The following is a 141,420-nucleotide window of genomic DNA, read 5'->3' as shown; positions in this document are numbered from 1 at the left end:
CGGTGCCAGCTTTGTTCTTTCTCGCAAATTACCCCACGGGTCTTTCCTGCCTTGAGGAGGAAAAAGGAAATCTGGCCACCAGCTCCTTAAGTTCTGGCCCTTAAGAGGGGATGGGGTCCAGGACCTCACCCGACTTCACCGGATGCGTCTCGGAGGAGCCCAAGCAGAGTTTAGTCGTCGCCCTCCCCGGAGGTCCCCGGCGCGGAGCTGACACCGTGATCGGAGGCTGGAGACAGAAGGGGGCTGGCCCAGCCTTCCATCTCTCCCTCCAGGCTAACTGCAGGCGGGGCTGCCCGCGCCTCCAGCTGTGGCCCCTTTCCAGCTGCCTCGGTGGGCGCGGCTGGGGAGGTCCTGATGAAAATCTCCTTAATGCCTTGCTCTGCGGCTCTCGCTCCCTCCCAGCCCCTCGGGCGCCGGCGGCAGGCCCAGCCAGAGGCAGCCCACCCGCTCCAAGGTGCAGCTAGTGGCAGGGAGGTGTCGCTAGGGCTGCTGCTGAGTGCTGCGGTCGGGCTCGGCGGGGTTCTGCCCGGATCCAGGGCGGCCTCTGTGGGCCGCCCCCCCAAGCCCAGCGAGGCTCGGTCTCCCCCTCCTGCCGGAGCAGAGCTGCGGCGCTGAGAAACCGACAGCTGGAGACGCCATTTCGGTTCCCACCCAGTCTCCGCTGAGGAAGAGCCAATCACCATCCTTGCGCGCAGCTCTTCCAGCCGCAGGTAGAAACTGCCTGGGGTGGGAGAGCCCATCTGCAGAGCGAAGCCATTTTCTGCCATCATTTCTGCTCACGGTATAATCACCGTGGTGGAGACTTTTAGCCATGCCCTCCCCGCCCAGCCCCCTTATCCCGGGGTCTTTCCTGGATGTTCCACGGAGAACTGACAGGCGCAATATGGCCTGGTGCAAAAATTGCACCTCGGGAACCAGCTGGCGAGGGGGCTAGTCTTGGCCTTGAACTGAGCCTGCCCTGTGACTGTGAGAAAGTGGTACCGCCCCAGGCCTCTGTCTTGTCATTTATAAAAATGCAGGGAAGTCAGACCCTGTCAAGGATTGGTGAGATTGTGTGGCAATGGATTCTGTTTGTCCTTATCTAGTAAAATTGAAAATATTCATACCCTGCACCCTGACAATCCTCTTTCTTGGTTTCTGTCCTGGAGAAGTACTGGCACATGCATTCAAGAAGACCGTCCATCGCAGGGCTGTATCTACTAACACCGTTGAAAACAGCTCAGTGGCCATCAATAGGGAAAGTATAAATGAAATAGGGCCTGAATTCAAAATGAGTCATGATATTGCAGTTAGAAGGAATAAATTAGATTTATATATGCAGAGACAGGGATAGAATTCAAAATCTATTAAGTAAAAACAGAAGTTGTAAAATAATGCATAATACAAGGTAAAACAATGTTTGCAACATATAAAACAGAGCTGTGGATTTACTATATCTTCAAAGATATGTGGGAGTTCCGTCGTGGCTCAGCGGAAACGAATCTGACTAGTGTCCATGAGGCAGGTTCGATCCCTGGCCTCGCTCAGTGGGTTATGGATCTGGCGTTGCTATGAGCTGTGGTATAGGTCACAAACGTGGCTTGGATCCCTGGTGGCTGTGGCATAGGCCAGCAGCTACAGCTCCAATTGGATGCCTAGCCTGGGAAACTTCACATGCTGTGGGTGCAGCCCTAAAAAGACAAAAACAAAAAATGTAAAATAATTTTTTCAAAAAAAATAAAAGGACTGGAGTTTCCTAGTGGCCTAGCAATTAAGGACTTGGTGTTGTCATTGCTGTGGTTCCAGTTGCTGCTGTGGCTGAGGTTTGATCCCTGGCCCGGGGTCCTATGCATGCTGCTGGGCATGGCCAAAGAAAATGAAAGGACTGAAAAAAAGCATAACTTTTTTTTTTTTTTCCTGGCCACAATGAAGCATAGGATCAAACCCACACCACAGCAGTGACAACACCAGATCCTTAACTCACTGAACCACTGGGGAACTCCAACACTCTTAACACTTTTTTTTTTTTTTTTTTTAAATGGCCTCAGCCACGGCATGTGGAAGTTCCTGGGCCAGGGATTCAGTCTGAGCCATAGCTGCAACCTATGCAGCAGCTGTGCCAGGCTGGGGATCGAACCCAGGGTGACCTGAGCCACAGAAGTCAAATTCTTAACTCACTGTGCCACAGCAGGAACTCCACTCATAACTTTTTTTTTTTTTTTTTTTTTTGTCTCTTTAGGGCCATACCTGTGGCACATGGAAGTTCCCAGGCTAGGGGTCAAATTGGAGCTTCAGCTGCTGGCCTACAGCACAGCCACAGCAATGCCAGATCCGAGCTGTGTCTGTGAACTGCACTACAGCTCACGGAAATGCTGGATCCTTAACCCACTGAGAGAGGCCAGGGATTGAACCCTCATCCTCACAGATACTAGTAGGTTCATTACCACTGAGCCACAGCAGGTGTTCCGCATTCATAACTCTTAAGAGTGGCTTTCTCTGCAAAGAGGGCTGGTGATCGGTGTAGTGAGTAGAGGTGAATAGGAATTTCAGCTTTCTTTGTAAATTCTAATTTTTTCTTTAAAAGAAATGACAATGCATTCCTATATTAAGGAAATTTAAACTGCATATTAATAAAGAAAACACTGGAAACAAAGGTCAAATGTAAACAATGGTTAATTCCAGGTGATTGGAAATATGAATAATTGTTAATTTTTTCTTTGTACTTTTTGGAGTTGGCTTTAGTTTTGTTTTTTGGGTTTTTTTTGTGTCTTTTTGCTATTTCTTGGGCCGCTCTCCCGGCATATGGAGGTTCCCAGGCTAGGGGTCCAATCGGAGCTGTAGCTGCCAGCCTACGCCAGAGCCACAGCAACGCGGGATCTGAGCCACGTCTGCAACCTACACCACAGCTCACGGCAACGCCGGATCGTTAACCCACTGAGCAAGGGCAGGGACCGAACCCGAAACCTCATGGTTCCTAGTCGGATTCGTTAACCACTGCGCCATGATGAGAACTCCGGCTTTAGTTTTTTTAAATGCAGGGGTATTTGTACACTGGTGTTCATAGCATCATTATTCACAATAGCCAAAAGGTGGAAGCAACCCAAATGTCCACTGATGGGTGAATGGATAAATAAAATGTAGGGGACTATTATTCAGCCTTAAAAAGGAAGGAAATCCTGGGAGTTCCCTGTGGTGCAGATTAAGGATCTGGCATTGTCACTACAGTGGCTCAGGTGGCTGCTGTGGCATGGGTTTGATCTCTGGCCTGGGAACTTCTACATGCCTTAGGCTTGGCCAAAAAAAAAAAAAAAAAGGGAAAGGAAGGAAATCCTGTCACGTGGTACAACATGGATGGACCTTAAGGACATTATGTGGAATGAATCATTCAATTACAAAAAGACAAATATATATGATTTCGCTTATTTGAAATGTTGAGTAGTCAAAATCATAGAAACTGAAAGTAGAATGGTGGTTGCCAGGGATTGAGGGAGAGGGGTGGGGGAATTATTGTTTAATAGGCACCTTTTTCAGGTTTACAAAAATTTGGGGAATGGATGGTGGTGATGGCTACACAATAGTGTGCATGTATTTAATACTGCTGAACCATACACTTAAAAGTGGTTAAGACTGGAGTTCCCATCGTGGCGCAGTGGTTAACGAATCCGACTGGGAACCATGAGGTTGCGGGTTCGATCCTTGGCCTTGCTCAGCGGATTAAGGATCCGGTGTTGCCGTGAGCTGTGGTGTAAGTTGCAGACGCGGCTCAGATCCTGTGTTGCTGTGGCTCTGGTGTAGACTGGTGGCTACAGCTCTGATTAGACCCCTAGCCTGGGAACTCCATATGCTGCGGGAGCGGGCCTAGAAAAAGGTAAAAAGACAAAAAAAAAAAAGTGGTTAAAATGGTCAATTTTGTTTTGTGTGTGTCTTTGTTTTTGTTTTGTTTTGTTTTTTGTCTTTTCAGGGCTGCACCCACAACACATGGAGGTTCCTAGGCTAGGGGTCTAATTGGAGCTGTTGCCACCGGCCTATGCCAGAGCCACAGCAACGCCAGATCCAAGCCACATCTGCGACCGACCTACACCATAGTTCGTGGCAACACCAGATCCTTAACCCACTGAGTGAGGCCAGGGATGGAACCCACAACTTCATGGTTCCTAGTTGGATTCATTTCCACTGCACCATGAAGGGAACTCCAACAGTCCTTTGTTTTTGAGCAAATTATGATTGCAAACCATCTTAGACAAAGAGTGACTTGTCTACCTAAAAAAAAAGTCAGAGAAGGAGTTCAAGAGTGACTCCAGGACCCATCAAATCCCTCAGCTCAAGAGCCTGTGATCGTGTGATTCCAGGTCATCATCTTTAAAGTCCTAAGGGCTTTCAGGGGCCTTGGTGCTCCAGCCCCAGCCCTCTCCCCATTCTTGAGCCCAGTCTCACCAGTTGAAGCCTGAGGGCTCCAGACAGGGCAGGCCACTTGGAGCTCACAACTGAGCTAGGCTCACTCTCTCTTCTGGGCACTTAATTATGCCATTTCCTCTTCTTTGGCACCCCCTTCCCTTCCTCTCAGCCTGCAGACTCCCTTCAGGTCTCACTAGCTCAGCTGCCCCTTCCCCTGGGAGCCCTTCCCCTGGGAGCCCTTCCCCGTTGTCTCTCCCTTGCCTCAGTTAGCCAGGCTCCCTGTGCCCCCTCGGTACTCTGCGCTGATTGTCCATTTACTGTGAGCTCTCAGGGCCAGGGACTTGCCTTCCTCATTCCTGTGTTTCCAGGACCTAGCACAGGGCTGCCACCTCAGAGGTTCTCAGTGACTATCTGTTAAATGAATGGAAAATCAGGTTCAAATGCAGCAGATTCTCTGGGCTGCTTCCTGGTGTACATTCTTGAAACTCTGGGCGTTCCATTTGCACAAGGTAAGAGGTAGAATCAGGATTTGAACTCAGAGATCTGGCTCCAGAGCCCACACTCTTAACCATTGTGCTCTGAGCCCCTAATGCATTCAATTTTTTCAAGAACAAAGTATGTACTGAGAGCCTACTCTTTGTCAGGCAGTGTTCTATAGTAATGAAGAAAATGGACACGGCCCCCATTCTCACAAATCTTACATTCAATTTGGTGTATGTGTGGGGGAGTGAGAGACAGAAAATACATAAGTATATCATTTGCCGACTTGTAATAAGAGGGATGGAGTACATAGGACACTGGGAGGAACAGGTTGAGGGGAGGGGAGATCAGGAGTTCAGTTCTGGACACATTTAGTTTGAAATAACTAGAAGACAACAAAGAGAAGATGCAGAGCAGGCGCTGGATAAAAGTCTAGAGCCCAGAGTATAAGCCTCGGCTAGATAATGCAAATTCAGAAGTCAGCAGCATGCATGGTATTTAAAACCACAGGACTGGCTGAGATTGCTAGGGGTGTGATTGGGTAAAGAGAAGAGGTCCAAGTACTGAGTCCTGCCGTACTTAGAGGCCAAGGAAATGATGAGAACTAGCAAAGGGGACTAACCAGGAACAGCCAGCGAGGTAGGAGGAAAACCAAAAGAGACTGGTACCCTGTGAGCCAGGCAGTAAAGTGATTCAAGGCCAACCGTGGCAGGGATGATGAGAACGTGGAGTTGGCCGTTGGGCCTGGTAACATAGACGTCATCCCTGATCTCCAGTGTCTGTAGACAAGGTGGAACATGAGTCTGCATGGGAAGGGTTTAAAGACAGAAGGCAGAGAGGAGTTGGAGTCAGCCCTTTAGGAGAGTGTTGTTATAATGGAGGGCAGAGAAATGGGAGTCTCTGGAAGGAGTCATCAGAGGGTTTAAGGTGGAATGAATTGCAGCCTCTAAACATGCTGATGCAAGGAAGACTGCAGGAGACGGGTTCGGGTCCCAGGCCCTCCTCCTCCAGCTTGGTTTCCTTGAGTTTTCTCCTGATTTCTTCTCCCTGTCCTACCCTCTCTTGTAACGAGCCACCACAGTCAACCTTATCTCTGTGAGCACCCAGCACAGCAGTTCACTCTTCGTGAAAGGATTTGCCAGCTTATCCTGACCTTTCTTTCAAAAGCAGTGCTCTGTCAGACCACTAAAACGGGATATTTTCTGTCCCGGGTGGGGCTACGGAACCACCGTAGACCCCAATAGCCTCTACCTCTGCCTGTTGTCATATACCGCCAGTATGGTTTGTCTTTTCTTTGGTGTTTATCTTGGGAACCCAACTGGATTGTGAGGGCCTTAAGGACAGAGGCTCCATGTGATGCTTCTTTGGGTCCTTCATGATACCTAGTTGGGTGCAGTGCAAAGAGTATTCATTTAATCAACACTGAGTACCTACTGTGTGCTGGGATCTGTGCCAGGTGTTCCAGATCAACGGTCCTACCCTTGAAGAGCTCAAGGTCCAGACGGGAGGCAGACGTGTAATCAAATAAGAGCAAATAAAATGTTGAGTGCTGGGCTAGAGAAATGCGGGGTGCCATGGAGGCTTAGAGAAGGGAGAGGTTAACTCTGTAGGGGAGGAGACAGGGAAGATTTCACAGAGGGGTTTGTGATGAGCGAGCCCTTGAAAGATGGACTGGAGGAGAGAGGGCATCAGGCAGAGCAAAAATGCAGTCATAGAGTTGCAAAAGGACACTCTGGGACAGTGGTGGGACAGGGGATGGGGGCACGATAGGAACAGTGGTGGGAGAGGATCTTGAAGAGACGGGAAAGAGTTGGATTGTGGAGGGCCTCGTGAGCCAGGCTAAGGAGCTTGGCCTTTAACCCCATAGACCTGGGGTAAAGTGCAGGGATGAGATGTCAGCCTTTTAGGGAGAACTTTGTGACAGTGGAGCAAAGTTGGACTTGCTTTTGGCAGTCATGACATTAGAAACAGTTTCCTTATATTTAATTCAATGCTGATATTGAAAAATCAGGAGATTTCACACAAAATCCTAAATTCCAGCCTTTCTAGGCAACACATTGTTCTAGGATAGCCATCAGCCAAAGCTAGGTGGGAGCCACCTGTTATGGATTGAATTATGTCCCCCAAATAGATGTTGAAGTCCTAACACTCTGTATCCTTGAACATGACCTTATTTGTAAGTTGGGTCTGTGCGGATGATCAAGATGAGGTCATCAGGATACACCTTAATCCAGTATGACTGGTGTCCTTATATGAAGGGGAAATTTGGACACAGCGACAGATACTCACGGAAGGCAAGACATGGGGACGCGGGGAGAATGCCATTCACAAGCCAAGGAACAGGTGAGGCTACCAGAAGCTGGAAGGGAGTGTGGCAGGTTCTCCCTTACAGCCCTCTGAAAGAATCTGCTTTCGCCTTGAGTTTGGACTTCTGGCCCCCAGAACTGTGAGATAATAAATCTCTGCTGTTTAAGCCACCCAGTTTGTGGAGTTCCCATCGTGGCTCAGTGGTTAGGGAACCTGACTAGCATCCATGAGGACATGGGTTTGATCCCTGGCCTTTCTCAGTGGGTTAAGGATCCAGCGTTGCTGTGAGCTGTGCTGTAGGTCACAGACGAGGTTCGGATCCCGTGTTGCTATGGCTCTGGCTGGCAGCTACAGCTCTAAATGGACCCTTAGCCTGGGAACCTCCATGTGCTGCGGGTGTGGCCCTAAAAAGGCAAAAAGACACCCCCCCCCCGCCAAAATAAGCCACCCAGTTTGTAGCACTTTGTTAAGGCAGCCCCAGGAAAGTAGTACACCGCACTCCTCTGGCTTGGATGGGGCCCCACACGCTCCAGTGACTTGGGTTGGCAAGTGCCCTTGTTGGGAATGGAGGTCGGAGGCTGACGGAAGGCCTTTTAGGAAGTGGTTCATGATGATCCAGTAAAGTGGCCGGGCATGGGGTGGGGGTGTCTGTGAGAGCCCCACAGTGCCGACGGTGACATATTGACATCTGGGTTTAGCAGTAAGCCCAGAAGGTCTGCAAATCAGCTCTGAGTTCCAGAGACACATCTGCTTTTCTTCCCTTTGTGTATTTTCTCTTACACAACATTCTGCCCTTCACCTGACACCCCAGCCGCCCCCACCTTCTGGGCTTGAATTTGACTCGGTGTATGCTTTCACCCTGCCTCAGAATGGGTGTGATTTCAGCCGCCTCGGCTTCAACTTCCTGTGACAGCTGTAACCTCTGTTCTCACTGAATTGCTAAGATTGCTGATAGATGCCAACTGCCTGGAAGTTTTGTAAGTAACCGGGACTGTGTTTTGTGACAGGCCATGGGAAAATGGGCTATGCAATGGCCCAGAAATGTAATGAGTTAAAGTATCGAGTAACCCCCTGCTGTTTTTAGGCCCACACATGCCCATTTAAGGAAAGACTAGATCAAAGACGAAAATCATCCTCCCAGCCCCACGTGTCCATTTCCCTGTTCGAAGCCCCAGCAGCCCCGCAGAGGGTGAGTGCTGCCACCTCACCATCCCCATCCCACTGCCATCTTTCTGGCTTTTTGATTATTTGGAAAAGGTCAATTGGAAGAAACAAGAGAAAGCAATCACCGCCCTCAACCGCCAGCCTCCGGACAAAAAGAAATGTCACTGGCTAAGGAGACATGATGCTACATGTGAGGCAGTGTCCTGAAGAGGATCCTGGAACATAGAAAGGACCCCAGTGGAAACATGAGGGATCCAGTTAAAGTCCCCATTTAGTTAGCAGTGATGTCCCAGTGTCAATGGTTTAGTTTGGATAAATGTACCAGGATGATGTGACATGTTAACGCTACGGGGAGCTAGCTGCAGGATCTATGGGAACGCTGTGCATTACCTTTGCAACTTTCTGGACCTCTAAAATGATTTCAAAATTAAGAGTCTAAAAACAAGTTTTTAATATATATATTTAAATGTCTCTGGGATAGTACCAGACTCCAGAATGTACCCTCCGTGATGCTGTCTGACCCTCAGCCCTAAATGCTGTTTAATGGCCAAAAAGACATCAGCCAATCTATTTTACATTTGCCCAGTGAGTCTTCATGGCACTGTAGAGCTACTAAGACAAAGACATACAGATTTCTGCCCTCAAGAAGCTTACTCACTTCGAAGGGGACAACCATGTATGGATAGCTACAGTACCAGGAGAGTGTGTGGAGACCACAGAGATTAATCAAGGCCCTGAAGGTGGAGAGAATTTCAGTAGAGGCGAAAACCAAGAACCAAAGGCTGAGGGTTAGTGTAACTTTTTAGGGAGGTGGGAATAGTCCAATGAAGCTGAAACTTGGAGGCGTGGAGGGAAGTGGGGACGGAGGTCTTGAAGTTGTAGGAGGACCTAAGATCAGTGAGGAGGACAAAACTCTTTTTTTATTTTAAAAATATAATAGTTTTATCATTAATAAAAGGAATATATATTCACTTCAAGAATGTTGGAGGAGTTCCTGTTGTGGCTCAGTGCTTAACGAATCTGACTAGGAACCATGAGGTTGTGGGTTCAATCCCTGACCTCGCCCAGTGGGTTAAGGATCTGGCGTTGCCATGAGCTGTGGCATAGGTCGCAGACGCGGCTCAGATCCCGAGTTGCTGTGGCTCTGGCGTAGGCCGGTGACTACAGCTCTGATTAGACCCCTAGCCTGGGAACCTCCATATGCCATGGGTGCGGCCCTAGAAGAAAAAAGAAAAAAAAAGAATGTTGGAAAACTGGAGTTGCTGTCATGGCTCAGTGGAAACAAATCTGACTAGTATCCATGAGGACAAAGGTTTCATCCCTGGCCTTGCTCAGTGGGTTAAGGATCCGATATTGCTGTGATCTGTGGTATGGGTTGTAGACGTGGCTTGGATCTGGTATTGTTGTGGCTCTGGTGTAGGCCAGTGGCTACAGCTCCAATTTGACCCCTAACCTGGGAACCTCCATATGCCACTGGTGTGGCCCTAAAAAGACAAAAAATAATAATAATAATAAATAAAAATAATTACTTAAAAAATTTTTAAAAAAGAATGTTGCAAAATCCAGACTAATACAAAGAAAACTAAACTCAACCGTTTTGCCCTCCATGACAAATATTTTGGCGCATTTTCTTCATTATATTTTGCTCCTTGTAGTTGAGCTTATAATGTATACACAGTTGGGTAACCTTTGTTTCATTTAGCTTAATACCATGAGCCTTTCCCCATTTCATTAAGAAAGAATCCTAGGAGTTCCTGCTGTGGTGCAATGGGATCAGTGGCATCTCTGCAGAGCTAGGACACAGGTTTTGTCCTTGACCTAGCATAGTGGGTTAAAGGATCTGGCACTGCCACAGCTGAGTTGGTGGAGATCGAAACTGCAGTTCAGATCTGATCTCACATGCTGTGGGCTGAAGGCATGAAGAGAGGTCATTTAGTACACGTTCCCCCCCCCCCCTTTTATTTGTCTTTTTTGTCCTTTTTAGGGCTGCACCCACAGCATATGGAGGTTCCAAGGCCAGGGGTCCAGTCAGAGCTGTTGCTGCCGGCCTACGCCACAGCCACAGCAACACAGGATCTGAGCCGCATCTGCAACTTACACCACAGCTCACAGCAACGCCGGATCCTTAACCCACTAAGCAAGGCCAGGGATGGAACCCGCAACCTCATGGTTCCTAGTAGGATTCATTTCCGCTGTGCCATGATGGGAACGCCAAGCACACCTTCCTCTTAATGCAAGAATCTTTCTTCGACATTCTCAGTAGCTGACCGGCAAATCTCCTATCTAGAATCTCACTAAGAGGTCCATTCTATTGTTAGCTAAGTCTAGTGACCACAGAGTTCTCTCATGCATCTTAACTGTGCTGCCCTATAATGATCCCTTTTTGAGATGACAGATCTTCAAATACATCAAGAATGAAAGAAGGAGTTCCCATTGCGGTGAAATGGAAACAAATCCAACTAGGAACCATGAGGTTGCGGGTTTCATCCCTGCCCTCACTCAGTGGGTTAAGGATCTGGCATTGCCGTGAGCTGTGGTGTTCGTCGCAGACATGGCTCAGATCCCAAGTTGCTGTGGCTGTGGCGTAGGTTGGCAGCTACAGCTCTGATTCAGCTCCTAGCCTGGGAACCTCCAGATGTCACGAGTGCGGCCCTAAAAAGCAAAAAATAAAAATAAAAAAGAATCAAATAATCTCAAAGTTTCACTGATCTTAGAGTAGATTTCAGTTACCTCCTGGAGGGTCCCAAATGCTGTCCAGAGTCCCTTGGACAAGGGAGTTATCGATTTTTTTTTCTTTTTTTAGCTTTCGGTAGTTTTATTTGTCTCATATGATGTGCCTCTAAGTTAAATTCATCAAATGTTTTCAAGCAGAAAAGTGATGTGATTAGAGCCGTGCTTGATGATTAATGCCATAGCTGTCACTTACTGAAGGTTTATTGGGCATCAGACACAACGCTAGGTACTTCACATACATTATTTCATTTATTCCTGACAACGGCCCTATGAAATAGGGGCTTTCTCCTCATTTCACAGATGATGAAATACCAGCCCCAAAAGAGGAAGTCACATGCCCAGATTCACATCAGCAGTAACTGAAGAGTACCTGTAGCATGATTTGAAGCACAGATTCAGGGAGTTCCTAAAACGAATCCAATTAGTATCCATGAGGATGTGAGTTTGATCCCTGGCCTCGCTTAGTAAGTTAAGGATCGGCGTTGCCGTGAGCTGTGGTATAGGTTGCAGACATAGTTGGGATCCTGCATTGTTGTGGCTGCGGTGTAGGCTGGCAGTTATAGCTCCCATTCAACCCCTAGCCTGGGAACTTCCATATGCCTCCGGTACAGCCCTAAAAAAAAGCCCCCAAAAAAGCAGATTCAATTTCCTGCTGTGATGTGCATTAGCTGCGTTACCTTGGACAAACGTCTAAAATTCTCCAGGTTTCTCCCCGCCCCCATGTGTAAACTAATAGAGTTAGGCTGATAAAACAGTTTAGAGTGATAGCTAAAGCATAGACTTGGAACCAGACTGCAAAACTTTCTTCGCCTAGTTGGTCAAGTGACTTAGCTCTTTGCAGGCCTGATGCTAACACTTGCCACACCCAAGGCAGGAGTGCAAAAGGGAAGCCCACTTACCTTATGTCTAACAATTTAAGAGTTATAAATCAAGCTAACAAACTATTTTTTAAAAATATATGTTTGGAGTTCCCATCATGGCTCAGTGGCTAATAAACCCGACTAGTATCCATGAGGATGCGGATTTGATCCCCGGCCCCTCTCAGTGGGTTAAGGATCCAGTGTTGCTGTGGCTGTGGTGTAGGCTGGCAGCTACAGCTCCGATTCGACCCCTAGCCTGGGAACCTCCATATGCCGCGGGAGCGGCCCAAGAAATGGCAAAAAGACAAAAAAAAAAAAAAAAAAAAAATATATATATATATATATATATATATGTTTTACCCTTGTACCTTGACAAATATACTTTCGTAATAACCTAGGAAACCAGATTTTGAGAATTCTTGGATTCCTTGGAGTTCCGGGTTAGAATGTGGCTGAGCTGGATCCCTCCTCTTCCTATTTCTGGCTCCTGTGTGTACACCCTAGCCCACTTGTCCAGGCTGTATCCACCCCTTACGAGCAGCCAGTCCTGGGTATAGGGGTGTATTCATTCACAGGGAAATTTGCCCTTGGAAGCATAGACCCAGGGAAGGGTTTGGTGCAGCTGCTGAAAGAGGACTCTGGGCATTTGGACAGGGAATTCTGGAGTCCTGGCTTCCAGAGTGTGGTCTAGAAGGGTGCCCAGGCTCAGGGTGGGCACAGCTCCTTGGCCCCAAGGGACTCCTTGCCTATGCAAAGGAGCATAGCTGGAGAAGGCTCAGAGTGAAGCCCTTTAAAGTACAGGACCTAAGACAAGGACCCTGCTGACAGGTCTAGGGAAGATTCTGTCTCTTTGTGCCTCAGTTTCGTTTAATTAAGGTAACCAACTTATCTGGGTTTGCCTGGGACCCTATGGTTGCAGCACTGAAGCCCTGCATTCTTGAAAAACCCCTCAGTCCTGGGTAAACGGGACAGTTGCTTACCCTCATTTCCTCATCTTCATAATTATTAATAAATCTCAGAAGATTGTTCTAGGGATTAACATGAGTTAACTAATATACATGGAGTGTTTAGACTAGTGCCTGCCATGTGGTACCCATGCCAAAGCAGTGACCTGAGCCACACAGTGACAACGCTGGATCCTTAAAATAGCCACCAAGGGGCTCCAGAATTTTCTTCTTTTCAAAGGCTGAATAATATTCCATTGTGTATATACCTCACATTTTCTTTTGCTATTCATCCATCAATGGATATTTGAGTTGCTTCCACATTTTTGTTATGGTGAATATTGCTGCTATGAACGTAGATGTACAAATATCTCTTTAGGATGCTGCTTTCAATTATTTGGAGTGTATATCCAGAAGTGTACTTGCTGGGTCATATGGTATTCTATTTTTCATTTTCTGATGAACCTCCATACTATTTTCCAAGTGGCTATAACATCTTACATTCTCACCAACAAGGCACAAGTGTTTCAATTTCTCCACATCTTCATCAACACTTTTTTGATAGTAGCCACACTAATGGGTATGAGGTGGTATCTCATTGTGGTTTTGATTTATATTTACCTAATGATTAGTGATGTTGAGCATCTTTTTATGTGTTATTTGCCATTTGTATATCTTTTTTGGAGGAATGCCTATTCAAATACTTTGCTCATTTTCTTTTAATTTTTTTTTAAACTGTGTATTAAAAACAAACAAAACTCAGTTCCAGTCATGGCACAGCAGAAACAGATCTGACTAGGAACCATGAAGTTGCAGGTTTGAATCCTGGCCTCGCTCAGTGGGTTAAGGATCCAGTGTTGTTGTGAGCTGTGGTGTAGGTTGCAGATGTGGCTTGGATCTGGTGTTGCTGTGGCTGTGGTGTAGGCCAGCAGCTGTAGCTCTGATTTCACCCCTAGCCTAGGAACCTCCATATGCCGTGGGTGCAGCCCTAAAAAGACAAAAAACAAAAAACAAAACCCCCCCAAAACCCCTTTGTATTGAGGTATGATTGACATATAACATTACATTAGTTTCAGGTATATAACATAATGGTTTGATATTTGCATAGAGCAAAATGAATACCATAGTATCATCTAATTAACATCTGTCACTATACATAGTTACAAAAATTGAGGACTTTTTAAGGTCTATTTTCTTAGCAACTTTCAGATATGCAATGCAGTATTATTAACTGCATGCCCCATCCTGTACATCACATTCCCATGACTAATTTTATAACTATAAGTTTGTACCTTTTGACTTCCTTCACCCATTTCACTTACCCTTCCCTTCCAACCCCCACCTCTAGCAACCACCAATCTTTTCTCTGTATCTGTGAACTTGGTTTTTTGTTATGTTTTAGATTCTACATATAAGTGAGACCATAGAGAATTTGTCTTTCTTGGTCTGAGACATTTTTTTCACTTAGCATAATGCCCTCAAGGTCCATACCTCTTGGCCCATTTCAAATCAGGTTGTTCATTTCATGATTGATTTTTAAGATATCAATCCCTTATCAGATGTGTAATTTGCAAATACTTTCTCCTATTCTGTGGGTTGCCTTTTTACTCTGTTGATATTATCTTTTGATGCACAAAATTGGCAATTTTCAAGAAGTCTAGATTGTCTATTTTTTTTCTTTTGTTATCTGGTGTCACATTTAAGAAACCACTGCCAAGTCCAATACCATGATGCTTCTGCTCTATGTTTTCTTGTACGAGTTTTATGGTTTTAGGTCTTATACTTAGCTCAACTCAACTCAAATGGTCTGAGCTCATACTTAAGCTCACTTAACTCAAATGGTCTGATCCATTTTGAGTTAATTTTTGTATATGATGTGAGGTAAGAGTCCAACTTCATTTCTTTGTATGTGGCCATCCAGTTTTCCCAGCACTGTCTGTTAAAAAGACTCTCCTTTCCCCCATTGAATGGGTTTTTGCACCTTTGCCAAAAATCATTTGACAGTATATGGAAGGGTTTATTCCTGGTCTCTCTGTTCTATTCCATTGGTCTATATGTCTATCTTTATACAAGTACCATATTGTTTTCAATCCTGTAAGTTTGTAGCAAGTTTTAAAATCAGGAAATCCTTCAGCTTTGTTCTTCTTGTAGCTAATATCGTTTTAAAGCTTCCATTCTACTAGAAAATGCTGTTTCTATAAGTGGAAGCTTGGGTGAAAAAGAGGGAAGAGTTGAATCTGTTTGAAGTTTTAGACCTGGAAGGCCTAACAAAGCCTCTAGTAGAAATGGGGAAGCCAGATGTGGTTGGTGAGAAGATGTTAGTTTCAATATAGATCACTCAGAATTTGAGCGCCTTGTGGGGCGTTCATGAGGAGATGTCCTTAAGGCAATAGGAAAGGTTGTTTTAGAGTTCAGGAGAGAGATGGGAGCTCAAGAGGCAAATAGGGAGCCATCCCCAAGAAAGGAATCATTGGAGGAAGGCATGGACTTAGATAAGAAGGATGAAAGTTAGGACACAGAGTTAGAAGACGGCAGGGGCAGTGACATTGCGGCCCCATTCCACTTATTTATTTATTTATTTATTTTTGTCTTTTTGCCTTTTCTAGGTCCGCTCCCGCGGCATATGGAGGTTCCCAGGCTAGGGGTTGAATGGGAGCTACAGCTACCGGCCTACGCCAGAGCCACCGTAACGTGGGATCCGGGCCGCGTCTGCAACCTATACCACAGCTCACAGCAACGCCAGATCCTTAACCCACTGAGCAAGGCCAGGGACCAAACCCGCAACCTCATGGTTCCTAGTTGGATTCGTTAACCACTATGCCATGATGGGAACTCCAAATGCCATTGATTTTTAAGATATCATTATTTTATGTGCCACAAAGAACATTTTTGGTCAGCAATTATGACATGGCATTTACGAGCACTCTGAATTCAAAGATGGACAAATGGGGGAAAACATGTCTTAGAATCAATTTAATAAGATATATGCCAGCCACTGTGTCAGGCATCATGGGGAGGGTAGTGGGGTACAGCTATGAAAAAAGACCTGCCTGCAAAAAGCTTCCAATCTCAGAGTTCCCTGGTGGCTCAGTGGATTAGGATCTGGTGTTGTCACTGCTGTGGCTCTGGTTCCTGCTGTGGCACAGCTTCAATCCCTGGCCTGGGAACATCTGCATGTTGCAGGCACAGCCAAAAAATTACAAACAAATAAACAAAAAACTTCCAATCTCATGGCAACCACCTGCAGATACCTCTACCACACAACTGATTGAAACACTGATACGTGCCGGCACCAGAGCTGTTCTGAGATCAGCTGCTCCTTGTCAGGTATTTATAGACGTTATTAATATAGACAGAACTGACAGCTATGTCTTCCTTGGGATTTCTAGTCCTCCCCCTCCTTTTCCCTGATGCCTAAAATTTCTAGGGACAAAGCCTTTCAACCACTTTTGAATGAATTGAGATAATGAATTAAAACATCACATGGTAAGGGTTGAACTGGTACAACTCCTATGAAATGCAATTTGTCACTATCCAAATTACAAATGTGTTTGCCCTTTGACCTGCAATACCACTCTAGGAATCTATCTTGCAGATATACTTACCCATTTGGAAAAAGCCATATATACAAGCTTATTCATTCATTACAATATTGTTTGAAATAGCAAAAAACTGGGACTAACCTAAGGCCACGGATAGGGCACTGGTTAATTATGGAACGTTCATACATTGGATCCCAGATCCAGGAAATGCTTGATGTATGAAAAGATCCTTCATACTCATTGCTAAGCGAAAAAATGCTAAGTGCAGAACAGTTACCGTAGACTGCTATTGCATTATGAAGCGGTTAATAAGAATACATATCCACAGGAGTTCCCGCTGTGGCATGAGATTGGCAACATCTCTGCAGTGCTGGAATGCAGGTTCCATCTCTGTTCCAGCACAGCGAGTTAAGGCCTTTCCCCAGCTGCGGTGTAGATCACAATTGTGGCTTGGATCTGATCCCTGGCCCGGGAACTCCATATGCCTCGGGGGCAGCCAAAAAAGAGGGAAAAAAAAAGGAATGCATATCTACAAATTTGCTTATGTATGCATGGAGGAACTCTAGGATACGCAGGAAACTGATAATAATGGTTATGAGGGGGGAAGGGTAAGCTGAGAATTTGGCAGATGGGGATAGAGAATGGAGGAGGACTTTTTATGCTTTATTCCTAAACTATGTAAAGGTATTGATCTATTCAAAATGTTAAGGTAACTGAATTTCAAAAACACCCCATGGGAAAAGTTAACCCAGTGACGATGATTCCCACCAAAAAGGAGAAAGCCTACTAGTCATTCATTTATTTGGTAATCTATAGTAATCAAGAACTTCTCTAGCAATACCATTAATATGCCTCAGCACACATATGTACCAGGCATCACGCTAAGCACTTTCATATACATTATCTCGTTTAATCCTCACCGCCTCTATATGGCGCAGGTGTCTAGCATTACAGGAGAGGAAGCTGAGGATAAGAGAGGTGGTTCTTAGAGTTGCCATTGTGGCTCAGCAGTACCCAACCTGACTAATTACCATGAGGACTTGGGTTCAATCCCTGGCCTCCCTCAGTGGGTTAAGGATCCCGCATTGCCGTGAGCTGCTAGGTAGGTCGCAGACACGGCTCAGATCCTGAGTCGCTGCAGCTGTGGTGTAGGCTGGCAGCTGCAGCTCCAACTCAACCTCTAGCCTGAGAACCTCCAAATGCCGCAGGTGCGGCCCTAAAATAAATAAATGAGAGAAAAAGATGGTTCTTGTCTAAAGTCAACTGCAGACATCCAGGCCCCATGAACCTGGGCCAGGCCCGGTTCTGGGCCAGCACTGAGACAAAGACACAACCCTTGCCTTTTCCGTCTTAGTTGTCTAGTGAGGGAGATAGTAGATACACAGACAGGTTTCGAAGGGACTGTTAGAGCACAACGCCTAAGGATTAGGGGACAAAGGGAACAGCGAGGCTGAGGACAAGGAGAAAACCTCTCCCATGACACCCTTTTGCCAAGGACAAGCCCTATAAGCAGCAGTGGAACTCAGGGGAGCCTTTGTGGGAGACAACCCTGCAGGCTCAGAACCAACAATGAACAAAGGCTGCCGGTGCTCTGTAAGAACAGAGCAATCTGACAACAGCCTGACTCGTTTGATCAGTGTAGACGTCCCTTCTGGACTTTGAAGCCTGAAATGCTCTCCTTTCGCTGTCTACACAGATCAAATAAACTGGATGACTGCCATATCTTAACTTCACTTTGTGTTAATCTATAGTCACAGCCAGCTCCACAGCAACTCGACCAAACCATCTGAGCAGAGGCAAAAATAATTCTCATGGGCAAAGACAGACAATTCCAAGATGTGAACATTAACTCCTTGTTGCCACTTCAGGAGGGAGTGGATTTGGATGTTAGTCTTAGGAAGCTTCTGAGAAGGGAGCTTCTGCCCCTCTCCAAAGTGAGATGGCAAAGCTCTTTTCTCTCCTTACAGTTGAAAGCCCTTCCTATTCCAAGGCTCCAACATGAACACTTACAAGAGTTGACAATATATAGCTGTGATCTGGTTCTCAGAAAGGCAGCCCCACCCTACAGAATCGAGAATCAGCCCACCGAATCAACACTTTTTTATTCACAGGATCATTCTAGGGGAGACCTTACCCCAGTCCCCTCAGTCCTCAAGCACCAGTGAGGCTCTCAGGAAATCCTTATCACAGAGATTGGTAGGACCAGGCATCTGACAACAAACCCAGAAGCCGAGTGGCATCGTTAAAAAAGATTTTAAAATCCATATGAGTTCTAACATCTTCGGTCCTAGCTGTGGTTTCCATGGAAATAGACATCTGCTCTTGGGAGAAAGAAAAGGTGGGGGGGTGGAAGCAGTGTAAGTGCTTTGAAATAATCCGTGTTTTGAAAGATTTTTTTTTTTCCTGTCACAACATTAATAGTCAGAAACGTGAGATTTTTCTGCATGGCAATTTCTTGTATTTAAAAAAAAAAATGCAGCAAGTGGGTGGGACCTTCCTCTGAAAACCTCCAGATTGAGTACAAAGACTTCAAGATAAAGGCTGGTTCAGGGGATAACAGACCTCTTGGCCGTCGGTTTCTTGCTACTGTGTGTTGCCTGCCAAAATGTCACTTTTCATTGAGGTCTTATCCCCACCCCTCTCCTAGTGTTTTCTGAGATTTTGCTCAGAAAACTGACAGATGGAAACACCTGGCTGTTCGGTGGCTAAGTTTGGTCTGAGAGGGAGAAGCCTCTGGGAGCTTAGAATCTGAATTATTCCTATTCCTGGTTACAGACTAAGGGAAAACCATTTAGATTGGGGGCGGGGGAGAAACCGACCCCACACAAGAGCGATTGTTGGAGAAAATGCCTCAACAAGCATATTTCAGGCAACAGTACATTGCTAATTGTTTGCTTCGTGTGATGTGTCTGCCTCCTGTATGATCCAGTTTTCCTTGTGTCCGGCACCTATGAATTGTGTTTGACTCCAGCATATAACTCCCTAGTGACTAGCTGGACGTGGGGAATCCTTATAGGATTCTTGTTACAGCAAAGTGGGTCGTGTTTGTTTCTTGGCTTGGGGAAGTGGAGCCCACTGATCAATAAAATTAAGGTGTCCTTCTGCCTAGTCAGGATGTCAAAGCAGGTGCTTTGGTGTAATGACCATCACCCAGGACACAGCCTTGGTCCGGGAATGAGAGAAGGGGCTTGGGACCCATCATAATTTTATTTTTTTCCTCTGGTCTTTTTGTGATAATAAGACCAGTCATTCTAAGATAGCCAGGGTCAGACCAAATTCCTTTGTGCTTCTCCTGTGCTTCATCTGTCAGGGAAGGGGGAACCGTGACCTTGTGGCTTCTTTTGTTTTGGTTCTTTAAAAGGGCCCAGCACCGATCCGCGAGCACGTGCTTCAAGAACAAAAGCAACACTTAACTGCAGTCTGTGTAGTCGAGAACTGCTATAGCTCTTCCTTCCCTATCTTCCGGCAAAAGGCATGGCTGAACAGATGGAGTCTTCATTTAAGTCTAGTGACTTTGTTAGACCAAAGGAGATCAAATTCCGTAGCCTTTCACTCTCCCCACCCCGCCCCTTCCCGCAGGTCTCTGGTCACCAACTCAGGGACCCTAACGTGGTAGCTAGAACGCAAACAATGAGTTAAGGGCCACGCCCGTGACCTGTTAGGGCAGAGTGGGCTGATGATGATGTCACAATACAGGTGACAGGCGGATGGCCAGGTAGGGCGCCCGGCGCAGGGGATCTTGCAGGGACGTAGGGTGGCATTGTCCTGTCACAAGGGCTTGGGCGTTTTAGGAGGCTGCACAGGGTAGGGCGCCGGAGGGACAATACGCTGCCGGAGTGCTGCCCTTGGAGCGATGTAGGGCTAGCGGCTCCACAGGGGCGGAGTCCAGGAGGCCACACTCTGAGAGGTAGAGAGGGACCCCGCCCTGCCCTTTTTCTAAGGATGGGAGAACTGGTTCAGACCCAGGCAGTGGTCACTGCATCTCCCTCCTCCACGGCCAAATAACCACTCTGGCCCCCGGCTTTCAGCTGGGGACACCCTAAGTAGCCCTCACCCCTCGCATTGTCCCCCTGCCTAGCCAGCCTGAACTACACTTCCCGAGGTGCTCCGGGGTCTCCAGAGGCGGGGCCCACCAAGGGCTGTGGGGGGAGGGGCCGGCACGTGCTGCCGCTTTCAGCCAATGCTGATCCCTGCGAGGAGGTCACGTGCCGCTGCTTGGCGCTTTTGTGCGCGCCCGGGTCTGTTGGTGCTCAGAGTGTGGCCAGGCGGCTCGGACCGAGCAGGTGGGTGCAGGGCTCTAGCAGGAGGCGGTGGCGGGCTGCGGGCTGCGAGAGGGTGGCGGCCGGCGGGAGGGGCCGGGCCTTGGCAGCGGCCCCCTGCTGGAGGGCGGCGGGCGGGGCCGTGAGCCCCGGAGGGTCTGGCGGGCGGGGGTCGTAGCGCTTTGTGTGTGGCTCGGGCGGAGCCTCGGCTTTGTCCCCGCTCCCTGGGGGCGCGGCTGTCGTGGGGAAGGGGCGCGGCCAGCTGAACGAGCCCCTAGCGTTAGCCCCAGGGTACCATCTAGAAGACAATAGGGGGCGTAGGCTCTCGCCTTGCAGGTGCAGCCCCGCTGGGGTCCCCATTGTCTGAAGGGGGCGGGGCGGCGCCCCCAGGGAGCAGCGGCCTTAGGGCCAGACTCTGGGCGACCAGGGCCGCGCCCTCGCCGACTGACTGTGGGGCTGTTCCAAGAGGGTGACACCCCACGAGAGCTCTCCAGTTCTCGCGGCGGGGGGCGCAGACAGCTTGGGTGGCGGCAGGTTGGTTGGAAGCAAAGGAAAGAGGCGGCGAGCCGACGGCAGGACTACCCCACTGCCTTTTCCCGGGGACTGCTCCACCCGCCGAGCTGCACCCGGGATGGGGGCCACCTCAAGGTGTTTTTGGCGGGAGTAGGGAAGGGGGGCGTCTGCGCAGGGCGAGCCCGGGAAGGGCGGAGTTACCCGGATAGGACCGTTAGCCCCGCCCATCCCTCCCCTTCCCACGCGCGCGGGCTCGGGTGTTGTGAGTTCGGGGAGATTCGAAAAGGCGCGGGGAGGAAGGGGGCGGGGCCAGGGGCTGGTGTGCAGGGCGTGCTTTGATTGGCCGGGGGCGGCTGGCCGCTTTTCCTCTCCTGGACCAGGGCCACGCCCATCCTGGGGTTGATGTTGAGTCTAATGCTCCGCCGGGGTTAGATCGTTTCGCTGCTTCGGATTTTAAATTCCAGCTGCTGAGAACCTGTATTCCTACGTTTTTGGTACTAGCTTGGGGTTTACAAGATTCATGACCTAAAAAAAAATGAAGGGATGTAGAATTTTTCATGAGAAAATTCTACACAAACCATCAAATATTGTAATCTAAAACCTTGAGGTTCATAAAATTAGTGTTACCCGCTGTAGGACGAGGAGCTTAAACCGCAGGAACAATAGGCGTTCGACATTATTGGTTAATATTAGCTTGGGCGTTTTGTTTTACACCATGGCAGACACAGACAAAGCAGGGGTGGGTGTTCCATTTGCACAATGAGTTGTAGGCAGTGTTAAGATGGCTCCGGTCTCACTGTTGAGTTGAATCTGGAATATCTTCTCGCCAGGGAGGAAAGTTTAGAGTTTATTAGGGGAAGAAAAATCTTGTGATTTAAACCTTGTCTAGTTTTAAGAATCGAAGTGTGTTTTGTACAGGCAAGCTCAGTTAACTTGATCTTCTGCAACCAGCATTCTATTCAATTCAGGTTTCCCAGTGTTTGAGTATTTTATAGATAAAATTTTCTGGCTAATGATGTCTTATTTAATTTCACAGTAGTAATTTTTCTGGCCTTAATTTGTATGGATATGATTTGAAGTCCCTTTGAATTCATGACATAGAAATGCAAAAAATTTGATTGCGTGCTTTTGAAAATCATTTTCAGGGTTTTCCTTGCCAGTGGATTGTGTAGAATACACTGCCAGTCTCTTGTCTTCTATTCACCATGGCTTCTTCTGGTAGGTAATCTATTTGAAAAAGCTGAATTTGCCACGGGCTTCTAATTTGAGAATAGGAGATGGCTCAGGTCTTATGCCTTTAATTTGGCACTAGTGTTGTGGTCTTACTAAGAAATCTGTTTTATAAAGAAGAAAAAATTATTGTCACTTGAATGTACTGACAGCTCATAATTAATTGTTTCATTATTAGATGATTTGACTTGGCCTAAAGCATAATGTGGAGTTCTGCACAACTTTTTTTTGTTTGAGAAAATGATTGTCAAATACTGATGTCTCAGAATGGTGTTTATTAGCCCAAAAATGTTGAGCTTTGTTTTTCTGGGAGGTGTTTAGATAATTTCTTCCAATAAACACAGCTGCTTCATCAGCCCTAATTCTGTTCAGTAAATTGATTTGGTTTTTAGAAAATAGAACAGCCTATTAGAACAGGAAAACTATTTTTCTGAGTGTGTTATAAATATGATATAAAAATCATAAAATCCAGATATCCAGGTGAAGGAGCTGGAGAAGCGTGCCTCAGGCCAGGCTTTTGAGCTGATTCTCAGCCCTCGATCAAAAGAATCCGTCCCAGAATTCCCCCTTTCCCCTCCAAAGAAGAAGGATCTTTCCCTGGAGGAAATTCAGAAGAAATTAGAAGCTGCAGAAGAAAGACGCAAGGTAAACATCAGTTCACAGAAAGCAGGGTATTTTTTTAATGTAATGTGGCAAATCTGTTTTATTTCCATAACAAGAGGAAAACAGAATTGTGGCTAGATATGCCAGTGGGAGGAATAAATACCAGTTATCATTTACTGGGCTCCTGTTACACGTACCCTCTCCTGTACTCTCATTGTCCTCCTTTTCTGCAGTGACGCTGGAGAGTAGGTGTGCTCTGAAAGACCAGATTAGAAAATGGTCTTGGGAATGTAAGTCATTTTCCCAAGTCATATAGCTAGTGAGTGTCGGAGCCAGAATTCACACCCAGGTCTGTCTGAAACCAAAGTTCATGCTTCTCATGCTTTCTCTTTGAAAAATAGATTTGTTGGTGGAAGATTCTTTTTTTCTTTTTGTCTCTATGTTTTGGGGTTTTGATATGTTTTTTGGGTTCGTGTGTGTGTGTGGTTTTTTATTTTGTTTTGTCTTTTGAGACCTGGACAATAAAAACATTTTAAATTGCTAGTAATGTGATTGTGTTGCTCAGCTGGCTCACTGATATCGTGACAGCTCTTTTCCTTTTTTTTTTTTTTTTAGGGCCGAACTCGTGGCATATGGAATTTCCCACGCTAGGGGTTGAATTGGAGCTACAGCTGCCAGCCTACGCCACAGCCACAGCAATGTGGGATCTGAGCCGTGTCTGCGACCTATACCACAGCTCACAGCCGGATCCTTAACTCCCTGAGCGAGGCCAGGCATTGAACCCGCATCCTCATGGATGCTAGTCGGGTTCGTTACCCGCTAAGCACAATGGGAACTGCTAGCTCTTCTCTTTTCTAAGCACCTCTGTTATAAAGTAGCCATCTAAACACTGATCGGAAAAGTCAGCAAACGTTAATGTGCTTGTTATAGAAAAATTGAGAACCACAGAAGTTTATAAATAGGAAATTAAAAGTATTCATTATCCTCCTTCACAGAAATAACTGTTGTTAACCTTTTGGTGTATTTCCCTCTATTTAGTGTTATTCTATTCATTAAGAACTTTACATAAATTTTCATTTAGTCCCCCCTTCCAATAACCCTGATTGAAGTAAGTGGTTTAATTTTTAAATTAGTGGGATGAAGGAGTAGTAACCTGCCTGCTACCAACACAGCTAGTGCTTTGAAGTCTGGTACATTTAAACCACACACACACATTTGGGTCCCTTTTTAAGCTGCTGTAGCACGTACTGTGCATCTTTCAGTGCCACATGTTTTATGTATGTGCACTGACCCACTGTCAGCACTGAATTACTTCCCCAGGAAGAGGCTGTTTGGAGTGGTGCTTCATCTCCTACCTGCTCTGCTGTTTAGTGTGAGTTGGTGGAGTTTGATGATGAAATTCACATAGTTTGAGTTCATGGAAGAGATGCAGCCGAAGGCTGGACAGATACTTTTTAAGGAATTAACCCTGACCCTGTAGTCATTAGCCTGTGCTTTACATAGTAACTGGCTAAATATAGTGAAACTCTTATCACGACTGGGGTTTTGCAGAAAAGAATTAACAGAACCAGTGGCAGATGCTCCAAGGTTTTCCGGCAAGTTGATGCATCCAAACACATAGGAATCTGTTTGGTAACAAGCAATTCTGAGTGTTTTGAAGGAGGTGCCGTGGTAACAGAACTCCAGTGGTCTGGAAGTTAACGCAGCTTCCACAGAGAACAGTTAACAAGCTTTTCCTTGAAATAAAACTTCTGGTTTAAATAGTAATCTGGAGGCTTAGTCTGAAATTTCTGTCATTTCCATGTATTTTCTTTTTATTGGTATGGTTATATTTTTTATAATGAACTCATACTCTTTAGGGTAGCCTTTGAAGTTAAAAAACCAGACTTTCTTACAGTAAAATGCCATTCCTAAATGCGTATCACTCTGGTTATCTTGATACCATTACGCAGTAAATCTTTCAAAGATTTCCTTAAGGAGTAATTGGGCAAGACTCTGAAGAAACATGGGCAGCTGGAGTTAAATACAAATACTAGAAAAAGAATGTAATTTTCACAGTATTTTGCTAATTTCTTTTGTGATTGTAACTGATACTAAAGAAGGTTTCAGAGACTCTAGCCTATTAAACTTTTTTCCAGTCCCATGAAGCTGAGGTCTTGAAGCAGCTTGCTGAGAAACGGGAGCACGAGAAGGAGGTGCTTCAGAAAGCAATCGAGGAGAACAACAATTTCAGTAAAATGGCGGAGGAGAAGCTGACCCACAAAATGGAAGCCAACAAAGAGAACCGAGAGGCGCAGATGGCCGCCAAGCTGGAACGTTTGCGGGAGAAGGTTGGTGTCTCTTCGTGGCTTTGAGGGGGTTAAGCGCTTGGAGTTCAATGCACCGCTGAAGTGGCTTGAACTCTTGACCTTGATCACACGCTTGGTGTCTTTGTCATCGATTTGGGGGCCTAACATGTTAAATCAGAGGCATCTTATTTTAAATTAAGGTGGAATATTCGGTAATTTCCAACACAACTGAACATTCTTTGAAAGAACAATAGCAAGCTCAGTCATTAAGTCCCATGAGTGACCCAGGAAGTTCAAAGATGATGTCTTAGAACTCTAATTATGTGATTCCCATGGTGTATAATTATATAATACTAGCATATTATTATGTGTATTGTATAACATATTTACTGATGCCGAGTTGAGCCTGTTGCGGGTGGGACTTGGCAGGCTTTTTTACTTGACTGATGATACATACTGTTTCTTTACAGGACAAGCACATTGAAGAAGTGCGGAAGAACAAAGAATCCAAAGACCCTGCTGATGAGACTGAAGCTGACTAATTTGTTCTGAGAACTGACTTTCTCCCCCTCCCCTTCCTAAATATCCAAAGACTGTACTGGCCAGTGTCATTTTACTTTTGCCCTCCTGACAAATATTCTAGAAGCTGAGTAGGACTGTATAGGTAGATCCAGACTGTATGATGTTGTTTTAGGGGCTAAAGGGGAGAAACTGAAAGTGTTTTACTCTTTTTCTAAAGTGTTGAAGTCTTTCTAATGTAGCTATTTTTCTTGTTGCATCTTTTCTACTTCAGTACACTTGGTGTACTGGGTTAATGGCTAGTACTGTATTGGCTCTGTGAAAACATGTTTGTGAAAAGAGTATGTAGTGGCTTCTTTCAAATTGTTAGATGCTGAATATCTGTTCACTTTTAAATCCCAATTCTGTCCCAATCTTACCAGATGCTACTGTACTTGAATGGTTAATAAAACTGCACAGTGCTGTTGGTGGCAGTGACTTCTTTCTCTCTGAGTAATAACCTGTCAAGTGAAAAAGACCCTCCTAGTTTATATTTATTCCAGATGGGGCCTTTAGGCTGGTGGAAATACCCAGCACACACATCACTGCGAGTTCTCTGCGTTCTCTGCCCTGGAGTTTCTCGCTCCAGAGTTGTTTGCATTGTCTTCTGCCACAATCGTCACTTTGTTGTGATGCCTCGGCCCAGATCAGCTGTTAGGATAGTCTTTGAGATGTTTATTTGCACACAAGCATTTTTTGTTTTAGTGTCCCCATTAAAAAGACAGGCTAAATGTGCAAGTGTTTATAGAGAACAGTTTAGAGAAAACTTAAGATCCTAGTTAGGGATAATTGATGGTTTATTTGCTTCATGTTCCAGCTGGGGGTTGGGGGCATCCTAATTCTTTCTTGCCTTAGGAGCCATGACTTGAGAATCAAAAGATTAATAGAACTTTCTGTGCCACTGTAGCAACTCCTATGAACTGAGAAAGGGAACCTTATGTTCTAGAACAGCAGTGACTTGAGTGGTTAAGTTTGGCTGTTGCTGCTTCTCGTATCCAGAGGCTACAGTAGTCACAGTTGTCACAGGATTGCCTCTCAATTCTGGGAAAGCTCTTGGAGGCTTTCCTAGGCTATTTGGGAAATAGCCTTAATTGCGTATGATTGTTTGCTTCTCAGCTATCTGTGGAAAGATCTTAGAAGCCACACACCTACAGTGAGTTTGCAGGATGACGGCTGACACTGCACTGTTGTCATCTTCAGTGCTGCCATGCTCATGCCGCAGTAGCTCTTGATTTGGGTTTTACAAAAATTATAAGGATAATAATAGCCTATCAACTTCCTCCTATGTTGCTAGGATTAAAGGAATGTGTGTATATATAAAGAGCACACTGGAACTGTCTTTAGTGTATATTTAGCTGTATATGATGTCAGTTATTTTCAACCAGAGGCTAGTGAGTGAGCTAAGTTTATACTCGAGTTGGAAATGACTGCAGCTTCTGTGAGCCTTGAATTGACTTAAAAATTTACAAGGTGATTAGTTAATTGTAGGGGTTCTGAAAAAATGCTGAATTTAAAGAGTTGTGGCCACGCAGGGCAAACAGGAACAAGATCAAGTGTAGTTGAGTGTCATGATGGCAGTATCTAAACAAAGAGGCCAAGGTGAGTCCTGTGTGCAGCTGCTCAGCACTGTTCCCGCTCAGCCCATGGTGTTTAGTAGGTGTCAGAGGTCTATGTGAGTGAGATGCTGCCTATGGGAACCTTTAAAGCCAGGCTATAAAGATGACTGAAGATAGAAATTTGGAGTAATGATACCAGGTGTCTTACAGATGGCAGTGAGTGTGTTCATTTGGGACAAGTAGGGGAGGGAACAGCTCAACAAAAAACAAGAAGAGGGTCAAGATGGGGCTGAGGGATCCCCAGTTACAGCCAACCCCACAGCACCCCTGACTTCATATCAAAAAGTGGTCCCGAGCTCCCACCTCCAGACAGTGACTGTCACAGGGAACTGAAGGGGTTGCATTTTAGCCACAAAGTCAGAAGCCCTGGCTTTTCTATTTCACCTCCGACCTTTGGAGAGGTGCTAGTCCTGGGCCTCAGTTTCCTCCAGTATCAAATGAGAGGGTTGAGCTCAGTGAAGTGATTTCCACTCAAATTCTTTGCCTGTAACTTTGAGGAAAGGAGGGCTGGTGGGTATCCAGGAGCTTCTGGGGAGGTCTGTGTGCTTTCCTGGGCCTGCGTATTCTTATCCCGTCCTCCGTGTGAGCCAGGCTGGCCGTTCCTGACAACACTTCTGTTCCGGGTTAGTCTCGAAAGGCCAGTCATCAGACTGCAGCCTGGGGGCTCTCACCACAGAGCACATGACATTCCCTGGGCTTGAGTGGAAAACGAGGTGGCTTTTGTACTTGCACATAGTGATTGATGGGCCTCGGCGCAAATGTGAGATTTGGGGGATGTGAGAAGGCCCTTAAATCCACATTTAACAAGCAACTAGAATGTGCCCTGCACTGAGCTATGTGCTAGTGATGGGAAGATGAAATGGGGTCCCAGCGCATCCTGTAAGTATGCATGAAGGGGCAGGAGGGTTGTGGACCACTTTGCTGAAAATGCAGGCTGGACCACACGCCAGTACTGGCCAAGTGTGTTTGGTGGTTTGGTGGAGAACATTACTCAGGCTCGGGTGGTCTGGGGAGCCTGACAGAGGAGGGAAGACTTGAGCCCGTCCTTTGAGGAGTCAGATATGGACCCAAGCACGCACTTGATGAGGACATGCCGTGGTTACTGGCTCATGGCAGGCTCTGGTAAAGGTCCCCTCTCCATCTCCTTTGTCCTAAGCAGTGGGGCTTTAGAACACAGGACAAAGGCTTGAGGGAGAGAAAATGGAGGCAGGATGAATTGGAGAGAGAGAAGGTGATGGAGACCACAGTGGAAGGCCACCAGAGCCGTATGGGACAAGGGGGTGAGCATCCGAGCTGGAGGGGGCCACTGGGCTCTGGAGACACTGCGCCAAGGGACTGCGAAACTCACTGCTGACCGTGGGAAATGGGAGGAGAAAGAAACCGCTGCGCAGTGGATGGGAAATGGTGGCTCGGGTCATAAGCTGCTGAGGGTGGAGCAGTAACTTTCAGGCATCGTTATCCCTTCCAGTCCAACCTGTGAGGTAGGTGCGCTGCCGTCACCATGGCACAGAGAAGCAGACGAGTCTCGGAAGGTGAAGTAACTTCCCCAAGCTCCCAAGCTGGTTGGGGTCTAACTTGGGCACTCTGGCTCTAGGCCCTGCACAGGGAGGGCACTCTGGCAGCTCGGCATCCCTCTCTTGTCCTGACCAATCCCCTCTGCCCCAGATTCAGCCAGTGCTGCCACTCTCAAAAAGGCAATTAGTGGAGTTCCCGTCGTGGCACAGTGGTTAATGAATCCGACTAGGAACCGTGGGGTTGCGGGTTCCATCCCCAGCCTTGCTCAGTGAGTTAAGGATCCAGCATTGCCGTGAACTGTGGTGTAGGTTGCAGACGTGGCTCGGATCCCGAGTTGCTGTGGCTCTGGTGTAGACTGGTGGCTACAGCTCCGATTGGACCCCTAGCCTGGGAATTTCCATATGCTGTGAGAGCGGCCCAAAGAAATGGCAAAAAGGAAAAAAAAAAAAAAAAAAAAAGCAATTAGTGACCATCTCCTGGTATTCTGGGGAAGAGAGGTTTCATACCACCCCCCCACCAGCCCTTTATAAAGCTGTTCTGTCCTACTGTGTGTATTGTTCTCCCAGTGGAGAGTTCTGATTTCCAGAGATGCTTTAACACCCTGGGTAACTTTGTCCTCCCAGATAATCACTTGGCTACCTGACTGGTTTCTGAATCACTCTTAAATGTGATTGGTTTGGGAACTGCAAGAAGATAAGGCCAGGTTGCATTGGAGGAGCTTTCCTCTTTGGACGGGAGGCTGCATTAGGTGCCCTGGAGATTCCCTTCCAAGTTCAAGACGGCTGTTGCGGTTAGATTACAGAACCCTGAGAGCAGGGACCATGTCTTGGCCATGGAGGACTCCTTCACTGAGCTGAACTTCAAGGCCCCAGAAATGGTGCTGGCCCTTCAGTCTCTTGCCCTCTGCCTCCTCCACCTTTGACCAGATCAAACAGAAGGTCCACAGAGTCCCCGTGGCTGAGGCCTCTGCCAGTGGAAGCTGGTATTCTGTACTTAAGCAGCACAAGGAAGGTTATCAGACTTACTTTATACAGGTACCCAGATTTGTAAAAGTTGTAGAGTTTGATGAACTATAAAATGCAGCAGCCTCACCAGAGGGGCTCTCCCGGTGCGGTCAAGAGAAGTACCCTCCTGGAGTTCCTGTCATGGCTCAGCAGTTAACATCCATGAGGATGCAGGTTTGATCCCTGGCCTCACTCAGTGGGTTAAGGATCCAGCATTGCTGTGAGCCGTGGTGTAGTGTAGGCAGCAGACTGGGCTCAGATCCCGCATTGCTGTGGGTTTGGCATAGGCCGGCGGCTACAGCTCTGATTCAACCCCTAGCCAGGAAAACCTCCAGATACCATAGATGTGGCCCTAAAAAGACAGAAGCCCCCCCCCCCAAAAAAAGGCAGTACCTTCCCTATCTTTGGGCACCAGATCCTACTAGGGACAAACAAGCAGGATGAGAAATGGATCCAAAGGGAGAAGAAACATAGGCAGGAGACTAGCCAGAGGCCCGTGGCCCTCACTGCAGAATGGTGGGTGCGAGGATGGGCTGAGCCTCTGCGGAGCAGCTGCCCCTGAGCCCAGGCTTCCAACCTGTGGCCTCCCACTCCCCTTTTTGGTGAGAAGCTCCAGTATCACTGGGGTTGGGGAAGGCCTGCGGAGTTCTCTGCTAAGCCTAGGCTCCCTCTTAGGTGTTTTCATAGCTCTCTGTACTTCATGGCAGCAGCTAATAATTATTGTCATGATCTCAGTGGGTCCCCAGAACAGCCCTATGACATGATATCAGGCAAGAAATGAGGTAACTGAGACAGATTAGGTTATTTGCCCAAAGTGATGTAACTGGCCAGAGGTGGAATTAGGAATCAATTCCAAACTTTTAACCTCCTCGCTGTACTGCAGCCCATGTGTCACAAGTGAATTCATTATCAGTTATTCACATATGTCTCCCTAGTTAGAAGGAAGGGTCCCCCAGAGCTGTGCCTGTCACATTCATCACTGGATTTCCAGCACCGAGCCTGGCATATGGTAGGAGGTTAATATGGGTCAAATCAAAGCATTATGGGTGGGTGGTGACTCCTCTGGGCACCTGCTTTGTTCTTGCCCTAGGTGGACCCCATGGAGAGTCAGCCCAGTTTTCTAGCAGCAAAGGCTGGCTCTGTCCTGGCGTTGCAGGCTGGCGTTGGAGGCGCCCAATCCTTAACAGCATACTCCTAGATCCAGAAGCACCAACTAGGGGGCCTGCAACCTGAGTCGCTCTGCAGGCATGCTGTCTTCAGGCCGTGCTCTGCTTTAAATTTTTACATTCGTTGATAATTCCACTGGAAAATATGATTTCAGGCTTATCTTGAAAAACCAGATCTGGCAACCCTGGGTTCAGAGTCCACACCCAGTCATAATCAGCAGACTCTGGGCAGATGCTGCCCCCTTGTGGTGGGATGTGTGCCCTACAGCTCTCCTTCCTCTGGCCCACCCACTTTGGTCCTTAAATACCAGCTTGGAGTTAACAGTCCCTGACAGAAGACCTTCACGTCCCTAGTCAGTCAAATTTTTGTTTAGGTTGAAAGTTCAATAAGTACAAAGGATATAGAAAAGAGACCCTCCCTCCTCCGATGGCCCCCAACTCCCCTCTCTGAGGGTCCCTGTGTCTCCTTCCACAGGCATGCTGCCCTACTATGATCACAGTCCCCAGACACTTGCAGGCATCTCTTGCCGGTGGGACACCAGCTGAGTATCATAGGCACGTGGCACTTTTTCAAAATACAGAGAGTCAGGACCTTTGTCAGACCCTTGAGGTAGAATTTCTAAAATTGGAGTCCAGGTGTCTAGATTTTTCAAAAACCCACAGTGTTTTCTGTTCCTCAGCCAAGCAGAGACCTCTGTACTCAGAGGCAACATCCCAAACACAGGCCCCATTCTCCAGGCCCCCACAGTCTGGGGGAGGTAGGCCTGGAGCCCCAAACATCGAGGCTGCTGCTCAGAGTTGTGCAGCAGCCAGCACCCAGCCCAGGCCTAAAATTTGGCCAGACCCTCAAACCCAGGCCCACCCCACTGCAGAGAAGTAAGCGCCATTTTAAAATTTTCCATGTCAACCATTCAATATGAAGACAAGGAGACCTGTGTTGTGTTAGGGGCACAGATGGGGGCTCATCTGGTCCACTCCAGACCCAAGATGACTTCCTGTAGGAGGTGATGCTTGGGCCAAGTTTAGCACAGGGATTAGAAGCAAAGAAGACACAACTGTACCCTGTACTTCTCTCTCTCAAGTTCACTCCACTCCATCCCCCATCTCACACTCCCTGTGCTTATCAGGGGCCACCAATGGGGACACTTTTTAATTTTTTTATTACTTAATGAATTTTACTACATTTGTAAGGGGGACACTTTTTAATAATGCACAGCAACAAGGCCCTGGGAGACAGACTAGGGTGGAAGGAATGGTCCATGCATAATTCAGATCAGGGTGCCTGGCTTGGGGCTGCTTGGGAGGCATGGGGGCCTCTCCGGAGACCTTCCACAAAGCCAGAGTCCACCTCTCAGCAACCCGAATCAATACCATGAAAGAGCAGTCCTGGGACCACTGCCAGTCCACAAAATGTGACTGGTATGCAATGAGATAAGTCTGGAAATTGAAAGTAAGCATTTAGAAACTTTCGTAACAATCCTACAAGGTCTGTTGAAGACTATTAAAGTTGAGGATAGTTTTCGGCATCTTTTTTTTTTTTCCATTTTATTTCCTAAAAACATCATTATAATATACATAACACAAAATATACCATATTAACCATTTTTAAGTGTACAATTCAGTGGCATTAAGTACATTTACAATGTTGTATAACCATGACCCCTATCTAGTGTACTTAGTTAATTTTACAAAAGTCTAATTCTTAGCAGATTAAAAAACATTGTTTTTAGTCTAAGAAGCAGTGACCTAAATCTTGACCTATAGGCTCCCCAAAGTCTTGATGTTTTGGGGGAAATAGGCACCTGATTACAGGGCTTGATTCATTGTTTAGTTTCATTTCCCGAAACTGTTGAGTAGAAATTTGCCTCAGAGAGCAGGGCTGCTGAGGCCCAGGTTCTCTGGGCTAGAGGTGTGGGGGATGGTAGGGAGGCAGGGGGGCATCGCGCTGCCTTGGGCTGGGGCAGGAGGCGGGGGTCTCTATGGACAGGGCTGCCCTGTGCTCCTGGGGCCAGGAGGCCGGTGGAGAGGCCGCAGGGGTGTCTGGCAGGCTTTCCTCCTGACTCAGCTGGGGGAGGCTCTTGCTCAGAATTCCAGGAATGTCAGCTCCAGTTGGGAGGGTCCTCTGTGACCAGTGTCTTCCATCCTTGTTTAGAGGAAGAGCTTGAGGCCAGAGAGAGGATGGCCCAAGGTTACAGCCACTTAGTGTGGATCCTTTATCCAGGCCTTTCAATTCCCCGGCAGAAGTGGGGCAGAGTGTTTTTGGAGTCCCACAGAATGGGGTTCAAGTTCTAGCACTCTTCGCTCTTCAAGGGGCCTTGGGCATCTGTACCCTCACCTGTGAAATGGGGATAATCCCTCTCAGGCTGGATGAGTATTGAGTCTGTGCTGGGTTTAGTGAAGTGCCTAGCACAGGGCCTGGGCAGGACAATCAGCCCCCTGCCTCTCCCAGCTCTTCCTGCCCAGAGAGCCTCATCTCAGTCTGTTTGCCCTCCCTGTGGCTGAGGGGACAGAGGCGAGCAGACCCTCTCCCTCTGGACTGCAGAGACCAGGAAGCTCAGAATCCACTGGTCATCCCTTCACTCTTCTGCCAACTCTCTGGGCATCTTAGAGACATTTCTATCCTTTCTGGGGCTCATGATGTTTGTAAAATGAGGGAGTTGAACCAGAAGAACTTGAATCGACTTTGGGCAGCATGTGCTAAAGTTCAGATGCTTTACATTTCTGTATCTTCTGTGGGAGCGTCAAACTCCCAGCAGGTCAGACTGGGCTGCCCCTGGGTTACCAGCCACCTGTCTCTGTCAGTCGTTGCCTCTTTGCACTTTCTCCTTCCTTCCTGTCTCTCTTTCCTCCTCCTGTTACGGCTAAGATCTTTTGAGCACTTGCTATTTGTCCCTATACCATATAAGCATTTAACATATTCATTCTTATTGAATCCTTAAAACATTCTTGTAAATTAAGTATTCTTACTCTGTTTCCACTCGAGGAAACAGGTTCCGAGAGGTTACCGGCACCGACCTCATGGCTGCTTAGTGGCTGAGCCAGCAGAGGGCGCTCTCAACATCATTCCCAAGATGGTCAGGTCATTTTCTGGCTCAATATGGTACCTGTCTGAACTCACCTCCTCCCTCCTGTCTCTCCCAAATGGGCTCTCACGACCAGCCAGAGACCCTCCGCTGGCAGGATCACTTGGGGAGTCAGGGAGGAGGGTTTGGATGTTGGTGGAAAGATGATCGCCAGTTGGTTCCAGTTTCTGACTTGTATCTCGAGTATCATGTCCCCTATCTCTAATCTCCTTCCTCTTCTTTATCTTTACATGTCCAAGGGCTGGAAGGACCCCCAAGGGGACACCCAAAACCAGTCCCTTCGTTCATTCATTTATTCACTGAACAAATACTGAATCTTCCTACATACCAGACACAGCGTTAGGCCCTGGGGATATGACTCTGCATGAAGTAGATATGGATGAAAAGCGTTGCCTGCCGTGTCAGTAAACAAAGGATGCTGCAGCCATCACGTCCCTGCAGCTGCCTCCTATGGTGAAGCCTAAGGGAACTCAGGATGGGAAAGAACGGGATACTGGCCCTAGATAGCTAAGGCCTATCAAAGGGATGATTTTCAGACTCTTGCATCTTCCCATACATAAAGAAATTCATTAACCTGAGATACCTAGTGTTGATTAATTAACATTAACCTTTGAGGTTCTGACTACCTGGTTTTTGTTACAAAACTCCTATATATTCTGGCTCCTCCCTCACTCTTGGGAGCTGTCCCTCTGAGCTATTTGAAAGGCTGCCTCCCAGGCTTGAAGTCCTTAGAGACTCTGTCGGATAAAACATAATTCTTGGGAGTTCCAAATCTGACTAGTATCCCTGAGGACGCAGGTTTGATTCCTGGCCTCGCTCAGTGGGTTAAGGATCCAACATGGCTGTGAGCTGTGGTGTAGGTCAGGTGGTGCAGACACGGCTCGGATCTGGTGTTGCTGTGGCTGTGGGGTAGGCCAGCGGCTACAGCTCTGATTTGACCCTAGCCTGGGAACCTCATATGCCATGGGTGTGGTCCTAAAAAGAGAACCAACTCCCCCCCCAAAAAAATCATAACTCTCCACTTTTTGGTTGTGCTTTTTTTTTTTTTTTTTTTCAGTCAATGCAGACAAGGTCTCTACCTTCATGAGCTTACATTCTGGTGGAGAAAGACAGCAGAGACGGTTATGAGGAGCGCGTGGAGAAAATGAAAGGGGTCATGTAATAGGCAGTGACTGTGACAAGGCGTGAGGGGTCTCCGCAGATACGTGAGGTGGGGGGAGGCAGTGCACTCCTGGCAGAGGAAACAGTGCAAAGGCCCAAAGGTAGGACCCAGCAGGTGTGAGGAAAGAGCACACACGGTCCTCGGGGCTGGATGGGTGAGCGGGGGCCTGGTGCGAGCAAGGTGGTCTGGGGTTGAGGGGAGGCCCAGCTGTGCCAGCCTGTGGGCCAGGACGGGGTTGCATTATATTCTGTGTGTGACATGAAGCCTCTAGGGCCTCTAGCGGGGAGTGGTGTGATGGGACTATGTTTGGGCAGGATCCTTCAGCCGCCGTAAGCAGGGATGTAACGGGAGCAGGGATGCAGGAGGGAAAGTTAAGGGTAGTTTGGACCAAGGTGAGGTCAATGGGACCAAGAGATAAGGTCTGATTCAGCATCGATGTCACCATGGAGCTAATAGAATGTTGACAGGCTGGATGTGGGCAGTGGGGTGAGGGATGACCCCCAGGTTTTTCACTTGGGCAGCTGAGTGGAGGCGTCATCTACTCCAGGGAAGAAGTCTGAAGGAGTTCCCATCAGGGCTCAGTGGTAAGAACCCGATGACTATCCATGAAGATGCATTCGATCCCTGGCCTCGCTCAGTGGGTCGGGGATCCTGTGTTGCCCGGAGCTGTAGTGTAGGTTGCAGACACGGCTCAGATCTGGCGTTGCTGTGGCTGTGGTGTAGGCCGGCAGCTGAAGCTCCGACTCAGCCCCTAGCCTGGGAGCGTCCATAGGCTGTGGGTGTGGCCCTAAAAAAAGAAAAGAAAACAAAACAAAACAAAAAAAATGAAAGAAGGGAGGAAGAAGCAATGACTGCATTTTGCTATCATGGCAGACCTTCCCGGCCGCCCTCTCAGTATCCATTCTCTCCTTCCTTGTCACCGAAGCCTGACAGGCTTTGCTTTAAGAATGGATTTTTTGGGAGTTCCCGTCGTGGCGCACTGGTTAACGAATCCAACTAGGAACCATGAGGTTGTGGGTTCGGTCCCTGCCCTTGCTCAGTGGGTTAAGGATCCGGCGTTGCCATGAGCTGTGGTGTAGGTTGCAGACGCAGCTCGGATCCCACGTTGCTGTGGCTCTGGCGTAGGCCGGAGGCTACAGCTCCGATTTGACCCCTAGCCTGGGAACCTCCATATGCGGCGGGAGAGGCCCTAGAAATGGCAAAAAGACAAAAAAAAAAAAAAAAAAAAGAATGGATCTTTTGCCCTTTTCCCATCCTCCTCCTTCCTGCCTGGAATGGAGACACTCTGTGACCACGGGGTCACATGGTCAGATGGTCGAAGCAAGGGAGATTAATGGAGCCTGGGTCCTTGTACACCAATGAGCTGACACACCAGTCTTGGACCCCCTACCCCCAGGGTCTTGTTATGGGAAGAAAATTAATCCTCTTATTTGTTTAAATCACTATTCGTGGCTTTTCATTGTGCGCTGCTGAATATGGTTATAGCTAATGGAGTCATGCTGAGTTTGAGATTTGAGGGAGAAGCAAGAATTCAGTCATTCATTCAAGAAATGTTTACTGGGGAGTTCTCATCGTGGCTCAGTGGTTAATGAATCCAACTAGGAACCATGAGGTTGCGGGTTCGATCCCTGCCCTTGCTCAGTGAGTTAAGGATCTGACGTTGCCGTGAGCTGTGGTGTAGGTCGCAGACACAGCTCGGATCCCACGTTGCTGTGGCTCTGATGTAGGCCGGTGGCTACAGCTCCTATTCGACCCCTAGCCTGGGAACCTCCATATGCTGCAGAAATGGCCCTAGAAATGGCAAAAAAAAAAGAAAGAAAGAAATGTTTGCTGAGGACCTATTATGTGCCAGGCACTATTCCAGGTGCTGAGAATTCAACAGTGAATAAAAGAGGCAAAAATGCCTGCCCTCAAGGAGTTTATACTCTGGCGTAATCTGGAAGCCAGACTTGAGTTCTGGGCTGGGCATTCTCATGTCACCCAAAGGTGGTAAGATTTGAAGGACAGACAGGTGATGGGGCTGGCATGTGGCATTGGTCAATGAATTTCTCTAGTGTTTTCTATGAGCCAAACGCTGCATTCTCTATGAGCCCTCATTTTGCAGGAAGGTTAGGAAATCAGCCCCAGTCACACAGCTAAAAAGTAAGTGGCCGTGTCAGAATTTGAACCCGGGGTCTTCTGACTCCAGAAGCTCCACCGTAGTCACTGTCCCCTTGGGCAAACTCATGGCCTTCTTTCCCACGTCCCTTTCGGTCATTGCTTGACAAATCATTTCCTGATTTCTCCTTTCTTCTTGCTTTAGACAGGGATTGTGTCTCTTGCTCATCTGCCTGTTCTAGGCAACTAAAAAAAGCCCAGCACCCTTCATTCATTTTTCAAAAAAGTTTCTTTGCACTGAGTGCTAGGAAGGCAGGCCAAGTCACAGAACAACACACCCAGCCCAGGAGGGGACACACAAATAATAGTGTGATGGATGTTGGTATCAGAGGAGTCAGCAGAAGCCCAGGAAAGGGCAACCAAGTCAGATTGGAGTTGTGGGACCCGTCAGGGAGGGCTTCCTGGAGGAGTTTCCACTTGAGCTGAGTCCCACAGGAGAAACAGGAGTTGAGCAGGTAAGAGAAGCAGCAGTGGGTGTGGTGCATGGAGGGCTGAGAGAGGCAAGGTGGCCACATGTGGAGAGTGACTGGACTGTGGATAGAGGGGGAGTAGTGAGGCCTGGGGCTGGGAGGACACACAAGGCCTTGTCAGCTGGGACAGGGAGTTTGGACATGAATTGGAAGGTACTGGGGAGTCACTGATGGGGGGTGAGCAGGGTGGGTCCAGGTCAGATTGGTCTGGGCAGCCCTTAAGCCCTGTTGATGGAGCGAACACACGAAAGAAGGAGTGATAATTATGGGGTTCCGTGCAGGGAAGGGGGTGGTTAAATGAGATGACAGTGGAAGGACAGGGCAGGTAGGCAGGCACCCGGATGCTGGACAGCCACTTCTCTCACCAACTCCGCCATGGCTGCCCTGCCTGGCCCAGCACCGTCACGCGAGGGTATAACTCCCCCACGGCTGCCCCACCGCTGGAGTCGGGTTCTCCATCCCAGCGCTCTGCCCAATGTCAGCTGCATCAACATGCAAGAAGCCACTGCTACCTTGGTGCAAGCTCTTCACCCTCGATGGCTGTGGCAGGTGCAAAGCTGGCTTTTGAGGGAATGGATGCCCCCAGTGTCAGGGGGAATGTGGGACAGGACAGATACGTGAGCAATGAACTCAGAGCAAGAGCGACGTCCTGACCCTGAAGGGTGCCCTTGACCCAGGCCGACATGGGGAAGATCTCCCATCATGTCCTGTCTCACGGCCTCAGATGGCCCCAAGGAATACCCCGCTCCCTTCATCAAAGCTCCACCAAACTCTAAGACCAAGAGAGAGGATGACCCAGCCCTGCCCCCCACCAGCATCTGGGCCTGGCCGACTTGAGAGACAGCCTCATAGAGATACTGACAAAAGGAGGTTATAGCTTCACTACCGCAGCTGGGAGGGGGCTGGGGCTTCATATGGGAGGGGGAGGGACACTGTCCTATGTCACCCTGGACCTGGAGCCTGAGATGGCCCTGTGTCTTCCTCCTTCCCAGAGAAGGGCTGATCTTTTGGTGGTCAGGAGGTTGCCCTTGGCAACAAGAGGTCCAGATGCAGGAAACCCTCTGGTCCCATGCCCTTTTCCCCCTGCCATCCTCAACGTGCCAGGCAAGGCAAGAAGCCCTGCTTCATGCTTTTGTACAGCAGTCTTATCCAAGCGGAATATGCTCCAAGACCCCAGTGGATGCCTGAAACTGCAGATAGTGCCAAATCCTATCTCTACACATGATGGGTTTTTTTTTTTTTTATCATAGGTATACATGCATACCTATGACAAATGTTAACTTATAAGTTAGGCACAGTAAGAGATTAATGACAATAATAAAATAGAACAATTACAACAATATACTGTAAAAAATGTTATGTGAATGTGGTCTTTGTCTCTCTGTCTCTCTCAAAATATCTTATTGTAGGGCGTTCCCTGGTGGCTTAGCAGTTTAGGATTCCTCATTGTCACTGCTGTGACTTGGGTTCGATCCCTGGCCCCAGAATTTCCATATGCTGAGGGAGTGAAAAAAAAATCTTACTGTACAAATTCAATGCCTTTTCCATCTTTTTTTAAAATTTGTTTGTGTTCATCAGTTTTCTTTTGTTAGTTTTCTCTCTTTGCAACGAGGTGTTTAAGACAAAATTCATTTTTACAAATATTTAGAGAAATAAATTCTCAAAGAAGATCTAATGAATTGGTCACAATTTAACTTAACTTTGCTAATAAAAGTATCATATGCTATTAAAACCCTAAGAACCAGAGTTCCCATTGTGGCTCAGTGGTTAACAAATCCGATTAGGAACCATGAGGTTGCAGGTTCGATCCCTGCCCTTGCTCAGTGGGTTAACGATCCAGTGTTGCCATGAGCTGTGGTGTAGGTTGCAGATGTGGCTCGGATCCCGTGTTGCTGTGGCTCTGGCGTTAGACCCCTAGCCTGGAAACCTCCATATGCCGAGGGAGTGGCCCTAGAAAAGGCAAAAAGACAAAAACAAACAAAAAAACAAACCCTAAGAACCAACATATCTCTTTTTACTTTGGCTATTAGGAAGCTCAAATCTAAATTTAACACATTCTATCTGACATTTAAAATTTAATTTTACCCTCCACTTTGTTTCTGATCTTCATTTTTTAGTTTACTTATTCTGTGCTAAAGCATCTTTTTAAAATAGGAAGTCATCTCATACTCTTTTTGACTTTCCATCTTAACATGACCCTCATGTTAAGTGTCTCATAAATTTCTCGTAAGTCACTTGTAAATTTTGTAGTCTCAGGTGCGACAGCAAAACTAGCATGAGTGTCTTTAGCTCCTTACAATTTCATGGATAGAGGATTTGATCAACCTCTCTCCTTACTTAGTCCATAACTTTCACCCTTTCATTTAAAGGAAGCCCTTTACGCTTTTCTTTGGCATATCTGAATTGCCAGCATCACTGCTCTCGAGCTTTGGGACCATTATTAAGTAAAATAAGTGTCCCTTGAACTCAAGCACTGTTACTGAGTGAGTAATGGGCAGGATATGCTGGACAAAGGGATGATTCTCGGCCTGAGAAGGACGAAGTGGGATTTCATCACGTGACTCAGAACAGTGCACAGGTGAAACTTGTGAATGGTTTATTTTTGTCAATTTCTGTTTTATATTTTCCAATCACGGTTGTCATGGGTAACTGAAACCCAGGAAAGGGAAACTGCGAATAACGGGGAACTATTGTACTTACTGTTCCCCTGATAATCACTCAAATGTTGCCTTATCCACAGCAAGGCCTTCCCTGGTCACCCTCCCTAAAACAGCCACCTCCCTGCCCCCATGTCACACCCTTTTCCTTACCCTGCCTCATTGTATTCACAGCCTCGATATATATTCTCTTTCTCCCATTAGGAGACCCGTGTCCTAGGTGACTAGGTGACTCAGGTCTGTAGTGTCCTGAGTCTGTCCTGTCCTGGCCCTAACACCTGGAAAAGGGCCCAGCACACACTAAGTGAAGTGCTCCATGAATCCTTGTTGAAGGAAGACAGTTGGACCACTGATGAAGTCTGTGTGGCCCAAAACAGGTGTGTGTCCCTCCACCCCCCTTGCCATGACCTTTATCTGTGTCCAGCTCTGAGGCACCGCATCTCCTACCAGCTGTCAGAGGGAGAGTGGAAATTTCCATTTGAAGCTGGAACGTTAGCCATGTTCCTTTAGCTGGGCTGGAGGGGCTACAAGGAAATTTTCATGAACCGCGTCTGGCAGCCTGATGGAGTGGGTGGGGAGTCCAGGGAAGGCCAGGGGTGTCGTGGACCTTGGCACCTGCCCCTGGCCCAGACCGGAGAGCAGCATCCCTATCTGCAGATCAGGAACCCCACCTGGGCTGCTCTCACATGAGGAGGTCCAGCCTGCCAGGGCCTGGGGGGGTCCTCCAACCCTGGAGCCAGGGTGATCTTTAGCCATCATCAAGTTTAAGACTTTCCTTTCTTTTCTTTTTTTTTAGGGCCACAACTGTGGTGTATGGAAGTTCCCAGGCTAGGGGGCAAATCAGAACTTCAGCTGGAGCCAATGCCAGATCTGAGCCACATCCAAGACTTACACTGCAGCTGGTGGCAGCTCGGGATCCTTAACCCACTGAGCAAGGCCAGGGATTGAACCCGCAACCTCATGGTTCCTAGTCGGATTCATTAACCACTGAGCCATGACGGGAACATGTCAGATTCTTTTTTTTTTTTTTTTTTTTTGTCTTTTTGCCATTTTTTGGGCCGCTCCCGCGGCATATGGAGGTTCCCAGGCTAGGGGTCGAATCGGAGCTGTAGCCACTGGCCTAGGCCAGAGCCACAGCAACGCAGGATCCAAGCCGTGTCTGCAACCTACACCACAGCTCACGGCAATGCCGGATCGTTAACCCACTGAGCAAGACCAGGGATCGAACCCGCAACCTCATGGTTCCTAGTCAAATTCGTTAACCACTGCGCCACAACGGGAACTCCACATGTCAGCTTCTTAACCTGCAGAGCTGCAATGGGAACTCTGGGCCCTTCCTTTTCAAGATGGAGAAACTGAGGCCCAGAGAGGAGAGGCGATTTGTCCCAGGTTGCACAGAAAGTTAGTGATAGACCATGGACTCCAAAGCACTGCACTGCCTGGGTCTTTGCTTCTCTTCTTTTCCATTCCTTCCCTCCCTCCTGCCTTTCCCTCGCACAGTCCCCCAGCTAAGCTTTCCCAAGGGCCACTTTGGGCCAGCCCAGTGCCCCGGGCCCTGAACTCCCTGCCCTGGAACCTCAGGCCTTGAGGCTGTGTCCTTGCCACTTCCTCCTATGAAACTTCCAGAGCTCCCTGCCCCTCTGCCTCATGCCCTGTCCCTGGCACCAACTTTGCTACACATTTGAAAATTCCGATGCCCTGCTTGCTCCCCATATCCTTTAGATCCGAAGGTCTGGGGATGGGGTCCAGGCAGCATTATTTCTTTTAAAGATCTGGGTGATTCCATTCAGTAACTGTTTTGGCCTTGATAAACATTTCTTCCACCTCCTGTCTTTTGGCCCCCAGACTGCAGATTACCTGGCAATTTCTTCTTCTTCTTTTTTTTTTTTTTTCTAGATCTGCTTTGTGGATGCATGGACCTGAGCCTCAGGCAGACCTCAGCTGAGCAAATCCTTCTCCGTCCTGCTTCTTCCCTTTTCCCAGCGGGGCTTCCAGTCTGACAAGACTGCATGGTCTGACCTGCCTCACCACCACCAGGTACTCATTAAATATTTGCTGTTAATGATGGCGGTGACCTCAGTCTAGCCAAAAAGGATCTTTGACCTGGAAGAGAGAAAAGAGCTCTGGTGTCAGGCAAACCTGGAGTCTTATTCTAGGCAGTTCTGTTTGCTGTTTCTGGGTCTTTGTTTACTCAGCTATGAGGCAGGGGTTGAGCAGGGGGTGAAAATATCTATCTGGTAGTTTGCTGTAAAACCCAAAGGTACTACTTATTGTAGGTAAAGGGTCCAGCAGCTCCCCAATCTGTTTCCCTGGGAAGAGGCTGCTCTTGTCCAGATGGTGGGGAATGCTGACTGTTTGCATGGGTGGGAAGTGGAGCCTTAGGAAAGAAGGTGGCTGTGAGCCTTGGGACAAGGACCCTGCCCAGGGGGGCTTCTTCCCAGGGCAAGGCACCTGCAGCAGAGAGGTGCATGGGGGGGCTCAGAAGCGGAGGGGTGGGGGGGTCATACTGGATCAGCTGGAGAGTGCCACCTCCCTGCCTGGGGTGCAGTGTGAAGTGCCCGGTGGGGCTTTCTCTTGGGAACCCACAAAAGCACCCCATGAGGATAGAATCTTCATCTGTGTACCTGCCATGCTTCTAAGCACCAAAGCTCAATTACAACCACACCAGACAAAGACGACTTGTTCTACTTCTATCTCTTCCTCTGAGCTATCAGAGGGGAGAAGCTTTAGACTGAATAGAATATGCCAGTTTTAATGGAAAACAGGACTGGGCTTTTTGAGACCTGGACAATGAGACCCAAGAGGGAAACAGGCCACAGGAGCAGCTCAAGCAGGAGCAAGGTGTTCAGAGAAATTAAGGGGGCCCCTGCAAGAATGAACCAGGGGGCTGCCCTGTGCCAGGCAGAGTCTGGCTCCTTCAGTGACTGGCTCCCCTGATGTTCGTACTCTGAAGCCAGAACGTGCTGGGCATTGATGGAACTGCTGCCAGATTCCTATGCCGCCTTGGCAAGGCCCTTTGTTTCTCTGAGCCTCAGTTCCCCTAGCTGTGAACTGCCTGCTTTTATTTTTTTTATTTTTTTATTTTTTTGTCTTTTTAGGGCCACACCTGCAGCACATAGGGATTCCCAGGCTAGGGGTCAAATCCGAGCTGTAGCCACTGGCCTCCACCACAGCCCAGCAACACCAGATCCAAGCCCTGTCTGCAACCTACACCACAGCTAACAGTAATGTGGATCCTTAACCCACTGAGCAAGACCAGGGATCGAAACTGTCATCATGGATGCTAGTCAGAATCGTTTCTGCTGAGCCATGATGGGAACTCCTGAACTGCCTGTTTTTATTTTATTTTATTTTTGTTTGCCTTTTTCTAGGACTGCACCCATGGCATATGGAGGTTTCCAGGCTAGGGGTCTAATCGGAGCTGTAGCCGCCGGCCTATGCCAGAGCCACAACAACGCAGGATCCGAGCTACGTCTGTGACCTACACTACAGCTCACCACAACGCCAGAATCTTTAACCCACTGAGCAAGGCCAGGGATCGAATCCGCAACCTCGTGGTTCCTAGTCGGATTCATTAACCACTGAGCCACAATGGGAACTCTGTGAACTGCCTCTTTTTAAAGGGCCCTGCCAGATTTTGCCAGACTGTAAAAACATATGAGATCTCTTAGTTGCAAGCAGGAAAATGTGTCCTGAGACCAAAGCCTGAAACAAATTCTGGTGGGCCTCAGCAAGTCAGGTAGCAAGCTGAAAATTGATCTCTGAGAGTGAGGAAATTTAAAAAAAGATCAATGTATTGTTTGGGTTTTAATTGCAATGTTATTTGTAATAATTTTATTGACATAATTTACATCCTCAAAATTTACCCATTAAGAGTATAAGTCAGTGACTTTTAGTGAGTGTACAGAGTTGTACAACCATCACCACAACATAATTTTATTTATTTATTTATTTAGTCTTTTTAGGGCCTGAAGGTTCGCAGGCTAGGGGTCGAATCAGAACTGTAGCCACTGGCCTATGGCACAACCACAGCAACACCAGATCTGACTCGCGTCTGCAACCTACACCACAGCTCATGGCAATGCCGGATCTTTAGCCCACTGAGCAAGGCCAGGGATGGAACCTTCGTCCTCATGGATACTAGTCAGATTCATTTCTGCTGAGTCACGACGGGAACTCCACTTAATTTTAGAACATTCAATCATCCAAAGAGATCATTCATACCTGTTCCTACCCCCAGTCCTGGCACCACTAATCTGCTCTTCTGTCTTATAGATTTCCCTTTTCTGGCAAATCTATTTCATATAAATGGAATTGTGTGGTTTTTGCATCTGGCTTCTTTCACTGAGCGTAATGTTTCTGAGACTCATCCATACGGTAGGATGGATCAGTACTTCAATCTTTTTTATGGCCAAACAACATTCTATTGTATGCATATACTTCATTTCACTTGTTTTTTCATTATCAATAGATGTTTGGGTTGTTTCCACCTTTGGGGCTATTATGAATAATCCTTTGAACATTTGTGTTTAAGTGTTTGTGTGGACATATGTTTTCAATTTGCTCAAGCAGACTCCTGGGAGTGGAATTGCTAGCCCATAGGACAAGTCTATGTTACTTCTTTGAGGAGCTGCCATATTGTTTTCCAAAGTGGCTGTATCATTTTTACAGTCCCATCAACAGTGTATGAGCAGTGTTCCAATATCTTCATTTCCTTGGCACCTGTTATCTCTTTTTAATTATAGCCATTCTAGAGGGTGTGAAGTAGTAACTCACTGTGGTTTGGATTTGCATTCCTGTAATGACTAAAGTTCCTGAGCATCTTCTCATGTGCTTATTGGCCATTCATAAATCCTCTCTGGTGAAATATTCAGATAATTTGCTCATTTAAAAATTAACTTATTGAGGAGTTCCCGACGTGGCGCAGCAGAAACGAATCTGACTAGGAACCATGAGGTTTCAGGCTCAATCCCTGGCCTCACTCAGTGGGTTAAGGATCCAGCATTGCCGTGAGCTGTGGTGTAGGTCGAAGACGCAGCTCGGATCTGGCATTGCTGTGGCTGCGGTGTAGGCCGGCAGCTGTAGCTCCGATTCGACCCCTAGCCTGGGAACCTCCATATGCCACTGATGTGGCCCTAAAAAAAAAAAAAAAAAAAAAAAATTGACTTATTGAGACTTTCTGCTGTGGTGCAGTAGGTTAGGTAAGTTGCTGCTGCTATTGCATAGGTTGCAGATGTGGCTCAGATCTGGTGTTGCCATGGCTGTGGCATAGGCCTCAGCTACAGCTCCAATTTGACCTCCTAGCCCCAGAACTTCCATATGCCACAGTGCAGCAAAAAAAATTATTTTTTAATTGAGTTGTAAGAGTTCTTTATATATTCTAGATACAAGTTCTTTAGCAGATACATGATATTTGGGGATGTTTTTATCCCAGTCTGAGTTGCCTTTTTTAAGGGAATTTATCATAATGTAAGAGTTTATTTTTGGACTCTCAATTCTATTCCATTGATCTATATATCTGTTCTTATGCTAGTACACGTGTTTTGGTTACATGGTTTGGTAGTATATTTTTTTGTTTTTCTTATCTATTTTTTGATAATGCGTGTGTATGTCTTTATATAAATATTATATGTAATATAATATATAATATAATAATTACATATTATGTATATATGTTGTATATATTTTTAAAATTAGGGCTGCATCCATGGCATATGTAAGTTCCCAGGCTAGGGTCAAACTGGAGCTGCAGCTGCTGGCCTCCACCATAGCGACGGCAACACCAAGTCTGAGCTGCATCTGCAACCTACACTGCAGCTTACAGCAATGCCGGATCCCTAACCCACTGAGGGGGGCCAGGGATCCAACTGACACTAGTTGGGTTCGTTATCGCTGAGCTACAACGAGAACTCCTTGATAGTATATTTTGAAACCTATTCTTATGCCAGTATTATAGTGTTTTGGTTATATGGGCTGATAATATGTGTTGAAATAGTGAAGTATAAATCCTCCTCTTTGTTCTTCTTTTTCAGAATTGTTTTGCTTATTTTATGTCCAATGTATTTTTATAATTTAGGGTCAGATTTGGAGGCTGGATCAGGATCAGCTTTCCAATTTCGGCAAAAAAAAAAAAAAATCTGCTGGGGGCTTGATAGGAATTGAACTGAGTATATAAGTCAATTTGGGGGAAACTACTATCTTGACAATATTGAATTTTTCTTTTTTTTTTTTTTTTTTGTCTTTTCTAGGGCTGCTTCCTGTGGCATATGGAGGTTCCCAGGGTAGGGGTTGAATAGGAGCTGTAGCCGCCAGCCTACACCACAACCACAGCAATGCCAGATCCGAGCCGCGTCTTCGACCTACACCACAGCTCACGGCAATGCTGGATCCTTAACCCACTGAGCGAGGCCAGAGATCGAACCTGCAACCTCATGGTTCCTAGTCGGATTCGTGAACCGCTGCACCCCAACGGCAACTCCAATATTGAGTTTTTCAATCCATGACCCTAAACTGTCTCTCCATATATTTATATCTTTTACAATTCCTTTCAGTAATATTTTGTAGATTTCAATACTACAAAATATTTCTCAATACTTCTTTTTTTTTTTCTTTCCTTTTTCAGCCATACCCACAGCATATGGAAGTTTCCCAGCTAGGGGTTGAATTGGAAGCCGCAGCTGAGGCCTATGCTACAGTCTCACCAGATCTGAGCCGCATCTGCAACCTGTGCTGCAGCTTCAGCAACGCCAGATCCTAACCTGAAGTGAGGATGAGGAGGAGTAGAGACACTGCCAATTGACATGTAGAGTGAACAAGAGTACAACCTGATTTAAACTGCCGAGGTGGTGGTGTTGTTACTGTGGCATAACCTAGATCATCCTGACTAGTATATGGATGCATGTCGAAAAAGATGAATGAAACCCAAGAGCAAGATGTTCAATTCTATCTCCTCAAAAACTCTGAAAAATAATGTCTGAAAATGGACTGCAAAAGGAAGGAAGTGAGATTCAAGGCAGCTAGAGTGTTAGAAGCGGGGATTGTGGGCGAATTGTTCCTCTTTTGGCATCCTGGACCCAATTCCAATATCTGTGTGAACTGAGGAGAGGGGACTCCCACACCAGACCAAGCAATCCTCAAACACCAGCAGGGTTTCTGAGAATTCAACAATTCTGACAGCATCAGATTCCACAGGTTAAGGGCTCAGTCCTAGAAAACAACACCTCTTCCCCACTTCAGATGCCAGTCACAAGCCTAGATTATCACCTGTGCTTCTCATCAACCAGCTGTAGATCAGAGGTTCCAGTGACCCGCCTCCTTGGGTTTGATTAATTTGCTAGAGTGGTTCATGGGACTCAGGGAAATACTTATATTTACCAGTTCATTATAAGACATGATAAAGGATATAGAGGAACAACCAGATGAAGAGATACAGAGAGTGAAAACTGAAAACCCCAATCTTCTAATTATGACTTGGTCTTTCTGGTTACAAGTCCCTGCCCAGGAGCCAACCCAGAGTTACTTCAATAGAAAAAATCAGGCTCCTGGTATTCTTATCACTTAGGAATTTATGAAGATTTTAGGGACCCTATATCAGGAATGGGTTCAAAGGCAAATATTAGAACAAGAGATGGGGAGTTCCTGCTATGGCCCAGCAGTAACAAACCTGACTGGTATCCATGAGAATGTGGGTTCAATCCCTGGCCTTGCTCAGTGGAGTAAGGATCTGATGTTGATGTGAGCTGCAGTGTAGGTCGCAGACATGGCTCGGATCCTGCATTGCTATGGCTATGGTGTTGGCTGGGAGCTGTAGCCTGAGAACTTCCATATGCCATGGTTGTGGCCTTAAAAAGAAAAGAAAAAAAAAAAAAAAAGAGTTCAACATCTCTGTGGTAGCCTGCCTCCAGGATGGTACCCAATAACCTTCTGCATGGTTAAATAATAACGTATTCGGGAGTTCCCGTCGTGGCGCAGTGGTTAACGAATCCAACTAGGAACCATGAGGTTGCGGGTTTGGTCCCTGCCCTTGCTCAGTGGGTTAACGATCCGGCGTTGCCGTGAGCTGTGGTGTAGGTTGCAGACGCAGCTCGGATCCCGAGTTGCTGTGGCTCTGGCGTAGGCCAGTAGCTACAGCTCCGATTCGACCCCTAGCCTGGGAACCTCCATATGCCGCGGGAGCAGCCCAAAGAAATAGCAAAAAGACCCAAAAAAAAAAAAAATGATAACGTATTCATGTTCTTTCTGCTCACTAACCCCCAGGTCAGCCAATCTGACCAACACCAGAGCGTGAGGGCTGCTCCTCAGGTGTTAACTGTCTGCATTTCTAGTCTGAACCAAAGCTGGCAGCTGAACTGCAGCCTCCAAGAGAGCCCTGAGGCCAGAAAGTGGAGGCAGGCCTGGCGGGTCTTTGGAGTGGGGCTCAGGTCAGCACATTTGGAACTGTCTTCCACTGCTAGGGCAGAAATCTGAGGTGGTGTGACCTGGGCCACTCACGTGTGCCACACGGAGGTAGCCACCGCGGGGCCTCCCATCTGCTGGTCCCTTGCCTCCCTTGCTGAGAGCAGAGTGTATCCACCAGCCAGTGGCTTACAACGCACCTCCCCGGTCCCAAGACATCCCAGGACACCTCCAACCTCTTTCAGCTGAGGCCTCATGGGCTGGATCTAAGGCTGTCCCTGGCCACCTCTCTCCTGTGGCCCAGTTCTGGTCTGGGGGCAGCACAGACCAGTGGCCGGCTTACCTGCAGGTGCAGTTCCCTCCCACCACTGCCCTCTTCTCTGCTGCTACTAATCTCTTTGGGATTCCTGGGCGAGAGTCAGGTACCAGGCCACGGAGTCCCAGGGGATGCCCACCACCTCTCTGACTGTCTCCCTGAAGCCCCTTCACGAGGCCTGAAGTGAGAGGAAATCCACCCCATCCCACCCCACTCTCTCCAGAGAAAACCCTCTCTCTAATCTCCAACTTCATTCTCTGCACTGTCTTCAGGATAAAGCCCTCTCACTGTGGTGAGGCTCTCTACATTCTAGCCCCTCCCTACCTTTCTAATGTTACCTGCTGCCACCAGGTCCCCTATATTCCAGCTCTAGAACATGACGGCTCGAAATCTTCCCCACCACTCATATACCTCTGCACCTTTGCACATGCTTTTCCTTCTGCCGGTTCTTTCCCCCTCCTCATGGCTTGATGAACTTCTCATCCTGTAAGACTCACTCCAAGTGGAATCTCTGTAGGAAATCAGTCCCTCCTGCATTGCACTCCCAATGTGCCGGGGCAGGGTTGAGATTGTGGTCTTAAATCAGCTTCCCTGGATTTGAATCCTGGCTTTGTTACATGTAGGAGTCAGGAATTGCTTCAATGACGCTGTGTAACAAACCATCTCGAAATTTGGGGGCTCACAGTGAGCCTTTATTTTTCTCATCTATTGGCAAAGCGAAGGAGTAAAGGGTTGAAAGAGAGTGATAGTTGGCATTTATGGAACAGTCACTCTATGCCAGGCAGTGTGAGCAGGTCACATGTTATTATTTCATTTACTCCTCATACCAGTCCTATATAGTGGATATTACTAAAACTATTTTAAAAGAGTGGAGGATGGGAGTTCCTGTCCTGTCTCAGTGGTTAACGAATCTGACTAGGAACCATGAGGTTGCTGGTTCAATCCCTGGTCTCGCTCAGTGGGTTAAGGATCTGGTGTTGCTGTGAACTGTGGTGTAGGTTGCAGATGTGGCTCGGATCCTGCGTTGCTGTGGCTCTGGTGTAGGCCAGTGGCTACAGCTCCGATTCCACCCCTAGCCTGGCAACCTCCATATACTGCGGGAGCAGCCCAAGAAATGGCAAAAATAAATAAATAAATTAAATAAACAAACAAAATAAATAAATAAATAAATAAAATAAAATAAAATAAAAGAGTGGAGGAGATAGAGGTCCAGAGAGGTTATAACTTGCTGGTAAGTGGTAGAGCTAAGATGTGAACCCAGGCAAAATACACTCAAATGCTTCACTGCTTTGCCACCTTCAATGAATGGCTCCACCTGTTTTGTTTAAGAATGTGCTCCAGACAGCTCAGGCTTCCCTATCCATCTTTCTCTTACTCTGAGTCTTCTTAAGTCCTTCCTGATGGTCTCCCACCTCAGACGTTGACTTCTGAGGGCTTTGCCTCCTTAGGTCTGCCCAGAAACCCAGTTTCCCTGGAGACTCTTCCTCCAAGGGCTGTACTTGGCACCTGGGAGGGCAGCTGGATGGTACACAGGTTACTGGGTAGGTTTCCCCTTCCAGGGTTTGGACTCACTAGGCCTCACCTAGGTGCCTGCACTGGGGGAGGGCAGGGAAAGGAGGTGTCCTTGGTTGCCCTGCTGTCACCCTGCCTGGGCTGGGAAAGGACTTGGAGCAGAGCAGGACAGGGAAGGAAGTGTCCCAGCCCCACAGTTTCACTTTTTGATACCAGTACTATGTAGCAGATAAGGGCTGGGCTTGGAGCCAGGCCTGCCACTAGTCAACGGGTTGGCTTTGGGCAAGTAGCATCCTCTTGAGTCTGCTTCCTCATCCACAAACTGAGATAATGACCAAACCCCCACTCATGGGCCTGCAGCGCATCTAACAGGCTTTGCACATGGCACGTGTTCCATAAGTGATTCCTGTTCTTACTTTTATTGTTTTTATTATTCACCTCTCAAATATCCAGGGCGGAGTTTCAACGGTTGTTTTTTTCTCCCCCAAGCACACCTCCAGGTCCATTTCCCAGAGCCTGAATACACTGGGAGCTATGTGACCTGGAATACATCATTTCTCTTCATTAGGCTTCAGTTTTTCCACCTGTAAAATGGGGGTCATCACATGCACCATGCAATAATGCTTGAGGCCAAATGAGATCATATAAGAGACCCATGTCCCCTTTCTGAGCCTCAGTTTGCCAATTTGTGAAATGGGTGAATATAGCTGTCTGGATCAAAGGAGGTAACCATGGCAACCATCTAGTACGTGGCTCTACAGGACAAGAGCTTAATAAGTGCCTTAAAAATACACCTTTAAAAATAAGCCCTGGAGGAGTTCCTGTTGTGGCTCAGTGGTCCATCTCTATAATGTCCTTACTTGTTTTCATTTCCTATACCCTACCTATTCTAAGGGATTGCATTTTCCATGCCATGTTTCCTATCCACATGGATAATAGCGATTTAAGCAATTCTTATATGTTTGCCTGAACCCATTGAAGTAAAGACCTGTTACATCCTATTACATTATAAGTATATATGTTTTGTTATAATAAATGGGAGTTCCCGTTGTGGCACAGTGGTTAACGAATCTAACTTAGGAACCATGAGGTTGCGGGTTCCATCCCTGGCCTTGCTCAGTGGTTAAGGATTCTGGCTTTGCGGTGAGCTATGGTGTAGGTTGCAGATGCGGCTCGGATCCCGCGTTGCTGTGGCTCTGGCCTAGGCCGGCGACTGCAGCTCGGATTAGACCCCTAACCTGGGAACCTCCATATGCTGTGGGAGCCGCCCTAGAAAAGGCAAAAAAACACGCACACACAGAAAAAGAAATGTACGTTCCTCTAGTACAGTGCAGTTGGCAAAGAACCATCATGTCCACTGTTTTATTTAATTCTCCCCTGTTCAGTTGGTATTATTATCTCCATTTTACAGGTAATAAAACTGAGGCTCAGAGAGAACAAAGAAACATGCCTAAGGGGCGGGGGGTGTCCCCGCACTCTGCCTGGTCCAGGTCCTTTGGCACCTGAGGAGCAGACAAGCCCTGCTATTGTTGGCCCAATATTTACTTACGGCCTTCAGCATGTAGGGGCTTTTCAGCCTTCAAGTGCTCCCATTCCTGGGGGAGATGTTACACTAGGGAGTAGACAGCGCGTGTTTTAATAGAAGTCCAGAAAAGGTGCCTTGGGCTGGGCAGATCAGGGGAAGCTGCCCAAGGAAGGGGCTTTAGGTGGGAACTTGAATAAGAAGGGGGTGCAGAGGTGGGGTGGAGCTCCCCAGGCAGAGAGATGAAGATGTGGAAGATCGGGTGCACCTCCACCATAAGTAGCCTAGGGAGGTGGGTGTGTGGGGTTAAGTGGCTTCAGGGCTGGGCTGCGGGTTTTCACTGGGAAACTCGCGTGCTCCTGGCACACCTTGCCCTTCCCTCTCAGGTCAGCCAGTTCCGGACTCCCGAGTTTGTGGTTAAGTCTTCAGGAGGAGAGAACCACCCAGCTGGAGCCCCAGCTGGATAACCACTTCTGCTGTCTAGGCCTCTGAGGCCCCATTAGCCCAAAGACCACAGAACTCCCAAGACTGTCGTCGTCGGTGTGGGTGACCCCCTCCTGCCTCCGCGTGCAACACGTGGACGTGGTGGGGGAGATGCTGCTGGCGCCCGGCCACGGGGGCGCGGTGGGCAGGCGGGATCACCCAGGTCTGGGCCGGCAGCAGCCGGATTCTCAGCACCCAGCCGCGAGCTAGCGCCTCGGCCGCTGCCCGCGGCCGCCCGGCCCTGCCCCGGCTGGGGGCGGAGCCTCCTCCGGCAGTCCCTTTATCTGCCCCCGGCACTCCCGGATGCGAAGGGCCGCGGGGTTGCAGCCGGGCACATCCTCTCGAAGCTCCGTTCGGCCGCAGGTACCCGGCTCGGGGAGAGTGGGAGAGGCGGGCGGAGGGGCCGCATCCCGCAGGGCGGGGCGGGGAACTGCGCTGGGGAAGCTCAGGGCCGAGCGTGTCGTGGAGGGTGGGAGGCAGGTGGGGAGCGAGTGAGGACAGGCGGGACCCCCCTGGAGAGGGGGCATCTCTGTTAAGGGTAGGGGGCGGATAACGGGGTGGGGAGACAGCTGGAGGGGGGCGCCTCTGCGGAGGGAAGGAGGAGCGGAGCTGGAGGGGGAGCATCTCTTGGAGGGGTGGGAGGAAACCGGAGGAGAGGCGCTGTCGCGGTTGGAGGGTGAGCACGTCTGCGGGGGAGGGGGCAGGAACGAGCACGCCTGGGAGGGCCGTGGTGTCCTGGAGGAGGACAGGCACGGAGCGAGCTCCTTCCACTAAAGGAGTCTAGGGAGATTCTGGGGGCAAAATGGGATGTGAGTACCTGGAACTGGGTGATGTGACGGGTCTCCCAGGTGGGAAACTGGAAGCAGTGGTAAGAGCACTGATGGGGACGGAGAGGGGCTGTTGCTCTAAAGGAGCTTAGGCCTATGAGGGTGGGGGAAGCCTCCCTCCCTTGGTGTCAGGAGAGAATGAAGTTTGCGCCCACCACGTGCTTTCATCCAGACTATAGGCCTTGAGAACCTCCCGGGGCTCGGGGCTCGGGGTGTGGCGGGGGTGGCGGCCAACTCCACCCTCCACACCCCTGGGGAGCTTAGGAGTTTGATGTGCTTAAGAGCCTGGCTGCTCCTAGGTGGATGTCCCATTGGAGAGGGACCCACCCACCCATCATGGGGCTTGTGCTACTTCTGGGTCCTTTGGTGAGAGGCTGCCTTTCCCTGGCCTCAGCTGTCCTGCCCAGAGGGGCCCTTGCTGGTCAGCGGTGAAACTGAGGTCCCTTTTCTGTCCCCTGTGCTGAACAACTGTAGCTGGCTCACTCGACCTCTTTGGGCCTGCTTTGCTCCTCCAGGTTCTTCCCTCTTCTCAGAGCAGTCGTGAGTTTGAGAGCCAGAGGAATTCCTTTTAAGAGTGATTTTTTTTTTTCATTCTGATCACACTTTTCAGTACAAACGGAGGCCTAAGCGCAGTTAAAAGAACAAAAACGGTTTCTGTTCAGTTTTGGAAGACACAAGGGACCTTTTCTTTAAACACATTGGGCTGAACTGGGGAATTGGTTTGCCTTGAGGGAGGTGACCCAGTTGCTGAGATATCAAGAGGCCACCCCGGGTTGAAACCTTCGCCTATGTAATCTGTGGCCACTCACTGGGTGCCTGGGAGTTGACCATAGTGGATGAAGAACAAGAGCACTGGTTTTGGAGGGAGGCAAACATACTCTGCCATTTGGCGGGGGTGGGATGACACCAGCCTAGCTACACCTACAGTTTCAGAGTTGCTGGCAGGGAGAGGTGAAATGTGAGTGAAAGTTCCTTGTAACTAGCAAGCCCCTGTAAATTACTAATGCTAGTGCCTAGTCTTATTGAGCTATTTCAGGCTCCGCCATACTATGTCATCTGTGTCCGGATCCCTCAAGATGGTTTACCTCTGACAGTCCCCTTGTTAATGTTGGTCTGGTCTTATTCTTATTATCTAATTATATTATCTACTAATTATCTAATATCTAATAATTATTATTGTCTAACTAATAATACAGTTGTCTTGAAGGGAATGGGTTGAACCAGCAGGGCCCAGAGAAAGAACAATGAATGTTTTGCATGCCAGGAAGGAGGCAAAAGAGGAAATAGAATTATAATCAAATAATATTTAAAATAGGCGCTTGCAGCAACATGGATGGAACTAGGGACTGTCATACTAAGTGAAGTCAGAAAGAGAAAGACAAATACCGTATGATATCACTTCTATCTGGAATCTGATATACAGCACAAATGAACCTTTCCACAGAGAAGAAAATCACAGACTTGGAGAACAGACTTGTGGTTGCCAAGGGGGAGAGGGAGGGAGTGGGATGGACTGGGAATTTGGGATTAATAGATGCAAACTATTGGCTTTGGAATGGATAAGCAATGAGATCTAACTGTATAACACTGGGGACTATATCTAGTCACTTATGATGGAGCATGATAATGTGAGAAAAAGAATGTATATATGTATGTGTGACAGGGTCACCTTGCTGTACAGTAGAAAATTGACAGAACACTGCAAACCAGCTATGACGGAAAAAGTAAAAATCATTAAAAAAAAGAATTATAATCAAATAATATTTAAAATAGTTAGGTGCTATTTAGTTAGGCTATTAAGCTCCAAGATGGCAGGGTATTAATACCCTTAGGTGTGACCCTTAGCTGTTAATTGGCTGGGCTATTAGTTCCATGAGGGCGGTGTTTTAACTGCTGAAGCTCCAGCTCCTGACACAAGGAGCTGGAGCTTCAGCAGTTAAAACAAATAGTTTTAGTAAGCCTAAAACAAATATTGTTGCACTGTCTCAGGGCCTGAAGGGCCCTTTGAAGTTACTGGGAAGTCACTCTCTCCTTTGACATTTGGGAAAACAGGGCCAAGAGTGGAAGGGACTTGTCCATGTTACCCAGGGATTGAGTGACTGAGCCAGGACTAGAATTCCACAAAAAGTGTGGAGCCAGGGCCGTGCCAGAGCCAACACCTAGCATCTGTGACTTTGTTTTGCAAGAGCCCAAGAGCTCGCTATTATTACCCTCTGATTGTAAGTGAAGAAACGGGCCCAGAGGGGTGAAGGGAATGTAGTGAAGTCACACAGTTAAGTTCCAGACCTCAAATCCCATCCTCACCTAAAAATAAGGACCTGGCTTCTCCTGAAGCAGCTGCCCGAGGTGAGTGGTAGATGCTTTCCTTGGGGGCAGCGGTTTGCTCAGTTCTTCTGGTTACCAGTGGGTGGCTTCTCTCTAGGCTTGGATTTTCCTGGGCCTGGGTCCATGGGCATTTCATTTATGTGGTGTGGGTGAACCCCATTAGCGCAGGGAGCCTCCTGCCTCGTTCACCATGTTCCCCAGCTTTGCAGCCTCGTGCCTGGCATATAGTAAGCACTGAGTACACTCTGTGATGGGTGTAGCCCAGGGCTTTCCCACTCCGAAGCCACTTACTACGCCGTCCCCATGACTTGGTCTGCCCTGTTGCCCCCAGAGGTATTGGGGGCCTGACAGTGTGTGTCAGGTCGAGAGCAGGGGGAACTAGGGGTGGCAAGCTTTGGCTGAGGAAAGAGGTGAAGGGGTTGCCCTTGAGTTTGGAAAGGGGGACTGTGAGTCGGGAGGGCTAGGGAAGTGCAGGGGAACTGCTCAGACTGACCAAGGAGCTCTCACTTGGACCGTGGTCATCTCAGTGCTGATGTTCAGCCAACCCAGGAGCCTCCCAAACCTGCAAGACATGCCCCAACCAGGCCACATGCCTTTTGGATGACCTGCCAGCACAGTCTACCCGCTTTGCTTTCCAGCTCTGGGATGGGGCTCCTGGGGCTGTGGGGGTTGAGGCCCTTCTCCCTGGGGATTTCTACTTCCCAGCATCTTCTCTTGGGTCAATAGGCAAGTGCAAATCTTCCGGGCTCTGGATCCAGAGAGGTTACTTTGAATGGTCTTGGCTGACAACACTTTATTTATTTATTTATTTTTTGCTTTTTAGGGCCATACTCGCAGCATATGGAGGTCCCCGGGCTAGGAGTTGAATCGGAGCTCCAGCTACCAGCCTACGCCACAGCCACAGCAACACTGGATTCAAGCCATGCCTTCGACCTACACCACAGCTCACGGCAACAAGCCAGATCTTAACCCACTGAGCGAGGCCAGGGATCGAACCTACAACCTCATGGTTCCTAGTCGGATTCCTTTCCACTGTGCCACAATGGGAACTCCAATGATAACACTTTAATTATTAAACGAGGTCAATGTCCCCAGAAATCCAAACTCAGCTAAATTTCCCTGGTGTCTGAATGCACCCTCAGAGAAAGGTAAATATTTAAAGAGACACAGATACCCTTCTAAGGTCCCCAAACCCAGTGGAACAAGCTATCGAGGGCTAAAACAAGACTGAGTTTTTTAGAAAACTTTTCAAGCTGGGAATAATTTAAATACTAATACTCAGGCTGGGGAAATTTCAAATACTATTACTATTAATAATAATTAGTTATTACTACTCTTAGTAATTAATAATAATAATAACCATAATTTATTGAGTCCCTAAACTGTGCTAAAACGGTTCTAATAAATTTAATCTTTGTAGCAATCTGTGAGGTAGGTAATATTATAATTCTTATGAGGGAGTGCAAGATCAGAGATGGTGAGTCACTTGTCTTAGGTCACACAGCTAATATGTTATGAGATTACAAGTCAAACCTGGTTTGTCTGAATTTGAAGTCTTAGCTCTTTCACAAGCCTTTATGGTGTTGGTTTTCTCCTTGATTCCTAACTTCCCTCCATTCTGATTCTTGCTGACTAGGGGACAGAAACCAGTCAAGTTTGCCTGACATCCATCAGCCAGGGCCTGGACACCTGGTCTCAGCCCAGCTCTGCCTGCCTTGCTGTGTGATCTAGGGTAAGTCACAATTTTTCAGTCAGCCCTCAGTTTCTACAGAAGTTTCTTGCAGAGGTTAGCCATGAGCTTCCTTCTGCAGCTGAGAAGGGGATGGGGGAAGGGAGAGGTGGAGGGAAGGTGATGGGGGAAGGGAGAGGGTGGAGGTTATCTTTAGCCCCACCCTCTGGTGACATCACACAAGATACCTGCAGTCCCTGGAAGCCCCGCCCCTGGGGACCATGGCCTGTGGAAGTGCCACCCACTGCTTGGCATCTGGTGAATTTGCTCTGTTCCACAGCAGAAGTCATCAGCCCTGCGTTCAAGAGAAACCCTTAGGTAACCAGTGCAATTAGGGAGGCTTGGAGGGGGGCCATGGAGGGGCACTGGACTGGGGTAGGATGGCTGGCACAACCAGGTTCTGGTAGCCTGGTGGGCAGACTACTCAGAGGTTGCCCTGGAGTGCCCTCTGAATACCCATCCTTCCGGCTCATGCTAGACTCCTGCCTCTGTTTCTTTCCTCTGGATCCAGGGCCCCTTTCTGTGGAGTCAGGAGATGGGAACTAATTCTGAAAATAGAGCGATTCAAATGGAACAGGGCTGCTGGCTGAGGTTTAGAGGAAAAAGGGCAGCTTGACCTCTGTCATCCCAGTATATGTATGGCCTCTGGGTTCTGTGCTTGGGGGACAGTATCTAGGGGAGAGGGAGGGCTGGGAGTGAGCTATTGCCCGCCTGAGGAGGTGGCTATGAGCCAGGCCTTCACGGGTGCTGGTCACTGGGGGACACTAAGACCCTTGATGCAAGGCAGTTGCTAGAAGCCTAAGAAAGGAATTTATAGGAAAGGACCTGGTTATTTGCTTTAGACCAGTGTTTTCCAAAGTAGTTCTGAGGGAGGAAGTTAGGTGTAACAGGAGGCAGGGCAGCAGGAGTGGCTGAGAACATCTGTGCATTTAAGTTGGAGAGCTGGGTCCAGGTCCTGGCTCCACCTGTGTGTGTGTGTGTTTCTGGCCTTGGGTAAAAAGCTCCTCATCTCTCTGAATTTTACTATCCTCAACAACAAAATGGTCATAATAATATAATAATACCTACCTCACGGGCTGTTTATGAGAATTAACTGAAACAAGGCTATGAAGAGCAAGCATATAGTAAACACCTATTTCATTTCGGTTAGCTTTATAATATAATTATTACCAGGAAGGGAATCCTTATCATGTAAGCTTGGCAAATGTAGGTTCAACAAAGTGAAGCAAGCTTCTTTGGTGCAGGACTTCTCAGAGCCTTTAACATGCTGTTATGACTTGGGAAGTTATAAGAGTGGGATATCAACACTGGCTGAACTTAACAGATCACAGGGACTCAGGAGCTAAGGCATCATCACATGACATCATTCTCTGGTCTTTGCTCTCTTGGAAATGGAAACCTGGCTGGATTGGGCAACTCTGGGAATAGCCTTCCTGTCTCTGGGCTTTTGATCCCTCAACATAAAATGAAGGAGCTGCATGAGATGCTTTCAGAGGCCTTTTCTGGCCCCTCAAGATCCTGAGTTGGGAAGACAAAGCTGTAGACAAGGGTGGAGGCCAGACTGTTGAGGCTAAATCGTGGTCTCTTGGGGAGAAGAAGAAATTCAATGTTGGCTCCTCAATCAGCAGGTGGGGTTTTTGTGCTCTGGACAGAAGTGGCTCCACTAATTAGTTCATCAGCAAGGTCTGCTTCCTAAACCTGCCAGGCTGTTTGGGAAGAGAAAGTAGAGGAGGAGTTCCCATTGTGGCTCAGTGGGTTAGAACCCAACATAGTGTCCATGAGGATACAGGTTCGATCCCTGGCCTCACTCAGTGGGTAAGGATCCAGCATTTCCACTAGCTGAAGTGTAGGTCACAGATTCAGCTCAGATCCTGCATTGCTGTGGATGTGGTGTAGGCCCACAGCTACAGCTCTGATTCAGCCTCTAGCCCAGGAACTTCCGTATGCTGCAGGTGCAGCTGTATAAAAAGAAATTAAAAAAAAAAAGTTGAGGAGTCTGTACACCCCTGTCAAAGCACTTCGCATCCAATGTTATAATGACATTTAACTCCTTCCTCCCTATGAGACTAGGACAGGCCAGAGACCAGAGATGACTCCAGAATGTAATGTAGGAGGAGCTCAGGAATGCGTATCAGGTTGGGAGTGAGGAAGAGTATGGGCTGGGGGCTTGTCTTGATGTTGCCCTTGCACAGCAAGCCCCCTGCATTTACTTGGACTATGTGCGAATTATTGGGTGGCTTTGGGGGTGATCATGCTGCTGCTGGTGGCAGAGAGCTTGAGGGCTTTATCCAGCCCAGATCTTCTTGCCTCTTAGAGTGGCTGTACAAAGGAAGTTGCAATAAATATCTGATAAATGATGGACATAGTACATCTATTTGCTGAGTCTAATAAGTTTCTTGGGGAGAATTTGAGAAAGGGGAGTTGTCTGGCAGGTGCTAGGTTTTCAATAGATATTTGATTGAATGAATGACACAGTGAATAATGATAGGCTGAATTAAGCAACTGGTATCAGGCAAAACCATATATATTTATGAAATAGTTAATAGTACTTTCTATCTTGTCTTGCAAAGACCAGTTTAGGTAAGTGGTTAAGGTTGCAAACTGAGTTTAGACTGTCCCTCTACTGCTTCCTAGGGAAGGTACTTAATTTCTTTGTGCCTCAGTTTCCTTATCTGAAAAATAGGCATAATGATAATACCTATCTCACAGGCTGTTAACGATGCTTAAATGAGTCAGATATGCATAATGTGCTTAAGACAGTGTCTGCATGTGGCATGTGCTGTGTAAGCCTTTGCCATGCTTTGATTGCCTCTCTAGACCTCTGCCATATCATGAAGTTCCTGAAGGTGGGGATCAAATTTTTTCCCACTCTGCCGTCTTCTGGACCAAGCACAGGACATGAGGCAGAGTAGAGGCTCAGTGTTTGCTAAATGAAGAATGAATGAATGAATGAATGAATATGTTGTAAATGCTTAATTGGGAGTTCCTGTTATGGCTCACTGGTAACTAACCTGACTAGCATCCATGAGGATGCAGGTTTGATCCCTGGCCTCGCTCAGTAGATTATGGATCCAGTGTTGCCATGAGGTGTGGCATAGGTTGCAGAAGCAGCTAAGGTCTGATGTTGCTGTGACTGTGGTGTAGATTGAAGATGCAGTTTGAATCCTGCGTTGCTGTGGCTGTGGTGCAGGCCAGCAGCTGCAGCTCCAAGTTGACTCCTAGCCTGGGAACTTTCATATGCCATGGGTGCAGCCCTGAAAAGCTAAACTAAAAAAAAACAAAAGCCCTAAATTTTATAACCCATTATTGATCTCCTGTAGGAGAAAGTGAGGGGCATTAAGGAGGTCCCCTGGAGGTGGCAGCTTGTACTGGTCTTAAAGGATTTCAGTAGAGGGAAAGGAAGTTGGCACAAGGTCTGACATTTGGGTTAGGTGGGAAATGATGGAAGCAGGTCATGGGGTCTTGAATGCCAGGGTGAGGGGTTCGTTTGGGTTTATTTGAATTAGCAACTGTGGAAGGGGCACAGGGAGGAAATTTTGAGTGGGGGTATGGCTGAAGGAAAGGGCTCTTTTTATGGGATTAGTTGTTACTAGGGACTTTCCGGAAAAAAAAAGCGGCTTTTTGAGTTGAAGGGTATGAAATGTTATCAGGATGCTATTATGTTATTTTTTTTCATTCAACAAACATCGACCACCAGCTACCTGCTAAGCACCCCCAGGGGTTCACAGAATAATAAGACAAACTGCTTACCCTGGAGGAGCTCACACGAACAATTTAATGCCCATGAGAAGGATAATAGGCATTCAAGTAGAGGGGTCATCCATTGGCGGTTTGAGGGGCCAGGGAAACCAGGGAAAGTATCACAGAAGAAATGGGTTTTGAGGGATGAATAAGAGTTTTCCAGATAGACAAGATGAGGTAAATGTTTCAGATGGAGGGGACAGCTTGTGCAAAGCTATAGACATATGAAACAGCAGACCCAGGGGTTTGTTAAGGCTGTGGCTGGATATGAAGTGCATTGTGGTTGAATAATAAGTCTGGGAAAGGCAGTAGAAACCTGATCATGTAGAGTAATGGAGGGTCGGTGAGAGACTTTGGCCACTCTGAAGGAGCTGAGTAGAGGCAGTGGACTGCAAGGTCATTGTCGCTACCAGTGAACACTGATGGCAACATGAACACAGGAGAAAATAACAGGGGCTGCCATGTGGAGCCTGGACTGGAAAGGATTTGGCTGATATAGTGAGCCTCGTTCATGAATGCATGCCTCCAACAGTTTTTGAGCACCTACTATGTGCCAGGCATCATTCTAGGCACCTGGGGTACATCAGGGAGTAGAACAATCATGAGTCAGCTGAGCTCTCCATTAGGATGACTCCTCTTAAACTCAGTGTAGAGATAATGGAATGGGGAACAGGGTGGGGGGAGAACTGGGCAGCACAGCCGCCCAGCGGCTGCTCTTGGGGCGGGAGGGTCAGCACACCAGCCCCCCTGACTTTGCTTGGGCCTCTCCCCAGCTCCCTGCCCCACCCACAGCCATGGCCACGATGGTGGCCCAGAAGCTCAGCCACCTCCTGCCCAGTTTGCGACAGGTCCATCCGGAGCCTCAGCCGTCTGTGCACCCAGAGCCTGTGTTCACTGTGGACCGAGCTGAGGTGCCGCCCCTCTTCTGGAAGCCATACATCTATGTGGGCTACCGGCCGCTGCATCAGACCTGGCGGTTCTACTTCCGCACACTGTTCCAGCAGCACAACGAGGCGGTGAACGTCTGGACCCACCTGCTGGCTGCCCTGGTGCTGCTGCTGCGGCTGGCCATCTTTGTGGGGACCGTGGACTTCTGGGGAGACCCGCATGCCCTGCCCCTCTTCATCATTGTCCTGGCCTCCTTCACCTACCTCTCCCTCAGTGCCTTGGCTCACCTCCTGCAGGCCAAGTCTGAGTTCTGGCATTACAGCTTCTTCTTCCTGGACTATGTGGGTGTGGCCGTGTACCAGTTTGGCAGTGCCCTGGCGCACTTCTACTATGCCATCGAGCCCGCCTGGCATGCCCAGGTGCAGACCATTTTCCTGCCCATGGCTGCCTTTCTCGCCTGGCTGTCCTGCACTGGCTCCTGCTACAACAAGTACATCCAGAAACCCGGCCTGCTGGGCCGCACTTGCCAGGAGGTGCCCTCAGCGCTGGCCTATGCGCTGGACATCAGCCCCGTGGCACACCGCATCCTCGCGTCCCCGGAACCTGCCACAGACGACCCAGCTCTTCTCTACCACAAATGCCAGGTGGTCTTCTTTCTACTGGCTGCTGCTTTCTTCTCTGCCTTCATGCCTGAGCGCTGGTTCCCTGGCAGCTGTCACATCTTTGGGCAGGGCCACCAGCTCTTCCATGTTTTCTTGGTGCTGTGCACGCTGGCTCAGCTGGAGGCTGTGGCGCTAGACTATGAGGCCCGGCGGCCCATCTATGAGCCTCTGCATACCCGCTGGCCCCACAACTTCTCTGGCCTCTTCTTGCTCACCGTAGGCAGCAGCATCCTTACCGCGTTCCTCCTGAGCCAGCTGGTACGACGCAAACTCGATCTCGATCGGAAGACCCAGTGAATGGTGGGGTGGGAGCTAGGAGGGAGGGAGGTGTAATGGGGGCCCAAGGGTCCAGGCTTGGCTCCAGATGGGAACAAGCCCTGGTAAAGTTGTTTGTGTCTGGCTCGCAATAACTTTCTGTGTATGCCCCAGCTGCCAAGGGTGGCACTGGCCAGTCTTTGAATTTGCGGATTGGCTGGAGATGTTGGGGTCCAGTCCTGGGCCTGTCCCAGCTCCCTGCCCTGCGAGAGGGAAAGAAGGATTTGGGACACCCAGGTTTGCCTCCCCTCATTGTCTTTTACTTAGAAGTGAGGATGGGGGATCAGCTGGGGCCAAGACCCTGGTCCAGGGCTTCCAGACAATCCGGGAGTGGGTGAAGTTGGGATTTAGGTCAGAATCAGATGTGAGCTGAGAGATGGGAAGCGTCAGCAATACCCCCTCTATTCAGATTTCACTGGTGGATAGGGAAAGGGCAGGCCCAGAATGTGTGCAGAACCTTGAACCCCAGCCCGGAATTTTGGTGTTCCAGAGCGTCCTCAAAAGTAGAAGATTATGCCAGGTAGAAATGGATCCCATCCAGTGTCCCATACTTTTTTAGTCCCTGTCCCAGACAGTGAGCCCCAACCCTCCTAGCTCAAACCTCTGTGTCCTACACATCCTGTTCCCAGCAACTTTCCCAGTTCCCTTAGTCACGATTCAGTGTTTATCCATTCAGTGTTTCTTGGGCCTTTTCTCAGAGCCAGGCCACTGACTGGGCCCTGTGGATCAATACAGGATGGTGAAGGCTTTAAGATCGGAATGAACTGTAAGGGGAAGCACTGAGGAGGGAATAAGTAGTACTGCCTGGGACCCTCAGGGTCTTGGGTTGGGAAGGGTGAATAGGAGTTTGCAGACGGAAAAGGAGAAGGGTATTCCAGGAAGAGGGAAAAACCTGTCCGAAGACTAAGAGGTGTGGAAGGGAGAGTTCACTGGGGTTGGAGTGAGGGGTAGTTTGGGCCTTGACATGTCCTGGGTGCAATAAAGTGACTGTGGTAACAGATGCCTCTTTGTTTTTTGTGTCCTATCCTAGAGAGGGGACCCTGGTGCCCCTTTAGGCCTGCTCAGGGTGTTGGAGGAGGTTTTCAGGGGGAAGCTGAGGGTGGGTACAGGGAGGAGGGGGTAGTTCCTGCTTTATCTTTGCCTGGGGTTGGGGTTGGCACCTTATTCACTATATATGTGAACTTTTTTTTGGTAGGATAGGTAGAGGCAGTTTTATCACTAAATAAGTTTTAGAAATTAAAAGAATGTGGGAATTCCCATTGTGGCTCAGGGATAATGAACCCGACTAGTATCTATGAGGATGCAGGTTTGATCCCTGGCTTTGCTCAGTGGGTTAAGTATCCGGCATGTAGGTTGCAGATGCGGCTTGGATCGCAAGTTGCTGTGGCTCTGGCATAGACCGGCAGCTGTAGCTCTGATTCGACCCCTAGCCTGGGAACTTCCATATGCTGCATGTGTGCCCCCCCCAAATTAAAAGAATGTGTTTAAATATATACTTTGACAAAGATTTCAATTTTGGACTTTCAATCAAGGATCTTTATGTTAACTTTTTATAATGTTGTTATATGTTAATGTTTACACTATTGCCATTTCCACAGTACACAAGCAATATAGATCAATATATGTACAGTGAGGGAAATTAGGAAGTACAGGTAAGCAAAGCAAAAAAAAAAAAAAAATCCTAGATGAAAAAAAAGTAACACTCCATTGCTAAAATATCCTGTTATATATATTACATCTATAGAGATTGTGGTTACAGATAAAAGAAGGATGGATGGGTTACCAGCGTTTTTTGCATTTCTGAAGAGCTTTCAGAATATACAAAATACTTTCACAAAACTTAATCTTTAAAATCCAACGCCACAGAGTAAGTGGTGAAAGCAGGACTGAAAGCTAGTTCCTGACTCCAAATTTTTAGTTTTCATTCTACTTAACGTTTTCTAAATCCTCTCCCATGTGGTTTCATAGTTAAACTTTTTTTTTGTTTTGAATTACAAAAGTAATCCATTTAGGGTAGTCTTGAGGACCCCAGCTTTGGAGTTGGAGGACCAGAGCTTCAGCTCCTCCTCTTCCTTTTGAGATGTTCTTGAAGATTCACCTGTGAGACATGGCAAACTCTGAGCCCTGATGGTTATAAGAAAGTGCAACTAACTCAGCAAAAAGAAAACGCGCATTCCTTGTGCAACGTCGGGAACACGTTCATATAGCACAGTTTCAGAATACAATTCTTTTTTTTTTTTTGGTGCTTCTTAGGGCCGGACCGAAGGCATATGGTGGTTCCCAGTCTAGGGATCAAATCGGAGCTATGGCCCCGGCCACAGCCACAGCCACCCTGGATGCGAGCCGCATCTGCGACCTACACCACAGCTCACACCACAGCTCACAGCAACGCCGGATCTTTAACCCACTGAGTGACGCCAGAGATCGGACTGCGTCCTCACGGATGCTCGTCAGATTCGTTTCCGCTGAGCCAGGAAGGGAACTCCCGGAGTACAACTCTTGAATGAGAAATCCATAAAGAACGCGGCCTTGGTAACTGGAAAGGCTCACGACGAATCAGATCTGTTGAGGTGGTGGTGAAGGTATCCATCCCATTGGGCTTAGGAAAGGGGCGGAGCCTGAGATGGGGCGGAGCTGACGCTGGGGGCGGTGCCTGCGCCGGGCGGACGCGCCGTTGCTCCACCCCCAGCGTTGGCGCGAGATCTAAACTTCGGCGGGGTCTGCTATGGTGGTTCCCTGAGGCGGCCTGAGACTCAGCGGTGAGTTGCTTCAGCTTGTTCTCTTCACCGGCCATGAGGCGGAGAGGCCCGGAGGAGGAGGAGGCCTGCGGCGTGTGGCTGGACGCAGCGGCGCTGAAGAGGCGGAAAGCGCAGGTGGGGTGTCGGGGCCAGAGGGGTTGGTGGGGAGGGTTTGGGGCCCCGAAGGCATGAGAAGGGAGGAGTTTGGGGGGGACAAGAAGGTGATGGGGGTAAAGTCGGGGGCCGAGTCGGAACAACTTTGGAAGTTTAGGGGAGAGAGGGATTGGAGTCTGAAGAAGGTTGAAAAGCAGGGTTTGGGAGGAGTGAAGAGAAAATGGGGGCGGAAGGCAGGCAGGCCGTGGAGGGATGTGGAGACCCTGGGGCAGCGAAGTTTCGAGGTGAGGGGAGAAGGTGGAGGGAAAATTTGCCCGGAAGAGCGTAATGGAGCAGACTCCTTAGGAGCTCACAGCCCCTACGGGACGGTAGCTGAGGATGAAGTGTGGAGGGCTGGCTGCTTATGCAAACTTGGCTAGTTCTTGCCCTGTGGGTCCCTCCTTGCCAGGTTGCCGGCCATTTACCTGCCCAGAACTTGTAAACTGTAGGGGGTAAAAAATAGATGAGACTGGAAGGGGAGCTGGCCTGATATTTATTGAGCATCCTCTGGGTGCCAAAAATACTGTGTTAAGTATTTAATGTGTATTATATGTAGCATCTCCCTTAGCGGAATAAGGAAACGCAGGTGAGGTAATTAACCCAGGTTCACCCAACTAGGAGAATTGAAAATTACACCCAGGTTTGGCACATATGCAAGAGTCTCTGTTAGTTATTACAGAGAAGCAAAAGAATGCTATAATAGTTCATGTTTATTGAGCATTTTAAGCTGGAGATTGTGCTATTTCAGATGAATTACCTTGTTTGGTACTCATCTACACAGTAGTGATATAATGATATCCATTTTACACTTGAAAAACAGCTTCAAAACAGACCCTAAGGGCAGGATTCTTCCTCAAGTTTATTACAGTCTTGTGGGGGAAGAAAACAGATGTATACATAATAGCAATATGTAATTTACTGAGTGCTTACTAAGTGTCAGGCACTTTGCTGGGATATCACATGCCTTATAAGTGGCAGATACTCAAAAGGTTTGGTGAGACAATCTCCAGGTGGTGGTGGTGGTGGTGGAGGGGGAGCCTGTTTTTCCCCAGAGCGGCCATAAGCAAGCAGAACCAGGTGATCTACATGGGGCTAGTCAAGTCGGCTTTCCTGGCCTGTTTCAAGGAATGGGTTGGCTGCAGGGAAGGGACCCCTGAAGAAACCAAGGAATCCTGCCTCAGCTCCCAGATGAAGATGGTGATCACAGTGACAAAGAAAATAACACTTCTAAGTGGTGGTTTTGAAAAAGCGAGCCCTGTCAGCTGAAGAAGTCAGGAAGATTAAAGCAGAAATTAAGGCTGCCAGAGCAGATGAAGAACCAGCTTCAGCTGATGGAAGAATGTTGTATTGAAAACCAGTGAAGTGTTGCTCAGATGAAAAGTATTTGGGTTTAACAGCAAGCTCAAAAAAAGACGATGAAATAAATAAGACTTGGTTAAAAAGAACTCATAAAAGCAAATCAGAAACAGTAGTCTTCTGGACTTCCTGTCGTGGCTTAGTGTTAATGAACCTGACTAGTGTCCGTGAAGATGCAGGTTTGATCCCTGGCCTTGCTCAGTGGGTTAAGGATCTAGCATTGCCATGAGCTGTGGTGTAGGTAGCAGACGTAGCCTCGGATCCAGTGTTGCTTTGGTGTAGGCCGGCAGTTGCAGCTCAATCCTAGGGATTCAGTCCTTAGCCTGGGAACTTCCATATGTCATGGATGAGGCCCTAAACAGACAAGAAAAAGACCAAAAAAAAAAAAAAAGGAAACAGTAGCGTCCTTTCTTTTGACAGTGAAGATGAAAGTGAATAAGTGTAAAATATTTTGGACTTAGTCTTCTTTAAGAATTTAGGGGGTATTTTAGGAGTTCCCGTCGTGGCGCAGTGGTTAACGAATCCGACTAGGAACCATGAAGTTGCGGGTTCGGTCCCTGCCCTTGCTCAGTGGGTTAACGATCCGGCGTTGCCGTGAGCTGTGGTGTAGGTTGCAGACGTGGCTCGGATCCCGTGTTGCTGTGGCTCTGGCCTAGGCCGGTGGCTACAGCTCCAATTCAGCCCCTAGCCTGGGAACCTCCATATGCCGAGGGAGCGGCCCAAGAAATAGCAACAACAACAACAAAAAAAAAAAAAAAAAAAAAAGAGACAAAAGACAAAAAAAAAAAAAAAAAATTTAGGGGGTATTTTAAAAATAACATTTCCTCCTATTATAAAGATAATATTGGAGAAAATTTAGACACTACAGAAAATATTCAGTAAGATAAAAACTGTCTATCCATCAGTAATACCCTTTTGGGAGTTCCTGCTGTGGCACAACAGAATCTGTGGCATCTCTGTAGCCCTAGAACGCAGGTTCGATCCCTGGCCAGCACAGTGGGTTAAGGATCTGACATAGTCACAGCTGTGGCATAGGTTGTAACAGCAGCTATTTTTGTAAACAAAACTGTGGTTTTATTCTACATGTTCTCTGTTCTACTTTTGACATATCCCGAGCATTTTTCCAGGTCAGTAAAATTAAAAAACCTGACATTAGTAGCTACAGGGGATTTTGTAATTAAACAGATCCTGTGTTTTGTGTTTTACCTTCCTTATTAGCAGAACTCCACTTTGGATGAAGGAGAAGATCATGTGCCTAGTTGCCAGTACTTCCCCAGCTCTTGCTAAGGGAGGCCACAGCTTTGGCAAGTTAAGAAATATATACAAGTGGATCTTGAACAAGTTAGGATCTAATACAAGGGATCATGATATAAGTTAGAATCTGTTGTATCACATGGTGACTATAGTTGACGAAACAGTAAAAAAAAAAAAAAAATACTAGTGGAAGTCTGTTTAATACAACTGCTAGGTTGCAGAAGGACAGATTTGGCAAGCATGAACCTTTGTTCTTCTTTCTGTATCCTGCCTGGAGCACAGACATGAAGCCAAGGAGTAGCAGAGCCATTTTGGGGGATGAAGATAGCCCTTGTTCTGCTTGGTACAATGGAAAGACTCAAGGAGCTTGGATAGAGCTGCTGCACCAGTCTTTTGGATTTCTCGATACATGAGGATAAACACCCTCTTGGTTTACAGTCTTTCTCTCAGGTTTCTGTTACCTGTGGCCTAAGTGACACAATGGTGGAAAATGTGTGCACGGAAACCTCCAAGTGTATTTCTGATGATTTCCTTAGAATGAGTTGCTGGAAGCAGAGTTACTATATCTAAGTATTTCAGTATTTCTTCAGCTTTTTTTAAAAGAAGATTTTATTGAAATTTAGTTGATTTATGATATTGTATTGGTTTGAGGTGTATAGTAGAGTGGTTCTGTTATACATGTATTAAAAAAAATTCAGTGGAGTAGGTACTGTAATCTATTTTTTTAAATCTGTTTTATAGATGAAAAATTGAGGCTTGGATTAGGAAATTTACCCAAGTGAGCAGGTAAGTTCAGGCCCAGTTCTGACTGCTGCAAAGGCCAGTGTTCTTAACCACTGCAAGACAGAATATATGTCCAGATGAGTGGTCCTAAGGGAAAGGTGATTTTGGAGGCCAGAGAGATTGTCATTACTTGGAGTTATCAAGGAAGATTTAACTGAGTGGGTAGAAAGGGATTTTGACACTGAAAGGGTATGCTGGTTTTGGATAGTTTGGGTAGTAGTCCAAAGACCAGTGGTTAATCTAAACAATTAATGAAAGTCTGTCTTAGGTAGCTACAACCTGCTGAACAAAATCAATTGCGGGCCATTAAAACAGTGTCTTAAAAGTCATTTTCAACAAATGAATCACCTCAAAATTTTTTTCTTTAAATTAAAAATTTTAGGGGGTAGTTAATACATTCATATAGTACATAATTTAAAATGTATAGTATATGCCGTGAAATATCTCCCTAATATTTATCACCATCCTTCCCCATCTTTCTTGGATACCCAAAAAAGAGGTGACAACTTTCTTGGGTATCCTTCCAGAGATCATCTCTGCATCTATAAGCAATTGCATAACAGTTCTTTTAAATAGTAGCATCTTACATATTGTTGTGCAACTTGCCTGTTTCACTAACTGTTTCTTAAGGATTATTTCATATGCTTCACAAAAAGCTGCTTCATTCTTTTTAAGGACTACATAGCATTCCCTTATGAAATAGCATCCATTATATGCAATAGTATCATCTTAGTCATGTGGGGCTGCCATAACAAAATACCGTAGACTGAGTGGCTTAAACAGCAGAGTGTATTTTTTTCATAGTTCCGGAGGCTGGAAGCCTGAGATCAGGGTGCCAGTATAGTTGGGTTCTGGTGAGGATTCCTGACAGATAGCTGCCTTTTTCTTGTGTCCCCACATGGTGTTTTCTGGGTGTATGTATGTGTGGAGAAAGAGGGAGATATGTGTATACTTGACTGGAAGGCAGCAAGAAAGCTAGTGTGCTGGATCTGAGAGAGGCAAATAGAAGACGAGCAGATGAGAGCTAAAAGGTATGAGAGGGCAAACATCGCCCAATACTGCCTTGTGCACATTAGAGCTTAAACATGAATTTTAGAGGATATAATTCAGCCATAGCAGGTATATATAGTCAGTCTTTATATTTACCAGTCTTTTCTTGATAAAAAGCTGTCTCTGATCTTTTCCTATTAAAAGCACTTCTGAAATCAAGAGTTTTATACAAAACACATCCTTTTGTACACTTGCAAATAAACCATTTGTAGGATGAATTTCTAGAAGTGGAATCACTGGGTTAAAGAATACATATGGGTTTTTTGTTTGTTTTGGGTTTTTTTTGGTCACACCTGTGGCATATGGAAGTTCCTGGGCCCGGGATCAAATCCAGCCACCTGTGTGCGTGGATTTGCTCCCTGGCCCAGGATTGCTGGGTCCTTAACCCACTCACCCTGGGTAGGGATTGAACTCAAGCAGCCAGAGACAACGCCAGATCCTTAACCTGCTACACCACGCAGGCACTCTTCTGTTTTTAAAATCAAGAACATGAAGCCTATAACATCATTTAGTAAATAGAAAAGTCTCTTCCTTCTATCCAGTAGTTAAAATGAAGACATATTTTCTACAGCTCAGGAATTCTTGAGAGAGGTTCTCTGTCAGCCTTTATTTTTTATTAACTAAGCTTGTTGACTCAGCAAAGTTAATCTTGTTTCCTTCTCAACCTTTTGTTCTTCTCTAGTGTGTGAATTAGTATGTACAAAAATATGAGTTTTGTCATATTATAGCATTGATACAATGATGACTTTCCCCCCACATATAGGGGAAAAGGCTAGTTTATGAGTGGTAGGGAAATAAATGTATTTATCAAAAATGACCAAAATGTGCAGTGGGTATTTTTTCACTCTTGGAAGTTAGGAGTGAGCTTTTTATACCTTTAGGATATACTTTCTTTTTTCTTTTTTTTTTGCTCCACCTGCGACATGTGGAAGTTCCCAGGCCAGGGGTCAAACCTGTACCACAGCAGTGACGACAGCAGGTCCTTAATCTGCTGAGCCACAAGGGAACTCCTAGGATCTATTCTTGAATGATAGGCCATGGGTGGGAAACCTGTGTGCCACTTTAAAATGAGGAGAGAAATAGAGAGCTAGAAGGGAAAAGGGGAATATCCTACAGGGAAGAGGAGAAACAATATTTGTTTCTATGTCTGTAACTCTTACCCCAAATCACACCTTTTTCTTTCATGGTGTTATGATGAAAACATTTATGTGTTGACCCAGTGCATAGCAAGAGTCCTCTCTCCAGGATATTCTAGGCCCTTAACCTCTGATTTCTTTTTTTCTTATTTTTATTTTTTTGTCTTTTTAGGGCCACACCTGCGGCCTGTGGAGGTTCCCAGGCTAGGGGTTTAATCGGAGCTGTAGCCACTGGCCTATGCAACAGCTCACGGCAACTCCAGATCCTTAACCCACTGAGTGAGGCCAGGGATTGAACTGGCAACCTCATGGTTCCTAGTCGGATTCCTTTCTGATGCGCCATGACAGGAACTCCACCTTCCTCTGATTTTTGTAGGACTGGACCTATGACCACAGTCATTGACACCATTTCCCCTTCTTGTTATTTTTTTTTGCCCAAAGATACTCGTTAAAAAATTTGGTTCTCCTCCTAGGTCCTGTTCCTCTGATCTTAAGACTTCTAGCCTCGAGCAAGTACTAAAGATTCCCTTTTGCAGGATGTAGAATCCTACTTCTTTCAAGAGTAGCTATCAAATTGGCCCATGATTGAGTTTTTTTTGTTTTTTTCTTTTTAGGGTCACACTAGAGGCATATGGAAGTTCCCAGGCTAGGGGTCCAATTGGACCTGCAGTTGCCAGCCTACCACAGCAACAGCAATGCCGGATCCAAGCTGCATCTGCGATCTACACTGTAGCTCACAGCAATGCCAGATCCTTAACCCACTGAGTGGAGCCAGGGATCGAACCCTCATCCTCATGGATACTAGTTGGGCTCGTTACTGCTGAGCCACAAACAGGAACTCCAGTTGTTTTGAGTTGTGATGTCAGGTGTCAATGAAAAAATTAATCATCAATTTAAGAAAGATATGGAAAATTTTATTTGAGCCAACCTGAGGATTATAATTCAGAAGACAGTCTTTCAGAAAGCTCGGAGGACTCCTCAGCCTGTTAGAGGTCAAAGCACAGTTATGTAAATTTTTGAGATGAAAGGTTATGCACAAAGTAACAAATCGACAGTTTACATAGTCCAACAGGACAAACAGTGGGTTATTCTGACCCACTGCAGATTGAGAAAGGGATGTTATCTCCTAAGTAGTTAACCTTGCAGGTGCCAGGAAGAAATTGCTTCTTATTGCAGAGCAGGCATTCCTGTGTCTTCCAAAGGGATCTTGTTAATATATAATGCAGATGCACCATGCACACTAAGGGAAGGGGTGGTGGCTCAGATGGGCAGACGGAGAATTTTATGTTTAAAAATTTTCTTGTCCTGCCCTAAAAATAATTTTATTTTATCGTAGGGATGGACAGGCAGTAGCTAGTGGTCAGTGTTTGAGAAGCATGCTCCTTCCCACTTGATCCTTAAACAGAACTGTCTGCTTGTGATATTGTCATTTATAAGAAATATATATTTGGTCATTCAGCTTACTAAAATGTATTTCTCATACATATTTGGTCTTTGAGCTTCATGGCTTACCGCTCCTAAAACCCTTGGAATTTCCTGTGTAATGAGTGATAATGGTGTCTTTATATTTAATGAGGTGACTTTTGGAAAACCCTTAGGTATCCTGAGGATGGGCTGGTTGCCATGAAAACCCTTTGATTAGAGGGTTGAAACTTTCACTCCTCTCATTCTCCTACCTCTAGGGAGGGGAGAAGGGCTGGAGGTTGAGTTCAGTTGCCCATGATCAGTGATTTAATCAACCATACCATATATAATGAAGCCTCCATTAAAAACCCAAATGGACAAGATTCAGAGAGTTTCCAGGTTGGTGAACATGTGGAGGTGCAGGGAGAGTGGCATGCCTGGAGGGGGCATGGAAACTCCATACCCCTTCCTACATAACTTGCCCTGTGCATCTCTTCCTGTTCCTGAGTTATATTCTTTTGTAATAAACTGGTGATCTAGTAAGTAAAACGTTTCTGAGTTCTGTGAGCCACTCTAGCAAATTAATAGAATCCAAGGAGGGGGTTGTGGGAACCTCTGATCTATAGCCAGCTGTTCAGAAGTGTAGTTAACCTGAACTTGTGATTGGCATCCTGAGTAGGAGGGGTTGTTGGAATCTCTAATCTATAACCAGCTGGAGAGAAGCACAGGTGATAAGTAAATAGATGTGTGTATATATGTCTCCTACAAATGAGATTGTATCAAACAGTTTGTTCTGCTGTTCACTTTTCACTAAATATATGATGGAGCACTTTCCATGTGAGACATAAGGGTTTTAGTATGGGTTTTTTTTAAACGGCCATTTTAATTTACACAATTTTTGGATTTTTTTTTTACCTTTATTACCTCTCTATTAAAATATTAGGAAAAAATTTTCTAACAAATGTTTTCCTAGACATTAAAGAGGTAAAGAGATTTAGCATTTGATGTGTATTATTTGCTGTCCTTTTAAGTATATTTAAAATGTCATTATAACTTAGAAAATTTCTATTTCTTTTTCATCTATAATGCAGTTTTAGTTCCTTGCTCTTTAGATATATCGCCGAGAAGGAGAAAGACATAACTAGGAGATAGAAATGCAAAGATATTAGAAATCTTGACTGAGTCATCAGTGGTTTCTCCTCCAGCCTTGGAGGAACTGAATGACACTCTGACATTCTGCAGCTTTAGTAACTTTCAGTCCATCAGCAAATCCTCTGGACTGTGCCTTCAAATGTGTTTAGAATTTCATCATCATTTCCTAATGTTTTTACTGCTGCCACCTGAGCCAGAGTGACCCTTTGCTCACTGTTTAAAACCATCTAGCAGTTTCCTATCTTCTAGTAAAAACCAAAATCCTCTTAAGGCCTGTAAGGCACCATTTGTCCATGCATGCCCTCTTAAGCCTTTTAGACCTCATCTACCCTTTTCTCGGCCTTTGCTCTAACCACACTGGCCGCCTTGCTTTCCTTCAAGCCAAGTACACCTGTGCTTGGGACTTTTATACTCTTGTGCCTGAAGTACAGAGAGATTAAAGAGCCATGTCACTCTGCTTCATTTGTTCAGATGTCAACTGAGTTTTTTCTTAACTACCATAAAATAGCTTTTCCCTTATTCTCTACTACCCATACTTCTAACTACCTTAATCTTTTTCTTTTTTCTCCATAGCATTTTTCACCATCAGACATACTATATGCTGTATGTTTACTTGCTCATTTATTGTTTTTGTTGCCCTGCTAGAATGAAAGTTCCATTAGGCAGTCCTTCAGAAATTTTCTGGCATATAATGGGTACTCAGTAAATATTTATTTAATGTGCAAATGAGTGAATGAATTTATCTGATGGGCTTTGCTTTCAGAAACCTGTTAGATAGGCTTGTAGTTGCTTATTCTCTCTCTTACTCTGATGAGAGGATAAGTGGGAAGACTTTGGGCTTTATAGAGCAAAAATGGACTGAAGACCTCCAGTAAAATGGCAGTTAAAGTGTGTAATTTTAACTGTATATAAGTATCAGGGAGGGTTTTTTTGGTTAAAAAAAAAAAAAACTCTCCTTGATACTTACTGAAATAATTTTAAAAAAACAAAAATAGAGAAGAAAAAGTTTATTTTCACTGAAACTGAAAAGTTTCAATAGAACTACTAAAGTCCATGGTAGCAATACTATAAGGCTGGTAAAGATCTGAAAATGTAACTGAAGTGTTTATTAATATGGTCTTACCTTTTTTTTTTTAAAGAGTCTCTTAAATTTCCTATTCAGATTCCACAAGTATTTTTATTTTATTTTATTGTCTTTTTAGGGCTGCAAGTGTGGCATATGGAAGTTCCTAGGCTAGGGGTCAAATCTGAGCCAGCCTAAGCCACAGCCACAGCAACTGCAGGATCCAAGTCATGCCTGTGACCTACACCATAGCTCACAGCAATGCTGGATTCTTAACCCACTGAGTGAGGCCAAGGATTGACACTAGTTGGTTTTGTTACTGCTGAGCCACGATGGGAACTCCTCCATAAGTATTTTAAAAACCAACTCCTTTTGTGCAGATGTATCACATCTTCCTTATCCATTCATCTGTTGATAGAATGGTGGGCTTTTCTTTTTCACAGGAAATTTTAAAACTACTAATTCACTGTCTATCCAGATAAACACTTGAAAAGATACTCAACATCATTAGTCGTTAGGGAAATACAAATCAAAACCAAAATAAGATACCACTTCATACCCACTAGGATGGCTATAATAAAAAAGACAGATAATATCAAGTATTGGCAAGCATGTGGAGAAATTGGATCCCTCATAAATTGCTGGTGCACACATAAAATGGTGTACAGTTTGGCAGTTCCTCAGATGTTAAAAATAGTTACCATATGACCCAGCGGTTTTACTCCTAGATATATACCCAGGGGATGTCAAAACATATCCACACAGAAACTTGAACGTGAATGTTCATAGCCACATTTCTCATAGTCACTAAAGAGGAGAAACAACCCAAATGTACATTAACTGATGAATGAATAGATGAGTGGATACATAAAATATCTAAACACTTGTCAATAAAAACAGAATGAAATACCTCTTCATGCTAAAACATGGATGAACCCCCAAAACATACTCAGTGAAAGAAGGCAACACAAAGACCAATATTGTGTCATCTAGGAAAGGTCCAGAATTGGTAAATCTATAAAGGACAGAAAGTAAATCAGTGGTTTCTCAGGGCTGAGCTGGGGTCAGGTGGGAATGGGGAATGACTGCTAATGGACACAGGGTTTCTTTGGGGGGGATTAATGAAAAGTGCTCTAAAATTAGATCGTAGTAATGTTTATACAACTCTGAATATACTAAAAAAACACTTAAATGGATGGATTTTATGGTGAATTTTATATAATGGTGAATTATATCTCACTAAAGCCGTTAAAATAGAAAAAAAGACTTTGTGAAAGATGTGGCATTGGAGGCAGACCTTTAAAGCAAGGGTTAGGTGTTGTTGCAAAGCAAGGGAGGTACAGTGGCACTCTGGGAACATTATGAATAGCGGCACAGAGGCAGGAAATAGACGTTTGTGAAACGGTGGATGAAAGTTAGGGAGTCCCTAGGACCACCCTCTCTTCTAACACTAATGGTAAGTTTGAGGGTTGTAGGGATTACCAAATCAGGTTCATTCGCCTAGTGCACAGCAAGCCCAATACTGAAACATCAAAGCATGCAGCAGTGGAAATGTTTGTTCACGAGGCAGCCAAGCTAGGAGACTGGGAGAACAAATCTCAGGTCTGCCTCCCAGAGGCTAGGGTTTAGGGATATTTATGGGATAAAGAGGCAGGGTAGTTTGAGGTATGGGGAAAGGTGATTGAAGGTAAGAAAATGAGGTAATCACTGGCCTCTGCAAGTATAGTCAAGCTGTATGGCTCTTCATTGGATGCATGTTCAGAAGATTGTGGTGGTATTGGCATGTTCTGAGGGTGGAGTTTTTGGCCCTCTGGTGTCAAAAGACCATCCACTGGACACTCACACAGGCCCAGTTGAGTGGTTGGTGGTTTCAACCCATCTAACAGGGCAAGGACTAGCTCTGAGTACTTAAAAATCACTTAAGCAACTGTTACTGTAGTGATCCATACATCAGAGGTGTTATCTATAAGGAAACTAGTGGGAATTTTTCTTTCTGTCTTTCTTTCTGTCTTTCTGTCTTTCTTTCTGTCTCTTTCTTTCTTTCTTTCTGTCTTTTTAGGGCCACACCCAAATCATATGGAGGTTCCCAGGCTATGGGTTGAATTGACGCTGTAGCCACTGGCCTACGCCACACACAGCAACATCAGATCCAAGCCCCTTCTGTGATCTATACCACAGCTCATGGCAATGCCAGATCCTTTGCTTAGCCCACTGAGTGAGGCTGGGGCTCGAACCTGTGTCCTCATGGATGCTAGTCAGATTTGTTTCCCCTGAGCCATGACGGGAACTCCACTAATGGGAATTTCTTTCTCTTTCTTCCCTCCCTCCCTTCTCTCTTTCCATCCATCCAGGCTACCAACTGTTGACTATATGGGTATTTAATTTTTTTTTTTTTATGGCTGTACCCACAGCATATGGAAATTTCCTGGCCAGGGATCAAATCCAAGCCACAGCTGCAACCTACACCACAGCTGTGGCAATGCTGGATCCTTAACCCATGCTGGACCAGGGATCGAACCCATGCCACCCAGAGACATTGCCAGATCCTTAACCCTCTGTGCAGCAGGAACATGGCAGGAACTCCTATATTAGTTTTTAAATTAACTAAAAGCAAGAGGCAGCTTAAGTTTAGCAGGACTAATCAGGTTAGCCCTCTGTTTAATGGGAAAGGAAAAAGAATTTTCGCTCTATCCTTTTAAGTTCTTGGCTGAGACACTTCTGTAATAAAAGACATTAACAAGAGGAAAACAGAAGTTCAAATAACATATACCTCTTTTATACTTGGGAGGTACCCAGGAAAATAAATTCCTGTAAATGGCCCAAGCGTTCACCTTAAATAACATCTCCAGCTAGAGACAAAAGATGTTGGAGGGTGGGGGAAGGCCAGTTATGGGAGGTTATTAGGAAAAGCACAGTAAACAAGGGTGAAGTTCATAAACAGATTTAAGCTTTTGCCTTCTCCACTAATAAGTGTTTCTAGAGATTTAGTCTTTTCTTCTGGGTACTCTTAGAAATGGAGATTTCCCTTATAAATGTAAATTTCTCTTATAAAAGGGCAGCTTGGTTTTCAGAGCTTTTCCTATGTCTACTGTTTCTTAAAAATAGACTAAAATAATCCTTATACCAAAGAGACATATTTTGAGTTGGCAAATTTTATTTCCCTTCAAGGCTCCTGCAAACCATTTTCAGGGTTGATTATTTATTTAGAAAGACTCACAAAACTCACTGAAAGCTATTATACTCATGGTTACAGTTTTTTAAATATCTTTTTAAATTGAGGTTTAGTTGATTTATAGTTGATTTATAGTATTATATAAGTTTCAGGTGTACAACATAGTGATTCAAAATTTTTATAGATTATAGTTATAAAATATTTGCTGTATTCTCTGTACTATCCAATATATCCTTATAGCTGACTTATTTTATACATGGTAGTTTGTACCTCTTAATCCTTTACCCCTATCTTGCCACTTTCTCCTTCCCTTTTGGCATGGTAACCACTAGTTTCTTCTCCGTATCTATGAGTCTGTTGTTGTTATATTCTCTAGTTTGTTTTACTTTTAAGATTCCACATATAAGTGGTAGCACACAGTATTTATCTTTCTCTTATTTCACTAAACATAATACCCTCCAGGTCCATTCACATTGTTGCAAATGGCAAGATTTCATTCTTTTTTTATGGCTGAGTAGTATTCCTTCATATGCCCTTTGTGAGAGAGAGAGAGAGAGAGAGAGAGTGTGTGTGTGTGTGTGTGTGTGTGTGTGTGTGTGTGTACACACCACTACTTCATCTTTATCCATTCATCTGATGATAGACAATTAGGTTGCTTCCATATCTTGGCAATTGTAAACAATGATGCTATGAACATTGCAGGTGCATGTACCTTTTTGAATTAGAGTTTTCATCTTTTCCAGATATATGCCCAGGAGTGAAATTGCTATATCATACGGTAGCTTTTTTTCAAGCTTTCTTAAAAAACTTCCATACTATTTTCCATAATGGCTGCACCAATTTATATTTCCATCAACAGTGTATGAAGGGAGTTCCTGCTGTGGTGCAGTAGGATGCAGGTTCAATCCTGGGCCTGACTCAGTGGGTTAAGGATCCAGCTTTGCTACAGCTGTGGTGTAGGTAGCAACTGCAGCTCAGATCTGATCCCTGGCCCCTGACCTGGAAGCTCCATATGCTGTGGGGCAGCCAAAAAAAAAGAAAACAGGGTACTAAAGTTTCCTTTTCTCCACACTCTTTTGCCAACATTTGTTATTTGTGGTTTTTTGATGATAGCCATTTTTTTTTCTTTCTTTTGGCTGCACTTGTGGCCTGTAGTAGTTCCTGGGCCACAGCAGCGACCTGAGCCACTACAGTGACTGTACTGGATCCTTAACCTGCTGAGCCACATGAGAACTCCAGTGACAGCCATTCTGACAGGTGCGAGGTAATATCTTATTGTGGTTTTAATTTGTATGTCTCTAATGATTAATGATATTGAGCTTTTCATGTGCCTATTGGCCTTCTGTATGTCTTTTTAAAAATGTCTGTTTAGGTTTTCTGCCCTCTTTTTAATCAGGTTGTGTATGTGTTTGATTTTGAGTTGTATGAGCTATTTATATATTTTGGATATTAACCTCTTACTGTTCACATCATTTGCAAATATTTTCTCCCGGTGAGTAGGTTGTCTTTGTTTTGTTGATGGTTTCCTTCGCTTTGCAAAAGGTTTTAAGTTAATTAGGTCCCATTTGTTTATTTTTGTTTTTGTTTCCTTTGCCTTAGGAGATAGACCAAAAAAAAATTGCTGATTTATGTCACAGAGTGTTCTGCTATGTTTTCTTTTATGAACTTTATGGTTTCGAGTCTTACATTTAGGTCTTTAATCCATTTTGAGTTTTTGTATGTGGTGTAAGAAATTGTTCTAATTTCATTCTTTTATATGTAGCTGTCCAATTTTCTCAGCACCACTTATTTTTTATTATTACTCAATGAATTTTATTACATTTTTAGCTGTGCAATGATCGTCACAACCCAATTTTATAGCATTTCCATCCTAAACCTCCAGCGCATCCTCCCATGCCCCAACCTGTCTCATTTGGAAACTGTAAGTTTTTCAGAGTCTGTGAGTCAATATCTGTTCTGCAAAGAAGTTCACTGTGACCTTTTTTTAGATTCCACATGTGATAGCATATAATATTGGTGTCTCTCTATATGGCTAACTTCACTTAGCATGATAATTTCTAGGTCCATCCGTGTTGCTGCAAATGCCATTATTTCTTTCCTTTTAATGGCTTAGTAATATTCCATTGTGTATATGTACCACATCTTCTTTATCCATTCCTCTGTCGATGGACATTTAGGTTATTTCCATGTCTTGGCTATTGTATATAGTGCTGCAATGAATATTAGAGAACATGTATCTTTTCAAGTCATGGTTTTCTCTGGATAGATGCCCAGAAGTGGGACTGCTGGATCAAAATGGTAAATCTATTTTTAGTTTTCTGAGGAATCGCCATACTGTTTTCCACAGTGGTTGCACCAATTTATATTCCTACCAACAGTGTAATAGGGTTCCCTTTTCTCCACACCCACCCAACATTTTTGTTGGTGGACTTTTTTTTTTTCCATTTTTTTTTAATTACTCAAATGAATTTATCACATCCGTAGTTGTATAATGATCGTAACAATCTCATTTCACAGGATTTCCATCCCACAGCCCAGGCACATCCCCCACCCCCCAAACTGTCTCCTCTGGAAACCATAAGTTTTTCAATGTCTGTGAGTCAGTATCTGTTCTGCAAAGAAGTTCAGTCTGTCTTTTTTTCAGATTCCACATGTCAGTGAAAGCATTTGATGTTGGTGTCTCATTGTATGGCTGACTTCACTTAGCATGATAATGTCTAGGTCCATCCATGTTGCTAAAAATGCTGGTATTTCGTTCATTTTAATGGCTGAGTGATATTCCATTGTGTATATGTACCACATCTTCTTGATTCCCTCCTCTGTCGGTGGGCATTTAGGTTGTTTCCATGTCTTGACTATTGTAAATAGTGCGGTAATGAACACTGGAGTACATGTGTCTTTTCGAGTCGTGGTTTTCTCTGGATAGATGCCCAGGAGTGGGATTGCTAGATCCAATGGTAGTTCTATGTTTAGTTTTCCGAGGTATCTCCATACTGTTTTCCACAGTGGTTGCACCAATTTACAATCCCACCAACAGTGTACTAGGGTTCCTTTTTCTCCACACCCACTTCAGCACTTATTGTTTGTAGACTTTTGGATGATGGCCATTGTGTCTGGTGTAAGGTGGTACCTCATCGTGGTTTTGATTTGCATCTCTCTAATAATGAGTGATGTTGAACATCTTTTCATGTGTTTTTTGGCCATCTGTATGTCTTCTTTGGAGAATTGTCTGTTTAGATCTTCTGCCCATTTTTTGATAGGCTTGTTTGTTTTTTTGGTATGGAGCTGCAGAAGTTGTTTATAAATTTTGGAGATTAATCCCTTATCAGTCAATTCACTTGCAAAGATTTTCTCCCATTCTGTGGGTTGTCTTTTTGTGTTGTTTAGAGTTTCCTTTGCTGTGCAGAAACTTTGAAGTTTGATTAGATCCCATTTTTTATTTTTCTTTTTATTGTCAATACTCTGATAGGTGGATCTGAGAAGATGTTGCTGTCGTTTATGTCAGAGAGTGTTTGGCCTCTGTTTTCCTCTAGGAGTTTGATAGTGTCTGGTCTTATATCTAGGTCTTTAATCCATTTGGAGTTTATTTTTGTGTATGGTGTTAGGGAGTGTTCTGATTTCATTCTTTTCCATGTGGCTGTCCAGTTTTCCCAGCACCACTTATTGAACAAGCTGTCCTTTCTCCGTTGTATATTCTTGACTCCTTTGTCATAGATTAATTGGCTGTAGGTGTGTGGGTTTAATTCTGGGCTTTCTATCCTGTTCCACTAATCTGTATTTCTGTCTTTGTGCCAGTACCATATGATTTTGATGACTGTAGCTTTGTAGTATAGTCTGAAGTCCGGGAGCCTGATTCCTCCAGCTCCATTGTTCTTTTTCAGGATGGCTTTGGCTATTCTGGGTCTTTTGTGCTTCCAAACAAACTTTAAGATATTTTGTTCTAGTTCTGTGAAAAATGTTCTTGGTAATTAGATAGGGATTGCATTGAATCTGTAGATTGCCTTCTGCAGTTTAGTCATTTTGATAATATTGATTCTTCCAATCCACGAGCATGGTATGTCTTTCCATCTGTTTGTGTCATCTTTGATTTCTTTCATCAGTGTCTTATAGTTTTCAGAGTACAGGGTTTTTGTCTCTTTAGGTAGGTTTATTCCTCAGTATTTTATACTTTTTGATGCAATGATAAATGGGATTGTTTGTTTAGGGTTTCCTTTGCTGTGCAGAAACTTTTAAGTTTAATTGAATCCCATTTGTTTGGGATCTTTCTGATCTTTCGTTGTATAGAAATGCAGTGGATTTCTGTGTATTAATTTTATATCCTGCAACTTTGCCAAATTCATTGATGATCTCTAACAGGTTTCTGGTAATGTCTTTAGGATTTTCTAGGTATAGTATCATGTCATCTGCAAATAGTGGTAGATAGTTTTACTTCTTTACAATTTGGATTCCTTTTATTTATTTTTCTGCTCTGATTGCCATGGCTCGGACTTGCAAAACTATGTTTAATAGTAGTGGTGAGAGTGGACATCCTTGTCTTGTTCCTAATCTCAGCAGGAATTCTTTCAGCTTTTCACCACTGAGAATGATGTTAGCCCTGGGTTTGTCATATATGGCCTTTATTATGTTGAGGTAGGTTCCCTCTATGCCCACTTTCTGAAGGGTTTTTATCAGAAATGGGTGTTGGATTTTGTCAAAGTTTTTTTTTTCTGCATCTATTGAGAGGATCATATGGTTTTTATTCTTCACTTTGTTAATGTGATGTATCATATTGATTGACTTGCAGGTATTGAAGAATCCTTGCATCCCTGGGATAAATCCCACTTGATCATGACATATAATCCTTTTAATGTATTGTTGGATGCGGTTTGCTAGTATTTTGTCGAGGATTTTTGCATCTATGTTCATCAGTGATATTGGCCTATAATTTTCTTTTTTTGTGGTATCTTTGTCTGGTTTTGGTATTGGGGTGATGGTGGCCTCTTAGAATGAGTTTGGGAGTGTCCCTTCCTCTGAAGTTTTTTGGAATAGTTTCAGAAGGATAGGAGTTAGCTCTTCTCTAAATGTTTGACAGAATTCGCCTGTGAAGCCATCTGGTCCTGGACTTTTTGTTTGTTAGACGTTTTTAATCACTGTTTCAGTTTAGTACTTGTGATTGGTCCGTTCATCTTTTCTATTTCATCTTGGTTTAGTCTTGGACGATTGTACTTTTCTAAGAATTTGTCCATTTCTTCTAGGCTTTCCATTTTATTGGCATATAGTTGCATGTAGTAGTCTCTTCTGATCCTTTGTATTTCTGTGATGTCCATTGTAACTTCTTTTCATTTCTAATTTTATTGATTTGTGTCCTCTTTTTTTCTTGATAAGCCTGGCTAAGGGTTTATCAATTTTGTTGATCTTTTCAAAGAACCAGCTTTTAGTTTCATTGATATTTTCTGTGGTTTTCTTCATTTCCATTTCATTGATTTTTGCTCTGATCTTTATGATTCCTTTCTTTCTGCAAACTTTAGGTCTTGTCCATTCTCTCTAGCTGTTTTAGATGTAAAGTTAGGTTGTTTATTTGGGCCTTTTCTTGTTTCCTGAGGTGGGCTTGTATTGCTATAAACTTCCCTCTTAGAACTGCTTTTGCTGCATCCCATATTGGAGTGTTGTGTCTGTTGTCATTTGCTTCTAGGTATCTTTTAATTTCCTCTTTGATTTCTTCAGTGATCCATTGGTTGTTTAGTAGCATGTTGTTGAGTCTCCATGTGTTTGTGTTTTTTGCAGTTTTTTTCTTCTTGTTGATTTCCAGTCGTATAGCATTGTGGTCGGAAAAGATGCTTGATATGATTTCAATTTTCTTAGAGTTACTGAGGCTCAATTTGTGGCCCAGAATGTGATCAATCCTAGAAAATGTTCTGTGTGCACTTCCAGGAGGAGAATGTGTATTCTGTTGCTTTTGGATGGAATGTCCTATAAATATCTATTAAGTCCATCTGGTCTAATGCTTCATTCAGGGACTGTGTTTCCTTGTTGATTTTCTGTCTGGATGATCTGTCCATTGCTGTAAGTAAGATGTTAAAGTCTCCCACTATGATTGTGTTATTGTCAATTTCTCTTTTTAAGGTTGTTGGCGGTTGCCTTATATATTGAGGTGATCCTATGTTGGGTGCATATATACTTACAATCATTATATCTTCTTGGATTGATCCTTTGATCATTATTATAATATTCTTTATTTTAAGGTCTATTTTGTCTGATATGAGTGTTGCTATTGCAGCTTTCTTTCGATTTCTATTTGCATGGAATATTCTTCCATCCTCTCACTTTCAATTTGTATGTGTCCCTAGAAGTGAAGTGGGTCTCTTGGGACAGCATACATATGGATCTTGTTTTTGTATCCATTCGGCCAGTCTGTGTCTTTTGGTTGGGGCATTTAGTCCATTTACATTTAAGGTAATTATTGATATGTATGGTCTTATTGCCATTTTATTAACTATTTTGGATTTGGTTTTGTGGCTCTTTTTTTCTTCCCTTCTTCTCTTGTTCTCTCCTCTCATGGTTTGATGACTATCTTTAGTGTTGTATTTGACTTTTTTTTTTTTTTTTTTTGCTATTTCTTGGGCCGCTCCTGCGGCATATAGAGGTTCCCAGGCTAGGGGTCCAATCGGAGCTGTAGCTGCCAGCCTACGCCAGAGCCACAGCAACGTGGGATCCGAGCCGCGTCTGCAACCTACACCACAGCTCATGGCAACGCCGGATCCTTAACCCACTGAGCAAGGGCAGGGATCGAACCCGCAACCTCATGGTTCTTAGTCGGATTCGTTAACCACTGCGCCACGACGGGAACTCCTAGTGTTGTATTTGAGTTGATTTTTCTTATTTGTGTATCAACTGTGGATATTTGGTTTGCAGTCACCCTGAAGTTTTGATATAGGAGTCTATATATATATGAGATTATTTCAAGTTGTTGGTCTCCAGTGTCCTGCATTTGTACCCTCCTCTTCTCATGATTTCTGATTTTGGTAGCATATTTGTGCATGGATGATTTCTTACCTTTACTGTGTATATGCCTTTACTGTTGAGCCTTGACATTTGTAGTGTTTTTCTTTGTGCCTTTTCTGCCTAGAGAAGTTCCTTTAGTATTTGTCTTAAACTGGTTTAGTGTTGCTGCATTCTCTTAGTTTTTGCTTGTCTCTAAAGCTTTTGATTTCTCCTTTAAATCTGAATGAGAGCCTTGCTAGTTAAAGTAATCTTGGTTGGAGGTTTTTTCCTTTCATCACCTTAAATATATCATGCCCTCCTTTCTGGCCTGCAGAATTTCTGCAGAAAAATTTGCCAATAACCTTATCAGGGTTCCTTTGTATGTTATTTCTTTTCCCTAGCTGCTTTCAATATTTTCTCTTTGTCTTTAATTTTGGTCAGTTTGATTAGTATGTATCTCAGGGTGTTCCTCCTTGAGTTTCTTTTATATGGTACTTATTGTGCTTCCTTGATTTGAGTGAGTGGTTCTTTTCCCATGTTAGGGGAGTTTTCAAGGTTAGCTCTTCAAATATTTTTCTGTTCCTTTCTCTTTCTCTTTGCCTTCTGGCACCCTTATAATATGGATGTTGGCACATTTAATGTTGTCCTAGAGTTCTCTGAGACTCTCTTCATTTCTTTTCAATCTTTTTCCTCTTTTCTGTTCCACATCAGTGATTTCTACTAGTCTGTCCTCCACCTCGCTTATTGGTTCTTCTGCCTCCTGGATTTTGCTGTTGATTGCTTCTAATGAATTTTTTATTTCAGTTACTGTATTTTGCATCTCTGCTTAAGCTTTAAATCTTGTATTTCTTTGCTCAGTGTTTGCTGTAATTTATCAGTCTTTGCTTCCAGTTTATTTCCAATGTCTTGAATCAGTCTTCACTATCATCAGTCTAAAGTCTTTTTCCTGGAGGCTGTTAATCTCCAGATCACCTAGCTGTTTTTCTGTTTTTTTTTCTGTTTTTTTTTTTTGTTTTTTTTTTCTTGCTCCCTTACCTGAGTTATAGTTCTCTGCCTTTTCATTTTGTATGGGTTTTTGGTGTGATCTCCTTTTTGCAGACAATAGAGTTGTAGCTTCTTTTGCTTCTGATGTCCCCCTCTGTTGTGGCTGAAATTGGTTCAGGGGCTTGTTGTAGGCTTCCCTGATGGGAAGGACAGGTGCCTGCCCACTGGTAGGTGGAGTTGATTCTCAGTCCTCTGGTGAGTGGGGCTCTGTCTCTGGGTGAACAGCACCAGTTATTGACGAGACTATCTTTTCTCCATTGTATAGGCTTGCCTCCTTTGTCATAGATCATTTGACCATAAGTGAGTGGATTTATTTCTGGGCTTTTTATTCTGCTTTGTTGATATATGTGTCTATTTTTGTGTCAGAACCATGCTATTTTGATTACTATGGCTTTGCATGTAGTATGAATTCAGGGAGCATATAACTGCAGCTGTGTTCTTATTTCTCAAGATTGTTTTGGTTATTTGGTGTCTTTTGTGTTTCCATAAAATTTTTATTCTAGTTCTGTGGAAAATGCCATTGGTATCTTAATAGGGATTACATTGAATCTGTAGATTGTCTTTGGGTTGTGTGGTCATTTTAATAATATTAATTCTTCCAATCCCTGAACACAATATGTCTTTCCAGTAGTTTGTGTCTTCAGTTTCTTTTATCAGTGTCATATAGTTTTGTGAGTATAGGTCTTTTACTTCCTTAGGTAGGTTTATTAGTAGATATTTTATTATTTCTGATGTGATTGTAAATGTCTCCTTAGTTTCTCTTTCTGGTAGTTCATTGGTATATAGAAATGCAACAGATTTCTGTGTATTAATTTTGTATCCTGCAACTTTACCCACTTCATTGATGAGGTCTAGTATTTTTTTATTGGCAATTTTAGGATTTTCTGTGTGTGTAGATGTATGACATCTAAAAAGAGTGACAGTTTTACTTCTTCTGTTCCAATTTGTATCCTTTTTACTATGTTGAGTAAAAGTGGTGGGAGTGGGCATCCTGGTCTTGTTCCTGATCTTAGAGGGAATGCTTGCTTTACCATTCACCATTTTTTACCATTTCACCATTTTTACCGTTTTCACCATTTTTACCATTTCACCATTTCACCATTGAGTGTGATAAGTTGTGGATTTTTATCGCATATGGACTTTATTATGTTGAGATATTATGTTCCTTCTATATGCATTTTCTGGAGAGTTTTATCCTGGGTGGATGTTGAATTTTGTCAAAAGATTTTTGTATCTATTGAGATGACCATATGGTTTTTAGTCTTCAGTTTGTTAATATGGTGCATCATATTGATTGATTGGCAGAAATTGAGCTAACCTTTTATCCTTGGGATGAAATATACTTGATCACGATCCTTTATTGTTGGATTCAGTTTGCTAATATTTTGTTGAGGATTTTTGTGTTCATCAGTGATATTGGCTTGTAATTTTTTGTGATATCTTTGGTTTTTGTATCAGGGTGATGCTGGCCTTATAGAATGAGTTCAGAAGTGTTTCTTCCTCTGCAATTTTTTGGAATAATTTGAGGATAGGTGTTAACCCTTCTCTAAATGTTTGGTAGAATTCACCTGTGAAGCCATCTGGTCCTAGACTTTTGTTTTTTGGGGAGTGTTTTTTTTTTTTTAATTACTGATTCAGTTTCATCACTGGTAATTGGTCTGTTCATATTTTCTGTTTCTCCCTGGATCAGTCTTGGGAAGTCATACATTTCTAGGAATTTGTCCATTTCTTCTATGTTGTCCACAATTCTTTATATATTTCTGTGGCGTTGGCTGTAACTTCTCCTTTTTCATTTCCAATTTTACTGATTTGGGCCCCTTTTTTCTTGATGAATCTGGCTTAAGGTTTATTGATTTTGCTTACTTTTAAAACATTCTTGGTTTCATTGTTCTTTTCTGTTTTGTTTTTCTTTATTTATCGGACTCTATTTCTGTTCTGACCTTTATGATTTCTTTCTTTCTACTGTTGTTTTTTTTTTTTTTTTTAATTTTTTTTTTTAGCTTCTTTTTGTGTAAGGTTAGGTTGGGGTTTTTTGACGGCTTTTTTGTTTGTTTGTCTTTTTGCCTTTTCTAGGGCCGCTCCTGAGGCATGTGGAGATTCCCAGGCTAGGGGTCTAATCAGAGCTGTAGCCGTCAGCCTACACCACAGCCACAGCAATGCCAGGTCCGAGCCACATCTGCGACCTACAACACAGCTAACAGCAGCTGGATCCTTAACCCACTGAGCAAGGCCAGGGATCGAACCTGCAACCTCATGGTTCCTAGTCGGATTCGTTAACCACTGAGCCACAACGGTAACTCCTTGATGGCTTTTTATTTTCTTTGCTTTTTGTTTGTTGTTTGTTTTTTTAAGGGCTACACCCACGACATATGGAAGTTCCCAGGCTAGGAGTCTAATTGGAGCTACAACTGCTGACCTACACTGCAGCTCATGGCAATGCCAGATCCTTAACCCACTGAGTGGGGCCAGAGATTGAACCTGCATCCTCATGGATACTAGTTGGATTCATTACCACTGAGCCACAATAGGAACTCCTAGGTTGTTTTTTGTTTTCGTTTTGAGATTTTTCTTGTTTCCTATATTGTGTTAACTTCTGTCTTAGAACTGAAATAGAATACAAAGGTTAAAATAAAAGAAACATCTAATATGGCATCCCTATTACAATGCCTACCCACCTGTGGGTGAAGCCAGGTCCTGGGGCTAGTGCCAGCCCACTGGCAGGGAGAAAGAAGGTCCTGGTGTCTGGGTGCCAGGCCCAGGATCCCAGGACTGATGCTAGCCTGCTGATGGTAGGCTGGTGTCCTCCCACTGGTGGGTAAGACTGCTCCAAAGGCTAGAATAGGCTTGTTGTTGAGGGAGCTGAGGCCCAGGGTATTCTGGGGCTCCTGTCTTCCCACTGATGGGTAGAGTTGGGTCCCAGCTTCTCTGCTTGCAGGGCCCTAGGGGTCCAAGGTCAGATGTCGGCATACTGGTATTTGGGGCTGGGTCCTGGGCCCTTCACTGGGGAGGGGAGAATTATAAATTTTTTTTTTTTTTTTTTTTTTTTTTTGTCTTTTTGCTATTTCTTTGGGCCGCTCCTGCGGCATATGGAGGTTCCCAGGCTAGGGGTCCAATCGGAGCTGTAGCTGCCAGCCTACACTGGAGCCACAGCAACGTGGGATCCGAGCCGCGTCTGCAACCTACACCACAGCTCACGGCAACGCCGGATCATTAACCCACTGAGCAAGGGCAGGGATCGAACCCGCAACCTCATGGTTCTTAGTCGGATTCGTTAACCACTGCGCCACGAGGGGAACTCCGGGAGGGAAGAATTATAAAATGGGCTTGCCAGCACCAGTGTCTGTGTACCCAGGGCAAGTTCCAGTTATCTCTTGCCTCTCCAGGAGACTTTCCAAGATCAGCAGGTAACCCTCACATAGCCTTCTTTCAAATTACTGCTTCTGCTCTGGGTCCTAGTATATGCACCCAGGGAAGAGTGGAGTCTCTTCATGGTTACAGTTTATTACAGCCAAGAAATACAGATTAAAAGTCAGCCAAGGGAAAATTCTAGGAGAATTTCAAGCATATAGGACAGAGGCTAGGAGAATTCCAAGCACGATGTTTCCAGTGTCCTTTCCCAGTGGCATATTGGGCAGCACTCATTAATCTCAGTGTCTTCTCCCAGCGACAGTATACACAGAGTATGGCCAACCCTGGCTTAGTCATGTAAATATGATCTATACCATGTGATTGATTCTTGTGTACCTGACCTTAGTTTCTGTTTCCTATGCAGGTCAAGCTGATAATGTTTGGCCCAAAGCCCTTGCCATAGGTCACATTGTTAGTACAGACTATCTGGTGTGGCCCTATCCAGGTAAACAAAGACATCCCCATCAGGATATTTTAAGGATTTAGAGATTTCCTCCTTAACTAAAGGAATTGAAGGTGAGATTGGGAAGGTAGACTTTTGCCATGTTTTCGGAAATTCATGGAAGGCATTTGACATAATGGGAGGTGCCTCTAAGAAGATAAACTCAAAGTGGTACGAACATAATTGGTACACTGAAAGGTAGGCTGGAGGAATTTGGAGGATATTGCAGAAGTTCAGGTAAGAAATAACAAGGGCCTAATCCAGGATAGTAGAAATTTAAGTTATTTTTTGTAGATTATTGATCTCTACAAGTGTAATCAGGTTTATTTGCCTGATAACGCAGCAAGCCAAATGCTAAGTTGCTGAGGTTTGCAGCATAGAAAGAGTTTATTCATAAGATAGCCAGGTAAGGCATTATTTATGAGATAAGGAGCCAGGGTGGTTTGAGGTGTTGTGATGTTGCATGAGAAGATGGCCATGTCCCTAGTCTCTGGTAAATTCCTGGGTCAGGCTGCTAAGTGAGGATCCTTGGCTTCATGCTGGAAAGAATTCAATAGCAAGCCAGAGTAATGTGAAAGCAAGTTTATTTAGAGAGATACACATTCTGTAGGCAGAATGTGGTCCTTCTCAGGAGGCAAGAGTGGCTCTGGGGTGTGGGGTGGTTAGTTTTTATGGGCTGGATAATTTCATAAGCTATTAAGTGGGAGGATTATTCCAGCTGTTTTGGGGAAGGAGCAAGAGTTTCCAAGAATTGGGCTACCACCCACCTTTGGCCTTTTATGCCTAGCCTCGGAGCTGTCATGGCACCTGTGGGTGTGTCATTTAGTATGCTCATATGTTAAAGTGAGCATATAATGAGGCTCTACTGGAAATGGAATCTCTGCCATCTTGGGCCTAGTGTGTTCTAGCCAGTTTTTGTTGTATCCTCAATGGCTATGTCATTCTTTTAAAGGTCGTGCCCTGCCCCTTCTCTCCTGTCTCAGGGAAAGATGACTGGAAGCAAGAAAAAGCTGTTCTGTGCAGGCCTGAGTTACATGCTTCAGTCATGGGACACATGTTCAGAAAAAGGTGGTGGTAGCATGATCTAAGGGTTCAGTTTTTGTCCTTCTGATATCAAAAAGTCATCTGTCTGACACTCATGCATGCCTAGTTGAATGGCTGGTGGTCTTGACTGGTTTGAACTAGGCAAAACTAGCTCCATGTTCCTGAAAAACAACTTAGGCAACCATTACTATAGTGACCCATAAATCAGAGGTGTTATCTATAGGGAATAGTTAAAGGAGCCTTGTGATTTGTTTTCTAAACTATGTGAAACTCGGAGAGTATGCAGTTTGCAACAAAATTAGAGTTTTGGAGTTCTCGTTGTGGCTCAGTGGTTAACGAATCTGACTAGGAACCATGAGGTTGCAGGTTTGATCCCTGGCCTCACTCAGTGGGTTAAGGATCCGGCGTTGCCGTGAGCTGTGGTGTAGGTCGCAACACGACTCCGATCCTGCATTGCTATGGCTCTGTTGTAGGCCGGCGGCTACAGCTCCAATTGGACCCTTAGCCTGGGAACCTCTATATGCTGAGGGTGCGTCCCTAGAAAAGGCAAAAAGACCAAAAAAAAAAAAAAAAAAAAAAAAATTAAAGCAAGTTTTGGTCAGTGAAGGCAGGTTACATAATTTTTAAATTTTTTTTTTCTTTTATTTTTTGGTCTTTTTTTGCCTTTTCTAGGGCAGCTTCCCGTGGCATATTGAGGTTCCCAGGATAGGGGTCTAATCGGAGCCGGCCTACACCAGAGCCACAGCAACGCAGGATCCGAGCCACGTCTGCAACCTACACCACAGCTAGCGGCAACGCTGGATCCTCAACCCACTGAGCGAGGCCAGGGATCGAACCTGCAACCTCATGGTTCCTAGTTGGATTCGTTAACCACTGTGCCACAACAGGAACTCCTGAGAATTTTTTTTTTTTTTTTTTTTGCTTTTTAGGGCCGCACTCACAGCATATGGAGATTCCCAGGCTAAGGGTCCAATTGGAGCTGTAGCTGCCGGCCTACGCCAGAGCCACAGCAACGCAGGATCTGAGCTGTGTCAGCCACCTATACCACAGGCTCATGGCAATGCCGGATCCCCGACCCACTGAGCAAGGCCAGGTATCGAATCCTCATCCTCTTTGTTTCTGCTGTGCCAGAAAGGGAATTCCACAGGTTACAGTTTGAGGGATTTTTTTTTTTTTTTGAGATTTGAGATTATTCTTTAAAAAAAAAAAAAATATATGGAGTTCCCATTGTGGCTCAGCAGAAACAAATCTGACTAGCATCCACTAGGATGCAGATTGGATGCCTGGCCTTGCTCAGTGGGTTGCCCTGTGAGCTGTGGTGTAGGTTGCTGATGTGGCTCAGATCCTGACTTGCTGTAGTGTAGGCTGACAGCTACAGCTCTGATTTGACCCCTAGCCTGGGAACCTCCATATGCCACGGGTGTGTCCCTAAAAAGAAAAAAAAAAAGCTGGGAGAAAAAATGTATTATAGTTGATTTACAATGTTCCGTCAATTTCACCTGTACAGCAGAGGGACCCAGTTATACATATATATTCATTTTCTCACATTATCTTCCATCATGTTCCATAGTTTAAGGGATCTAACTGATGGTTGCCCTTGACTTTATATATCTAAAGTATAGTTATGCTCAAGAAGGACCTAATAAACGTGGGTTTTGTTGGGGGAGGAGGTGTTGCTTAAATATTTTTTTTAAGTTGTGACTTTGGTCCAGTTATCTGCAGCCTTCAGTGTCTCTCACCTTTTTAAGGACCTTTGCATCTTTCCTTCTGTTTATATTTAGGAGCCAGAAATTGGTACCTGACTGGTAGAGGATGATTATAAAGAAAAAAAGTTAAAAATATACCTTGATGTAGTGCTTGAAATTGGGAGAAGAGATATAGTATAGGCTGATTTGTGTGTGTGTGTGTTTTGTGTATTTAGGGGCGGAAAAAAATCTCCCTTGTTCCCTTCTAGGTTCTTTGGCTTATGTAATAATTAAATTAGATATGAAACAGATTAATAGAGGAAAAATCAAATGAAAGTTTAATAATATATACCTCCTATATATGTGAGAGTTACTCAGTTATTACACAGGAAAACTGAGTAGCTCTCAGAAATGGCTAAAGTATCATTCTAAATACCATCTTTAGCTAAAGACAAAAGATGTTAGGGGTGGGGAGTGAGTTGTGGGAAGTTACTATGTTATGTAGGTTTAAATTTTGCCTTCTCCATTGATGAGAATTTCTAAATTTAGGGTCATCCTATTCCTGGTTCATAGAGGGAGGTTTTCCTACAAATGGAGATATCCCTTTTAAATATAAATATACTTTTTTAAAAGGGTAACTTATACTCAGTTTTCAGAGCTTTTCCTATGTCTGCTGTTTCTTAAAAGACAATCTGCCTAAAATAATCCTTATGCTAAGAAGGCATATTTTGGGGTGACAAATTCTGCTCCCCTTCAGTATGTGCATACGTATATGTATTATACATACACATAATGCTTTTTTAAAAAAATTTTTTATTGATGTATAGTTGATTTACAGTGTTGTTAATTTCTGCTATACAGCAAAGTGATTCAGTTATACATAACTGACACATACACACACACACACACACACACCTTTTAATATTCTTTTCTGTTATGGTTTATCTCATAATATTGAATATAGTTCCCTGTGCTATACAGTAAGATGTTATTATACATATTATGCTTCTGTTTACAAAGTTGACATTTTCTAAGCGGATTTGGGAGTTGTCCCAAAGTAAGGATTCCTCTTCCATTGCATTTCAGTTGACATACCTACTTTCCCATTTAAGTGAGCACAGTGCTCTTCTTTCTTTTATGGGACTGTCGTCTTTACTATTGAGAGGGTCACATGTGGTTATTCCTATATTGGAAGCAGTTAAACCAGGATGTTTAAACAGATCTTCAATAAATAGTCTTTATTAGGGCAAACCGATTATAAATGTACTAAAACATTGTACTATGGTGAACTCTGACATGCATGACATCCATTAAGTGAGAACAGTCTCATCGAAAGCACCTTTGTAGGAGACTTAGTATTGCTGTTTAGCTTAGACATGTCAAGTGTTTAGTAGGAGTTGTCATACTTAGAAGAAATTGCTTTTCTCTTATCCTTGCTGAATTTTCATTAGATTTAGATAAAAAAGCCAGTACCAGTGTTTCTAGAGAAAGTTCTTGCAATAATTTTCTAGTGTTAGATTACTTTGGGAGGAAAATCTTCAGTTTTCCGTGTGCGTATCCTCCTGTCTGTGTTCTAGACCTTATATGTGTGAAAGAAAAATCAAAATGGGGTTGTTACTGCTACGAGAGCTCTCTAACATGGAACTGGGAGGCATTAAGGAAGTGTGATTTATGCATCTCTCGGCCTGGATGGAATCCAACCCTTTGACCATTTTTTGTCCTAACAAAGTCATCCAGAACATCTGCCAGAAACTCAAAGATACTTAGTGGACCTCTACCTTAAAATAACTCATGATTCCTTACGGACAAATATTTCTTGACTCAATATCAGAGTCAAGCACAGTTCTCACCAGAGAACTTTGAACAACCTCATGGATTTTATTTTATTTTTATTTATTTATTTATTTATTTGTCTTTTCGCTATTTCTTGGGCCGCTCCTGCGGCATATGGAGGTTCCCAGGCTAGGGGTTGAATCAGAGCCGTAGCCACCGGCCTATGCCAGAGCCACAGCAACGCGGGATCAGAGCCGCGTCTGCAACCTACACCACAGCTCACGGCAATGCCAGACCCTTAACCCACTGAACAAGGCCAGGGACCGAACCCGCAACCTCATGGTTCCTAGTCGGATTCATTAACCACTGCGCCACGATGGGAACTCCAGATTTTATTTTTATAAGCCCCTGACTTCTTCTCTTCTCTGGAACACTCTGGGTTTTTACCAGAATCTATGTCTCCCAAATTGCAAATCTTAAGACCCCACCTCACCTCCCTCTTAAACTCTTTGTTTTTCTCCTTTTTATGGCCATACCTGCAACATATGGGAGTTCCCAGGCTAGGGGTCAAATCAGAGCTGCAACTGAGGCCTACGCCACAGCCACGGCAATGCCGGATCCTTAACTCAATGAACGAGGCCAGGGATTGAATCCATATCCTCACAGAAACACCAGGTCCTTAACCTTCTGAGCCACAACAGAAACTCCTCAAACTCTTTTCTTAATTGCAGTCTTCTGCATTGTTTTTTTGTTTTCTTTTGGTGGACGTGTGTGACATCAACTACAGTGATGGGAGCTCATCTTAGCCTTGATCACAGTATTAGAAAAGCTTTAGTTTCTCTGACAGCTTTGTTGATGTTGAAAATGTAATGAGTAGGTATATATAAAACAGAATGTATCTTTCCTGTATATCCACTTCCTAAAATGTTTGTTGAATTGAGTACCTACTAAGCATATTAAGCTGGTTATGTGGAGGATAGGAAAAAAGTATCTGAATCAGATGTTAATCCCAGGATTTTGTAGTGTAAGTCTTGAAATACCAAGTGATAAATGTCAAATCTGGAGGAAGAAGAGGTCGCATCTGGCTGTGGGAATCAGGAATGCTTGGTGCTAAGTCGAAGAATGCTAATATTTCAGATTTGGGTGTGAAAAAGTCCCTTCAGTGTGAGGCATAAAGGTGAGGAAGGTGAGGCCATAATAGTGACTGGTATCTGACTGTTACAGTGTGCATAAAGGGTTTTTTTGGTAATGGAGAAAAAGGAAACTGGAATCATACCAATATATGCCTTCTAAGAGTCTACATTTTATGTTATAAGTTCTTGCCAGAACAACTTGTACAATCACAGTTGTGCTTTAAGATTAATCTAGATGTTGGTGTGGAACTGATTGAAACAGGTAGTAAATGGGGCCTGACCAGTCAAGAGACCATTATTGAAATAGTCTAGGACTATGCAAGAGTTTATGAAATTCTGATCTAGGGTGGTGTAATCTTTGGAGAGTTTGAAGCAAGTTCTGAATTAATATTACTAATTCAACAGAGCTGATTTTTTACAGTGTTGGCGGTAATGAGAATTCTGATAGCTTTTCTTGGTCAGACTCCGTAAACAGTCCACCTAGAGCATCCTTATTAGGTAGCAGTATCCTTTCAGCCATACTTGAGTGAGGCATGATAGTGACCGATGGGAAAATGTTTCAAAATGTCATCTAATTAGTGCTAAAAGAGACTAAAGAGGAAGGGGGGACTTGATGATGATGCTTTGAATGACTCTAGAAGTGGGCAAAGATGAGTATGAGCCCCAAGAAGCATGAAGGAAGAGGTAGTGTGGCAAAAAGAACCAAATACACATATTTATATATTTCAAAGCTGTCACTTTATATGGAAAGTGATACTTCACACACAAATTCAAGACCCAAGAAACCATTATAAAAAGAAGTTAGATCAAATTATGTCCTAGGCTTGAATGGTATATTAATCGTTTAAAAAAAGGAATTAAAAGGAGTTACCTTGTGGTGCAGTGGGTTAAGGATCTGGTGTTGTCACTGCAGCGGCTCGGGTAGCTGCTGTGGTGTAGGTTTGATCCCTGGCCCAGGAATTTCCATGCTATGGGGTTCCCCCCCGCCAAAGGAATTAATGAATTGGTTTAAAAGAACTTTAAGACAAAGTTGCAGATAAATTATCGGAAGAGGTAAGGATAGAATGAGAACTAAACAGAATTTAAATGCTATGGAAGCATGAAAACATTTTCTAAGAGAGGTGACACATATGATGCCAGAGTTGTGAGTATAAGAAAGGGCCACTCTTGGGGTGACTTGCAGCCCCCCCAAAAAGTGCTTTGTTCTCTACAGGAACACATGATAGGAGATCCTTGTAAAATACCAGGAGTAGCAGGAGCTCCACAGTTGTAAGTCAGTTTTTCCTTCTACCTCTCTGAAAGAAGAAAACTTGATGGGTCAAATGTGATATACCAGAGGACTAGACATTCTTAGGTTTTGGAGGGAACGCCTCTCTCTTTTTTTTTTTTTTTTCTTTTTTCTTTTTAGGGCCGAACCCATGGCATATGAAAGTTCTTAGGCTAGGGGTCAAATCGGAGCTACAGCTGCCAGCCTACACCACAGCTACAGCAATGCTGGATTCTTAACCCACTGAGCGAGGCCAGGGATCCAACCTGAATCCTCATGGATACTAGTCGGATTCGTTTCTGCTGCACCATATCGGGAACTCCAGGAATGTGTCCCTTGAATTTAGGTTCTTCAGGGCATTCTTGTAGGGTAAAAATTGTCAATACCTAGGTTATGGCTTACGAAGGTGTTGGTCCTATAGGAACCCTGTACTTATTAGATAGGCTTTCTTATAATGTGTAATGTACAAGGACTGCCTTTATTTTGAGGTTGGGATAATCAGCTGAAGGACTTTGTACTCGGGCCCTCCTCAGTTCCATGTGACCTGTTCTCAGAATCTTCACATTTTACTGAGATAAATTTAGATCCTTGAAGCCATACGTTTTCTGAGAGGTCTATAACTGGGCTGGTATTACTCCTGACATTGCTCTGACCTAAAGAAGCAATCTTTCTAATCCTGCTAAGTATGGCCAACTTGGTAAAAAGCTTGTTCCCAGATGTTTTGCTAATTGAAGTCTTACTGTTTTTTGATAATCTGTAGTTTTCTGTAAGTTGTCTTTATAGGGTTTAGCATACTTGTAGTAATTTAAGTCACTGTTAGTAGTTTGTTCCCCCTTAAGCTATACGCTTTACCTGGACAGAAACACTGTTTTGTTCATCACTGTTTCCCTAGTACCCAGCATATAGGTGTTTCAATACTTGTTGGCTTACTGACTCGCATTATTTCACATATTTAGGATGTGTCTCCCATACGGTATGAGAGCCATATGCCTGCTTGGGCTTCCTCATAGCATGGGGGCCAGGTTCCAAGACTGAGCATCTTAAGAAAGCAAGGCTACATGACATTTTTATGACCAGTTCTGGAAATCATGTAATGTTACTTCTTTCATAGTTACTGGTCAGACAGTCACAACATTCTTCGCAAGTTCAAGGTAAAGGAATATGGCTCTCATCACAGCAGGGTCAGATTATAAGAAGAGCATGTGAAATGGGAGATCTTATATTGGTCATCTTTTTTTTTTTTTTTTTGTCTTTTTGTTGTTGCTATTTCTTGGGCCGCTCCCGCGGCATATGGAGGTTCCCAGGCTACCAGCCTACGCCAGAGCCACAGCAACGTGGGATCCGAGCCGCGTCTGCAACCTACACCACAGCTCACGGCAACGCCGGATCGTTTAACCCACTGAGCAAGGGCAGGGACCGAACCCGCAACCTCATGGTTCCTAGTTGGATTCGTTAACCACTGCGCCACGACGGGAACTCCATATTGGTCATCTTTGAAAAAGACAATCATAGTTTGTAGTTTTCATCAAATTTAGAAGAATTGGCTATTGTTTCTTAATATTTTCTGCCCTCTTTCACCTTGTTTTTGGAATCTTGTTATATGTATGCTTGATACCCCACAGACCATTACAAATTTGTTTATTCTTTTCAATTTATTTCTCTGCTTCATTTTGGGTAGTTTGCATTGCTAAGACTTCAGTTCCACTGTTTTTTCCAGTAGTCTGTAATCTGTTGTTAAATCCATCTAGTAAAATTTTCCTGTCTTCTATTTCTCTCATTATTTTCATGTTTTCCTTTAAATCCCTGGGCATACTTATAGTAACTATTTTAAAGTTTGTCTGCTAATTCTGTCATCCCTGATGTTTCTGTTTTCATTAACTGATACCCTTTTTTCCCCACCCCCTACATTGTCCTATTATGGGTCATTTTCCTGCTGCTTCACATATCTAGCACTTTTTTGTTGTGTGCTAGACCCTGAGTGCTACACTGCTGGGTATCTAGATTTTGTTGTCTTAAAAGAATATTGAAATTTGTTTTGGCAGTTAGTACTTGCTAATCAGCTTGCTTTTAAACTCCGTGAGGACAGGTTTGGAATAATTTTTGCTCTGGGGCTAGTTTAGTTCTCCTGGTAAGGGGTGATCCTTCGGTGAATACTGCTGAATGTCACTGGTGTTAAAAAGCTCTTTCTGGAGTTCCCTCATGGCTCAGTGGATTAAGGATCTGGTGTTGTCACTGCTGTGGCTCTGGTTACAGTTGTGGCACAGGACTGATCCCTGGTCTGGGAACTTTTGCATGCTGTAGGCTTGGCCAAAAAATTAATTTAAAAAAAGTCTTTCTACTCTGGGAACTAGTGGGAACTCTCTCAGCCCTATGTGAGCTCTGGGAATTGTTCATCTTGCAGTTTTCTGGCATTTCTTTGTCTGGCCTCATGGGGTTTCACCTAACACACGTGGAGGTTCATATTCAGTAATGAACTGAAGGGATCTCTATGTAGATTTCTGGATGTTTTTCTCTGTGTTGCAAATCCCAGCCACCATATCTTCCCCAAATCCCAATCTTAGCCTACTCAATTCATCAAAGCTGCCATGCTCTGCCTGAGTTCTCTTTCTATACATGCAGTCAGACAAGTGCTCCCAAGCAGAAAGCTAGGGTGATCGCAGGATTCACTTGTTTTCCTGCTCCCGAGGAAGCACAGTCCTGCACTGCCTGTTACCCATTATCTTAAAATCAGTTATTTCACGTTATCTTATGCATGGTCTTCTTGTTTTGTATGGTGGAAGAGAATGTTCCACACCAGCACTGTAAGAATGAATTTTATGTCCAGGATTTCTTTCATCTTTTAACCACTTAAAGTACATATTAGTTTCCAAATGCAAAAATGATGAGTTTTTGCTCTGGTGCAGTGGGTTAATGATCCAGCTTTTCTCTGTGGTGTTGCTGGTTTGTTCCCCAGTTTGGTGAGGTGGGTTAAGGATCCGGTGTTGCTGCAGTTGTGGTGTAGGTCACAGATGTGGATTGGATTCTATCCCTGGCCCAGAAACTTTCATATACTACCAGGATGGCCAAAAAGAAAAAGAAATGAAGTCAACTTTGGGCTAGAATTAATAATTTGGGTCCAGGCCTACTTTCAACTTGGTACATGGATACTGGCAAATCTCATTTCTTCTGTAGCTTTCACAGCCAAATTGAATTGAATATAATCCTATTCTCCCTACTTCTTGGCATTCCGTAACAAGCAAATGGAAACAAACCCAAATCACACTGGTGCTATTTCATTACTCCTTCTCTTAATAATAGGCAGCTATTATTAAATGCTATCTATGCATCAGAACTACGTAAGATTTTTATGTGAATTAACTCACCAGATCCTCATAACTGCCCTATAGGCTTGGTACTTTTGTTGTCCCTATTTCACACATGAGATTGAGACAGATCAAACAACATGTAGAGGGTCATGCAGCTAGTAACTGGCAGTGGCAGAACTGGTATTGATTTGAACAGAAGCTGTGTGACTTGGGAGCCATGCTATTAACCACTGTGTGACTATTTGAAAACTATTGAAAATGAATCAGTTGCTGCCAATGTAGAATCATTATCTTTTTTCTTCTTTTTTTTTTAGGACTGCTCCTGAGACATACGGAAGTTCCAGGCTAGGTGTTGAATCAGAGCTGCAGCTGCTGGCCTATGCCACAGCCAGAGCAATGCCAGATTTGAGCCTCATCTGCAACCTACACCACAGCTCATGGCAGCGCTGGATCCTTAACCCACTGAGCAAGGCTAGGGATCAAACCAGCATCCTCATGGATACAAGTCAGGTTCATTTCTGCTGAGCCACAATGGGAACTCTCATTATTTTAAAATAAAAGGAGACAATGTCATCCCTGGAATCCCTTCAACAAATTCTGTTTGTTTAGTCAGTTTGCCTGATTTTCCATGGGGATGCAGAAAGAGTGGGCTGTAGTTGGAATATGTGATTTGCAGGAAAAATGAATGCCATCATTATGGCAGAAAATGGTGGAAGATATATAGCAAAAACTAGAAAATAGAGTATGAGTAGACCAAAAGGTCCATTGTGGTTCCAAGAGGGTTAGTGGTGTTTATTTTGAATCTTTCCTGTCTGGCAGCTGTTTTAATAAAATATAATAACCTATTAAAGTTCTATTATTCTTTTTTTTTCCCCTTCTCAGACACATTTAATCAAGTCAAGCACCAAAATGCTAACACTCTTTCCTGGAGAGAGAAAGACTAAGATTTCTTTCACTCAAAGAAGTCATCCACCTGCAGGCACTCGGCAGACCAGCATTGCTTCCTTCTTCACCTTGCAGCCAGGTATGGTGACCAGTCTGGAAGCAGCCAGTAAGCAAAAGGGAGTGCATTCATTTTCCATTGTTGGAACATTAATGAGAAGTGGTATCACTAACGCATTGTGCTAAACTTGGCTGACCTATTTAGAAAAGGTTATAGAGCACAAGAAAGCACCACCTTTGGAAAGCAATATATACATGCTTTTGCAAACATGCTTTTCTGGTTCTGTTTATCTCAGTCTAATGTTAAGTATTGGTATTTCCTGACAGAGCAGTGAGGAAAGGTATACTTGGGAATTGGGGGTTCAGAGGGGAGCTGACCTGCCACTAGTAAGGTATATATATGTCTTGGATTGACCATAATTTGTCCGTGTAAGATTGATATGTCTGTCAGAAGCTCTTCAAATGAATCAAGGTTCAGAGGTGGTTGTTTTTTTTTTTTCCTTATAAAACTTGCCATAAATATGGCTTGTGTCTCGTCATCCTTGGGCAGTTCTTTGCTTGCATGTCCCTCCCCTCTTCAGGGGACCAGCTGCCTCAGAGTAGTTTGGGGCTTACAGAGCAAGGCTTGTGCCAGTTGAAGGGTGTGCAGAAGAGAGCTCTAACTCGTGGTGGTATTCCCAGAATTGCTTTGTATTCTCCCTACCACAAACAAAAACTTAAAACACTCTTCTGCTTTAAGTAACAAGGGCAGATTTTTTCCAAAACTACTTTCCTTTCAGAATTGTGGTATATTCTGTATTCATCTGTACTAAAATCTTAGGCAAAGTTAAGAATTCTTTTACAAGACAATTTCTGCAATATAGTTCTTGGAGAGGGAAAGAAGAAATCAGTTATTGAGGTTTGTCTGTAATGAGATCCTAGCATAGTTTTGGAGAGCAGGAATTTCGTGTCATTTACCCTTAAGGCAGACAGGATCCATTCTATACCTGATAAAATGGACAGGCTGGGCCCTAATAATTTGTTACTGTCCTTTCTACTGATTTACTTCCCTTCTAATTGTCTCTACTCCCTTTTCCATGAAATATTTGGGGAGCAGGAGACCCACACTTTCACCAGGTTTCTCAGAGTTGGCTGGTTAATGTGATCTTTGAAACTTTATATACTGTCTCAAAAGTATGTAAAATGGTACATCCGGACATGTTTCTCAAAGGATAATATCCAGGAGTAGTATCTGACCAGGAATGCTATCTAGCAGAAACTACATTAAATAAAAAACAAAAGCAGGAGTTCCCATTGTGTCTCAGCAGGTTATTAACCTGACCAGTATCCAAGAGGATGTGGGTTTGATCCCTAGCCTCACTCAGTGGGTTAAGGATCCTGCATTGCTGTGGCTGTGGTATAGGCTGGCAGCTATAGCTCTGATTCCACCTCTAGCCTGGCAACTTCCATATGCTGCAGGTGTGGCTCTAAAAAAACTAAAAACTGTTGTGTCCTTTGTTAAACCCTATATGAAAACTCAGCTGGAAAAGTAGGCTGTGGTCTGATGGTGTACCATTTTTTACTTTATTAGGTCATGGGAAACATCTGCATATTTGAATAGGAGAATGGAAGAGCTGTGTTTTAGAAAGGTAATTAAGGAAAGAATAGAGATTGAAAACAGGAAGATCAGTTACAAAGGTCTGTGAAGAGTCTTAAGGCCCCGAACTAGGCAGTTATGGTAGCTAATACTGATTTCAGAGAAAGCCACTTAAATCCCACTCAGGTGTGATTTTCCTACGGAATGATATTTGTTCATCTGTTTTACTAGGAAAGACAAATGGTGGTGACCAGAAAAATGTTTCATCTCATATAGAAAGTCAGGCCAACAAAGAGTCTAAGGAAGATGCAGTCCAGCTAGACCATCTGATCCAGGGCTTGGAGGATGATTGCATGGCACCCCCTTTAGCCACTTCAACCCCTGCAGACATCCAGGAAGCTACTAGACTTTCTCCGAAGTCCCTCCGGACTAACTGCCACCATGAAACAGGAATCCCATGCTTGACTGTGCTGTCTTTGTTCCAGCCTGATACCTTAGTCCATGCTAAAGAGGGTAAAGCCTCACTGGCTTGCTCCTTCACCCAAGACATGAAGAATCCTTGCTTGCTGGACCAAAAGGAGGGAGAAGATTCTTCTTGGAAAAGGGACTGGCTTCATGGATCCAAGAAAAATAACTATCAGAGTGTGGAGAGAGACAGTAAAACACCTGGGCGCAAGCGCCATCAGCTCTTGGACAAGACTAACTTGGAAAATGTGTCTTCCAAGACAAACAGCCAGTCCCCTGTCCTTCAAACATACAAGGAATTCTGGACTGGAGCAGACACAGCAGTGAAACAAAGCCCCTGTCCTCCTCCTGTGTTTTCCTGGGACAGTGAAAAGAATGACAAGGACTCCTGGAGCCAGCTTTTTACTGAGGATTCTCAAGGCCAGAGGGTCATAGCCCACAACTCTAGAGCTCCTTTCCGAGATGTAACCAATGACCAGAATCAGGGCTTAGGGCAGCTTCCTAACAGCCCTTGGGCTCAGGGCCAGGATAGGACCACTCAGTTAAATCTGCAGCCTGATTTGCTCTTTACCCAGGACTCTGAAGGTAATCAAGTTATCAGGCACTAATTCTAAATGCCTTTGTGAGGGTTTGGTTCTGAAAGTACCTTGAAATGACATAGAAGAAAGTATCTTCGGGGAGGTGTTTTTTGTTTTGTTTTTTTATCTTTCTAGGGTCATACCCACAGTATATTTGAAGTTCCCAGGTGAGGGGTCTAATTGGAGCTGTAGCCTCCAGCCTACACCACGACCACAGCAACACCAGATCCAAGCCACATCTGTGACTTTCATGCTGCAGTTTAGGGCAACGCTGGATCCTTACTCTACAGAGCAAGGCCAGGGATTGAACCTGAGTCTTCATGGATACCAGTCAGGTTTGTTACGCTGAGCCACGACAGGAATTTTTTTTTTTTTTGAGGGAGTTCTCTTGTGTAGTGGGATAAGGATCCGGTGTTGTCACTGCTATGGTCTGGGCTTGGTCTTTGGTCCGGGAACGTCACAGACCACAGGCAAGGCCAAACAAACAAACCCTCAAAGTACTTTCTGAGGAGTATGTTTGAATAGAGGAATTTAAGATCTTTGTTTTAGAAAGGTCATTCAGGAGAATGACCTTGGGTGGGTGGGAGGCATGGGATGACGCTGTTATTGAGCATTTTCTTTATAAATAAAGAGGTAGTACTGCTTGTTGAGACAGTATGATTAGCATCGTGCCTCCCCTGAGGAGGTGGTGGCTGGTAAATTCCCTGCATGAGCCTGATGAGCACTGAGGGGTCAGGGCAGGTACACATTCCCTCTGCTGAAGAGCCTGCTGCTCAGCCTGCACAGAGCTACCTCTCTGCTCTTCTCAGATGCCTGACTGGGAACCTGCTGTTTATGGATATGTGTTCTTTTCACCTCTGGCTGGGTAACTCAACCTAAGCTTGTGAACATTATTCTTGACACTTTTTTGGATGAAGGCAAATCTCCCAGATCCATGTTTACAGGGGCAGGGATGTTGGCGAGAGAGGTAATATGATTAGATAGTTTTGTTAGTTTTTGGTAACAGCATTTTAAAGTTACATACTCTCTATTTAAACATCTCCCTAAAAAAAGGCTGACCTGTATAACGATCTAAATGTGACTATGTCATTCTTCTACTACAAGGTGGGAGAGAACCTCCTTTGTAAAACTATGAATCCAAATAAATGACTATTTACAAAGCTGGCTCTGATGGTATTTAAAACATTACCAATTTTATTATTGAAAAAGCAACTCTTTAATAGTAAATGCTCTGTCATTACCATGGATCTAATCTGAACACAATAATCTGACTTGTGGTCTACTCAAGACATCATCCCCCAGGTGGCAGTTTCCCATATTGCAGGTGTGGTACCTAAGAGGCTTAAAAATAAGTCTCTAGGGGGCAGGCTTGCAAGTTATAAGATGGAACTGCTTTAAGAGCTTAGGGCAAAATTTCTACAGAAAGGGACAAGCAGCTCCCTAGGGAAGCATTCTCTTATAAAGGCAAGACCTTATAAGGAAAGGGGCAGCCAGGAACCTGTTTACAAAAGTTCATACACCTTAAAATAGGAATTCTGTACCTGTGGGAGATTCTTGGTGATCACAACTCTCAGATGGACACACCCAATGTAACATCTCTCCAAATCCTTCCTTTAATGTCAGGTGCTTCAACCCAAACACACAGAGGATACATACCTTAGAGAAAGTGACCTGAGGGCATCTGAATCATGCATGGTGTGGTAGGTACAAACCATGGCCCAATGCAAAGGAGCAGTCAGGGGCCTGGAAGAAGGATGGTACTCTTTCCCCTCCCCATTTCTCTTTCCTGCTGGGCTTAAACTACAGTCCATGGAAGAGAAAGAGCTTTCAATCAGTGGAACCAATAAGACCCCAGGGCCTTGGAGGGTAGATTTGGTTGTACAGTATTACAAAATATAAGAAAAAAACAGCCCGGGCCTCCCAGCAGCAGCCCAAGTGTCAGTGGCCCGACCTCTACATGTAGGTGCTGGACACGAGAGGGGGAAAGAGTGATTGCTGGGCATTGGTGTCAGTTCATGATGGAGCAGCATAAGATTTTCCCTGCCCTGTGAACAAGTACATAAACATAATTCCCTCCCCTCAGCCCTGCTCTGCTGCAAGGAAGTGGCTGAGTGAGTGACAGCTGGGTACAAAGTGTTTGGTGAGACCTTATGGGGTCTAATGCAGTGAAGTCAGTCATTTAGGACCTATTTTCATACAGGGGCAAGGAAAAACAGAACCACCTATCACACGCTTTAAACTGGGACATTCCAACCTACACATTACCTGTAATGTGTCTCAGCTCAACACAGGCCTCAGCTTCTGCTAAGGTTTGAAGTATGGAAAACATATAACGCAGCTCTTCTCTTAGTCCAAGCTCTAGCTTTCGGCAAGACTGTTGCGGAAGGTTTGTAATTGAGAGGCAGAAACATCTGTGGTGAGGAAGGCAGCTATTGAAGGAATTCCAGGAGCATGAGACTGAGTTTGCAGAGCTGAGTGCTCTCAGTTTCCTTTTCTACTCATATCTTCCTCCTTCAGAGCAAACTTCCTTCTAAGGACCTCAGAAATAAGGATGGCAGGGTCTTCCTCCTTCAGTAAACTCCGGTTCCTAGAGGCACAATAATAGCTTATATTTATTGAGTACTTATCTATCCTGGGCAGCATTGTGTGTGCTGGAATACCATCTCATTTAATCCTCCCAACACTCTTGTGAGGTAGAGGCTACAAGGCTCTTTTACAGAGCAGGAAACTGAAGCACAGAAAGTTTATGAATCCGTCATTAGTCATTCAGTAAGTGGTGAATCCAGAGTTCAGAACCAGGCTAGCTGCTTGCAAATCTCACCTCTTAACTAGACGTGGCTTTACTATTTTCTGAAACGCCTATAAGACGTGGTCAAGGTAAAGGACCATCAATCTGTTGGCAGTGGCCTGTGGTGGCTGAGCTGCTCCTACTTTCTGGCCCTATCTTTTCTAAACATTTCCCCAGGTCAGCAAGGGAAGTGACGGATGACTTTTTGCATTTCTGACCTTTATCAGTTCTGGGGTAAAGGTGTGCTGAGAATTTACTACCACCTTGTCTCCCCATCAGGGGAGCTGAAAAGTTTTTTATAAGAGATCCAGAATTTACAGTAAGATGTTCACAACATAAGGGCCCCGTGGGTGAAAACAAAGCCAGTTCCAGATTAGGGTAGGTTCAGATTTCCTAGATAATTGGAAAACAGTTGCTTGGAATTCTAGTGAACTAAGTCTGAACTTATATCCTCATGAAGGCATTTTATTGGTCATTATGGTAGATATAAGGGCCAAGATTGATTATTAAACTTTGAAAGCAAAAACAAGAGAAAAGTCTGTCACATTTATGAACCTTGATGACAAGGCTACTTTCCCATTCTTAGTCATCAACCCAGCTCCTTCTACCAGCAAAGGAGAAAAAAATCTCAGGACACGAGTGAGATGAAGGGCTTGACAGTAGGGGGTCCCAGATCCAATATATGGTACCAGAGGCAGGTATAAGAAAGTTGGGAGAGTCAATCTATAAAACATTACCCAGAAGAAAAAGACTCAAGGTGACCCCAAAGCAATAGCAGCTGAATTTGGGAATGGAGGAGACCAAAGACTGGATCAGTATGACCAGCCCGAGGGCTAGAGAACGAAGGTACAAGTGACTTTCACACAGACTCAACCACCAGGACCTTTGTCTAGTTTTCAGAAGAAAGCAGGGCCAGAAAAAAAAGGGATCCTTGTGCGAGGTAACTAACTGTCCCTTCAAGAACATCATCAGCTCAAGAGATGGCCCTCATTAGCCCAGCCTCCAAAATAGCTTTTTAACTGCGTTAACAAACACAACTGCACACCTGGCCTCTGGACTTTGAGGTCCAGATGTTAAATATTTCAGTGCCCAGGAACCTGCATTTGAAAAAGTTTTTTGGCTATGTCCTGTGCAGTAGAGAAACACTGCAAGGTGGCAACTCAGGCTGGAGCTCTAGGGCTTCTCTACTAGATGAGTTTCTCATGGTAGGTATTTCCCAAATTCCTTCCCATTCTCATCAGAAACACCCACAGCTCTACTCCTTGGTGGTTCTGCTTTCGTAAGTTTAAAGTGTACTTTTAACAAATCTGAGCAATCCTGATAGGCACCCACCAGGTTTAGGAACTACCCTGGAGTCTCAAAAGCCTTGTTTGTAAATCTCTGAATATGCACGGCTGGTTTGATAATGGACCACTGTGTTTAAAGGAACTGCTCCTTCCACCAAATAAGTCTCCTTTTTTGAGATACTAAAATAGTTATTATGCAACTGTACTCTGAAGAGGATGGGGCATGGGGACACGTATCATTAAACAGTATGAGAAGTAGTGAAGCCCCTCTGGGAGACAGATGTTGGATCAGATGAGCCTTCTCGTAAAATCTCTATGAGATTGATACCAATTGGTTGAGTTAGAGCACCCCAACCAAATGTAAAGTGTTGCTCTTTCCTCAAACTGGGGCCCCAGGCATTAGCAAGCAGGCAGCAAGCTTTGTGAATGAAATAACAGGGCTACTCCTGAGGACTTACTATGCAAGTACCTTGCATTAGATAATGACCACAGGCAACTTAAACAGTAAACAGATCCTCATAGCTTCTTATCATATACTTACAGGTCTTGGCTCTGCTTCATCCGGTGAAAGTCCTTTAGGATACCCATCATATCTGCAAAGCTGCTGGCCTTGGACAGAGAGACGCAGTCATCCTCTTCAGACGAACTGCAGGTAGCTTTGTATTCTGGTTTGCAACATTCAGGGCTGGCAGAACAAAGCAGGGGGACTGATGGAAGCTCAGGGACCTCTACCTCGGTCTCCTCGGTGATGTCACTAATGACAAAGGAAGTTGTAGAGTGGAATGAGGATCCAAAACAAGGTAAGGGAGAAGAGACATTTGAACTTCCTGGAGATAAGAAATCTGGCGTTAATGAAGCCGAAGCTGAAAGAGAAAACAACAGGCATGGATGGACACTGGGGCTATAACACAGCAGTTATATCTTCCCCCCACAAGCCCTGCCTACCAAACATTCATTTCCTGGGCTGATGCCACGGCATCCTGGGTTCCTCCATTACCTTCCCCTCTCAGGATCTCAAGAAGGTGTAGAAGCTCTGGGCTCTTCCTTCCAGGAGGGAAGAAAAACCCACCCTATAAAGGCCTTGCCTCCTAAAGGCTCCCATTCTACAGTGGGCTATGGAGTGACAGCACTATTTAGACTGAAATGACAGTGCAGAACCAAAGTCTGAATTTGTCCTTTTCCTTAACTAGGCCAGTACTTCTGACTATGCGCCTCTGAATCTGGCTATCTGTGGCTAGAAAAATTGTTCTGCGACAAAACCCAAAAACAATAAACAACAACAAAAAAAAAACCAGAATAGTTATGGTCCTCCTAGGACCCAAATTTTAATGGAGAGAATTTTCTCAACTCTAAGTTTCCAAGGAACACTCTGACTTTTCCTAAACTACTCAACTTATCTCTTAGATGACAAAAAAGCAGCCAAAACTATAAATGGAAAATTCAAGTTCAACTCCTCTAGAAAAATGCCACATGAGGGAATTAAATACTTGAAGATTTTAAAGAGAACACCATGACTTTCATGTGTTCTACCAACTGACAAGGTTTGGGAGCTCTGGCTTTGAATCAATGAGGAACAAAAAAGTGAGAATGGGAAGAATGTGAGGGTTAATATGAGAGCATCTCCTAAGATGCTCTCTCCCGAGCATCTTAGGAGAGATCTACCTGTTGGTATTTCCTGCCTCTGGTCAAGGCAGAATCCCACCCATGTCTAGTGGTTCTGCCTTAAGTGCAGACAGAAAGGTGGAGGGATGGAGAGGCAGTCTCTGGTAGAAAGGGGAAGGAAAGGGAAGAGAGGTGCTTAAAAGGGTTATGACCCTTCGTGGTAAGGAATGCGTCTTCTCAAATTGGTAAGGAAAGCCACGGAGAGCTCTCGGAAGACATGATCTTAAAGACACTTGGAAGAAAGCGTTGGTTTTTGCGGCCAAGAGAGGGAATCTGCCCAGGTTTAGTGAAGATTTTGTTCCTAATCCAACCAGCCAGTCCCGAATAACTGACAGAAATCCTCCAGAGATTATACAGGTTAGCCAGGCCTCTGGGCGACCCCAGCGTCCTAGGCCCAAGCACCACTGAACCAAGGATCATCCTTATCCCTATCCTGTCCAAAAGCCAAACAAAAAGGAACAGGCTGCTTGAGCCTGGCCTGGCTCAGGGGCTCTTACCTGCATCAGCTGCCACTATTTTAGCAATCTGGCTACGCAGGTGGCTCAGCTCATCCTGCAGCTCTGTGGTGCGGCTTAGGGCTGGCAGGGCTGGCTTCTTCAAGGCCAGGAGCCTCTCCTCAGACCCACGCAGGTTGGGCACTGAGGCGTTGCGCTGTATGACCATCAGAGGGCTGGGCTTCCAGGTGTGCCTCAGGGGGCGGGTATCACTCCTGGACCAGGGAAAGACGAGTGTGTCAGAGACAGTGGGCCACTGCACCCCTTCTAAAACTCCTTTTTCCACTCCTACAAGAGTAACACAGCCAGGTTCTTCTCCCCGTTTGAAGCCACAACTCTCATTCCTGTTGCCCTCCCCCTCTCACTCTCACTCTTCCTGTGGCTCCACCTCATCTGGGAAGAGCTTTTTGTTCCCCAGCCGGTAGGCCATAGCCTCAGCTACCTGACCCGGGCATAAGTCTCCTCTTCATCTGCAGCAATCCAGGCGATGTCAGCCAGAGTAGGGACTGGGGGCACATCCCTCAGACAGAGGTCAGAGAGGTTGGGCAGGGTCTGTGGGGAAGCAGAACTCATCAACAGTCTGTGAAATTACAAATAATCCAGCATGGCTAGAACAGAGGACTGGAGGGGTGGGAGCTGGGAGAGACTGGGAAGTGAATTAAGAGTTTTGATTCTCAAATCAATAATGAGCCACCAGCAGGTTTTAAGTAAGGATCAGATGTGAGGTTTTCAAAGATCACTCTGGCATGAATGGGAAGGTTAAGAGACCAGTCATGAGCCTGTTGTATCCTCCAAGCAAAACACGGTGTCCTAGAGCAGAGCAGGGATGGGACCTGTTCTTATATATAAAGTTTTACTGGGAAAACAGTAAACATCCATTTGTTTAAGTATTATCTGTGCTGGCTTTTAAGCTACAACTGCAGAAGTAAGTAGTTGACTTCCATGGCTCTCAGGCTAAAATACTTTCTATCTGCTCTCTGCTGACCCCAGTCTAGAACAAGGGGGTCAGTAGAGTTTTTTTTTAAGAGATGGCCTCTAAAAGTGTCTTGCCTTCTGGTTGTAAGAATACAGGTGGACATGGGACAATCTGTTAGACCAAGAGAAATCTTCTGGCAAGCTCTTTACAACACCTTTGAAGCTAACTGGGATCTGTTATTTATAAGCAAAAATTTGATAATATGACTATTTATATTTAAATAAAAATAATTATACAAAAGGAATCATAACTCCTTAAAAATAGGTCCTCCAACCAAATGAACTAGAGAACAGAAAGACTGAGTGACACTAGGTTAAAAAAAAAGTGACACTTTTTCACAATTTAATCTTTTTAAGTAGATAAATTAAAAAATAATAAATCAGCAAGATTCCCTTAAAAAAATTTAAGGTAATCAATTTACAACAAATCAAAAGATAATTTCTCAAAACCCCATCTATACATGAGTTAAATTCAGATGTTTCTGCTAAGGGCTGTTTGGCAGGTAAATCAGGAGTTGATAGCTCTGACACCTGGGTCTCACAGGAGTGAAGAGATACTCTAAGTTTACATGCAGACCCAGGAGCTAATGCTAAGAGGGCCCCTGAGGGGAAGCCTTCATTAGCTTTCCTGGATTAGCCACAGTGCTCCTCTATGGGCAATGAGATGAGTGAGCCTAGACAAAATACTTAGCGTAGTGCCTGACACATAGCAGGGGCTCAATAAATGTTAGCTACTATGACTGCTCTTACTGCTGCTTGGTGGGAGCCTGTGCCCTTGATGTCTCTGCCCCACAGCATCCAGCCAAAGGACTAGAGAAGCTATAGCCAAGTGTGGGGACAACCTCAACTGACTCATGCTCCCTAGCTGTCTTTCCCTGGTGCTGTTGTTCCTGGTGCTTGAGGCAGCTAGGGCCACATCCCGCCCTAGACAACAACTGGCAATAACTGGCAACTGGGTCATGGGACAACAATATCCCGCACACTGCATTCCTGTCTCTAATACCAACCCTAATGCCAAGTCAGACTCCAGATCAAGCTCCTACACAGACTTTGCAGCTCAGCATCCTTTATTTCTGCTTCCCCCTGGGCCCACACCTCTTCATGCCTATATTTCTGTCTCCTTTGTAGGAAGAAAGATAAGTATTTCCTTTGTGTCCCAGCTCCCCAAGCTCACACACCTTAAGATATTTAGCCTGGAGCTGATGCTAGTTCTCAGAGGGAGGCAGCTGGGACTAATAAATGGTACTTAGCTTTCCAGTGCAGCACTCACCTGGGCCAGACAAGAATCTGCTGCAGAGGGGGTGCTAAAGGCCCCCTAGGAACAAGAGGTGAGACTGAAATAGCCCAGTAAAAGAATGGCTAGATGTCACCCGAAAGAAGATGGGGAGTAATGGCCTCAGGGAAACACTGAAAATAGATAGCTAAGCGGGCAAGTCTTAGTGCTGGTGTAGAAAAGTAGAGTTCAACTCAAAATCACCCACAGCCCTTAGTGTCCTGCGTGGGGACCTGCCAGGGCTGCAGGCACACATCTCAGAGCACAGACATGGCTAGTCTGGAAATCCAGTTCGGCAAGGGCCTCTGGCCTACTCTGTTCAACTGGATTGCTGGAGCCTGATGAAACCTGAGTCACTTAGCCAAGGCATCAAAGATGCAATATGATTCATTTATGAGCAAACTGGAATCCTGACTGTTGTGGTCACAGGTTTGTGTGTGATCAGGAAGCCACAGTGACCAGGATCCATGAAAAACAGTTAATAAATGTTTCTTGAAACAAACGAAGTGACCAGGAAAGCAACCTGCCTTGGCCACAGCAAGGAGTCTGGGGCACAGAAGCAGCACCATCCCCCGATACACTGAGCCTCTACTCGCCCTGCTCTTCCAGCTCACTTACCTCAAAGGATGCCCGAGGACATGGTTTCAGGGGCAGGTTGGTCCCGATTCTTCTCACTACACTTCGAGCAGCCCCATGCGGCTTGTTTTGCCAGATTGGGATGGTCTAGGCAGAGAGAGACAGGGACAGCCACAATTTCAGAGAAAATCCAGCTACTGTCCCCATCTTCTCCCCCTTGCCCCTTTAGCAGGAGCCAAGCTTCACCTTGGCCAGGCACCTAAGGGGACACTGCCGCTACTGAGGCACAGTCGATGATGGGCAGGTCCAGTGAAAGGGCGAGGAATTAGCTGGGTATAGGGATTAGCCAGGCTGCCCTCCCTTCCCTTTGCACAGAAAGACAGAAACACACTGACTCCGTAACTGCCCCAAGATCATAGCTGGTTCAGCCTTGGGGGAGGGGATGGAAGGGAGGACCCTTCAATTCCAGGCCTGGGTTCGGGGGAAAAATTAACTTGGGAATCTCAACACTGCCTACAGAACTTCAGCAGGTCCAGTGCTTAACCTCCACACACCCCCCACCCAGCCCCCTGCCCCCAGGAACAGGCCTTACCACATTGGCTTCCATTCCTGATGTTTAACTGGCTTCTGCACTTGAAGGACAAGGCAGTCACAGAGCAGCTCTGGAGGCTTCGGGAGGCGGGAGGCCTTCATATCAGGCCATTTTAAGGAACACCAGACTTCCCTTCCTGTGAAACACCCCCCACAGGAGACTCGGTGACCACCATACAAGCCCCCCCATAAAGCCAGGCCCTGCAGAACCATGACTAACAAGGCTCCTCTGACATTTCACAGCGGAAAAAACCAGCCCAAGAGGCTGCGCTCCCCCAACAATGACTTCTCCAAATCCAGACCCTTAAAGGTTCTGTTCCAGACTCACTACATGTGCTTGCCCAACCCTGGGAGCCTTCTGGAGCCCTTGGATTTCCTGAGGCAAAACTTCTGAAGACTATGTATAACTATATACATATGAATCACTGTGCTGTACACCTGAAACTGATATGACATTGTAAATCAACTATACGTCAATTAAAAATTTTTTAAAGAGTTGATAAGAAAGATTAAAAAAACCCCACTCCTAAAGATGTAAATAGAACACTTTGGTAGTTAAAAAGCTCATGGGAAAGCCGGAATGTAGGTACCATCCAAGTCCAACATTCATTTCTTAAGATGAGAAGTAAAAGCCCAGCATGTGCCACCCAGTCTAGCGCTGCTGAGCTGTCACAAGGGGAAGAGGGAAAACACAGGACGGCGGGGTGGGGGTGGGGGAATTGCGGGACGGACAGGGGGACGGACAGGTAGCCAGCAGTAGCCACCAAACTCAGTCCCTTGGGCTACAGGGAAAAGTGCCCAAGTTTTTATCTTGGGTTAGTAGCATTAGGCAAGTCACTTAACCTTTCTGAATGTTGGTTTCTCCATCTGTAAAAAGGTGACAGGAGGGTCAATCAGTGAAACAGGGGATTTTAAAGTGCTTAATGAACCGTTAAAACAAGACACAGATGCATGGAGTCCCTACGGACTGGGTTGCTCACAGCTGTTCTTGCCTGGTGAGCAGATGCAGTCAATGAGCTCATTCAGTGCCTTGTTCATCAAACATTAACAATACTCACTCTGTGCCAGGCCCTGTGCTGGGTACTGTAGGGGCTATGGAAGGAGTAAGACACAGCCATGCTCTTAAGGAACTCACAATCTAGAAGACAGATAGAACCTGAATACAGTAATTCTAGCAGAGGCTGAATATCATTGCTTAAGAAAGGCACACCAGGCAGGTGGCCAGGTGAGTTCAGTCCCCTGGCCCCAAGGCCCCATGGTGAGTTCAGAGGGGGTAAGAAGGGAAGGAAAACCACAACAGCACAGGTCTAGGCCAGGAAGGTGAGAAATATGTAAAGAGGAGAGTATGACAAGGCCACAAAGGTGGGTGAGGGGGTGGGATGTCAAGTCATGAGGACTGGGAATGCCCTTGGTGAGAAGTCACCGGGGAGCCAAGGGCAGCAACAGAAGAGGGGATGGGGCTGGACTGACCAAAGCAGCTCCTTCTGGAAACCTCCCCAGGAGGGTCTCTCTTCCACCTCTAGGAGAGGAGGTATCATTCACTTTATGATACAGGGGGCAAGGAAGCTGGAGAGAGAAAAGTACTGGTCTAAGGTCACTCAGTACTCAGCATCTAAGTCTGGTCCAGATCCTGCTGCCTCCTACATGGGCTTCATCTTTCTCAGCTAAGTGCAAGCCTTTTATCAAAGTCATCCGTATTCCAGGCTCTGGGCTGAAAGTCAGTGCCTGCCACAAGTTCCACACAACAGTGCTTCCCTGTGTTTCTCACTTTAGTCATGCAGCCACTTCTCCAAACTCACCTCCAAACTCAGTTGGACCTAACCCTCACATAACAGCCAGAGGCATCTTTCTAGAACTCCTGGCTAATCATGTTCCTGTCATGCTTAAAACCCACTGTGCTTGCTAGAGCCAAGAGGATAACATCTAGACTCCTCAGCATGGCTTGCAGGGCCTCGGCAGTCAGGCCCAACCTCATCTTCACCCTTCTCTGTCCTGTCTACCCACTCACCGCATTCATCCTCCAGGGCCTGTCCACTCTGGCCCCCGCACACTTCATAGCCACACCTGCTTTCCCCTTGCCCTCCAACCACACTGGCCCTTCAGCCCTTCGATGGTCTTGTCTACACTATTCCCTCTGCTTCAAACACCAACACCCTCTTCACCAAGTTCATCCTTAATCATTCTTGGAGCTCAGCTCAAGCATCGCCTCCCCTTCCCTGACAGTCACCCCGAGGCACCCTGCGTTTCCTTTGGGGTCCTTCAGCAGTATCTAGGTAACGGTGTGCCGTGAAGTTTGCCCCAAGGGCGACGACTTCCCAGCAGGGCACAGCGCCTGCTCCATACACGGTAGGCACTTGAGCATTTCATTTGTCCAATCGAGAAACGGACGAGAACGCCGAGTTCAACCCTCCACCCCACCCCAAGTGCCCGGCTAGAAGACCCCCCAGCTTGCTGGCCGCGCTGGCCGCGCTGGCCGGCTCCGACCACTTCTGCGCCCCCACAGCCCCTTCCGAGGCTGCCGTCCCAGTGTTTACACACGGCCTCCCGCAGGAGCCGCAGCGCCTCCCGAGCGGGGCCTGGTCCCATCATCCCCGGTCTCCGCCGCGCCGACACTCTGCGCGACCCCAGGGACCTCGCCCGGGACACGCCTCCCCTCCCCCGCAACAGCCCGACCCGACAAGGCCAAGGTCGGCCAAGTTCTTGCCGCAGCTCCGGCGGCCCTTGGACCCACAGGCCCGGGGCCGGGTCCCGGCAGGAGCGAGGGGGCGTCCGAAACGAGCAGCCTCTGGCGCATCTGGGTGACTCCGGCGAGCAACTGCCTCCGGGGACTCCGTTTCCCCCCTGCCGAGTGAGGTGGACAACAGTGGCTGCCGCGAGAACCGGCGCGGGCACCGGAGCCGCGGGCACCGAACGCACAGCGCCTGGCATTCATTAGGCTGCGCGACGGCCGGACCCGGAAAGCCGCGCTTCCACTCTGGGGCGGCACTCGCACCTAGTCTCACCTCAGCCTCCGGCTCAGGACTCTCACCTCACGGCCCCTCCTACCGTAGCGGGCCGCCCAGCCTCTACCACCCTCACTTCCGCTGACCCGCCCCCCGGAAGCGATCCCTTGCAGCTGCGCACCGAGCCGCGGCCCCGCGCGCCCTGGGCAGGCCAGCCGCGGAGGGCGGGGCGGCGGCACGTGCCGATCCCGAGGGCGGAGACAAGCCCCGAGGCCACGCCCCCTGCCGTCCGAGCCTTGGGGAAAGTTGATCCCCGAGGTCCGCCCAGTCGCATCTCCCGCTGGTCTCGGCCTCCTTCCCCTCCTTACCACTCTCCACGCTTAGTCCGGCTCCAACCTCTGGAAAGGGCCTGTGTTGCTGCTTGGCCCCCACATTGATCGGTGTTTGCTCTTCCCAACTGTAGTGCAAACTTCAGAATCCTCCCTCTGGCATCCAAGGCCCCAGATTTAGTGCTTGCTTTGCCCCATCTCGCCCTGGTGGCTTCACAGTTCATACTTCCCAGCCAAGACCCTCTACAGTCTTCTCTGCGGCAAGAATGGGCCTTTCTTCCTCTGACTCTGCTCTCCAGGGCTTTGTAGCTTTCTTCTATTTTAGCAGTTAGGTATATCACAAAGACACACACAGGTATACTCAGTGAGTTGGATGATCAGATGGCTAGACTGGCAAGACACCAGATGCTTTGGGAAAGAGACTCACATTCCTTCCAGACTCACTCACCCACTCCCTCTTTGTGCTCAAAGCCTCAGAGTCCTGGTCTCCATGACATCCAGGCCTGGGTCACATGTCCTCATCTGACCTCAACACGTGGCTGTGCTTGGCTTCCAGGCTATAGTTCTTTGGTTGCAAGTCCTAGCTGCCAGAGACAGACTGGCTTCTTGGGGAGAGAAGCTGTGCATTCACACAGGCCTCACGCTCAGACTAATTGGTGCCTGCTGTTGCCCTCTTGAAATTAACAACAATTTTTTTTTTTTTCAACAAAGGCCCTGCGTTTTCATTTTGCACTGATCCTGTAAACTCTGTAGCTGGCCGTGGTCAGAGACGGTGTCCACCCTGATCCCACCATATTTTAAATGATGAAATTTGGCTTCCATTTCCAACCCTCTTTCCAGGATGACAAACATGCTTTAACCATTACTTTCCTGTCCTGGGCAATGGCAGATCTTGCGAATTCGCTCTAGTTGCCTTTCCTTGGTGTGACAGATGCTATCTTGGTTCTTCATGAAGATCCCTTTTACCCAACCAGTGAATCATCCCCCAGCAACTCTACTGGCTGCTCACAGCTGCCCCATTTTCCAGAAAATTGCCCTTGCAGGAGGGAGAATGGAAGCCCTAACCTGGGAAGTTACTCTACCCCATAAGCCAATGACTACTAAAGGGTACAAGAGGCCAGTTTGGATGGCAGTGTGGGTTATGCTCCAGAGCCCTGCACCAGCAATCTGGCCAAGACTTGGCTCTGAGACTCGATCTCTGCTCAAGGGTTTTCCTTTTCCCATTCTACTCCAATCCTTCTTTTACAAGTTTCTCTTAATGGTCCCACCCTCAAATAAGAATTACCCTCAAAAAAGAATTAGCTAATGCCTGTCTCAGGCTCTAATTCTAACATGATGGCTTTAACTTCAGAATCTTTCTCAACACAGAGCATCAGTTTCTAAAAATAATTAAGTTGTACTATGAAGCCTATAACAATTTTTTTTCCTATTTATTTTATGGCCACACCTGGGGCAAATGAAAATTTCTGGGCCATAGATCAAATCCCAGCCCCATCTGTGACCTATGCTATATAGCCTGGGCAATGCCAGATCCCTTAATTCACTGCACCGGCCGGGGATCAAACTCAAACCTCTGTGGTTGGATTCTTGACCTACAGCTTAACTACATGGGGGATTTCTTACAAACTTATTTTGAGCAAGTCACTTAAGCCTTCTAGTGACAAATAAGACAGCAGAAGGTAGTCCAGCCATGCTCCCTTGCCCATCTGCCAAGCCAATCCCAGCAAAGGAGTGGGACCAAGGACAGAACTGAACATCCAGGTCAAAGAAAAGGCACTTAGAACCACTCCAATCTCTCCAGTTGTATTGTAGGACATGTTGGGGACAGGGGAGGGAAGTGGCAGAAGGGTAACAGGCGGACAGCTGGGAGCCCTTCCCCACCATGAGCCTTAAGACATAGTGGAGGTCGGGCAGAGGCCTCAGGTGAGGATGCAGAAAGCCCAGGCAATCATCACCTTCCATGGGACAAGGGCTGCTCAACACGGGCCGGCCCTCCCAGACTAGTCCAGGGGAAGAGCCCGCTGAGCGGGAGGGCTGAACCTCTGCTCACACCAGATGGCTTGTGGGACAGGCTGCTGCCACCCATGCTTAGAAGCACTGAGACAGACTTAGCGTCCCCCTCCCCGCCCCCTGTAAGCAGCATGGAAACACTGCCTCCCAGAAGGGATACAAAGAACATGGCTGAGGAGTTCCCATTGTATCCATGAGGATGTGGGTTCCATCCCTGGCCTCGCTCAGTGGGTTAAGAATCCGGCGTTGCCGTGAGCTGTGGTGTAGGTCGCAGACATGGCTTGGTTCTGATGTTGCTGTGGCTGTGGTATAGGCCGGTGGCTACAGCTCCGATTAGACCCCTAGCCTGGGAACTTCCACATGCTGCAGATGTGACCCAAAAAAGCAAAACAAACAAACAAACCTGGCTGAGCTTGTGGCTCATGCCTCATTTGCTCTGGAGAACAGAGAAGAATGAGACATTTTGATTTGAAAGGATTTCTTTTTTTCACCTCAGTGAAAACAGGCAGAGGGGAGAGGAGCAGAGGGCACAGTGCAAGACAAAACAGTCCAACATCAAGATACAGGCTGAATTTCAACTCTACTGCTGAGGGGCCTTGGGCAAGTCACTTCACTTTCCTGAGACCCAGTTTCTTCAACTGCAAAATGGGAATGATTAATATCCAACTAGGATTCCATGCGCGAAATACCTGTAATCTTAAAGTGCCTTAGACAGACTGTCTTAGACTCTTGACAGCTGGCCATTACGATGGTACTTGATGACAACATTGAGAACAAGACGTCTGTGAGGAGGACTCGGTGTGGCAGGCAGAGGCCTGGGGCGCATCTGGGGGAACGTCTGCCTTCCTTCCCTTCCAGGTTTAAGAGGGAGGCCCCCGTGCGTTAGGGGAGGGGGAGCAGGCTTGATGAAAGCCCAAGGAAGCCCAAGGCCCCTTGTGGAGAACAAGGAGAGAGCTGGGGGTATAATGACTCTCTGAGGACTATTTTTAAAAAGCTGGAAGAGGAGAAGGAAGAGAGGGATATTTCTTCCCGCAGGAGCAACTGCAAAGACATCAAGCTGGACCCACCGAGGCTTTCAGATCCAGCAATCATGGGGCGGCTGCTGGGGATACCATGGCCCCCTTCTTTCTCCTCTGTGCCAGGGCTATATCAAAAATACATACAAACCGTGAGAAAGTTCACATAAAAACACTTTTTTTCCATGTATAAAAAAGAGACTGGCTATAGTCAGTGGCTTAGGATGTGGGCCAAGGCCCTAGAGTGGCCAGAGAGAGTCGGCGGCCTCTCAGTGGTGGACAAGCTGCTCTGGGTGGCCCGAGGGCCGGGACAACGCCAGCTCTGGGGGAGGCTGTGTTCCTTGGGGGGGCTGCACTTCTGTGGGGTTGCGGTCCGAGGGGCAGGAGTTGGTATTGTGGGGACACTGGCTCTAGCAGTCCTACTGTGACCTGCGCTAGGGTGGGTGGTAGGGCTGCTGTGGTCCTGGGCCACCGCGGACTCCGTGCCAAGGAGCCTACTTCACAGTAAACCTCCCCCAGAGAGCTGGCCTCCAGCAAGTCCTAAAATAGGTTCTGGGGTCCTGTCATCAGGTCGCACATGAACCATCTTGGGAGCAACAGGGGCACAGTGTGACCTCCCCTTCTGAAGGAGGGTTCCGTCCTGACAGCTTCCAGAAGGTTCTCTCCCCTAAGACCGACCCCACTGGCACAGGACGGAGCCAGGGCTACGGCAAGAAGGCTCCAGACAAACAGGAGTGCTTCCTTGATAGCCTCCCCCACCCCCAGGCCAGGGCTTCTGGATGTTTCTTCTGGGAGAGGGGAGAGTTAGGAGAGAGAGGTGGCCCTTTCTTCCCAGCACCCACTCTTTCCTCCTGTTTACCCCTCAAGGGCCTGGGCCATATGCCTGAGTGGGTGTGGTCCAGGGAGATGCCCCCAGGCCCTGCTTGGGGGCCCCTGAGCAGCTTCTGGAGCCAGGCAGGCAGTAAAAAGCTGATGTTGGCAGCTGGAGCTAGAGATCCCCCCACCTGGTCAGCCCAAGATCCCTTGTCTCCTCATCATTGAGGCAAAGCTCGGATGCCACCCTTGGCTGACCCCGGGCCCACAGGCGCCTGACAGGTGCAGTGGGAGGGCCTGCCGTGTGAAATGTGTGAGGACCTCGGGGCAGAGGGGCCGAGCGGCCCCCGTCCAGCCTGGCTTCTCATGGCTGGGCCAGGCGGGCACACTAGGGCTGGAGGAGAGGCAGGCCGCGGCGAAGGCCCTCCTGCAGGAACTGCATGTATGTGGCTGTGGACGGGTCTTCAAAAGTGGACGAGAAGCTGAAGACATTGTTCTCGATGTCCTGGGGCTTCATGGAGGTGATGTCCAAGAAGTAGTTGGCGTTGATGTGGTGAACCTGCGAGGAGGACTGGTGAGGAGCGTTCCCCTTGCCTCGCCTGCTCACCTCTGACTCCAGGCCTCCACACCTTGCCCGCCAGGCGAAAACCCAACACCTCTGACTATCACCTTTCCCTCCCTGCCTCCTGCCGCACCCTCTCTCCTCTGTTTCTGTAACCCCATGCATGCTCACTTCTGTCAAAATGCTCCTCCGCCCACCCAGGCTGTGTGCCCTGCAGCCTCCATGTCCAGCTAGCGGGCACCTTAAGGGCAGGTGCCTAGTAAAGGCACAAACAGGTCAACAAGTGGGGCATCTGCACTTGCTGCCCAGGCGGGGTCCGATCTGCCCAGCTCCAAGATCCCAGAGCCTGTGGCCCACGGTGGGCGCCATGAACGGGTGTGAGCTGGCCGGTTCCCCCAGCCCTTTCCTCCTGAGCTTGAGGCAGAAGGCCCCTGGCTGGTGCCCTCTTTCTCACCGCCAAGCCCGTACTTCCAGGGCAGCCCCAGCTCTTGCTCCTGCACAGCTCCCCACCCCCCTACATCGCCCAGCCCCTCACTGCCCATTCCTTAGGACTTAGAAGATAAGGGGTGGCTTCCATCAGAAGAGTAGGAGATGCTGAGGCTCACGTGTGGGTACCTGTTTTTTTTTTTTTTTTTTTTGGTCTTTTGTCCTTTTAGGGCCACACTGGCGGCATATGGAGGTTCCCAGGCTAGGGGTCTAATCGGAGCTATAGCCACCAGCCTATGCCAGAGCCACAGCAATGCCAGATCCAAGCTGCGTCTGCGACCTACACCACAGCTCACGGCAACGCCGGATTCTTAACCCACTGAGCGAGGCCAGGGATGGAACCTGCAATCTCGTGGCTCCTAGTTGGATTCACTTCCGATGCACCATGACGGGAACACCATGGGCACCTGTTTTCAAACCCAGCTTATACTTAATCATGCAGCTTTTGCCAAGTCTCTGAACCTTTCTGAGCCTGTAACCATGTTTGTAAAACCAGCCTTCATGATCCTCTATCTCCCAAAGCTTCTGGGAGAATCCAGCGGAGGGCGTGAGTGCTGCATGAGGGGTCTTCTCTGCTGTCACAAGTCCTGCCCCGCCCTCCCCAGGGCTGGCCGCCAGGGTCTGGGGCAGGCTTTTCCCTGCCAGGTCGCGTTCCTGTCCACTCTGCTGCTAGACTGTACCTGTTGCTGCCAGGCCCCCAAAGTGCTATTGAGGTCCCCCTTCTGAGGGAGTGTCCCAACACCTGCACGAAGCAGGCCGAGGGAACATCAGGGGATAAGTGAGGCTCAGACCGGCTAAGGGACCAGCCAGGAAGTGGCAGAGCTGGGCCTGGAGCCGATGGGGTCTGTAAGCCCTGCCCCTAGTTTGCTGCTTCCTCTGCTGCACGGCGCCTGGCCCAGGGCTGGGTACAGGGGGCGGGGGACCTACCACGGTGCCATTGGGCAGGCAGATCATCATCTCCACGGGGAAGCTGTACTTCTCCAGGTGCAGGCCAGCCAGCTTCTTGTGGGATGGGTTCTCCTGGTTGTTCTACAGGGACAGTTGGGCACATTCCTGATGCCTCCGCTCCCAGCGCTGTCCCAGGGGCTCCCGTGGGGCTCTTCCCACCCACCTGCCACTCACCTGCAGGTCCTCCAGCTCTTTCACCAGGGACCAGGTGCTGATGAAGCTCTCGTTGAGAAGGGTGAGGATGGGCGAACTTTCCAGGACAGTCTCCCGGAGAGTCCGCCCTGAACCTGTTTGGGGAGAGGCAAGGCTGGGTGGCTGAGGCACCCCACATGTCATACTGGGTTTTCTCTCAGCCATAAACCTTGTGGACTGTAGAATGGTCTATGTCGCCAGGTGAAATGGCAGACTCAAAGCGTGCACTACAGAGGAGGTGCTGAATAAATGGGAGCCATAATTAACATCAACAACATACTAGCATCCTAGGCCGAGGCCTGGGGTGGGGGCCTACCTGGCCCAGCGGCTTGCACAGTGACAGTTTCTTAAACTCATTAAACTCTGGGCCCCAGGGCCTTTGCACAGATTATTCTCTTACCTAAAACACTTCCTCCCTGTTACTTGGCAAACTCCTCCTCATCCTTCAAAGTCTCAGCTTAAATGTCACTTTCTCTAAGAAGCCTTCCCTGCCCTCCTGTTACACACTTGCACCTTGCCTTGTGTAAACTCACCACGCTTGTACTTATTCATTCAGTGTCTGCCTTCTGCACACACTGTGTGCTCCCTGAGGACAGGGACTGCTTCTGACTTCCTTAATGCAAGATACCCAGCACCTAGCCTACGGCTTGGCACAGGAGGGGCCCAGGATGTTTGCTGATTGGCTGGATGAGGGTACGGCTGCTGTTTGCTCATCTTTGAACCCACTGTCAGGCACCCAAAGAACTTTGCACCCAGCAGGTCTCCACTGAATTTTGTGAATGAGCGAATGCAGCCCAGCCTCTGGCACTACCTTCTCTCACACGTGTGCAACACTTTACAGAGCACAGGCACTTTCATGCCTCTTTTCACATACTCTGGGTGAATGTTACCCCCTCACTGCTGAGAAAACAGGCTCAGGGAAGGAAAGTCACTTGGCCAAGGTCTCTAAGCTGAAAATGGCCAATCTGGGCTCTTCTACTGTGTCCAGCAGCCTCCTCCGAGCTTAGCACAGAACCCCCGAAGCCCTCACCCCACACCCCTGCCCCATGTCGCCCTGAGTCCCTTGTGCTCAGGTAGGAGAGTTCCACTGCTCTTAGAACCTCCTGCACCCACGAGGTGTGAAACCCACCCCCCCATTCTCCCCTCAGACTGGCGGGGTGTCCCTCACCTCAGCAGGACTGGTCGTCCAGGGCCCCCCACAGCAGGATTGAGTGCACCAGCTTGTTCTTGGCCTGGGCTTGCTCAAAGGCCTCGGTAAACGGCAGGTAGGTGACCTGGGGCCAAGTCGAGACGGAGAGAAGCTATTGTGTGCGGCTGGTATCCCAGTCAGGGGCTGAGTGTGTGATGTGTACGTGGGTGTGTTGGCAGTGTGTGTACGTATGTGTGTGCGGGTAGTGTGACTGCATGTGTGTGTATGTATGTCTGTACGTTTGCTGTGTGTGTGGTGTGTGTGTCGGGGTGAAGGGGTGATGCTGAGCCCAGGGGATGCCTCCTCCAAGTTCTGAAGGGCAAATGGGAGGCTCCCCAACCCAGGCTGGGCCCACAGGGAGGCAGGCTCAGCAGCAGCCCTGCCCAGACCCCACGCCCAGGGCCCACCTGCTGCTCCCCCAGCTCCGGCTCCGGCCCGGGGAGCCTGACCCGCCTCACCTTCTTGAAGGGGTACATGGCCACCTCCAGGCGCCGGGTGGCCTCCTCCCAGCTCAGCTCCTGCTGCCACTTGATCTCCTCAAACACAAACTGGAGGGGCTCCCCCGAGGGCAGGCGGCTGTCGATCATGTTGCCGTCCTCGTCCAGGATCACAGAGGGCACTGAGGGGCCCATGGCCTCCAGCTCCATCTGGGCCGGAGGTCAGTAAGGGATGACATCAGTGAGGCCATCTCAGCGAGGGCCAAGGGTCCTCTGGGGAACCTGAGAGGCCCTCAAAGATACCCCACTCACTGCAGAGGTGGGGAGACAGACCCAGGGCAGGGCCTGGTCAGGGCTGTGCAGTGAGTCGTGACAGAGCCAGCGTCCAGCCAGGGCTCCACCACCTGAAGGCCTGTGGCAGAGGGTGGGCTCTGTGTGCAGGAACAGGTGGCTTTCTAGGATCCTGCTTTGGGGACAGTGGCTTTGGTCTGCCAGGAGCTCTGCCCTTCACTGCTCTGAGGCTCCTAGCCAGCTGGGCCCCCCCGAAGCCGAGCTCTGCCTTCCTACCAGGCTAAGGACCACCCGTGCGCTCACCTGGGGTATGTAGCCGATGTCCACCTCCATGTTGCTGCTCTCACTGGCCCCGTATAGCCACTCCATGTCCACATTCAGAGACCTGGGGACAGGTGCGAGGGTGGCTAGGGCAGATCACCCCCATCAAGACCCACGAACCATACGCCGGACTTTATCTCACTGAAAGTATGCACCTGACCCCATTTTACAGAAGAGGACACTGAGGCTTGGCAAGGTGAACCCAAGGTCTCAGTCACTGAGACTCTGATGGCAGAACTTGGGCCCTTTCCTCTGCCCAAGCTGCCTCCTCGGAAGGCACTGTGAGCACAGCACCCTCCGCTGGCCCGGCCCTTCACAAAGGGCTTCCCCATCTGTGTCTCACGCACTACCCGTGACTCGTGACTCTTCGAGGCAGAGATCACCCAGGACACAGGGTGGGGCAGGAATGAAAAGCCACCAGTGTCCTTCCTGAGCTGGCCTCCCCAGGTGGCTTGATCATGTGCAACCTGCGCATCCGCCACATGGGGTCGCCCCAAGACTGACAACCAATGGACTTGGGCCAGTGAAACCAGCGTGGTGAGCTCAGTGCCCTGGGAGGGGGTCAGGCGCCTGCGGCTTAGTCATGACACGCGCCCAGGAGCATTTGCTCCTGTTTCTCCTAGTCCAGGACCCCACCTCCAATCCCTGGGCTGAACCCTTGCAGCATGAGGCTTGTGTGCTGAGGGCAGGAGGAGGAGGAGAGCTTTCCCCTGTGAACTGGGATGCTCGCGCTTGGGGGGACAGAGAGGAAGCTACTCCTGCTCCTAGGGGCAACTTCCTCTTCCCAGGCTACCCAACAACCCCCTCGCTCCTGCCTGGGAGCCACCCCCCCATCCAGAAGATGAGGAAACAGGCCTGGAGGGGCCAGGGTCTCGCCCACTGCCACGGAGCCCACTGGTGCCACGGCCGAGACTTAGCTCTGAGCCCCTGGGCTCCCAGCCCAGGGCTTGTCCCTGTACAGTCACTCAGGCCCCCTACGCAGCTACTTGCTATCAGAGAGGAACCTGGATTCTCTGCATCCTCTGCTCCTGACAAGAGGCTGATTCTGAGCACATTGGGCAGGCAGGCCAGTGATTGGCATGGAGCCCTCCCAGGAGTTCCCTTCTGCTCCCCAGGGCCTGTGGTAGCAACTGCAGGCGTGGAGGGCCGGCCCCTCAGGCCTTTGGGTGGGGTTCCCTTTGCCTGGCTAAACTCTCCTCGGCCCCCAGGTCACTGCATAGATGCTTCTCTCTTTGGGAAGCCTTCCTGGACCCCGACCAGCCAGGTCCCTGTCTACCACCTGCTGGCCTCTCCCTAGGGTGGCATGAGCAGGCTATGGTGACAGACTGTCAGCAGTATGAGGGTGGAGAGGCCGCAGCTTCAGGGAGGGCCTGCTGGCTGCTGCACTAGGTCCCAGTACAGAGCTGGGGGGCCTGGCCCACGTGGCCTCTGGAACACACGTATTGGATGATGGCGTGACCCTCCCATCAGCCCACCTCAAGCTGCCTCCTCCTGGGTCAGCTCCAGGCCCCTTCCAGGAGAAGTGGCTCTGGGGAGAGACTGAGGGGGCCTCTCGCCCCTGCATCTGAGCTCCTGGAGCTAGTGGGGGGCAAAGAGGAGCAGGATGCTGGGGCTGGGCCGGGGCCAAGGCTCTTACCTGTGGTTGGGCACGAAGAGCCGGAAGTCGCGGACGTGGGTGGCGTCTTTGGAGAGGATGATGTGGCCGGTGAACTGAGCTGGTGAGAACCAGAAGGGGAAGTCGGGCGGCTCACTGAGCTGGAACTCGGCGTGGATGCTGTGGAGGAAGGTGCCCGGCTGGAAACAGGCCTCCTGCTGAGCAGAGCCCTGCACTTGCCCCCACCCCCCCACTTCTGCCCCAAAGCCTGGGACCCCTCGGCCAGGCCGGGTGGGGAGGGAGGAAGGAGAGCGTGGGCAGGGAGAAGGGAGGCCAGCCAGGCGCTGCCCAGCCTCAGGGCCCGGTTTGTGTGCTACCCTAGCTTGGCTCTCCTCTGAGCTCTCACGGCCTCTCCAGGTGCGTGTGACCTGGCGTCACAGCTCTTACACACCCGCGGCAGTGAGGATGACAGCCCCATGCTGAAGCACATTTGATGCCCTTCCCCTTCCTCCTGGAGGAAGTCACCGTCTCCCTGACGCACAATGAGGGAAACAGGCTCCGAGAGCCAAGTGGCTTGCCCAGGACCACAGTGAGCTAAGCAGTGGGGTAAGGCCCTGCGCTCCCGGTGCTGTACCCTCCTGTGCTGCCCTGGAGTCCCAGGTCCGGGGGCTGCGAGGACCCCTTACCGGAACATCACGGTGTAGTAGAAGTCACTGATGGCGGTCAGGCAGGCGACGGCCCCCTGAGGGGCAAAGCGGGTCTTCACGAAGGGCCGAGGGTGGAACATGCTCAGGAGCCGGTGGATGATGACCTGGGGGAGGGCGAGGGGACCGGGGCTGGCTTGCTGGGCCCTGCTCCTCTGCAGAGAGTCTGCTCTGGGTCTGGAGCCCGGAAGCAGGGGGGTGGGGGTGGGAGGAGAGCGGGGGGAAGCAGGCACACACACGGGGTGGGGGGGCCCGATGCCAGCAATGGGGTGCAGGGCCCAGGGGCTTGCCATGGGCTGCCCTCACCTCCTTGCCCTTGGGTGGTGGTGGGTAGAAGCGGTTGTTGGACAGATAGCCGGTGAAGACGCTCAGCTCACTGGGGATGATCCACCAGGGCTCGCCCAGCTCCACGTGGCCTCGAGGGGGAAGGAAGGGCCGGAAGTGGCGGGCGGCAAACACTGCACTTGGTGAGGCTGCGGAGGTCCAGTTGCGGAGGCCGGACAGGGCCAGGCGGGAGACCTGGGGCGGGGGAAAGCCGGAGCTCTGTGGCACTGAGAACCTCCCAGCCCACAAGCCCAGGAGGCAGAGGGTCTGGGGAGGCTCCTGCCCTGTCGACGGCCATGAACCTGGCGCTGTCCTGCCAGAGCCGAGGCTCATCTCACCTTCCCTGGCCTTCTGCCCGAGAAGCGGTGCCCCTGCGGTCCCTCAGGCCTAGCCCAGACCAGAAGTGTTTGCTTGAGGGGAGAGGAGCCAAGGCAGCTGGAGGGGCCCACCAGGACCGGAACGGGGGGCTCTGCACAGGAGCTTCTGCCTCCTCTTCCTGCCCTCTCCAAGCCCCTGGCCTCACATGGTCCTGCCTCGTTTTTTTCTGCAGAAGCCAGCAGGCCAGCCCTGCCTGCCACTGCCCTGTCCTGGGCTTCCTCACCTCCTCCAGCGGCCCTGCTTTCCACTCCCTAATCCCTGCAATGGGCAAAAGGCCTTACCTGAGCTGTTTTCTCCTCAGTAACCCACCTCCCTGCTGTCCAATGGGTGAATGGAGGGAGACAATGAGACAGACGTGCAGACTCCCGGCTGCACATCTGCCTGGAGCACGCAGGTCCCCTGATAAAAGCTCCAGCTTCAGTAGCTCCTCCCCACCCTTCTGGGCCCATCAGGGGCCCCTGTGACAGTGAGTGCCTGGTCCCCCTCAGGGGTGCTCCGCTGTACCACTTTTGACAGTAGCAGGTCCCCTACCTCCCTGGTGGTGGGAGCCGGGCTCAGTGGGAAGCAGAGGTGGGAGGAGAGGGATCTCACAGGCAGGTTCTCAAAGCAGAGCTGGCTGTGCAGGGTCCTGCTTACAGACTGGGGAGCTCTTAGGGGAGCAACCTGCAAAGGGGGGCTGAGCTAGGGAGGCAGGACGGGGGGGCCGCCCTGGCCCCACTCCCCTGTAAGCAGGGGTGTAGGAGGGACTCAGCTCAGACACCACTCCAGCCCATCAATGCCAAACCCTTCTCCACCCAGATCTTACTGGACTCTTCTCCTGGATTTCCCCCTGGGACCTCAACCTCAACATACCCTCCCTATCAGCCCCACTCCCCCCTCCACACTCCGTCGGGCATTAGGGCCACCATGCACCTGACCCCCAGCCAGAAGTCTGAGTCCCGCTGCTCACCGCCCCGCCCCACAACTTTCCATTAGTAGCCACGCCCTGCCTTTCTTCCTTCCCAGGCATCCTCTGGGCAGTCCTTCCTCTCCATCACCACGGCCTCTCCCGGCCTGCCTTCCCTCCCTCCTAGGACCTGGTCTTCTGGTCTCCCCTTCTCCCCAGCTGCCATCCTGGAAAGCCTAAATCTGATGAGAGAAGTCTCCTGTTTCAGAATCTGTTATGGTGTTTTACTGCTGCAGAACGAAGGCCAAAGTCAGGCAGCTGAGGTCCTCTGCCCTCTGGCAACTTGTCCTCTAGTCCCACTGACTGGGGTGCCTCTGCATGTGTTCCCAGGGCTCTGGGTCCAGTCATACCCTCTCTCTGCTCTTTGTTGGCCTGCCTGGCACTTCCTGCCTTCAGGCCCTTGTTTATGTTGAAGTGACAGTTCAACTGAACCATGAGGGCCTAGTGGGTGTTGGCTGGGCAGAGAGAAAGCTGTTCCTGGCTGAGGGACCAGCATATGAGAAGGCTCACGGCTGGAAGAAAGCCAGACATCCAGAGTAGTGGAGAGCTGAGAGCAGAAGGCAGGGGAGAGGCCGGAAAGGCAGGCAGGGCCTGGGGATGCCTGGACCCTGGGAGGGCTTGAGACCCAAACCACAGGGCATCGGGTTGGGGTAGGGCTGGTTCGGATGGCCCACCCCACGCCCCCTGCCAGGGGCTGGACCTCTGAACTCAAGAGAACGCAAGAGAGCACCTGTCAGGTGCCAGGCACTGTGCCAGGGGCCTGGAGATGCGCAAAAGTGTGAGTCACAGGCCTGTCCTGAAGAAGCTCACAGCCTGGGGAGGAAGACTGACTTGCAGAAAGTAATGATTATAAGTGAGGTGCCTACATCAGCCTGGGCACTTGCTGGTTCCTCCAGCCGGATCCTTCCTGCCCCTGCGACACGGGGCAGAGCCCTCTGCCCCCTGCAGTCACTGCCAGAGGCCCTTCAGGGGCTCATGTTTATCCCTCCTACCTCCCCTACCAGACCATGTGTCAGGACAGCAAGGAGGGCATGCCACCCACTTCGGGACCCCCACAGCCTGGCCCACTGGGCCACAGAGGGTGGCTGATAAAGGAAGGAAGGAAAGAAAGAATGAAAGCAGAGCACAGACCCATTCTCAGGACGTGACTGCACACAGATGGTCCCCGCCTCTGGTCCCGCATGCGGGGGCCTCCTGCCACCCCTGCCCCAACTTACCCCCAGGAACCCATCTTTGCTCTTGGTCATGGACTCTGGGAGCAGAGGCTGGAATCGCGCTTCTATGGTGAGTGTCTCCTCACTGGGGTCAGGGGGCAGCTCCTCCTCCTCGTAGCTGGCCGAAGGAGTTGACCCTACGAGACACAGGTCGCTGGAGAGAGGTCCTGCCTTAGATGGCAGGGCCTCACTTCTCTCCGGATGGCCACGAGGGCCAGGGATTAGGGGAGCCAGGCTTGGGAGGGAGAGGGGTGGGGAGGGCGTGACAGGGAACAATCACCAAAGTGACAACATAGATCACATTGTTTAGCAAACACGTACAAACAAATGGTCTCTGTATGATACGCAGTGTATATAATATATAATATATATAATATAGGACAAGGTATATTTCATTGTAGTTTCACAGTAGCCCTGTGAGGCAGTGTTACCAATTTCATCTTACAAGGGAGAAACTGAAGAAGGCTCAGAGAGGTGAAGTCAGTTCCCCAGGGTCACACAGCTAGGTAATGAAGGAAAGAGGATTCAAACCCAGGCCTGTTTTACTCTAAACCCACAATCAACTACGACCCTCTCCTGGGGGTGTTAAGATCTCAAAAGTTTCCTCAAAGGCTGAGGAACCAGATAGCCTGGGTTCAAATCCTAGTCCTCCCTCTCACCAGCTGTGTGATGACTGGCCCAGTGGCTCAGTATGAGGATTAGATAAGATAAGCCACATGAGGTTAGCACTGGGCCTGGCACAGAGTAAACCTGTAATAAATTTTAGCTGTATTACTATTACCAGAGGTTTCAAGGGTGGGGATCCCATGGAACTGGGGCTCAAACCTAACTCCATTTCTTTCTTTCTTTTCTTCTTCTTCTTTTTTTTTTTTTTTTTTTGCTTTTCGGGGCCGTACCCACGGCATATGGAAGTTCCCAGGCTAGGGACTGAATTGGAGCTACAGCTGCTGGCCTACACCACAGCCACAGCAACACCAGATCTGAGCCATGTCCGCGACGTACACCACAGCTCATGGCAACGCCGGATCCTTAACCCACTGAGCGAGGCCAGGGATCGAACCCGCAACCTCATGGTTCCTAGTCAGATTTGCTTCCACTGCGCCACGATGGGAACACCCCTAATTCCATTTCTAACATGTGCTCTCTCCTCCAGGCCGGGCTGGCTGCAGAAAGGCCATTCTCACGGTTTCACTTCCCTTGTTCTCCCAACCAAATCTGAGATGAATTTGGTGCTGCACCCACACAAGGTGACAGCTAGGCAGGCAGCTGCCTCTCCCAGCAGCCGGGATCCCCAGTGTCAAAGAGACAGCTAGAGCTTGGAGAGGAGAACACTCTCGCCAGGCACTGTCGGCCCAGCTCTAGCACGAGATCGGCTCCATTTCTTGGATGTTTTGGGCCAAATCACTCAGCCTCTCTGGTTTTCCTACATGAGAAATGGGGACCACGCTACCGTGTTTGGCCTATCATGCGGAGGGTGGGCTGGGGGGAGGCATCTCAGGAAGAAGCAAAGGCTGCTCAGAGAGGTGCTCAGTCAGGGGACAAGGAACATTGAGCAATAGCAAGAAGCAGAAGCAGCGGATCTTCGATGTCACAGAAAGAGCACTGGTCTGGAAGGGAGGAGACCTGCTTCTCCCTGATTTCCTGGGGGCCACGTTTCCCCGCGGGAGAGGGGCTGGGTGGCGGAGGCTGAAGTCTGATCTCTTCCTGCTCAGAGTCTGCAGCCTTTCAAGGGTGGAGGGAGTCACAACACGGCTTGGGAGGAGTGAAGCCTATCTCAGGAGTGACTGAGGGCAGGACGGCCCCACAATACAGATAAGATAACAGCCAGCAGCAGGCCAGGCAGTCCTGTCATGTCTGCGCCCTCAGGGCAGAGAGCATGCTTGGCATTTGTTGACTGACTGAATAACGGACAGAATGAATGGGTGCATTCAGGGCTAGGGGTCAAATCAGAGCAGCAGCTGCCGGCCTATGCCACAGCCCCACCAGATCAGAGCTGCATCTGCCACCTACACCATAGCTCACGGTAACACCAGATCTGTAACCCACTTAGGGAGGCCAGGGACCAAACCCACATCCTCAAGGATACTAGTTGGGAGCAGGAACTCCCTCAAGGCAGTGTCTTAACCAGGGATCATCAGAATTGCCCAGGATGCCTTTTTAAACTGCCGATGCCCAGAACCCTCCTCAGACCTATTGAGTCAAAGTCTTCAGGGACCAGAATCAGGAAAACGTGCTTCTGATTAGTGCTCCCCAGTGGCTCCTGATGCAAATCCCTGTTCTGAAGAATCAGGGCTATGCCTGGATTTGTAAGACAAGGCAGAACATTTCAAAAGAGCAGGCTAGAAACCTCAACAGACGGGAACAAGAGGAATACGCAGGGTTATTGGTCAGCCCTGTTTATCTAATTATTTTACTGTTATCATAGATAATTACAAATAATAATGCTCAGCAGTTGATGGCTCTTTGGTTTTTTTTTAATAAAATGTTTTATTTCCTGACATAAATAACATTTACTCATAGACAATTTGCAAAACTTCTATAAATGAAACACATATAACCATACCAACTAGAGAGGACTGTCTGCCTCTATTTCCTGCATAGATGTGGTGTTTTTGGTTTTGTTTTGTTCTCCCAACAATGTGCTCCAGTGTTGCACTCACAGTGGCCTAGGAGTTAATGGAGGGAGAGGCTATTTGCCTCTGATAGAGAAACAGATTTGTGTGAAAAAATTAAAAGCACCTCCAAGCCCAACAAGCTTGGTCAACATGTCATCATGAGGCACCTTTTGCTCCCTGGCGATGAAAAAGGACAAGGAGGTGGCTGTGTGGATGCTCGAAGAAGTGTGTTCAAAATAAGTCAAAGCAAAGCCACACGGGGCTGACCAGTACACCCGTCCATGTGCTTTCATGACAGAACTGACTGCCCCTGGGGGGCACTGTCACATCCCCTCCAGCAAATTAGCATTTTTAGCTGACCTTCCTCCTCTGGCAGTGACCACAGGCCACCAGGCTAGCAAGTGGCTGACCTACCTAACCCATCCTGAGACAGAAAGCCCATGGCAGTCCTTTCGTGCTTCCTCACCTGAGAGCAGCTGGCGTCTCTTTTTCATCTTTCCCATATTGACCTACTTACACCAAGCAATTTGGGTGACAAGTAGATGCCCAAGATCGTAAGTTTAGGAAATGTCACCAAATACGGACACAGAAGTTAGGGTGATGATAGAGCGTGAGCATTCATTAGAATGCTTCGGCCCCAAACATTTACCAAAAAAAGAAAAAAAAAAAAATCACTGATTACAACCAGACAAAAATGGATGACAAGATGGGATAGGACTCTGACAGTATCCAAGCAGAGTTTAACATTTAGTAGTAATAGTGGTAGCTCCTGTCTATTGAATATCTACTGCCCGTCAATTTGCAGACAGTTTCTCTGATGTGCAAATGAGCTGGTGCAGGACCTGAGGACATGAGGTCCCTAAGCCTGGCTCTACACTTTTCCAGCCTGGGCTTGTCTCCCAAACTATAAACATGAGGATCAGGACAGTGTTCATCTCACGGGGCATTGCACAGATTAGAGGCTTAACTCCCAGGAGGTGCTTAAAGTGATGTCTGGTCCTGAGGAAGTGCTCAGGGAATATTAGCTACTATTATTCACACGAGGAGAACAGGCTCAGGGGTGTGTGTGTGTGTTTGTGTGTGTGTGTGTGTGTTGTATGTGCATGTGTCTGTTAAAGCAGCTTGCCCAAACCCCGGCTAGAAAGTGTCAGGGATGGGAGGACCCCAGGGCTGCTAGGCCCCACAGGCCTCCCCCCGACTCCAGGCAGCCCCCCTGCTTAGAGCAGACACAAGCAAGAAGCAGAGGGCAGGGCCTTGCCTCCTCCTCCCCAGTCCCCAGGCTCTCCTGGTACCTGTCAGCTTCTCGGCGATGGGCTTGAACTCCTCAGGGCTGATGTACATGTCCTGGTCAGTGTCCAGGGAGGAAAAGAGGAAGAGGCCTTCTGTCCCCAGGGCTTTCAGTGCTGAATCCTGCTTGGGAGGAGGTGGCTGGGCTGAGCAGTTGGATTCCCAACCAGTATCCCAAAGGCATGCAAGGAGCAGCTCCTGCCACCATCTTCCTGAGTTCCCTCAGCCCACCTCCCAGTTCGTGTGTCCAAACACCACCTCTGTGCACCCCAGAACCCCAGTCCCCTTCCCACCCCTCCTGGTCCCTTTGCTTCACTCCCTGCCCTCATCCAGTATCCACTCTGGTGATCCCTTTCTATCTGGACCCATCCCCCATCACCCTCTGGGTCCACCCATTGTCCTCGTCTGACTCCCCTGCCCACTGTCCCAGCGCTCCCTGGACCCATCCAGAGGCTCCAGTCCCTGCTTCTATGAGCTTTGTCTGCGGTCCACTGTCCCAGTCACCCACATATACTGTTCCCCTGAAGCCTGTCCCAGCCCCTGCTGCACGCTGGGCCAGTCCTTCCACCTCCCCCATCAGTCCTTCCAAGTCTGCCCGCCCCCCCAACCCCGTTTTCTTAGCCCTTCCATGCAGCCCTCCCAGCCCTAAGGCCCCGTCCCCCTCGGGTCGGGGCGCCCTTCCATCCCCGACCTCGCCTGGTCCCCCACCCGGCCCGGCCCCTCAGAGCCCAGCCCCTCCCAAGCCCACCCGACTCTCCCGGCCGCCGCGCCCTCCCCGCGGCCCGGACCTGCCGCGCGGCTGCCTGGGCCTCGGAGTGGCGGGCGAAGGCCCGCGCGGCGGCGGCGGCCGCGGCGGCGGCGAACAGCGCTCCGAGCAGCGCCAGGATGCGGCCGCGGCGCGGCGGGGGAGCGGGCGGCTCGGCGGGGCCGGGGCTGGGCGGCCCGCGCTCGCCCGGCCGGGCCCGGCCCATGTCGGCGACTCGCGGACGCTCCGGGCGGCCGGGAACGCGGACGGGCAGCGGCGCGGGCGCGGGCGGGGCCGGGGGCGGGGCCGGGGGACCCCGCGGGCCGGGGGCGGGGCAGCCGGGGGCGGGGCAACCGGGGGCGCGGCGTCCATGGGCGCGCTGGTCAGTAACCGGGCACCGGGACCCATTCCTGCCATTCGGTGCCTTCTTCTGGCATTTAATCTTCCACAAAGAAACCGGGCCTCCGCGTCCCATCCGGCCTGGAAGTGCCAGGCCGAGGCCTGGGAGAAGGAAGGGGCTGGGCTGGGCGGGGTGGGGAGGACCCGCACATCTGAAGCTTTGTCAGCTCTCTGTCCAGCTCTGTAGGCAGATGTGAGGGACCCAGCGGAGGGCACTTAGGTCCTCCAGCAGCTTCCAGGAATCTAGCTTCCACCCTTATTCCACCTGCCTTCTAAAATGTCCTCAGTCATCCCAAACCAGAAAAACCACCAGGTCCAACCCTCGCTATCCTTTTCATGGTCCACCTGGAAGGGCACTCCTGTAAATTCATCAGGATGGGAGCTACCTGTAGCCCTGAACCCTCACCTGTGGGACTAAAATTTCCTCACCTATAAGGAGGATTCAGGCTCTTCCGTGGGTTGTGGTGAAGAGGAATTACCCGGGTTGGCTGGGGTGGCAGTCCCTGGGCACCAAGCAAGGCTGGCTGTGAGTTGCCACCGCAGTGGTTTTTCTGGAGGACAACACGTGGAGGACTACCTTGAGGATAGAGGCAAGTGAAGTTTAATGACGTAATTTCTTTTTCAATTTTTAGGGCTACGCCCATGGCATATGGAGGTTCCCAGGCCACGGGTCGAATGGGAGCTACAGCTATCAGGCCTACACCACTGCCGCAGCAACGCGGGATCTGAGCTGTGTTTGCGACTTACGCCATAGGCTCATGGCAACGCCGGGTCCTTAACCCACTGAGCGAGGCCAGGGATCGAACCGACGTCCTCATGGATACTCGTCGGGCCGCGATGGGAACGCCCAGGAAGCACTTTCAAATCTGTTAAGTTCCTTGGTTCCCCTGGGCCTCTTCCGTTGTTATATCAAAGCCCCACGGAGCTCAGAGATGGCTCTGCCTGCACTTTGCCACCAGAGGGCAGCAGAGGCCAAAGCTTCTAGACAAGTACCCGGAGCCCAGGAGACCGGGAGAGCCCGGCTGGCACTTTGCCACCAGAGGGCAGCAGAGGCCAAAGCTTCTAGACAAGTACCCGGAGCCCAGGAGACCGGGAGAGCCCGGGTGCTGTCCTTGGAGATCACTGCCTGCCCCAGGGCCTGTGCACCCAATAAGTGCGGGATGTTGGAGGAGGGATTTCACAGGTGCTGAGCACCCACTTGGTGCTGAACTTAGTGTTGGAAGATTCACACTATCTTAGTTTGTTCTCAAGCCATGCAGTGGGGTGAGGATTGTTTGCCTCGTTTTTAACTTAAGGAGCCTGAGGAGTTCTTGTTGTGGCGCAGCAGAAACGCATTGACTAGGAACCATGAGGTCGTGGGTTCCATCCCTGGCCTCGCTCAGCGGGTTAAGGATCTGGCATTGCTGTGGCTATGGTGTAGGCTGGCAGCTGTAGCTCCGTTTCGACACCCTAGCCTGGGAACCTCCATATGCCGTGGGTGCAGCCCTAAAAAAAAGCAAATAAATAAATAAATAAATAAAATTAAGGAGCCTGAGCCCCGGCACCCAAGTCTGAGTCCAAATCTCTTGCCGTGCTGCCTCCCAGGGGACGGTCTAGCTGACTGAGTGGGGGCAGGGGCTGGCTTCTGTCACCACTTCTGTCCTTTGTGGGTAACCAGCTGTGACAGTGCCAGCTGTCAGGGCCCCACCTTCCCAATGCCCCTCCATGCACGACCTAGCATGTGGTGGGCACTCCCATGTCTTTTGGGTGAATGACTCCCAGGGGATCCTGGACCCAGCCCCTCACCCAGCACTCTGGCCCCACAACCTCCAAGGGACCCACTGAAGCCCTGACATCTGGTGTTGGTTTCCGAAGCCCTCCAACTGTGCCACGTCCAACTCATTACTGCTAATGTTTGGGGATACCCTGCATACGACAGATGCTATCAGAAAACCAAGTTCCCTTTTATCAGGAAGCAAAGCTAACAGAGCACAAAGCAGGTTAAGGGGGAAAGATGGATGAGCCGAGTTCCCTGGAAAATAAATGAGGGAAGTTTTCTTTGCCAGACTACTTTTATTTATTACCCTTGCTGGTGTCCATGGCCCAGGGCTGGAGAGACGTGGCTGGACTGGGAGGGGCATGTCTCTCAAAACTCAGGAGGATTGACGGGGTGGGGTGGGGGAGGAGGGACTTATGCAATTTGACTCAGATCAGTGAGCCTCTGGGGAAAGGATCAATCTTGGGATCCAGCTCTGGGAGACATCAGCTCTGGGCCTTGGCCATGGAGCAGGGCTGGGTGTCCCGCTGATGGGCACCTTTTCCAGGAGAACTTGCCTCCAAACCAAGGCCTGGGACAGAGGAGCTCAGGGCCTGGAGAGACTGGGCCATCGGGGCAGTGGTGGCTGGGGGCAGCCCTGCAGGAGCTCTTTGGCCCCTGACTGGGTGAGAGTGATATGTGGCACTAGCAGCAATTGGAAACTGTGCCAAGATAAATGGCACGTTGGCCATGTCCTCGAGGAGCTCATGGGTTAGCAGGGAATTCGCTCATTCACTCACTCAACAGAGAGTCACAAGGGTTTTCTGTGCCCTGTCCTGGGCCCTGGGAGCCTTCAGAGAAGGAAGTAGAGTCTCTGGTCTCCTAGATAAATCCGCCAATACTCTGACTCCCCGGACGTGAGCGCTTGGTGAGAGGGATGTACGCAGAGGAGGGTCCCCCTGACTGTCGGGAGGGGTCAGGGGAGGCTTCACAGAACCCCAAGTCCAGCCGGGTTAAGGAGTTCAGGGGGTCACCTTCCGGAATCGTGGGAAGAGAATCCCAAGGGCAGGAAGATCAGGAGCAAAGGCCCCGAGGCATGTTCATGGCATTGGGAGGGTGTTGGCCAGGGAGTCTGAGCAGAGGGACTGGGGGTGGTAGGAAGGGAGAGGATGCAGGAAAGGCAGGCTGGGCTCCAACCAGCTTGAGAAAAGCTTGGACTTCATCCTGGGGACAATGCAGCCATCAGAAGGGAGGGACTTTCTGCCACTGTGGCCAGATCAGACTGTTGGGGGGCAGTCCCTCCCTGCTGTGTCCTTGCTTCTGCCTGGAGGCAGAGGAGGTGGTGTTTTCACACCCTGGGTGTCTGTGTATACCCTCCCAGTGCTCCACCTGCCCCCTGGGAGAGGGAGCTGGCTGGCCTGGCTGCAGCCTTGGTAGCAGGGTCACAGCCTCAAACTCTGGCTGTCATTCTTTCTCTCTCACACACACTGGCACCTACCTGCCTTCTGGAAGCATCCTCTTTTCTTCTGCTTCCTGTATTTCTGGGCTAAGCTCACCAGAAAGGGGGTCTCCCTCCTGCAGTGGCTCTGCTGCTCTCTAGGGAGTAAGAGCAAATTAGGATTTTCAACACCAGCTCTACTGGGAAAACGAACCTGGTGGGCTGCGGGGGCGGGGGGTAGTGAGAGCCACTGGCTCTGTTGCTTTGTGTTTCTCTGGTATCATCTGGGACCTTGGAGAGTCAGAGGGGTGATTTACCCCATACCCAAACCTGATATCTTGGAAGCCAATAATAGGACCAGCATTTGAGAGCGAAATGTCTCTTGGGAAAACTGAGGCTTCTGGGGCCATTGCAGGAGTGGCTTTACATGCCTGAACCCCGTGGGCTTCTCAACAAACTAAGAATTCCATGCTGGGACCAAGAATTCTTGGTCTCAGGAACACAGTAGCAAAGAAGACAGTACCCTTTGAAGCTAAATATTCTAGTAGCAGGAGAGAGGGGATGAACAGAGAAGATAGTTTCCGATAATGGTGAGCATGAAGGGGTGAGACAAGGTGGTACAGAGGGACACAGGCAGGGGATGGGTGACTTTGGCTAGGAGGTAACCTGCACCTTGCAACCAGAGTGGGAAGAAGAGGCCAGCTCAGTGGGGATGGAGGAAAGGGCCTCCCAGGCAGAGGGAAGAGGAAGCAGCCAGTGCAAAGGCCCGGAGGTAGAAACAAGCTGTGTTCAAGAAACATCAAGAAGGCAGAGTGAGTTATTGGGAGAGTGACAGGAGAAAAGTTGGTCACAGGCTGGGGCCATGTTATCAAGAACCTTGCAGGTCATGGCAACGAGTTGCATTTAGATATGATGGGAATCCAACCTAAGATCTTAGGCGAGGGAGTGATACATGATTTCTAGTAACCAAAAAGGAGAAACACACTATATGCAATAGCCAAGACATGGAAACAACCTAAATGTCCATCAAGAGGAAGAGTGGATAAGGAAGATGTGGTACACATACACAGTGGAATATTACTCAGCCATTAAAAGGAAAGAAATAACGGCATTTGCAGCACATGGATGGGCCCAGAAATGATCATGCTAAGTGAAATCAGTCAGACAGGGAGACACCAGCATCAAATGCTATCGCTGACACGTGGAATCTTAAAAAAGGACACAATGAACTTCTTTGCTGAATAGATACTGACTCACAGACTTTGAAAAACTTATGGTTTCCAAATGAGACAGGTTAGGGGGTGGGGGATGGGCTGGGGGTTTGGGATGAAAATGCTATAAAGCCGGGTTGTGACGATGGTTGTACCACTATAAATGTAATAAAACGCCTTGTGTAATTAAAAATAAACTTAAAAAAACCAACCAAACAAAAAGGAGAAACAACCCAGATTTCCATCGATGAGCAGATAAGCAAAATGTGGCAAATCCATACAGTGGATCTTAATCGGCCATTACAAGGAGTGAAGCGCTGACATGTCGTGTTATAGCGTGGATAGGCCTCTGAAACTGCGCCGAGTGAAAGAAGCCAGACACAGAGACCACAGAGCGCATGACTCTGTTTCTAGGAAGTGGCCAGAATGGGCACATCTACAGAGATGGGAAGGTCATCAGTCCATTAGTGGTTGCCTGGGGCTGGAGTGGGGGAAGGGGAGGAGGGAGGACAGGGAGAGTCTGCTAGTGGGTTCGAGGCTTCTTTGGGAGGCATAACATGTTCTAAAATTAATTATGGTGATGGTTGTACAACTCTGTGAATGTACTAAAAAATATGGGTGTACCCATGGTGGCTCAGTGGTGCTGAACTGACTAGTATGAGGACACAAGTTCAATTCCTGGCCTCTATCAGTGGGTTAAGGATCTGGTGTTGCCGTGAGCTGTGGTGCAGGCCGGCAGCTGTAGCTCTGATGCATCCCCTAGCCTGGGAACCAGATATGCTGCAGGGGCATCCCTAAAAAGCAAAATAAAATAAAATTTAAAATTTTTAAAAATTAAAAAATAGGAATTTTATGCTCTAAAGGGGTGAATTTTATGGCATATGAATTATAAGGCAATAAATCTTTTTTTTTTTTTAAAGAACTTTCTGGTTTCTGAGTGAAGAATGGACTGAGAGGAGCAGGAGTGGAAGGAGGGGGACAGGCGGCTCTGTCTCCAGCCCGAAGGCGTCAGGGGCCTGAGCTTATGATGAGCTGGAGAGGTTGGAGGATGCAGCCAGGGATGTGGTGGCCGACAGGGCGAGCTGGTGGGTCAGAGAAGGGGGCGGCTGGGCTCGGTCTCGGGTAGGTGGTGGTGGCCTGCCGGAGGCAGGGAAGCCTGAGAGGATGGGGCTGGGGCGGAACTCGGTCAGGTCTACTGCGCGACAGTGCCCCAAGCTGCCTGCGTGCAGCAGAGCGTGAAGCTGTCAGGAGGCAGCGCATGTGGGGGTCTGAGCCGTGAGCCACTGGGAAGACAATGCATGGCCTGTAGGTCTGGGGGTCAGAAGCCTATAGATAACATTGAAAGCCACCAGATTCAGTGAGATCTC

At 47.3% G+C, this 141,420-nt stretch overlaps 5 protein-coding genes and 1 long non-coding RNA gene across 18 annotated transcripts in view; 3 read left to right on the top strand and 3 right to left on the bottom strand.

Moving 5' to 3' along the window:
* Positions 1 to 2,766, bottom strand: part of LOC146402615 (uncharacterized) — a 3,820-nt gene extending 1,054 nt beyond the window's left edge. The window contains exons 1-2 of the long non-coding RNA XR_014807329.1: positions 2,427 to 2,766; positions 1 to 1,199 (exon numbers count right to left, since the gene is read on the bottom strand). The exon at positions 1 to 1,199 is cut by the window's left edge and continues 1,054 nt beyond it. This is a non-coding gene — a long non-coding RNA (uncharacterized LOC146402615). The remainder of the gene's footprint in view (positions 1,200 to 2,426) is intronic.
* A 17,325-nt stretch (positions 2,767 to 20,091) lies between these two features.
* PAQR7 (progestin and adipoQ receptor family member 7) lies at positions 20,092 to 64,397 on the top strand. 5 transcript variants are annotated; one of them, XM_084958550.1, is made up of 5 exons: positions 20,092 to 20,311; positions 40,890 to 41,062; positions 42,582 to 42,722; positions 57,701 to 57,796; positions 62,308 to 64,397. In XM_084958550.1, the coding sequence occupies exon 5, from the start codon at positions 62,329 to 62,331 to the stop codon at positions 63,379 to 63,381; it is 1,053 nt and encodes a 350-aa protein (XP_084814676.1). In that variant the 5' UTR covers positions 20,092 to 20,311; positions 40,890 to 41,062; positions 42,582 to 42,722; positions 57,701 to 57,796; positions 62,308 to 62,328; the 3' UTR covers positions 63,382 to 64,397.
* Positions 20,657 to 26,293, top strand: STMN1 (stathmin 1). 3 transcript variants are annotated; one of them, XM_005665112.4, is made up of 5 exons: positions 20,657 to 20,687; positions 22,322 to 22,394; positions 22,879 to 23,051; positions 25,148 to 25,339; positions 25,768 to 26,293. In XM_005665112.4, exons 2-5 carry the CDS (start codon positions 22,382 to 22,384, stop codon positions 25,837 to 25,839), a joined length of 450 nt encoding a protein of 149 aa, XP_005665169.1. In that variant the 5' UTR covers positions 20,657 to 20,687; positions 22,322 to 22,381; the 3' UTR covers positions 25,840 to 26,293.
* A 1,695-nt stretch (positions 64,398 to 66,092) lies between the features above and the next one.
* AUNIP (aurora kinase A and ninein interacting protein) lies at positions 66,093 to 106,778 on the top strand. Its single transcript, XM_013999063.3, is given in 5 exon segments — positions 66,093 to 66,272; positions 101,604 to 101,745; positions 103,471 to 104,289; positions 106,633 to 106,644; positions 106,647 to 106,778. Coding segments are annotated over 5 exon segments (1,110 nt in total). The 5' UTR covers positions 66,093 to 66,191; the 3' UTR covers positions 106,703 to 106,778.
* Positions 105,451 to 116,978, bottom strand: MTFR1L (mitochondrial fission regulator 1 like). Of its 7 annotated transcripts, none has more exons than XR_014807328.1 (7): positions 116,920 to 116,978; positions 113,929 to 114,064; positions 113,379 to 113,483; positions 110,955 to 111,064; positions 110,516 to 110,727; positions 108,898 to 109,110; positions 105,451 to 106,869 (listed from the first exon to the last, which is right to left on the bottom strand). XR_014807328.1 is itself a non-coding variant. In XM_021095597.2 (7 exons), the coding sequence occupies exons 2-7, from the start codon at positions 113,941 to 113,943 to the stop codon at positions 106,764 to 106,766; spliced, it is 870 nt and encodes a 289-aa protein (XP_020951256.1). In that variant the 5' UTR covers positions 113,944 to 114,064; positions 116,920 to 116,978; the 3' UTR covers positions 105,451 to 106,763. The 7 variants fall into 7 exon arrangements, 3 of the variants coding, with proteins under 3 accessions (XP_020951256.1, XP_003127758.1, XP_020951255.1); XR_014807327.1 differs by having other exon boundaries at positions 113,929 to 116,768; positions 116,930 to 116,978; XR_014807326.1 differs by having other exon boundaries at positions 116,930 to 116,978.
* Positions 116,979 to 119,669: 2,691 nt separating this feature from the next.
* Positions 119,670 to 135,532, bottom strand: SELENON (selenoprotein N). The gene is made up of 12 exons (XM_084963389.1): positions 135,314 to 135,532; positions 134,531 to 134,648; positions 130,627 to 130,760; positions 128,068 to 128,280; positions 127,744 to 127,868; positions 127,100 to 127,237; positions 125,446 to 125,527; positions 124,873 to 125,061; positions 124,394 to 124,499; positions 123,208 to 123,320; positions 123,013 to 123,114; positions 119,670 to 121,596 (listed from the first exon to the last, which is right to left on the bottom strand). The coding sequence occupies exons 1-12, from the start codon at positions 135,494 to 135,496 to the stop codon at positions 121,426 to 121,428; spliced, it is 1,674 nt and encodes a 557-aa protein (XP_084819515.1). The 5' UTR covers positions 135,497 to 135,532; the 3' UTR covers positions 119,670 to 121,425.
* Between the last annotated feature and the right edge of the window lie 5,888 nt (positions 135,533 to 141,420).

Source organism: Sus scrofa, chromosome 6 (genome assembly GCF_054392235.1).
Source record: "Sus scrofa isolate SSC_HxYL_T2T_F1_AM1 chromosome 6, Sscrofa_HxYL_maternal_Yorkshire_Landrace_v2.0, whole genome shotgun sequence".
NCBI classification, from domain to species: domain Eukaryota; kingdom Metazoa; phylum Chordata; class Mammalia; order Artiodactyla; family Suidae; genus Sus; species Sus scrofa.
The sequence above is the reverse complement of the archived record's forward strand: the minus strand, read 5'-3'. Positions and strand labels throughout refer to the sequence as shown.

Bases quoted from the DNA above. Each gene is read 5' to 3' on its own strand.
- MTFR1L (XM_021095597.2), bottom strand. The intron at 111,065-113,378 runs GTAAGTGAGCTG...GCTTCCCCACAG, and splicing joins GTCCTCGGGCATCCTTTGAG to ACCCTGCCCAACCTCTCTGA. The intron at 109,220-110,515 runs GTAAGAGCCCCT...TTTCTCTTTCAG, and splicing joins AATAGTGGCAGCTGATGCAG to CTTCGGCTTCATTAACGCCA.
- PAQR7 (XM_084958550.1), top strand. From the start codon at position 62,329: ATGGCCACGATGGTGGCCCAGAAGCTCAGCCACCTCCTGCCCAGTTTG.
- STMN1 (XM_005665112.4), top strand. The intron at 23,052-25,147 runs GTAAACATCAGT...ACTTTTTTCCAG, and splicing joins CTGCAGAAGAAAGACGCAAG to TCCCATGAAGCTGAGGTCTT. The intron at 25,340-25,767 runs GTTGGTGTCTCT...GTTTCTTTACAG, and splicing joins TGGAACGTTTGCGGGAGAAG to GACAAGCACATTGAAGAAGT.